General features: G+C 38.0%; 4 protein-coding genes across 6 annotated transcripts; 1 reads left to right on the forward strand and 3 right to left on the reverse strand.

The window, feature by feature from the left end:
• Positions 1-9191: 9191 nt before the first annotated feature.
• LOC102233680 (whirlin-like) lies at positions 9192-54842 on the reverse strand. 2 transcript variants are annotated; one of them, XM_023341731.1, is made up of 12 exons: positions 53315-54842; positions 36248-36424; positions 34140-34265; positions 25367-25641; positions 24004-24040; positions 22877-23062; positions 22589-22780; positions 20233-20307; positions 18136-18832; positions 14818-14990; positions 11738-11866; positions 9192-10684 (listed from the first exon to the last, which is right to left on the reverse strand). In XM_023341731.1, the coding sequence occupies exons 1-12, from the start codon at positions 54002-54004 to the stop codon at positions 10508-10510; spliced, it is 2934 nt and encodes a 977-aa protein (XP_023197499.1). In that variant the 5' UTR covers positions 54005-54842; the 3' UTR covers positions 9192-10507. The 2 variants fall into 2 exon arrangements, with proteins under 2 accessions (XP_023197499.1, XP_014327345.1); XM_014471859.2 differs by having other exon boundaries at positions 11738-11869.
• A 7059-nt stretch (positions 54843-61901) lies between these two features.
• On the reverse strand, positions 61902-77176 carry LOC102233425 (NADPH oxidase activator 1). 2 transcript variants are annotated; one of them, XM_005807402.2, is made up of 16 exons: positions 76910-77176; positions 75290-75478; positions 74432-74514; positions 73117-73225; positions 71774-71908; positions 70843-70950; positions 69908-69967; positions 69787-69824; positions 69550-69688; positions 68652-68714; positions 68404-68491; positions 66493-66599; positions 64922-65079; positions 64707-64815; positions 63353-63476; positions 61902-63243 (listed from the first exon to the last, which is right to left on the reverse strand). In XM_005807402.2, exons 2-16 carry the CDS (start codon positions 75461-75463, stop codon positions 63146-63148), a joined length of 1593 nt encoding a protein of 530 aa, XP_005807459.1. In that variant the 5' UTR covers positions 75464-75478; positions 76910-77176; the 3' UTR covers positions 61902-63145. The 2 variants fall into 2 exon arrangements, with proteins under 2 accessions (XP_005807459.1, XP_023197612.1); XM_023341844.1 differs by having other exon boundaries at positions 61903-63243; positions 64922-65082; positions 76910-77173.
• Positions 77177-83565: 6389 nt separating this feature from the next.
• On the forward strand, positions 83566-92683 carry dpp7 (dipeptidyl peptidase 7). Its single transcript, XM_005807401.3, has 13 exons — positions 83566-83743; positions 84067-84190; positions 84269-84408; positions 86379-86542; positions 86623-86758; positions 87658-87739; positions 87889-88055; positions 89230-89290; positions 89680-89798; positions 90604-90760; positions 91836-91900; positions 91972-92042; positions 92129-92683. The coding sequence occupies exons 1-13, from the start codon at positions 83660-83662 to the stop codon at positions 92247-92249; spliced, it is 1491 nt and encodes a 496-aa protein (XP_005807458.1). The 5' UTR covers positions 83566-83659; the 3' UTR covers positions 92250-92683.
• A 1200-nt stretch (positions 92684-93883) lies between these two features.
• Positions 93884-112143, reverse strand: man1b1 (mannosidase alpha class 1B member 1). The gene is made up of 14 exons (XM_005807400.3): positions 111889-112143; positions 111258-111364; positions 110277-110385; positions 110010-110128; positions 108497-108630; positions 107623-107732; positions 106811-106990; positions 106481-106629; positions 105114-105302; positions 103165-103355; positions 101520-101640; positions 99658-99852; positions 98550-98681; positions 93884-97872 (listed from the first exon to the last, which is right to left on the reverse strand). Exons 2-14 carry the CDS (start codon positions 111360-111362, stop codon positions 97654-97656), a joined length of 1953 nt encoding a protein of 650 aa, XP_005807457.1. The 5' UTR covers positions 111363-111364; positions 111889-112143; the 3' UTR covers positions 93884-97653.
• Positions 112144-116377: the final 4234 nt, after the last annotated feature.

The following is a 116377-nucleotide window of genomic DNA, read 5'->3' on the forward strand; positions in this document are numbered from 1 at the left end:
AGCCAAAGACTTATATTAATAATGTTTTACTTGTAAGAATGAACAACTGTAACTTTGGTTTCAAATAATTAGAATCGTGGATGATTCCTGTTTTCTTTTGAGAAGAACTCGCAATATGATTATAATAAGGGTAACTAATAAATTATGGTTATCATAATATTATAAATGAATGCTAAATCAGAAGCCAAAGTTGTTATAGATGTGATTTTGATAAGGAACTTGAAATGGTGTAAAACATGTAACTGCTATCAAAGATCACTGATGTTGTGCTGGAGGTAAATAGTAGGTAAAGTTTAGGGAAAAGAGGAACTAAAAGGAGAGCAGAAATGACCAACAACTCAGAGTTTGCTGATTTGGAAATAGATTGCTGAGCAACTCAAACTGCTGAAAGAAAAAGATTGTTCAGGTAGAGGGTGTAGGGTGACCTTGGAGCAACCCCAGGACATGAACACAGACATCATGTCATAATGTCTCTATGACAATGATGGATCTGAGACCATCCACTCAAGCAGACACTGTTGAGCCACTGTAATGTGACGCTGTTGTTTAAATGATAGGTTTTGTTGGATTTGCTGTGTTGAGTTTTACTGCAGTTTGTTTGTGACATATAGGGAATTTATGATGATTGAATAAACTTGTGATTTAGTTTAGAAAAGATGAATATATTTTATCTAATCTAAATATATATTGGAGAATAATATTTATTCAGAGATTCATTTGTAACAAAACAGTTGTGTGTTTCTTAGAAGCAGCCATGCTATTATGCAGAATCATGATATTTCACATGCGATGACATGTTTGACCACATGTGACAACAGAAAGCTAATCTAACAATGCTATGTATCACTTTTTCATGAGTTTTACCTGTAGTTAATTTCCTGTTTAAGTTGTGATGCTTTTGTTTCCAAAGGACAATTTCTTGTTTAACTGTTAGTGCAAGGGCAACTAACTTCAATCAAAAGACAGAAGATAAATTATAATGGAGCTTATAAATTTTATCTTATTAGCAGCTCCCTGAATAGAGACAAAAGGTTTAAGGTAAATAACTTGTTTTAAATGTTGTGTTTATAACAAATGACCATTTAAACTGAGCATTTGTTTAATTATATGCCAAAACTAAAGTTCATTTATGTTGTAAAGTTAGGTTAAAATTACTCAGTAAAGTAAGTTAACTAATATGACTTGAGATAATTACAATACATTTATCTTTATCAATCTAATCCAATCAACACTGTAATGGTCTATTAAAGGCCTTTCTGTCAAACTAGAACAGTGGACTTAAGAAATCAAACAGTAGAGTCTGTATGGGTCATTTAAAATGAATTTTAAATTACCCATTTAAATGAATGTATTTTCTAACATTATAATGTTAAAATAATAATAGTACTTGACTAAATACCAAAATGAAGTTGTTGTATTTTAATGCAGGGTGATAACACCAACCTGTGAGCTGTTGCACTCCTCTTATTCCTCTGGAAATTGAAAGTGGGTTAAAACAGTGGGATTAATAGTTATATACACTGCCTGGCCAAAATAAAAGTCGCCACCTGGATTTAACTAAGCAAATAGGTACAAGCCTCCTATTGGATAAGTACTGCATAGGCGATTATCTTTCAGCTGACAGCAAGTTATTTAACCCCAGCTGATGCAATGAGTAACTCCTCATTTCTTAAACAACCATGGCAAAAGACACATCCTGTGGTCGTGGAAAAGACGTTAGTCTGTTTAAGAAGGGTCAAATCATTGGCATGCATCAAGCAGAGAAAACATCTAAGGAGATTGCAGAAACTACTAGAATTGGGTTAAGAACTGTCCAACGCATCATTAAAAACTGGAAGGATGGTGGGGAACCATCGTCTTCCAGGAAGAAATGTGGTCGGAAAAAAATCCTGAATGATCGTGATCGGCGATTACTTAAACGTTTGGTCAAATCAAATCGAAGAAAAACAACAGCAGAACTCAGGAGTATGTTTAATTGTGAACGCAAAAGCATTTCCACACGCACAGTGCGAAGGGAACTCAAGGGGTTGGGATTGAACAGCTGTGTAGCCGTAAGAAAACCTCTAATCAGTAAGGCTAACCAGAAAAAAGGCTTCAGTTTGCTAGGGAACATAAAGATTGGACTCTGAAGGAATGGAAGAGGGTCATGTGGTCTGATGAGTCCAGATTTACCCTGTTCCAGAGTGATGGGCGCATCAGGGTAAGAAGAGAGGCAGGTGAAGTGATGCACCCATCATGCCTAGTGCCTACTGTACAAGCCTGTGGGGGCTGTGCTATGATCTGGGGTTGCTGCAGTTGGTCAGGTCTAGGTTCAGCAACATTGTGTGCCCAAAGAATGAGGTCAGCTGACTACCTGAATATACTGAATGACCAGGTTATTCCATCAATGGATTTTGTCTTCCCAAATGGAACGGGCATATTCCAAGATGACAATGCCAGGATTCATGGGGCTCACATTGTGAAAGAGTGGTTCAGGGAGCATGAGACATCTTTTTCACACATGGATTGGCCACCACAGAGTCCAGACCTTAACCCCACTGAGAATCTTTGGGATGTGCTGGAGAAGGCTTTGCGCAGTGGTCAGACTCTCCCATCATCAATACAAGATCTTGGTGAAAGATTAAGGCAACATTGGATGGAAATAAATCTTGTGACACTGCAGAAGCTTATTGAAACAATGCCACAGCGAATGTAATCAAAACTAAAGGCGGTCCAACAAAATATTAGAGAGTGTGACCATTTTTTGGTGGCGACTTTTTTTTTTAGCCAGGCAGTGTATATATACCTCTTTGTTCTGTACTTAGTTCAGTCCTTCATGGTTTGGGTCCCAACAGTTTAGTTTGATTAGTTTAACATCACCTCGCATAACATTTTGCATGTAGGTCATAAAGCTTTTATTCTTATCTGGACGGAGCATTTTTTGTTGCTGTCTCCTGCAAATAAAAAAAAAAAAAAACACCTTCTGATTTTCTTAACTATGTGATGTGTTTCTTTCATAAATATAATTTACTGTAATACATTAACATTCTGTTATTGAGATGCTTCTGTGGCTGTCACTACATTGTATTAGGATTTAAAAGTATTATCCTTAGAAATCTTTCTGGGTTCAGAAAGTTAACTTGATTTGGATCACTGCTGTACAAGCATGAAGGTGTAGTTGCCTATTAAACCAAAGGAGAGAGCCCTTGCCAAAGTGATGAGAGCCACTGAAACCATCTGACAAATGAGGCTCTTTCATCCCAAGAGCTTTGAGGCATGTGAACTATGGCTTAATAAAAGCACTATTTATAGACTTGTTTTCTTCTACAGTTGCATGGATGATTTAATCAGCATGATAAATATGTGAAGAAGGAGCTTTTGAATGTCCCAGTACTGAAGCCACAGGATAGAAGATGTCACTGATTATTCTACCTTTCTGTGTGATCTCAGATCAGAATGATGCTTAAATGACATCTTAAAAACTGAATCTCAACAGAGATCCTCTTTTGCAGTCTGTGTGGTGCAGCTGATTCATTACAAATGTGCTCAAGGCCAGAAGAAGAGAGGGAGTAGAAGATGTTATGAGTCATTTCAATGCTATGGAAACCAGTAGTTTCCAGCCTCATCCACCACTGCTGGGCAGCCCACTGCACAACTAAGTGCTGGCTTATATAAGCACACTATTGTGTCAAGTTTACACCAAAGGATTACTATAGTGCTTTTTTTTTTATTGGTACATTTTATTCCCATGTCTTTATCAGGGTCTTTAATTTGTCTCTACTAAATGAGCTGTGTTCAGAGAAAACAGTTTGAACACTGTTTAGTTTTTCCAGAGGGATGTTTCACAAAAGTAGGATTATAAAATCCGGGATAAGAGATAAAGTCAGGCTTGACTAACGCCATCAGTTTATCCCAGCTTTATCAGGAGGAGGCTTAATTAATTCAGGTGAATCAACGAATTTCTTCAGCAGACCATGAGATCGATCACAGATTCACTGATGCGAAACTAAATATGTTGAGTACGCCATATCTCACACCAAACAAACATCTTTTAATGGCGGATGATGAGGAATTGAAGCAGAAAATACTCAATAAAAAAAAACTGCTACAAGCAGCTAAATATAGCTGATCGATTGAACATTCTTAACTAAAAAAACATTTAGTTCCCCCTCCCATCTACTTTCTATAGAGAAATAATAGAGATCAAACTGACCAGCAGCATCTCTGTCTTGTTTGGAGCATGCAACACCTCAGACTGGCAGCGTGTAGAGAGAGTGGTGAGGACAACTGAGAGCGTCATCGAGACTGAGCTTCCTTCCATCCTTGACACCACTTCCTGCCTGTCCAGTTATCTGCTTGATTTAGAGTGGATAACTTGGATCCAGTGCTCGGCTAATCACAAAGACCCTTCTACCCTCAGCATGGCTTGTTCTCCCTATTGATACTTTTATTATTACTAATTTACATTAGGAGGACTTCCACAGTGACCGCTGTCTAAAAAAAGCACAACACATCACAAAGGACACTTCTCACCCCGGACATTCTCTGTTTACACTGCTGCCTTCAGGCAGAAGATACAGAGCAATCAGAACGAGAACCAACCGTCTCAGAGACAGTTTCTACCCGATAGCGATAACAAAACTAAATGCAATCAAAAACAACCATTAATCATCATAAAATGATGTATGTGAGAATGTGGCTATTCTTATTTATTAGTTTTTTATCAGTTATTTGTTATTTATTTCTTACATTGTGTGTAAATTGGGAGACAGTTATTTTTTATTTTTAAGCATATGCACTAGCTGATGGCACTTTTTAAATTTTGTTGTTCTTGTGACAATGACAATAAAAATCTATCTATCTATCTGTCTGTCCGTCCGTCCATCCATCCATCCATCCATCCATCCATCCATCCATCCATCCATCCATCCATCCATCCATCCATCCATCCATCCATCCATCCATCCATCCATCCATCCATCCATCCATCCATCCATCCATCCATCCATCCATCCATCTATCTATCTATCTATCTATCTATCTATCTATCTATCTATCTATCTATCTATCTATCTATCTATCTATCTATCTATCTATCTATCTATCTATCTATCTATCTATCTATCTATCTATCTATCTATCTATCTATCTATCTATCTATCTATCTATCTATCTATCTATTATGGGAGCCTTGCAACAAAATTTCTTTCAATGTATACATTTTTAAATGTACAATTGAATGACAGTAAATGTTTTATAGTCATTTCTCTAATCCAAACAACACTGTAATGGTCTATTTGTTGGCCTTTCTGTCAAACTAGAACAGTGGTCTTCAGAAACAAAATTGAACAGTAAATGATTAGTGATTAAAAAAGACCAGAACAGACAGACAAGAAAACGGAATGTCCATCCCACCTTGTGGGGAACATTGGATTCCTGAAGGTGACCCAATGTTTCCTTCAGAACTCCTGAAGTTTTCCACATCATGCAAAGGGTTAGAAACATTGCTAGAGATTTTAGTAGGATAGCATCATTCAGTCGCTGCAGAGATGTTTGGCTGTGCATCATGTCATAATTCTCCTGTTGGATTGGGATCTGGTGACTGTGGTGGCAGTTGCAGTCCAGTGAGCTCATCGTCATGGTTATTTTACCAGCTTCAAATGATCTGAGCTGTGGGACATGGTGCATTATCTTGCTGGAAGTAGCCATCATAAGATGGGTGCACAGGGTGATTTTGAATGAATGATGAATTATGTATTACTCTTCAAAAAGAGGAAATAATATAAAATATAGTATGCAGCTACAACACATAAAAAGCACGTGAAACAGATGAATAAGGTAGAAAGAGTGACAGAAAAAATCTGAGCAGCATGCAAATACCACTAAACAAACTAAAAACCACAAACAAAGTCTATAGTCAGCTAAAGCAACATCCCTCCTGTACTTCCTGATACATCCACAGTCAGAGAGTCATCTGATAATTTCTGCATGTAATACAGTTAAAGGCAGTGGTGAAGAGGATGAAGACGATGGACGACAGCTCTGTTTTAAGTTAAGTCCAGCTAACAACTGGTCACTAGGAGGATGCTGTCTGCATGAACGTCTGGGATCTTCAGTGCAACAGGCAGACTGTGTGGACCTCATAAATTGGCATACTGATACAAACACTGACATAACAAAATGCTGACTTATGTTGGCACTTTAGATATTTAATAACTTTATCAGCCTTTTCAGCTTTTCCTGAAACTGCAGTCATCCATGTTCCATGAGGACACGGACATAACACAATACTATTCTAACACAGTCCATCAACGGCCTGCATGACCAGCTTTCTTTGGTTGAACCCCTGTATACATGAAGGCATAATAAGTATAAGCAGGCCTTACATTGAATGGAAAAAGGAGGTTCTGTTAGAGTGAAATCCCTATTGAAAGCAAACTATTTCCTGGTGTATTTAGAGTGGATAACTTGAAGTGACAATCTTTGCTGTTAGCAATGAAGTACCACAATCTGGCTTGAATTTGTCAAAACGCTGTCAATTATGCAATATGGAACATATAAGATCTAATTAGAAACTTTATTGTGTACTTATATACTTAGTGCACCTTAACTGAAATGTTATGATGCAGTTAAAAGAAATATAAGAGGATTTTTAATTTTTCATTTGCATCAAATACCTCCAGTGGGATGTTGAAGAAACATGAAATAACTGGCACAGAAATGTTAAATAATAATCCAACAGTTTTATTATTTTTTGTAAATACACTTCTATAAATCTATGTGCAGTCTCTATATGTAGTATATATTACTGTGTAGTTTATATGTTTCATTGAAATGGCACATCATCAAACCAACACTTCAGATATGAATCAGAATCTTCCTTGACTCAAAAAAACATTTTAAAATATATGTTTTATAGTAATCATCTCAATGTGACTGTAGCTGGACTACATCACTGCATTTCAAGAAGATAATCACAAAAAAAAACAGATTTGTCCTAAAATATACTGTAGCAGTATATATTCTAATATCACGTATTCTGGCTGGGATGTCATTAGATTCTTGCCACAGGTGGCGAGCGACGTAAATAAGTCACCTGCATTAAAAAGTCTGAATCTTTTACTAGATTTAACTTTTAAAAAACATTTCTGTTGTGAATTGTTTTTAGTGTACTATTTTAAATTCAATATATTTTTGGCTTGTAGACCTGTACAACTTTACATACTTTTGTAATTTGAATCAGCAATATAGCTGCTAATTCAAAGAATGATTCTATTGCAAAAATATGGAATAGCTACAAATGACACACAAAACAGTTTTGTTTACCTGCAAGCACTTCTAGATTAGTAAAATGTATATTGTCATAATTAATGACTTTACATTTTTAAATCAGATCAAGCATTACAAAAGATAATAATAACAAATCTAAATTTAATATAAATTTTAGACACTCAAAACTCAAGTTACGTTCTTGGAGTTTTAGAATCCCTTCCACTCTTTCAGCTGACTTCTGTCTTATCAGTTTCCTGTCAATCAGCCGGTGCAGCAGCTCATTAAGGTCTGTAAGCTCTTGACTGCATCCCTGTTTTTGCATGATTGGGTTTATGTGGGCAAAAACGTAAATAAATACAGAGTGGCTTCATCGCTTTTCTGTAGAATTGAGTAATTTAGGGCTCCAAACCTGCAGAGTGTGCAGAACAAGCAATGCAAAGCATGGATGTTCACCCACTCCAACAGGGAACCCGACTGTAATTTTTGTTTGTGCAAATTTATATTCTTCTCTGCTAAACTTGCTTGGACATTTGGTTGCATGTATAGACATGACCGTTTTAAAATTGAGGTTAACATTTTCTATCATATCCATAGATTCAAGAGCATTGAATCTTGATATCTTGATATGATTGGGGGCCCCATGACAGAAAATTTAATTAGGCCCCTCCAGCGCAGCTGCTGTTACATTTTCTTGACTCCATCTGACCCATCAAAAGCGTCACAATTTTGAAGGCTCACAACTGCCTTGCTTTCTTTGGTCCAAAACTGATCCTACTTAAATATTTACTTCTAGTTAATTTTCACATGCAACAGTCTGCATACTGTGTGCAAATAGGTTGCTTAGTTTTTTTTACGGTAGTTTTAGCTTACTGAAAGGTCTCTACCCATCAGCAACAGGCAACATGTAAAATATACACAAAGCAATCCAGACTTCTCAAAAAATGCTATGTTGTTGCATTTTGTTCAAGCAGCACTATATAACTTTAATAAAAAATGTTTTTTCCAATTTTATTAAAGCTGTCACTATGTCGTGACAGTTTGCCAAGAGGCAGATAATATGTGAAAAGATCAATCTCTTCCACCTCCTCCCTGAATTACTATTGCTAGCTAAAGTAATGCAACGTTCCGAACAAAAGCAACCAATCAGAACCAGGAGGAGGGTCTTAGCGCTGTCAATCAACTCATTCATTCACTGCTAAGTGTGCTAATGGACAGGAGACTGCCTTATATTATCATTTTATAAAGATTGTTTGAATTTCTGCCAGTAATAAATATGTTGTTTTTGTTGTGTAACTGTAAAAACAGCAGAAAGACAAGAGAAATCCACATAGATTCCCTGGAATGATGCTAACTAGCTTGTCACTGAACCCAGTGTTGCTCACCTTTTTCACTGGGACAGAATAAAGGTTTTATCTTGGTGTCTCTAACAACACTAACAACACAACAAAAGATACAGGGGCAAGTTAAATATACTGCTCAAAAAAATAAAGGGAACACTTTAAGTGTTAAACACCTGTTTAAGTGTTCCCTTTATTTTTTTGAGCAGTGTATATGAATAGATTGGTAATTTTTTCCGTCCTTCATTAATGAATGTAATAAAAGTGAAATTGAGGGGAAAAGTGATGGTCTGTAGCTAAGCTAACTATGCTAAATGGTTGATAATGTCATAGTCTACCCACCTCAGTTGGAAAAAAACTGGGTTACAAATAGACACTCTTGACTTTTTTTTCTCTCTTTTTGAAAACCTGATTTTATTAATTTTCTTGGCAGCATAGTAACTGCCACAGTCGTTTTTCTTTTCTACTGATTGATGCTGAACACCTTCACCATCGAGTGTGCAAAGCAGGATCAAATCATTTCATACTGATCCGGGGGGGGTTAGTGCAAATATGAATGTGTGTTTTTTGGTCTGGGAATTAAAAAAAATATATAAATTTTGTTACTGACAAGGCCCCCAAATTGTTTTCTATTTCAATACCAAAATAAAAAAAATGTATAGAAAAAAAAATTATTTTGTGGCAGAGCTCTTTGTCAGTCAGGGGCCATCGGAATTGTCCTAACTTTTCCTCCCTAACATCCCCTGCTCTGTAGACCCCAGTTAGCATGCTAAATGTTACTGTTAACAGCAGCAATATAGGCAAGTGATGGACTGAATATGACTCGTTCAAAGGGTTTGCCAAAAGAAAACCTCCTGTCTAAAATGAATTTGGCAATTGGATTTAAGACTTTAATGATGAACCATAAGACTTGTGAATCTATGACAAGTCACTCCAAATGAGAGTGGAAAGTGGCCATAATGCTGATTCAAAGCTAAATTCAATGTATCATTCTAGCTTTCAAGGTTAGAGGTAGTTGATTAAGGCATGTTTTGCAGCCTTAGGATCTGCTCACCTTGATGTCACTGAGTTAACCAAATTAGATTAAGAAAAGATTCCAGATGTCGCCGTAGGCAGAAATTACCACCAGAAATGAATAACATCATGCACAAGATAATTATGAACAACTATTGCTGCTAATGGTGCTTCTACAAGCTGTAGAATAAAAGAAAACTCATGAAAACTTTCGTTTTTCTATAACTGGAAATGGAGGCCTAAAAAACAGTTTTTCAATAGTCTGAACTAATCAGTTGTCCAGTAACAGTGAGGAGCTGACTTTCCATTTCTATCCATAAGCTTTTTGAGTCAACATTTAAGTTTTCTTTTAGTTGGAGAATGCTGCATCTTCAAAATTCACATGTTCTCTACTGAATTTTGATTTGAAGTTAATTAAATGTTAGTGATAGTAATATTTTACAAATCACATTCTCTAAATGTATTGCCAAATTAAGAAGTAGCAACACTTCTGCCTATTTCTTTCTTCTCCATTATTGCATTCATTATTATTATTTCTTTTCCCTTGATTTTTAAAATGGTTTGTGATGAGATTTTTTTTCTGCCTTAATATTATTTTTCCCTCTCACTGACATAATAAACAGAACACATACACAGTTAGAATATTTTCTGTTATAAAACTAAACTAATAACATTTGACTAAGTTATTATTTATGAAATATTAAATATTAATCTAATATCCTTTTCTATAATTAGCTTGTACAAATTTCTATAGAGAGCTGTAAGCAGAAATCCAACACACCTTTGTGGTATCCATAACCCTGAAATGAATTGAGGATGTTTAATAGAGGGTGTTAATTGAGAGTTCTCAATGGTGCATAACAACATCTTTTCCAATTAAAGTGTACTGAGCGACTGTCTTTTTTCTAGAACCCTAGCTCAGCCACCAGGAAGTCGATGTGGTCCCTCTCTTTGGTCTTGAAAGCTTCAGCAATGATTCGGGCGATCTCTTCATGTTCCTGTCCTCTCAGGGAAATTCCGTTGACTTCTAGGATGACCTGGCCAACCTTCAGCTGGCCACAGTTATGAGCTGAGCCTCCTTTCTGTCAATGTGGAGGAAGAAAAGAAAGTACAAATTAGTAAGACACACTGACATGTGGATGACTGTTACGGTGCCAATATTTTCTTGAAATAGGCAACGTAGTCACAAAGTACTTAAAAAAGACAAAAGTGGGGTGTTGGGTGGTGGAGAGGTTAGAGCGGGCGCCCTGGATACAGAGGCTACAGACCTCGATGCGACCGGGTCTGACTCCTGTGACTTCACTTGCTGCATGTCTTTCCCCCCTTCTCTTCTCCTGTTGGACTACAATCAACCAGTGCCAAAAAAAATTCTTAAAATAAAAAAAAAATTGCCAAAAGTCCTGGAAATTGATTCAACCCATTTCCAGTGATTACTCAATGTCCATTTCAGTTGATTACATTTAAATTTTGCTCCATTTCTGAGTTAGTGTTTGTCTGTATTCTGAAGTCAATTCCATCATGTCCATGAGGCCATAGAAGACAGTGAAGTCAAGTATCATGTGTCAGAGCTTCATGGGCTTTTTGAAAATCACATTGAAAAGTGAAGCTTTTCCAGTGCATAGGTCACAGCATTTACATTTGCTGGAAGAAAATGTAAGTAATTTGAATCACTGTGTAAAGAATTATCTGCTATGTAGCTAGAAGCTTCTAATCAGCAAATATGATTCAGGCATCTGATTAGATTTCTTGGTCCTACTTGATAAAATACCTTAGTGACCTGACAATCAGAGAGACTGATAAAAAAAGTAGACAGGTTGTCCACACAGTCACAGAAAAAAAAGTCTAACTAGACTGAAGACGGGAGAGTATTGGAGGGCCAGGTGTTCGGACATAGGATGTTATCACACCTTTATCCTCCATCATACACCCGGTCCCAAATGGATTTGCATTAATAAACTGCACTGAATTGTGTAAATATCAGCTAATAATAGAAAAGCTTACTGAAGCAGAGAGATGTTGATTATTTTGTACTGTTAAATTGTCCCAACTTAGTTCATCTCTTATTAAACCAAAATATGCTAGACAAAATCATGGCTTAAACTCTTAATCAGTACCAATTACTTTTGCCGTCTTACCTGAATGGTCACAATGCGAGGCAAAGGTTGTCTTGTATTCGCTCCTCCCTCTATAGCAATGCCCAACGTGTTGGAATTTTTCACCACTCTGACTAAGGCAGTGTTGAGTGCTGAAATAGGTGAGCTTGTCTGCTGGGAAACAAGGTGAAGAAAAGGTAAGCAGGAGATGCTCTGTGGGACATCATCTGCCTACTGATGTTTATTGATGAAATTTAAAATCTGGAGCCAGTAGTGTGTTCAAATGAGTGGAGGCAGTTCATCCTACTTTGAATATTTCAGATTTGTATGAACTGTCCACAGGCAGAGATACGTGATCATTATGACATATACAGTAGATATTGTATAATTCAGCATAGCATTTTATCTTTGTGACTTTGTTTATGAAGGCTTAAACTGTATTAATGTGTTTGATGCTGAGTAAATAGAAAGAGTTTCACAAGAAAAATGAAGAAAAGCAAAATTGGATTTTAACCCTTTCATGCATAGTGGTCACTACAGTGGACAGCTATCTAAAAGCCATTTTCTTGTGCTTCCTGTGGATTTTTATGTTATAAATGCACACAGACCACTGAAGTGGACACTAATGCATCATAAAATATACCATCAACTACTGGCCATCAGCTGCAAATGCAAGAAATTATTTTTGTTAAATACAATATGGCCGACAGACAAAAAAGCATGAGAACCGACCCGGTCCCTCCTTCTACTGTAGACGACTCTTGCAAGTAAAAAAAATATTGTGACATCAGATAACCCCTAAGGAACAATACTACTGGTGTATTTTTCAAATAACAACTTTGTATTTGGACAAAATTACAATTGATCACATAAAAATATATATATATATTTTTACAAAAAAAAATTCCTACCTTTTTAATGCCTTAAGAAAAAATTTTTAAAAAATGGAAAAAAAATTCTGACACAAAGGATCATAATTTATGCATGAAAGGGTTAATGTTGAGCCTGGGTCCATGAAAACAGAAACACTTTGAGGATTAGGAACATCATCAAGGCCAGGATGGCTCCACACCCCCCAACAATCCTTCAGCGTCTACTGGGAACCAAGACTCTTTATCAAAGGCCTCATCTTATCAAGTCCAGGACAGCTCATCAGAAATTTTGTCACCTGAACAGATGATTCTCAACGTTAGTGAGAAATTGGCTCGTCACGTTTTGCGGGGACTTCTCTCCTGAGTTCCCAAAAAGCATGTTTCTCGGATAAAATCACTTCTCATTTTTGTGTTCCAAAAATAAGACCACCTGTCTCTGATTCCTCAGAGCACCGTCCAATCATTTCTGAGGTTTAGGATTGGGTGCCAGACATTGTCTTTGCACCTGCGTCTGCCCCCCCGGCAGTACGAAAGAGGACAGTATCTGTCCGGATCACTAAAAGAAAATTTACAATAAACAGAAATGCTGAAAGTAGCAGTCTAAAACCAAACCTCAGATTCATCACCTTCATGCAGAAGATAATTATTAACAACTACTGCTAGTATTGGTGCTTCTACAAGCTGTAGAATAAAGAGATGGACTTTCATAAAAACTTTCTTTTTTCCATAACTGTGAGCCACAGCCTAAAAAGACAGTTTTTCAATAGTCTGAACTAATCAGTTGTCCAGTGACAGTGAGGAGCTGACTTTCCATTTCTATCCATCAGCTTTTTGAGTAAACATTTAGGTTTTCTTTCAGTTGGAGAATGCTGCAAATTCACATGTTCTCTACTGAATTTTGATTTGAAGTTAGTTAAATGTTAGTGATAGTAAAATTTTACAAATCACATTCTCTAAATGTCTTCTTTTGCCAAAGTCTTCTGCCTTTTCCATTATTATTATTATTATTATTATTATTATTATTATTATTATTATTATTATTATTATTATTATTATTATTATTATTATTATTATTTCCTTTCCTTTGATTTCTAAAATGGTTTGTGTGATGAGATTTTTCTGCATTATTTTCCCCTCACACTTCCCTTATAATAAGCAGAATACACAGACAGTTAGATCATTTCCTGTAATAAAACTAAACTAATAGCATCTGACTGAAGTATGATTTAAGAAATATTGATCTAATATCCTTTTCTTTACTTGTGCAAATCTATTTGTTCCTGACAGTAACATGGTTGGATGACAATACTGAATCACCTGTATTAACTGAATCAGCGCCCCGTAATTACAAGTTTTTAAGTGAGAATAGAAAATGTAACAGAGGAGGAGGGGTTGCTACAACATATCAGGATTTGCTAAACTGTAAGAATGTCTTTTTAGGGCATTTTGACTCTTAAATATCAAGGAATTGAGGTAAAAGGTAATAAACGAACCCTGACACTAACTCTACACAAAACCCCAAAATATGTGGGAAATTTCTTTATTTACTTTAATGAACTTTTCTCTCTTATATGCACTGATTATGACTGTTTAATAATTGTGGGAGATTTCAACATTCATGTTGACAAACCCGAAGACAAAGAGGCATAAAAGCTGTGTGGTATACTCGATAATTTTGGTCTAGTTCAGCATGTTTAAACAAGCAACACACTCAAGGACACACACTGGACCTGGTTATCAGTAAGGGTCTGAATAATTCCAATGTCTCTGTAACTGATGTCACACTGTCTGATTATTTCGCTGTTATCTTTGAAAGTACTTTATCCATTGACTCACTTAGCCAAACAGCTACTATCCCAAAACATTATTTCACAGTTAACACAGCAGAAATATTTTATTAAATCTACTCTTCTACCTCGGTTCTGCTCTGCATCTCCACAACCAGAACCAAACATGAAGAAACAGCATTCAGCTTCTAAGCACCACAAATTGAGGACAAACTTTTGTAAAACAGCTGAAACACTGAGTTATTTTAAATCAAGGCTAAAAACTCCACCTGTTTAGAGTTGCTTTTCAAACATTATAAATGAAACATTAATCAACTTTTGATGTGTAACAAAGCAAAGCCACTTGACAATTGTTTGTGCTCTATAACTTTGTATTTTTTGTATTTTTATGATGTGAAGTATTTTTAACTGCCTACTTGCTGAAATATGCTATACAAATAAACTTGATTGATGACAGCCTTACTTGTCTTGTGGCCCCTGTAGGATGCGTGTGGGCCCCTTGGAGTTCCAGATGGCCCTGCTTATTCTTGGTTGGTCTTGGGCTGCCATCCTTAGTTAGACCGCCGGTCTCTCCTATATCTACACCGCTGTCTTCACTCAGAGTCTGACCACTGTCTGACAACTGAGACAGGGCACCTGGAGGAGGAAGGATCAGATAGTACACCTTTTATGAACTTGTATTATCAAAAAATGTCAATGTCTACAGATGTTCAAATAAGGTTTTTCTTTCTCGGTTCAGTGAGAATGTTCAAGCTGTAGCTTTTTCTCTCAACTCTGTCACATCAATAACAGAAAAAAAGCATGTCTAATTTAGAAATCAAATGAAACTGCAGTATTGAAACCTTGGCTCTCATGAAGATCAACACTGCATTTTAAGTATAATGGTCCTGTGGTTTTTCACTGTTTTACATAGAGTATGTCTGGACTGGATTGGTCTTTCATGTTATGCACCACAGTTTTTTTTCAGTCTCATTTCTATGATCTAAATCATAAACTTTAAACTAGCAAATAATTTCATGGTTTGACAATTTGGCAGTTTAATTTAGCCAATTTTTAAAGTCAATACCTTTCTAAATGCAACTGATTAAAGCAGCAGTTATTTAACTTTATCAGTTAATTAACAGTGTGGCCAAGTACTGATGATGTATATGTTAAAGCGGATCACACACAGTTAGTTATTGAGTACCAACACATTCTATGCTTGGACCACATGTTTAATTACACACTCAAAATACCAAAAATGTTGGCTCAGCCATGTAGATCAATAAGTTTTCCAAAGACTTCCATGGCAACAAATGAAGAAAATCCAGCATCAATACATGCAGATTGTTGTGTTGAACCTCTAGCCATGAATACAAGAGGCTTGAATAACATTGTTTAAAAAATAATCTTTATTAACCTACTCAACAAAAAGAAAAGAAGTTTCATCAAAGAAACTCTGCTCATGGGGGGATTAAAACACAGGAGTCGTTCTCTTTGCATCACTTTTGGTTTATGTAGAATTCTGCAGAAGAAACCTTGGAATTATAGGTTCCCCAGGATTGCCACCGGCAATCAACGCTGGCTGCCAGCCTCTTCATCTCTGCTGTAAGATGGACTTTCACTGAGTTTGGCCGCCTGCCAGTCATGTGCCACTGGTGCAAACCAGAGGTAAGACAATGTCCCATATTTCCAAGGTGGCTTATGCTAACCATGCGTAGCTATTGCTAAATATTCTGGTCTGCCTGCCCTCGTCGTTTGTGATCCTGGGCAAGACGCTTCACCCACCGACTGCTAGTGTTGGTCGTAAAGTAGTTTTTTCACTAAATACTTCTTCATCATCTACTTCACTTCTCCTTTGTTCTGCATTTGGGTCCTCCATTAATCAACCATCATCAATCATGACAATCCTAAGCTATTATTACTGCCTCGATACCACAGAGTGAACAGAATTCAGATGGCAAGAGGAACTTAAAATGAATCTCACCCTCAAATCAACTTGTTTTTGCTGTCTAAATATGTCAGTTGGAGTTCTGTCTTTATGTTTCTGTGCAGATTTCAACCGTTTTGTGAAATTCTTTCAGTTTGACATTATTTTGCCTACAGCTGTCTCACAGTCAAGAAGTCTATGGTCAAATGGTTCTTAATTTTCCCAATTTTCCCATTGGTTGCAACAGCACAGCTTGGTACGACTTCATCACTTTGGGCATAAAAGCACAGCACTCCCTCTCTTTCCATCTCACCTGCCTGGTGGTGAGTCAGGAGTTGGAGTAGCAAGTGTTGCCATGGTGACTGGCAAGCACTGATTGATAGCATTACTCAGCTTTACAAAGCAATGTCAACTCGGAGTGGAATTGGTGAAGGTATGGTGTTAAACAGATGACTCTGTGAGACTGGCTGGAAAGCTGAGGGAGCAGGACAAACCACTGGCAGCTAGTGGCTACTCTCACTGCTTGCTTAGGACAGACAGGCTACAGACTGCAAAGTGTTTTCTCCAACAACACAGAAAAAGCGTGACTAAATTTATCACTAGCTGTTTTGAAAAAATGTCACTAAAGGAGTCCGGAAAATCGCTATAAATAACCACAATGTGGATAAGTTGACAACAGTGCTTCTTTCGTCCTGATCACAGTCCCACTCACTTCCTCTGCTCATCACACAGTCGGCCATGTCTGTTGTCTCTGTCCACTTTTTCAAATCTGCTAGGGGCAGGGCTATGCTTTCAGAGGGTGGTTAGTTACACTTGAAAGATTAAACTGGTGATGTCTGTGTCAGGAGCAGCCAGGACATGTGAGAAGGTGGGTGGCTTAGTTCCACAGTAGAGCTGCAGCGCTGGTTGGGGAACTGTACAGGCGTATTCTTAGCTCTGATTTGTAACCAACTTACAGAGGGGTTGTGATCAGGCTAGCCTGGAGGTTTCAACAATGATAAATAGCATCAGAGAGCTGCAGCTTCACCTGCGGTACTAGAACAGCTGGAGCACTGGATCAGGGGCTTGTTTCCTGTTAGAGGCTGGCAGTGATCACAGCTGTGCCAAGAATCTCCTTCTCAGCTCAGGGCCTATGAACAAATGGAGCATTTGTTGAGCAGGAGCTGTGCATGGCTAACATAGCTCAACTGTGGAAAGTTGGGGAGTCTTCTGGTTTCAGCAGCTTTCAGCTGACATGACTCGGTGAAGCTGTGTCTCTCAGGTCTGGAATGAGCATCAGCTTTTATTCTGAAATCTTGGGGAATCTGCATAGTTTCAAGGTTTCTTCTGTAGAAACTGAACAAACCAGGATCAATTTTATTCATTTAGTATAGGTACTGAATCCGTGAAACAGCACATATATGTCTTTTTCATTCCAAACTGACTGCAGTTGCAGGCACTTCCAAGACATCACAGAGTTTCCTTCTTAAAACTCCTCCTGCTACTGGGACTAGAGTTAACCAACATTGTCAAATCCGTTTATCATACCAGCTTGTATTTAGTCCTTCAGTCCTTCATTGCTGGAAGCACAACAACATGCTTACTCTGTATGAGGGACTGCTGCAAAGTTAACCACTAAATACAATCATCTAAGATTCTCTAGATAGAAGACTATTTACCATTAAAAACTGACTGCTAAATAATGCAAAGTTTGACAGCATTATGTTATAACTATGATAGAACCAAGATATTTTTAATCAAATTTAAATCTATCTTTATGCATTTTGATTTGGTTATTTACTCGTTCAAAACAACATTTATTGTTACCTGCTATTATATAAATAGACTGAATTGAGTTGAGCAAATGCACTCATCCTAACACTGGTGACATACCTCTTTGCTGTTGTCTGGAGTCTGCAGACAGCCGGTTCATGTCTGTAACAATGATTTTGTGGGTGAGGGCAGGTGAGCATGGCCGGTCTGGACTACATGATAGAGAGGCAGGTATCATGTGAGAGGGACATGGGGAAGGACACGGCGAAGGACGCGGTGATGGATGAGGTGATGGCATTGGAGATGCTTCTTTAGAGGAGGAGGCAGACTTTGAAAAAACAGATGACTTTTCATATGAGCTTGACCGCGAAGAAAGTTTTACTGCTGCCTCTGGTTGAACAAATATGGAGCAGTCCCGATGGTGCAGGAAGCCCGGACATGTTTGGTGTCCTGAAGTGAGCCGGTTGAAGTGGCCAGTATGCTGAGTGAAGTGTGAATGGGTGTATTGTTCTGAGCCAGAGAGGTGAGGGGTGCTCTGGCAGGTATGTTGGAGTGTACTGAGAGATGTATGATGTTTTGTAGCAGCACATGTATGCTGGGCAGATGTTGAGAAGGGCTGCTGGGACGTAGGGAAGGACTTTAGTGACTTGTGGAAGCATTCTTGAAGCAGGCGAGTGGGACCAGGAAGGGGTACACTGGAACTGGGCTGCAGCAGCCGGGCTGCAGGCCGCTGACTGAGCTCTTTGTCTCTGGTTTGAATATTCTGGGCCTGGACAGGTGCAGCCCTGAAAGGTGGAGGAGAAGACCTCGCTTCATCCTGTCAGTGAAAATGAAGAGTGACATAAAGAGGGAAATTTGAAAATCCCCAAATCCCCTTAATGTGCTTTAATGATAGAAGTGCTTGTAAGTCCACAGGGAAGGCTCTCAGATGTTTCAGTTCAAATGACAAAATTAATGAAATCACTAAATACGTATATTTACACATGTCCTACAACAAGGAGATTACAGTCATTAACACGCCTCTCGTTGAGAGACACTGAGTGCTTTTCAAAACAGTAAAAGTCACTTAGTAAAACCAAACAAAATCCCCAAAAAGTGGATGACAAACTAAGAACTGAATTGGTCAGAGTGTCCACAAGCTCTAGCTTAACCAAATGGTGCACAAGGACATTAAGAGGAACTGAAGCTGAAGGCATGAGAGAAGAGGAAGGTGTGTGTATGTGCAAATTAAAAGGACAACTGAGAATAGGTGTGAAAAGCAAAACTTTGTAGCCAATATGAAATTCAATCACTAGCCTAGAGGTTGCTGAAGAACAACCTCTAGGCTTTGTCAATTGCTGCTGTTGTTAGTCTGAAGGAGCTGAAAGGGAAAGAAGTTTGGCTGAAGATTCCAGCTCCATAGCGAGACTTTGGGTAAATAAGCAGCGCATTATAAGAGTAGTTGAGTTTAGGCAAGCCGAACGGCTGCCATGGGAGATTCAAGGACTTCTCAAACATGTATGAGTCAAAGCAACACTTCAGGTATGTTTTATTTCTTGAGACAATGACGCAAAAAAGGATTATACATGAAGTCAAGAAAATTACAGACAACCCTGAAAACTAGACTCTCCAAGGTTCTAATAGATATCTGGGTGTTCACTCAGATGATCTGTTCAGATGTGAAATTTATGTTCATATGTTGTGCTCCCACCTACAGCATAAATTGTATTTTTAACCTATACTGAGGATTCAAAATACATTTCAAATTCAAAAATACTTTATCGATCACAAAGGGAAATTAGATCTTTGGGGTTGACCAGAAATGTATGTTTTTATTCTATTAGGCCATATTGGAAGAGAACAATCAGGTTTTGTATGTCAGTGTATGTGGTAATCTCTCTAGAACTGGAATATAAACTTAATCATCTGGTATAAATGTCAATGAAGGTTACAGGGAGGACTGATAATTCCTCCCTGCAGTTCATCTGGTCTGTCCTCACTGAGGGTACTGTTTGATCTCAGTTACATCCTCAACTCGCTCTACGAACGTACTGTCTAGCAGACTGCAGGCTTAATAGATTTAAATTAATCAGAATAATAAATATGTTAGGCACATAGTTTACTAGTATGTTGATGCTCTAGTCTGATGGTGTGTTTGGAATATGTTGGAAGGTGCTACATATGTTCACAATCAAAATTTGACTTTCCATTAAGTAAGTAAAGAAAAGAATCCCATACCAGTGAAATGTTTCGGAAGCCATTCCTGTTCTTTTCTTGTTCTTTTTCTATCCAGTTGCCAGTGGAAGCTTCAGCCTGAAAGAAAAAAAATCACAGTTTTAATGCAAGTGTAAATGTGAAAGGCATATGGTCTAGTTTAGATTGCAGCCAGATGGATGAGCCTTGGACAACAGGACGACAGAATGAGTCCTTGAACAAACTGTTGAATAATTTAAAGCTTTATGTCTTACTGATTCATTGCAGCAGTTTTCAAAATGGACCTCAGGCGCTGATCTTTTTTTTCATACAAGGGGTATTTATATGGTATTTTAGTAATAGAAGAATTCACTCATTTTCTTCAGTGAAAAAAAAAACAAAACAAAAAATCTGCTCACTCTACCTCTCTGGCAGACTGCATAGAGCCCCCACCTGTAGACCTAATAGATTAAAATTTTAATGTGTACCTTATGGTGTTATTTTCTGTGAATCAAGCTACAATTCTGAAATCCTCCAAAGGGTTTACTGTGAGAGAGTTCAACAGAACCTGGTGCTAAAGGAAATCCGTCATAACTATAATGTGACCAAGCAGAATGAGGTCTCTGTGGATTGATGTGGACTAAAAGTGATCATCAATACAATGTACTGTAGTCTCTGTTATGACCCAGAAAGCTGCACTTTGTCGAGGGAAACTGAGGGAACAACAGAAAGATTTGAAAGATTTCAATGTCACTTGTAGCCAAGTTATTTACCTGTTAAAGTTGACAATCATAGAATTTCTTTTTAATAACGTTGTAAGGTTAACACAATGGTAATTTTGAACTCTTAATCCTGTGATGTAACGTTACTTGAAAGGTTGAACTTGCTATGTTTTAACGGAGGTCAATTCAGCTCAGATCAACAAGTGACATAAAATAACAATCTTTTTAGTTATTCAACAAAAACTAAATCACAGCGCTGTGGGAATGTGTCAAAAACTGTTTAAACCAAACAGATTAGCAACATTAAGTCTCAGTCTCCTCTGTGTGACTTTATCAGATTTTCATTAATGTAGTGGTAGGGAGGAAGAAAAGGTCCTTCAAAAGGATGTTCTGGATACCTTTGGTAAGATGCAAAATATGTGAAAAAGGTCAGAGTAACACACAGGCAGTGTGTGTGACAGCATTTCTGACACTCAAGGTTATTTTCTGCAGCCCCAGTCTGGTGAGGAACAACTTCTGAGGCACACATCTCTGCCGCACGCACACGCCCACACACACGCACGCCCCCACACACCCACACACAGAGTATAAGGATTTTGTTCTCAGTGCATTTCTCAGAAAAGTGGACAAACTATCTTAAATGATAATACAAAAGCATCGATAACTGGACATGGGGGGACAGCGACAATTGTTTTCACTCCATTGTATGAAATAAAAGCAATTTTATTTCATTGCTCTTCTCTGCCTGGGATCTGTGTGTTGGGTCAAATAAAGCGAGAAATGTTGTGTAAACAAACCTAATAAATAGATAAAGAAGAATAGTTTGGTAACCTGACCTTTTCTTAAAGTTTTCTTAAAATTTAACAGGACTGACCTAAACCAGTCCTTTTAGAAAACACAACCAAAACACAACTAGAAAACCCAAGAATGCCTAAGAGAAAAACATTGGACTATTCTGAACAGGCCTGCTATCAGTCCTGATCTAAATCCTGTTGAACATCTGTGGAAGGAGCTGAAACATCTGGAGAAGGCTCCCTTCAACTGGAGTCACCTGGAGCAGTTTGTCCATGAGGAGTGGACCAGAACACCTGTGGACAGGTGAAGACGTCTCTCTGACAATTAGAATTTGTTTGGTTGTAGTGATTGCCCCAAAAGGTTGAGCCTGTAAATACCTGTAAATATTAAATTGCAGGTTGAACCACATTTTAAAATCAATGTCTAATTTTCACTGTTTGATTTTCAGTAATTGTTTTTTTTTTTTTTATATCATTTATTAGTATTGTTAGATTAAAGTTATTTTAGTGACCATTATGGACTTTTTGGTTAATAAAGGACAACAACAATGTTGTTAATATGTGTATATCATATTTGTTGTCAAAAATTGTTCTATGAATCAACTGAAGTGATTTGAATTGTTTTTGATCAGGTGACATCATATTCATTTCATTTTAAGATCTGAAAGGGACCATTTATTTAATATGTTTAACAAGGCAATGAAAACATTCTGTAAAAATGCTGAAAAATCTTGCTTTTAATTTCTATTTCAGAAACTTTCTTGCGTTATCAACTAACAGACTTCATCCTGACTACTAAGGTGAATGCAGTCAAAAACACAAGAATGGCATCAAAACACTAAAGGTGGATTTCACATCGTCAGGTATTACAGAGAGGGAGGTTACCACTGGATGGCTGATCTGTCCTGCATCATGTATCACCAGAGCTGCATGGCTGCAATGGCCTGATGGATGTAGCACTCTGAGACCTCCTTGCCAGGCCTGATGAGCCTCTCTTTGATGGTGCAACACCAGCCTGTCATACACCTCCAGATCCTGAGGAGCCACTAGACTCCTGACCTCAGACAACAAGGACAACTGTGGGTTGGATAAGAAATGAAAGCAGAAAATAAAATAAGAGCATATTGAAAGTGAGCATGGCTTGTGATTGAAATCAGGTCAGGTGTTCCTCACCTTTGCATGGGTGTTGAAAAGCTCAGAAAGAGCCATGGTCAATGGCTCCACATTGATGTGTCCTTGCTGATACTCCTGCAGATAGTAGGCCATGGTCTGCCTCTCCTGTTCTGTCAGCAGCATGTAGGCCTGTTGCTCCAGAGACACCTGAGCACCAGGTGGGCTAACCCCTCTGTACCCTGCCGACTGAGACAAAAGATTTCTTTTCAGTAAGAAAAGTCCAAAGCACCAAAGGAGCGAAAAATGCATGGTTACTTGACTGGTAAAAATGTATTACAGTAACCCTGCCTTGTGATTATAAATCAGTTAGATAGATTAATTAGAAATATAAAAACAACTCGTAGAAGTGCCAAAGATGTGTGAGAGTGGTGAAGTGGGAACCAATCTTTGAAGAAACTCTGTTTTTAATGAAATCAGATTTCACAAAGCCAGAACTCATGTGTGATTGGTTAATTGAAGGCTTTGTATAAAGCCTTTCTTTACACAAAGAAGGCTGTACCTTCTTTGTGTAAAGAAGAGAAAGCCCTGAGCCGCTACCGACGACATTGCTGCAAGACTCTCTACAATTATCAATTATAAATTATAAAATATAATTTTACAAGATATAAAATTATATTCGTATTTAAGTGTGCTGTACTGGTGCAGAGTTATCAAATCAATTTGCAATTCAGTCCATTTATGTCTGTGTTTAAAAAACAAATCAGCAAACAGGAAATGTTTTCAATCAACTCAGTAATGTTTTTTCTGTATTGGATCAGTGTCAGTATCGGCCAATACTAAACCTCAGATATCTGTATCGGCATCAGGAGTGAAAAAAGTGGATTGGTGCCTCCCTTATTAAAAGTCTGCAGCATTGTATACAACCTGCAGGTGCCTGGTGGATGCATCATTAACTACAAAATACAGGGAGTTACCCTAACCCAAACTATATGTAACAAGTACATGAATCACTCTTTCAAAAAGCTGCCTCGATATAATTTGCTGTATTTTGGGAAACTGCCACTAATTAAAAAAGATACATTTTACAACGGTCCTAATCTGGCTTAAATTTAAAATCTGCATCCATCTTCATTTAGTTTGAAATACATTTGTAGCATGAGGAATTAACAGCAATGTTGCTTTCTCACCTTTCCAAATACAGGTGTGGCTCTGGCAGATGACGGTCTGCAACAGGGACAAAATATCAAATACTATATATGTAATGCATGTAGAAAAACAGTGTCAACTTCACAGCACAAAAGAGCTGTGAAGTAGATGCCTCTATATAGTATATATAGCATCAATATAGTAGATGCCTCGACAGAAAGAGTAAGTGATACAGGAGAGTGAGGGTGAGACAGGAAATAATTCTAAGGCTAAAGAATAACTTGGACTAAAGAGACATGATAAACTAGAATAACAAAAAATAACAAGAAACAAGAAACATAACAAGAATCACTAAGGAAGAACAGGAGTGGAAAACAGGGCAAACTAAATAGAAAAACCTAAGGGACACTAAAAGTGACAAAAATGCAAAACCAAACTCAAACCACCCTAGATCCCAAAACAAATTCAGTAAAGAAATTAGTACTTAAGGTTTGTTGATATAACAACAGCATTCAAAGGACAATAAGGTACTGTAACTGCAACAAAGGGCCAGAACTGATTTTAATCAGCAAGGGCAAGGTCATAACTGTCAGGTGATGTTCTTATGGATGTTATGCTAAAATGGTAAATATGGTACTAGTGTAGCGTTTTATGAAGTCCAGAGGACCCCAAAGGTTTCATACTATATTCAGTCATTCATAGTCATAGCTGCCCTGAGACAGCCTGTCAGAGGCGAGGTTGCCATGCATCTGATCTGCACTACCTCCAGCAAGGAGCTTAGAATTATATTTTAATAATTATAATTTAATAAAACCAGAGAAATATTGATTCTCACCTTTTGAGTGCTCCTATGCCAATTTTTGTCACAAATAAAAAACACATTGTCCAGGGAATGCAGTTAAGGTCTTTAACAATATTTAGTTACACTAGTGAAACAAACAAACGAAGTCATTAGCATTTGGTCCTATTTTTAATGGTTCACATACAGAATTCAGTGAGCATATTTCAGGACTCACTAACAATTTTTAGACAATTGCTGGAAATTTGCTTTAAGCCACTTCTGGCCTTAATCCAGGATGCATATTCTGTAATCCTGTAATGCAGGATGATGCATATTCCACATGTTATAATCATTATCACATTGAAAGCACTATGTTGTCATCCAGTAATCGATCTATGTCAAAATATGCCTAATTTCACACATGAGCATACTAAATATCTACATTTATATGTATTGTATATACTATCTAAGTCAACAATCTCTACTTAAATTAGTATTTGATTGAAAACAAAAACACATATTACTATAAATAAATTCAGGCAGTAAATGGTTAAATGCCTTGATTATCTAATTCCACTTGTGGTTCCAATGTAAGATTCTTTAGCCTAGCTTAGCATACTTACCTTGTATTGTTGCCACTGGCACTGATGCTTGAATGACCAACAGCACCAACACTAGGATGTGAGACAGAATTTAGGCCAGATGTTGCATTGGTCTCAGCGATGACCTGACCACAGATCCATTTGGTCTCATCCACAATTGTACGTGCATGAGGCAGACGGCCCACATCCCTCAACCTCATTAGTAGGTGGTGCCCTGACTTGAGGATGTTAACTGCCTCATCATGGGAGATAGTGACAAAGCTCTGACCATTCACCTCCAGAATTTGGTCGCCCACCTGCAATAGACATAGTGCAACTTCTTATGTTAATTTTCATCATGGAATCACAAAACTTAGGATCACATACAGTCAAACATATCTTAACCCTCCTGTTATGTTGCAGGTCAAATTGACCCGTTTTAAAGTTTAAATTTTTTTTTAAATAGTTGGAAGTATTTTTTTGCATGAGACTTAATGGTGTGCATGTCTTAATAGGTGCACTCTACATATAAATTGAAAATGTATTCATTTTACACATTTACCCCCCTGCGTCTACATATTACATAGATACTGTTCTGGTCAATTTGACCCGGCAGTCAAGTTAAAGGGTGAAATTTTTTTTTAAAATGTCCAATTCTATATGTTTCCTTGCAGCTATGAACCATATTTCACCACACACACACACCCACATGCCACCACACACATACATGCACACGCCCACACACCCCAGCCCACTTTCTCACTATTCTCTTTACTTCACCAGGAAACTGTGAGAAAGCAGGTGCTCATACAACTTTTGACAGGAACCTTTTCAGTTCCCGTGGGCAAACTCCACCCACACTGAGTGACACTCAGCAGAAGAGGAGGAAAACATGAATACTCTCTGCATGACTCATTTATCTTGATTTTAATCAGCGGTCAATTTGACCCAGAACAGAATATGTGTCTCAAGTTTTTTTGTTTTTTTTTTGGTATATCCTAGTTATCCTAGGTGGCATTGCTCTAACGACAACAACTGACTTAGAGCTGTTTACTTAACTATAAGGATGGCATGACTCGGCCTTCACATAAGAACACCTACAGCAAGAAAACCTGTAAGTGAGAGGCTGCTGTGTCTTTGCTATCTGCTGGATCCACAGCAGGCTCCAGTACAACAATTGGTTACCATGACGACTTTGGATGCAGGCTAGTGGTAAGCTATTGCTGAACAAGGAGCTACACTGATTTAAGGTGACCCCCTCCTCCTTCAATTGTAGTTTGATCTTCTTCTTCTGAAAGAAATTATTTCAATGATTTCTTATTTAAGGAGAACTGCAGTTGTTTTTTATGTTTTATGGTATATGAAATGACACCCTGCTCTTAATCTGGACTTCATATTTCATAAATAACCACTGTTTGTAATCAGTTCTGTGTCCTTGGAAATTTTTAAGGATAGATTTGAATTTAAAACATTTTAGTGCATAAGAGCTTCTATTTAAAAAAAAGCACTTCGCCTGTTTACGATGACTTTAGGTCTATTAGTTTCCCCTACTTACAATTCAGTAACTATAGGAAAAATAAATAATAAAAAACAATGCAAAACAATCAGTGTATTTTCCCTGTTTCATGCTGCAGAAAAAAACTGTGTGACTCAATGTATCACAATGACCTTCAGTCGCAGTTTTAAAAACAATGAGCTTGGAATTTAAAGCTCTCTTAACTTTACAAATCCATTTATCATCTTGAGGGTGCCAAGTCTCCTTCCTTGTCTCTCTCTCCAACACATAAACATAGAGGCCAATGCTGGACTAAAGCTAATTATCATGCTGCAGAAGCTAGACAATCACCAGAAAGTGCGACAGAGGACAACATCACAGACACAAGGCAATGTGTTTACCATTCTTTATCATTCCTATCCAATCACTGAACAGTGGTATAAGCACTACTATATACTGACAATTTATTATAATCTTTCACTGACACAGTTGTGCATCAGTGATGAAATTGTGTCACAATTCCACTGCCACTGCAACAGGAAATTAAGTTCAAATATTATTGCTGGATTTGTTGTGGCTCTTTACAATCATTCTAACTGTAATGTTGGAACACAAATGCCAGTGATCCATACATATACATCATTTTAGTATTTTAACAGTGACAAATACTGTACCAAAGGCACAAGCAAATCTTTAAATGACAAATGCTACATATTTTTGGGGGGAGGGCCTCGGGGGGTGCATTCTGTGTATTACAATATCTAAAGTACAGTAAAGTTGCAAGGGTTTTGCAGGAGTAGGATTTAAGAAGTCACACTGACTCATAATGGTCATAAAACTATTAATAAACTCTGTAAAAAAAAAAGACCACAAATGTGATCTAGACCAGTGGCTCCCAACCTTGGTCCTCAAGTATTTCGACCCTGCATGTTTTAGATATGTCTCTGTTTCAGCACACCTTATTCAAATGATTGCATGACAGCTATGGGGTGCTGCTGAAAGCATGTTAATCACATATACATGTGTGTGATTAACTTATAGAATATGTGTTATTCTCTGCCCTGCTAAAACATGCAGGATAGTGGTACTTCAAGAGAAGGGATGGACACCACTAATCTAGGGGAAATGGCTTCATACATCTACAGTCAACATAAATAAAATTGTCACAGAAATTGTTACTGTGACAAAATCTGTTCAAAATAATGTTTATAGTTAAACTATTAAAACTGACTTCAAGTGTTTTAGTTTTAGTTTTTAGTTTAGTTTAGTTTATTTCAGACCAACCTTTCACCGACAGTGTAAACGACACAAAGTACATAATATATTTCTTTTGAAAAAGAAAAAAAGAAAAAAGAAAAAACAATAAAAAAACACATCACATCGGTGATTATGAGTCTGAAAAGGAGTATGCTGAAGTATAACTTATGTAGTCATACCCCTTTTCCAGCTGTAATTTATCACAATATTTTCAATGTCCGATATCCTTTCTGACAAAGGAAATAATAAGTCTAATAAGATTTCCTCAGCTAGATGAAAATAGTGCATACACACACATACACATCTGTACACATGCATATATATATATTTACATATACAAACATATATACGTGCATACACCCATATACACACCCATCTGCTTCTAGACAAAATACACTGTTATTTTCATACCTTTATATATTTACCCACACCTGCGCCGACATGCCACCTACTTGATGACATCCTACCTAAAGTTTTGGTTCCCAACCAGGATTATCCCCCTTGTTCTTCCTTATAACTTTGAATAATAGCTGCCTTGAGACCTTTCTTAAAATGTCTCATACTTGGACTTTGCTTCAGCTCTTTAGAGAGTTTATTCCAGATCCTCACACCAACCCCCGAAATGCACATTGTTTTCATTGTTGTACGAGCCTTCAAAGTTCTGAAGTTAAGGTTTTCTCTATAGTCATATCCCCCCACTCTATCGGAAAATAATTGTTGAATCTTTTCTGGCAATATTTTATTTCTGGCTTAAAACATAATCTGTGCAGTTTGAAACTCTACTAAATCAGTGAACTTCAATAAATAAGAATCTATAAATAGATTGTGGGTATGACAGTAAAAATCAACCTTATGAACTAAGCGAATGGCTCTTTTTTGTAATGTGCATAATGGTTGTAGTAACGTTCTGTAAGTGTTGCCCCAAATTTCCACACAGTAACTTAGGTAAGGTAAATTAAGTGAGCAGTACAGAATGTATAGGGCAGAGGAGTTTAAATATTTTCTAGCATTAGCAAGGACTGCAATACTTCTTACCAATTTAGATTGGACATATCTTATATGAGGTTTCCAACAGATCTTGTTTTGAATCAGTACTCCCAAAAACCTAATTTCAGTCACTCTCTCCACAATCATATTATCAATTTGTATTATTAAAGTATTAAAGTGTGTAGGATTAATTGTACTTTGATGATAATCAATAAAAGCAAACTAAACGACATTGAATGTGAAACATTACATTTTTAGCTTACTGCACAGAAAACAGGCTGTAAGATTAAACAAGTCTTGCAGTCAATCTGTGTAGAAACTCCCTGTGGTTATGTCACTGCTATTGAGAAACAACATTAAGGTTAGGTTAGAGTATGGCAGAAAATTTTTATCAAATGCTACATCAAAGTTTTGTAAAAAAAGCTCCAAAATGAAACAGGAGAGGACAAAATGAGACCAACCACGCAAAGACAGAAACAAACTACGGCGGGGAGGAGTGGATGATCCAGAGAATGTAACAGTGAGGGATACAAACCAAATACCCCAAATCAGTTTTGTGGAGAAACCACAAACTGTACTCAAATAAGAAAAAACTTACTTTGTTGTATGTATTTTTACTCAACCAGAAGCAATAAGTAGACATAAAAAATTAGACTAGTCAGAGTAAACAATTATTTGGTAAAAAGACTACTTGATTACTGAGTTTGATCTGCTTTAATTTGTAAAAATCATTTAATTAGATAGATATTTTTTTTTATTCACGTGTCATAAAAAACAAAATAAAAAGTTAATAAAGACAATAATTATATAACAAAACATAAAATTAAGGCAGAAGAGACATTTAGAATTACAAATAATTCAAAACATAAAACCTTTGTAACCAGTACTTACAACAGGCAATGTATATACAATACTTACAGCAGATAGTACACTGCCTGTCTGGTCAAAAGTCATCACCAAAAAACAGGTCAGACACTAATATTAGAGGATATTAAAGGCAGGCTTTTACTCACATTTTCTGTCATATGTAATAAGGTTAATTTCTTGATCGATCCATCCATCGATCCATCCATCCATCCATCCATCCATCCATCCATCCATCCATCCATCCATCCATCCATCCATCCATCCATCCAGAAATATCGTCCATCCGTCCTGGGTCTTCCTCTGGGTCTTCTCCCAGTGGGACGTGCCTGGAACATCTCATCAGGGAGGCATCCAGGAGACATCCAACATGATGCCAGAGCCATCTCGACTGACTTCCCTTGACGTGGAGAAGCAGCGGCTCAACTCTGACTGCCTCCCAGATGAACGACCTTGCCCTAAAGAAAGGGTGCTCAAGTCCAGTCCTCGAGAGCTACTATCCTGCAACTTTCAGATGCATCCCTGCTCCTGTCTGTTGGAGTAAGGATGCATCTAAAAGTTGCAGGACGGTAACTCTCCAGGACTGGACTCGAGCAACTCTCAAGCCCATACCTCCTACTGAGAAAACTAATTTTGGCCACTTGTATCTGTGATTTTGGCCACTTGTATCTGTGATCTTGTTCTTTCAGTCATGACCCAAAGCTTATGACCACAGATGAGGATAGGAACATAGATTGACTGGTAAAGCAAGACCTCCGCCTTTAGTCTCAGCTCTCAGACCTGTACAGCACCTGCTGCACTGCAGACGCTGTACCAATCTGCCTATCGACTCCATTTTTCCCTCTTCTCAAGATACTTAAACTCCTCCACTTGGGACAGAATCTGGAGAAGGTACTCTACCCTTTTCCAGCTCAAGACCATGGTCTCAGAGCTATGGAAATGATTATGAAAATGATTACATTTGCACCTGAGTCAGCTGTTTGTAAACCTGGGTATCAGAAGGTTTTGTGTTTCACATGATAGGCTACTCATTTTGTAATATATTGCTCCTATTTTATAACACCTGAGCACTGACAAATGTATGCTATATCTTCTATTGAATATAGTTAGCTGCAGATTAATTTTCGTGAGTAAATATTGAAAATGCAGTAGCAATATGTAGCCTCAGTAGCTGTGGTGACTTATGTAATGTGAAACAGCAAAACAATCTAGTGAAAATTGTTATAGTTTTCTGATACTATCCTAAGCAATGATTGCTTTTTGACATTCTGTCTGAATGTTCAACAATGCATTGGACATGTATTACAACTGTCAAATAATACATATGCCAACAGTGAAACTTTGTGGAAAAAAATGCATCCACTACAAAAATGTACATTTAACATTTTTAAAAGTAAGTTCAAACTGTTATGTTCATTTTCTAGTTTAGGACATGTTGATAGGTTTCTTCACTGTGTCATAGGAAAGAACGAACGGCCCTTGAATGTCTGTGAGCCTGGTTCCTGGAAGGAGCACAGTGATGAGGGGGAGATGGAGAAGTTCCAGTTGTCCCAATTAGTTTGAATTATCCCAGATTTTAACTAGAAAGCTGTTTATTTCTTTTTTCGATGTAGGACACAGTGTGTTATCATGATGAAAGAAATATTGTTTACAGGTAGGAAGGCTGGTTTCTGTTTTTCTTGCCTTAGGCAGGACAGAAAATAGCACAGAGTGAGAGTGGCCTGTTTTTTGAGGCAGATAGGCCTTAAAGGCCTTAAAGCACATAGAAAATATCTTAGCCTGGGTTAGCAAGGCTGTCATGGAGGTGAAGTCATCAGCCTCTCTGAGACTACGGCCCAAAGTTAGACCCTTGATTCAATCCTTGTGTCCTTCAAATGCGCGTTCATGTTGGAAGGTTTGAGTGTGCAGTTCGTCCCAATTCTCCGGCTTTGAAAAAAATTGGGTTATCTCAAAATCTCAGTAACAAGACGCACAGAAATTGATATTTATTATGAATTTCTTTTGAAAGTCATTCCAGGGAAAACCATATATAATTATGAAATTAATTTCATAAATTTTTGGAGGGAGTGGAAAAAGGTATTTAGTTCTTATTTTCTTTAGAGATATTATAATTTTTAAAGAAATGTTTTCTTCTCATGGTAGAGGGGAATAAAATGAATGCTCCTTGTAAATGTATTATTAAATTTTTTGTCTCTGTAGCCATTCCTAATCAGAGACAGTTCTTCTTGAGTAACAGCTGGGTATGTAATTCAGCTTTAATAGGCTGAATCAATGCAGGAGGAATTACCTTTAAAACTGTTAAATTTTAGTGTGTATTCTTTGGCAATCATCATATGATAAGAAGTTGCCATTGGAAATATGGCAGTGTTCACAATGTAAAGTATTGAAATAATTTTGTTTCCCTCTACTGAACATGTGTAAATCAATCAAGCTCTTTATTCAACAAATCATAACAAAACACATTTGGAGAGCCAAACATATCCAGCAGTGACTTTGGCAAAAATACCCGTACAGTACATTTCAAATCAATTTCTTTGTTGTAGTTAAACTTTTTAGCAGCACGAACACTTGATTAGCGACAGGTCCACCATTTTGGATGTCGAAGTTGACATGCAGAGGCGTACTGTCCCATTTCTCTAATTTTCACATGGTTGTAACCTGCACATTTGAACCCTTGTTCACTTTGAGTACACACTTCTTAGGGGGTGCGTAGAGTGCAGTGGCTGCGTAGGGTGCAGTGTGAGCATTGGGACCGGACCAAAATGTTGCAGCAGGTCTGGATTTGAAAACTTCTGCTTTAGCAGATTGAACACTTTAGACATCTGCATCAGACAGCATGGCTATTGAGTAGAAACAGGCATATATACTGTACATAATGTTCAAGCTGTGCCTGTAAAAAGTCTCACACTACTAAGGCAGCCGGCCGTACCAAGGTGGCCTTTTTTTTCCTGCCACCAAAATGTTTGTGCTGCTCCTGCTGCTGTGGGCTGCAGGCTTTCCACTGTTCTATTCACTTCAACAACTGTTCACCTCCACATGGCAAATTCATTCACATACACTAAGTCAATATCCAATCAACATAGACAGAATTATTTCTACACTTAAACTGACACAGCAACACATATACACATACATTGACATGTATTTAATTGAAAGTCACACAAACACAAATGATTATCACATCAATGTGGCCTGAGTTTTTTGATCCTGAATGCTGTCTGGATTTCTGACCAGACCAGCCCTGAAGGGTGCAGTGTGAGTATTGGGACCAGAAGCCAAGCTTCAGATGTTAAAAGCACCATCAGGTCAAATGTAAAAAATCTCTGCAGGTTTACTAGAATCAAGTACTCTTGCAGATATTATCAATGACAGCAGGTAGAGGTAGAAATCTTCTTTCATTAAATCTAGAACACCACAGCAAAAAGGTCGTGGTTCAAACCCATCTGAGTTGGACCCTTGGGATTTGTATTTATTCTATGTGCACGCATTCTCCAGTTTCTCCATACTGTCCACGACCCTTTGACATTAGATTATTCATCTGTCCTAGAGTGCAAGTGTGTAAATTAATTTTTGTTTGTTTGCCTTGTGGTGAATGCTACCCTGACCTTTCTCCACCTTTCACCCACTGACAGAAACAGACAACTGCCTCCTGCAACTCTGCGTAAATCGGGTAATCCATCTCACTGACTGTTTTGTTTGAAAGCACTGACATATAGCACTAATAAATCCGGCTTTAGCTCATCCCATTTTTGTTCCTGACTGGTACAAAATTATTAATAAGTGTGAAAATAAAGCCAGTTCAATAAAAGAAAAGTAAATGATATGTAAGTACAAGCCATTTACCATTACTTAGCCACTCATACAAATAATAACCTTTAAGTTATGCCTGTAAGGTAAATAGCTTGTGCTGGTATCTAGTTCATGAGATTTCCTACACTGCTCTACTTGTTGTCAAGAGAATAAAGTTAAATAAAAGAATGGATTTTTTTCAGATAAAATAATATCTGAAGAAAAACATATCCTAAATATCAAGTAAGATATTGATAGTGACGATGATATGATATCTTCATTGGAGACACAGACAAAGTAAGAGCTCCCACATTGCTTATATTTGCATTCCTTCTAAAGAGCGATTTCAAATTACTTTATTTTCTATAAATTCGATCTCTGAATGTTAAGCAAATATTGAGTTCTAAAATGAGTGAGGCGCACCTTGAGTTCACCAACATGAGCAGCAGATCCAGGGTCCACTCCTGTGATGTAGATCCCCAGTCCGTACTCAGCCCCACCCCTTATCATTAGACCCAGAGAGCGACCGTTGTCCATATTCAGGTTGACCTGTGGTGAAGACATCACATTCAGACTTCTCAGTATTGTCAATGGTTAACAATTTAACTAACAATAACTGTGTACGTCTGTTTTCAGGTTTTGTCCCATAAATGAACAGTGGTGGAGAAAGTACCCAAACAATGTACTTAAGTAAAAGTACAAATAAAAAGACAAAAACTTTTCTCTGGTAAAAGTACCACACACATTTTTGAGTAAAAGTACCTAAGTACTTGCGGAATGATTGTGCTATATAATGGAAAACACATAACAGGACTTTTCTATTTTAAAAGTCCTGGGAACCTTATTGTATTGAATTGCACCAGGAGTCCTTTACAAAATCTAGAGATTTAAAATGTATTTATTTTTAAAATATATATTCATTGCCACCTGCAAGTTAATTGATCAGTAAGATAATGATTCAAAACATTTGGTCAAATCAGCACATAAAAAATCAAGTTTCTTATATGCCCATCTCAATCCCCAGATCAAAGAAGAAAACATGTGGGGTGAAGACAAGATCTCAATCAGAAGAACCCATGGTCTAGACTCTAGAGGTGTCCAAAGTCAGGGCTCAAGGGCCAGTATCCCGCATGTTTTAGTTCTCTTTCCCTGGTTCAACACTCTGGTTGTCACTACCTCCTCAGCATGTCAGTGTTCTGCAGACGCCTCTAAAGAGTCATCATTATATTCAGGTGTGTTGAGGATTAACATTGGACATCCCTGATTTACAGAAACTAAGCAAACAAAAACAGTAAAAGATCCTTCACTTTGTGTAATCCCACCATGTGAATTGTTGTAGTAAAGACAACTGCAAAATGGTACAAAGTGTGCAAACAACTATGAAACCAGTGATTTTGAATAAAAAAATAAGCATTATTTATTCAAAGAGGCCCATGTGATCTTATTCTAGTTCAATAAAAGGTAATTTCTTTTAAAGCTTTTTTCCCGTTCCATTTTCCATTTACAGTTGCCTAGTACATGTGGGCAGCACTGTAGCTGAGTTCATCTCCTATGCAGATGCGGTAGTTGAAAGATTGTGCTTCTATATATATACAGTACATATATACACTTCTACATATATATTTTGCAAATATTGTCAAAATCTCCAGGGAGCAAAATCTTACATAATGCACACTGTTACTTTATCACCACTGTGTCAAAGAAAATGGTTTCACTTGTGACCTCTGCTTCAAATGACTCATCAAACAGATGAGTCTGTTTATGCCAGCCTCCCATGTTCTTTGGAGCCTGTTTTGTTTTTGTAATGTATCAGTCCACAGGTGATACAGTCACAGATAATTCATACATCTAATGCCACTAATAGAAAAAAAAAAATCCTAGTTCCCCTGTTGTGCACTCTCCGCTGCCCCCTCTGTCATTCTCTCTCTCACTCTCTCTCTCTCTCTCCTACTTTCGCTCTCTCCTCAGTTTGCCTTCTGGTCTCTCCCCTCACACCCGCAAACCATTAGCTCATCAGCCCAGGTCTTTTGGTCCAGCTTTCACCCTCTCAGCATATAAACCCTTCTCTTGCTCATAGTCCTTCCTGGTTCCTCTTTTTAATCCTGCCTTATCCCGTTACGTCCCTGTTGTTCCTGGTTCCTGTTATTTTTGTTCTGCTGTGGCTTCCTACATTCTTGATGGTGTTTTGGTGTAATTTTTTTGTTTTGTCATTCTTTATTAAATCTTGAAAATCTACTCAACGCTACATTTAGGTCCAACACCAACACACCATGACAAGAGTGGTCATTGGTATGTTTTTCAGATGAGTCACTGTGTAAATCTTCTCTCGAGGTTCAGATCACACTGTGACATTTTGAAGACAGACTCATTCTGCAACAAAGGTCATCCCAATTGTCCTTAGAGAGTAAATGTGTTTGGCTCACTGTTGTCACAGTGGAGGACAACCATTAGCATAATTCAACATAATAAATATTTTAAACTAGATTGTAATTTTTATTTACTAATGAGCAGCACACAATCATTGGTCTTACCGTCCTCTCCTCCATGCCGTGTCCTTGTCTCAGGTCGGCCTCCTGGCTATCAGGTGGTGGAGACACACTCCGGCCCTGAGGGTCCAGCCAGCTGTACACTCGGTTGGTCATGTAGCCTCCTGGGATGCGACCCATTGAGCACACTGACATGGTCAGCTTCTTACATCCCTTCAACACCTGCATCACAAGACATCACTGGGTTTTCAGATACTCCTACCAACACAGCAAGTGGCATTTATGCATTCAATATATTATTCAAATAAACAAACATCAAACACAAAGTGTTTGTTCATGGATGAAAACTCACACAACAAAATAATGAGTCAGGCTGCTTCTTAAATCCTGGATCACAGTGGTGCAAGGAGAAATCAGAAGTATCTAAATCATTCACTCACACAAGGTTAGTTTGGTTTGAATAGCTTTTTTCTCTTAAAGTGGACATATGCTTTAAAATCCTTCCTTTTAACATGTGAATCATTGACTTATGGCCTATATAAAGTATATATAGTATATAAAGTTGGTCTGAATTCCTTGTTATTGTAGCTCTACAGATCTGTCGTTTACTCTGTTCTAAGGTTCATTTCATTTTGCTGTATTTTTTAATGTGAGTGAGAGATGTCATGCCCCGCCCCACGTCCTGGTTGGGCCACTCCACTCCTATTGGCCAATTCTGTAGTTTGATAGGAGCGATATAATTATCTACAAATAATTATAGAGAAACGTTTTATTTCAAAGTTAATTAAAGATGTCAACGTTACATTACATGTTGGAGCCAGAGTCTGACCCAGAGCAGGAGAATGATGAACCTGCAGAACCACACATTCTAATGAATGCATCACAATGGTGTTATTACTGTATTTACACCCTTTCCATCTGTACCAACGATCTACAATATAGAGAGTAGTTTAACTGTAGTGCCCAAGCATGTCTTGTGTGTCAATATAACCTAGATTTGAACATTTTGATTTGTCTGCTCACAACTTCAGGATAGGTGAACTTGGACTTCAAGTTTGATGTATGGAAAAAAATGGTGAATTGACAAAATTGAATAGGCAGAAGGCATGACCTACTTTAGCAGTTACACAGATAATGTGGCAACATCTTATACAAGAAAATGTTAGGGAATAGATAAAAATGAACTGAATGAAAAATATAACCCAAACAAAATATAACAATATCTATGCAGCACTGAGAGAGAATACATTTACATTTGTTGACACTGAAAGTACACAAAAATATATTCAAGGGCTAAAAAAGAGGATTTTGCATATGTCCCCCTTAAGTAATAAAACTATCACTTAAAAAGTGCATTTTAGATTTACTCAGTTAATATTTATCCAGGATTAATACTTATTTGATGATCTAACATATTTACATGTGACACAAAAACAAAAACACAAGAACATTTTAGAAAGTAGTTTTTCTCAGCAGCGTTGCTACATATTGTTTTGAATAAATATGATAGTAATGTGTTCTATCAATTGAAGAGGACTTATAAGAAAGCTGCAAGCATACTGAAATCAGAAACTTTACCTATAAATAATGCAGAGCTCAGAATATGAACGCATTAGTGTCTTCAGTGTGACGGTGGAACAAATTTTATCAACAATCATCAAAGAAGAACGAGGGTTAATGCATCTAAAGCAGCGGTGTCCTTGACACCAGTCTGTGGTAGCTGTGGTTGGTATGTTTTCTGCTTCATTACATGAATAAGCAATCAGCTGTGCCATGGGCAGGGACAACTGCTAATTAGGGACAAAAATAAACAATCCCATTCAAACTTATTTTCTATTTATTATTTGGCTCACTTACTTAGTGAGTTCAAAAACAAATGCTATTTATTATACTGAAAGAAGAAAACAGGAAGATATTTGAAAAGCAGAATGTACCAAAATACTCAGATTCATATTGTTTTTTGTCACATCATAATTAATCATTTTTGATTCATTACACTATTTTTGTGATCATTTAGAGCTGAAATAGTAACTGAAAAAAGGCTGGTTGCTGTATTTTCAAAAGGTAAAGTCAACAACAAAATGCCCTCCTGCTGATTTATATTATTTCAGATAAGCAAGACGCATATTAAGTCTCAACATATTTTTCAAGGAGCTGCATTCATGTTTAACAATATCCAATTTAACTGTTTGTCTGCGGCTGTGATAAGTGTGTTTTCTCTTTGAAGTTCTAGTCATTTCAACCTATAATGTTTCAACCACTATGCAAATGTTTGTATTCCTACAGTATATGCGGTTTGAGTTGTCATTGAACTCAGCAACCTTCAAATCCCACTGGTTTTCTGACCTTCAGCTGGAACACAGTTACGTTGGGAGTGATGTCACCCTCAGGTCTGACTTCCTGTCTAAATGGAGCGCAGCAATAAACTGTGTTTAGATTATTGTCATGCTTACTATTGGTTAGCCTAGTAACACTAACCTATAGTAAGTTTTATTATGCTAACTGTAGGGGCAGCGGTTAGTGTGTTTTTCTCTTTGAAGCTCTGTTCAAAATTTCAACTTAGAATGTTTCAACCTCTGTAGAACAAACCAAATGCTTCCTCGAGTGGCACAAGAAAGAAGCATAGAAAAGCTTAGGCGTAATGCACTGCTGTTGGGGCTCATGGAGAGTAATAAATGTCCACAGTCATTTATTAGAATTTAGCACCAGAAGGGATATTTTCTTATGAAATGTCCTCAATAAAGAGCAACAAACATTTCCACATGCTCCAAAGTTTTTTGTGCATACAATGTTTTGCATATCTCGGTTGTAACGAGTGGCTATTTGAGTTACTGTTGCCGTTCTATCAGCTCAAACCAGCCTGGCCATTCTCCTCTGACCTCTGGGATCAACAAGGCATTTGTGCCCATAGAACTGCCGCTCACTGGATATTTAGAATTTAGAGAAACCAATTAACCTGACAGTCATGTTTTTGGACTGTGGGAGAAAGCCAGAGTAACCGGAGAGAACCCACTATGCACAGGGAGAAAATGTTAACTCCATGCAGAAAGACCCCGGTCTGGGAATCGAACCCAGGACCTTCTTGCTGCAAGGCAACATTGCTACCAACTGATTAGCTATTTAAATCAGCTAATCACACAAAATTGTGTTCAGGTGAAAATTTATCAATAATCATAATATAGACATTAAGCCTGACAACATAATGTAACGGACGGGATGTTCTGTTTTGGTGTTTTTGCATACTCTTTTGTGTGGGGAAAAAAAGCTCATTGAGCTGTTGGCTGTCGGTTGCCATGACAATCGGTCCACGTGTAGGGTAATGTTGACACACAGAGCGAGAAAAAGCAGAATAGAAGTTATTTTGTCTAGTTTTGTTCTCCACCTTTTTATCAGTTTTATTGCACCTTTATTGCGGCGCACTGCAGCTGCTGCAATTCCTAAAAGTCAAACAAGCGACAAAAACTGAACTAATCCCCTCTCTTCGTAAAACGTGATGATATTTATAACAGTTATCAAACTACGGCTCCGACAGCATTTTTAAAATAAAATGATTGACCAATTTAAGAGAAATTTGCCCTTTCTTGCATCTTGACAGAACTAACAGAAACCAAACTGTTTATAGATTTGTAACACGGAGAATTTATGTAGCAAACATCAGTTTTCTCAGCTTTATTTTAAGTGTATTTAATAGATATATCTGATAAAAATGATGGCTGCTAATATTTTTGTCATCACCGACCCGAGCTTATCACATTCACATGGTCAATTAGTGACATCACCTTAACCCCGCCCCCTTTCAACAGGAAGTCACATGTTTTCCTGCTCGCTTGGTGGAACTTTCTTCCTTTTACTATATGGTTCATGCAGATTTCAACCTGTGTTATTGAAATAGAACAACATGATGGTAAATCCTCTCAACACTGGCCTCTGGTGATAGCAGGGGCTGGCTGGTGATGTGATGCTGTTTGCATACGGTTGTCTCTAAATCAAACATGCATCATCCGACTTGAACCAAACTTGCTATGATTGACCTTTGTTAAATTCTAAAGAGGCCAATAGCAATAAATTGTAATTTAACTCCACTGTGCCCCCTAGGTTATTCCAAAACCTATATTTCCTTAATACATAAACCGTTCTGCACCAGATTTTTTTGTGCATCATCAGATGCTGTTCACGTCAATGTGTATTGCCTAGTGGATGGGTGTGGAAATTGCATCAGAGCGTCGATGGTGGTGAGCGGGTGGAGTGGGTGCTAGAGCTCCTGCAGTCGCCATGAGGCTGAGCTGCCTCTAATGCTGCTTTCAGCTTTAATTACATTATTATTATTAGTGTAAAATATACTACATTTTACACTAATAGTACAGTTTGCACTAGTTTTTTGTTAGGTTCTTTTATTAACTTGTAATACATGTGATTCATTAAATCTAAAAATTTACCACTTCATATATCTAAATCTGTAGTCTCTTTTTCAAACTTAACAGTGAAGACACCAGGGAAGCTGTTTGTAAGTGCAAAGGTGAAAATTGCAAAACCACTCAAGCAGAAGTTTGACATCATAAAGCAGAGAGAATGTGGGAAACCAGGACAAGTAGCATTTTGATATCTGCAGACTGCAGAATTGTAGTCTTATTTTTGTTAGATCTTACTACTGCCCGTGATACTGTTGATCACAGAAATTATCATCCCAAAGTGAGGAAAGTATCTGGTTGGCAAAGCATGAGATTTAGTAATGTTATTTCTGCATGTTTACTCTGCAAATTATAGGTTTAAGGTTTCAAAAAGTTTTAAAAAATCAGTAGCAACCTTGTGAATATTTGCTTAACAAACTGCTGCGGTGTTAAGGTTATTCTATTCCTAATACATCATTATAAAACCGCTTGTCTAACAAATTATGTGTTCTGAATCTTAAGAGCCTTAACTCAAATCTTAAACAGAAATTCTTACCATCTAACCAGAGAACATGAAGACCTCAATATTAATACTGCAGATGTAAGGCATTTCCATTTATGTTAAAGTCTGTTATCCCATTATTCTGCGACTGTTAGACTTCAACTGCGTCAAAGAGGATATACTTAAAGTGCATTAGTTTCCATGATCTGCACTCCGAGGCTTTTATCAGCTACAATGTCCCTTCAGTTCAAACAGAGATGGGCAGAAAGGTATTCTCATACTCAGCTCCATCCGCCTGAAACATTTTACCACAGCAGCTGAATTTATCCAGTAACAGAAACAGACAACATATGCATATCCTTTCAGGAATTTTACAAGAATGTCTCTGCTTTGGTTCTGTCTCTTTTCTGCCTCAGTTTCTTTATCTCTTTAAAATAAAATTTCTAGCTTAAGTCGGGTACCTGGTACATGGGGACCTTCGAACTGTAGCAGAGAAAGTTTTTTTTTGGATGAACTATCTTCACATATTAGTATAAACTTACTAAGATTATGAAAAATGGCGCCGGCTCAGCTGACTGCCTGCAGACGCAGCTCCTGTCTTGTGCTGTAACTGCGAAATAATTTCCCTGCTGGGATGAATAAAGTAAAAAAAAATATTATTGTTATTATTACCTTTAATTCATTTGAATAAATTAAATTATTTCATGTAAATTTGTGCTGGGTTTCTTTTTTTTATTCTTTCAAAGCAATATAGAGTAAATCTGATCATTTTCTGTGATGCAAAGCACAAAGGTCATCATTTCCATAACAGAAGACTAACCAGTAAGCTGATGAACAGGAAGGTATTCAGATCATCTATCTTCTACCAGGCAATAGAAAATAACCCAGATAAACTATAGGGAGCTTTGGTAGTCTGCAACTAGAGCTTGTCTAACAAATGACAGAGAGAAAGTGCTGTATGACAAAGGAAGCCTCCGCAGGCAAGTCCATTCACTTTGTTCAGCTCTGGATTCCAACAATAGATTCTAGGAGCTGCTTGTCTATTTTAGGCCTGGTGTTTTTGTGGACCCATCATCTGTAGCTTGAGACAGTCAAAGATCAGTGCTGGAATTGGCAGAGGGAAGGGACACTCTTGTGCGATTTAGGCTATATAAGCTTCCACGCAGTGCTTCAGCTGGGTTGGAGTGGGTGGAAGAAGAGCTCTCTGTGGGACTTGCGCAGCGCAGGATGGGTAGGTGAATAGAGAGTGGTAGGGAGAGAGTTATGTCTATGATAAAAGTGGATGGGTATATTTTTATTCTGGTGGTGAGCTAACATCCAGGACAAAAGGCCAGTGTCAACGTCAGTACTGGTCAGTCACGCTATGCGATAAGATAATAAGATTAGATAAGTTAATAATACTTTACTCACCTAAGGGGGGGAAATTTTGTTTGTGCCAGCATAGCACACAATAAAAATAAAAATAAATAAATAAAGTAATAAGAATAAACATACAACAATAACAAATAATGAGTAGGGATAGTCCTATGGACACACACATATTGCTCAGTATATGACGAAATATATATTTAACATTTAAAACGCCCAGCTCTAGAGACTATGTATGTATTATAAGTTTGATAGTCTCAGGCAGAAAAGACTTGCTGTAGCATTTTTTATCACATCGGCAGTAATTTTTGATTATGTCTGCTCCTCAGACTGTCCACCACACTGTAGAGGAGATGAAATGCATCATCCTTGATAGCTCTGATCTTCTCTTCCAGTGGAGCCAACTTGATGTCCACAACTGACTCAGCCTTTCTTATCCGTTTGTTAAGTCTGTATAAGTTTTTAACCTTCATTGCAGCACCCCAGCACACCACTGCATTGAAGATGGAACTAGCCACTGATGATTGGGAGAACATGAACAGCATCCTACTGCAGATGTTAAAAGACCGGAGACAATAAAAAAGTGAGATTGGAAAAAATTTCAGTTTTTCAATTTCTCTTTATTCCTGAAGAGACATCGGAATAAAGAGGAGCATGAAACCAATATTCACGAACACACAGACCATGCAGCAGCGTGACAGTTTTTATCCTCTGTTGTCCAGTTGCATAATAATTCTGCACACAAATAGTTGTCCAGTAATCATGCACACGGATATTGTCCTAAGAATGCCAAACTCTCACTTTTACTTTCTTAAATATTCAGGTTTGAGAGGTTATTAACATTTTGGAGAGCGTTGGAGTTGCTCAACAATAAAATGAATTCTCAAAACTACAACCTGCGTAATTGTGCACAGTGTACATTTTAATGTATACTTTTTGACAAAATCTAGATACGATAAAAAGTTGCAATCTTGAAAATACGACAATGTTCACAGAGCAAAAAAATAAATAAATATTTTCAAATGAAAAGTATTGAAATAATTTTTGTTTTACGCCATTGTACATTTGTGAAAACCAGGCCTAAATGATGCAGCACACCAACCTGGATCCAGGTCTGGATTTGAAGACTCCTGCTCTAGCGGATTGAACATTTTAGACATTTACTGTTGCACAGAAATTTCTCCACTGTGGAACAATGAAGGATATTTCTATTGTATTCTACTTGTAGTTGTTTTAGTTGCATAAAGAGATGGGAAGAGTGACCTGAGATTGATCAGTCCCTGCGATCAGTCCCTATTTCTGACCATCAATCCAAATTAAATATGTAACACCATCCCCTCTAATAAATGCAGAGTATATTAAAACTATTTTATAACACTGAATATCCCTCTTACAATTCAAAGCAAAATGCTGAAATATCTACATCAACCCTGTTTTCTGATAAAACCCTAAAAGTTCCATAGATCAGTATTACGGTACTCTGTGCTGATGGTGTGTCTGTTGTTTAAGGGTTCATTGAGTTAAATTGACTGTCAGCTCAAATGTCCACTGCCAGCTGCTTTCTTTTCCATGACCATTTTTCACACTTACTTTAGCAGGTCCTTTTTTTTTAACCATAATTTTCTGTTTTTATCTGTAGGAAATAAGCCAAACTGCATAATCAACATTTTCTCAATGAGTGTGCAAAAGTTCCAGTATTTGTATTAAAATTTCAATGGTAAAATAAACGTACAAAATCAAGAAATAAATTTGATGATTTTTGACTTTGCCTTCATTTCTTTTTTTAAAGAATTTTTTATGCTCTAGCAGCCTCCATTAAGCAGTAAAGAAGGAGGAGAGTGAAGGGAAAGATACACAGCCAACGGTCTGAGAAAGGAACTGAACTCTAAACATTGTTTTGAGAACAACTGCATCACGGACAACAGGCTCTGCCCACAGTGAGCCCCACAACTGACCCCCAGGACCTTTCTGCTTTATTCTACTTACTGCAGCAGTTCAGTGTAGAAGTCAGTTAGTGTTCATATGTTCAACTGATGCTTAGGAGGCATCTTTAAAAACAAGATGGAAAAATGTCATTGATATTAATGGAAATGATTACTGATTAATATTTAACAAGTGTTTTGGACAATTTTGCAGAGCTTAATGAAACGGAGTGTCATGAGTATTTTTAATACACATTGATGCTGTTTTTAAAAATCACCTTCACACTTAAACCATTCAAGTCAGAAGTGTCACCACCAGCACTCCCAGTATAAAGCTGCTGAGCAGACAGAATATAGATTTCCACCAGGTTAAACATAAATAGTTGTGAACAGTTTCCTGCTGAACATATCACAGTAATATGATTTCCAGCCTCAGGGACTTTCCAGACTGACAACTAGACTTTAACCTTTGTGCTCTAAACATGTAGTGAATCCCTGAAGAGACATCAGAATAAGGAGGAGCATGAAACCAAAATCCATGAACACACAGACCATGCAGCAGCAGGACAGCTTTTCTCCTCTGTGGTCCAGTGTGGCTACAGAACTCATCAGGGAGCAGATTCCCATTAGCCCCTCCCACATACTTATGCTTGTTATCTGAAATATGTGCTTTATAAAATGTTGGGCTATGTGCAAGGACATTTGACAACAACATCTTATAGCAGCGGAGTTTGATAGGGAACGCAGCCAAGGAAGCAGGCACTCAGCAAGGCTTGTTCATAATATTAAACAGATAAATCACAACTGATTTATCAAACTGACAGCAAAGGATAACTTCTCCCACTCAAATACTTAATGATATAATACCCTCCTATATCCGTTGTGGAATAATCTTCTGAAAAGTTTTTTGGTTTTTTCTTGGACTTGTTGAGAGCTTGAACAAGTGCCATTTGGCTTTTAATGTACAATCTTTTATTCTCTAAACAAATACACAGACACGCCGCCCCACACCCCACACACACTCACGTGCACACCCCTGCACACACGCACCGAAATGTAGATGTCATTCTTTATAAATAGTCATAGACTGGCTTCATTCTGCTCAGAAAAGTTCAAAATTAAGCATTTCTACTAATTAAAATCAAAATGCAAAATAAGACCAAAGAATTAATTAACTAAACACATCATGCCCTGGTTTAAAGAAGTTCAATAACAGATGAGAAACAGTCATAGATATTTATCAGCCTGAAAAGTGTTATAAAACCATTTCTAAGGCTTTGGGAACCGCAGTAAAAAGCCTTGCAGTTTTATTTTTTGTTGCCTAGGAAATTTTTTGACACTAGAAAATAGCCTTAATATTGTAAATAACAATGAAAGTCATTTCAAGCTAAAATCCCATTTCTCTTCCTGTCTTTAAATTTTATAAAACCTTTCCATGTTTCCAATCTGAAAGATAGCATCCTGCCTCTCATCAAACCTGCAATGATTAATTTAATGAGGACCAAATCCAAGAAACATCATCATAATTGCCTCTATGCAAGGCAATGTGATGACTAACTCAGGATTAGTGTGGTGTGACAACAATCATTAAGCATGGCTGTTAAATTGCTCATATCAGTGCTGGCTGACAAGCCTTCATTCATAACCTCAACAGCCGGAAAGAGTTTTTAAAGGGATCCCCGATTGGTTGAACATATTGGCCTAAAAATGTTGTAATTTTCCTATTGATTAAAAAATTGCTGTTTGTGATATGTCAAAACTAATAAATACTTTAAAAAAATTATATATTTTGTAACATTCCCACCGCCCCCGAAGATCATAATTTTTTCACCTGCGCAATGCATGTTGGGTTAATGACGTAGTGTAATTTACTGAGTAAACACAGGAAGGCTAACTTTACACGAGTTGTGTTGTTTATCATATTGGGCTTGACTAGTGTAATTTTAGACAATGCCACACTGAGTTGCTGTTGGCTGTAATTTAAGTATATATATAGACAGTGGGGTGAGTCTGCATCACTTTCTACATGAACAAAAAAAGAAGTTGCAGTGGAAAAGGGCCAAACACAACTTCCAAAGGACCTACATTTGTGCTCTCAACATTTCTCTCCAGAAGAGAGAAGCAAAACTATGAAGGCTCTAAAAGGTGGTCGTTCCCTTTGCAAGCTAAAAACAAATGCTGTGTCAGCAGTTTTTATCCACAAAGTGCCTACGCCCAGCCAGTGCCTACCCAGCAAAAGACACTGGAAGAAACATCATATATTATAGACGGTGCTGGAAGCTTTTTGGAATGACAATGGAGCTATTGCTACTGCCACCGGTACTGAAAGTGAAACCACAGACCCGACACCGGACCAAAGACCAGACCCAAAACAGCTGTTGCGAGAGCGGACACAGAGCTATTTACAGAATTACTTACCAGATCAATGTCGTTCAGGTAAATGTCATTCATTGTTTCACTATGTAGCTGAAAATGGCAGCAGCAGCCCAAACACCAGCTTCTTCAGCCAATTATTTCTTCTTGCTCTGTTTGGTTCTCCTTCATTACCTTCATTACCTCTTGTGATTTTTACCGTCAAGTTAAATAAGCAAATCCAACACTTCTGAAAGTATTAATCATCTTCACCCAACTGACACGCACCTTGCAGATTTATATGTAGATTTATTGTTTAATGCATGAACGCTTTTCATGTATTTGAAAACAGATTAGTTGCACTAGAACATAGTTTGTTTATTTATTCATTCATTGTTAATGTAAATTTTTTTTAAAATAAAATCATTACTTGAGAAACTAGTTAATTAAAGTTCAAATGAACTTATTGTTATATGTAATTGATATGTCTCCTATCTATTTGTTGTCAACCTACTCATGGACAATGCATGTTGCCTGTTCATATGCTGCTGATGAAATTCATGTAAAAAAAAAAAAGAAAAGAAAAAAAAATATGAGTTGTTCCTGCATCTCTTTGGAGGAAGAAAGACTTTTTCAAGTTTGGGCAAAACCTGAGGTGGCTTAAGAGAGCAAAAAACTTGACTTGTACAACAAGTAAAGTTGTACAAGTAAAGTATAACTTTACAAGTAAAAAAGTTAACTTTTTTACTTTATAAAAGTAAAGAAGTTTTAAAAAGTTATGCATTTCATTTCAGAGAAAAGCAGAGGAAAAAGAAGCCAAATGTAACTAAAAATCTTCTTATCTGACATTTTTCATCCACTTCTTCTTGACAGAAGATGAGTTTAAACTAAGAGATGTATCTGTTAAACAATAATAGAGCAGATTGTGCTCTGTGTAAAAAGAGTTTTTAACTCTACATTGCTACTTTTCTGTCTACTTCTAAATCGTTGTTTCCCCTTTCCTCAGTTTGCTTTACTAGGAGACACAACATTCACAAATCTTCTGCTCTCCTTACTCCAATTGTTCCCAGAAGTGAATATGTGCTGATCAATGTTCCCTCTGCAGAGCAAACATGGCTGAATATTCATTCCGTCTTGAACTCAATGTGACCAGATGGATTCTGTTCATACACATTCCTCTGTGGAAAGTCTCCGTGTTTAGTATTCTGTCCAAGTCTCTGAAAAGTGTACACACCACTGTCACCAGGGAAATATGGAAGACTGGAGACGAGAGGTGAAGAAGAGACAGCATGAGCATGAAGTAGAGAGGGTTGAGTCAGAGGAACGTTGCAGTGATGGCAAGTCAAGGTGACCGCTCTGACAAAAAAAACAAAAAAAACAGGGCATTTATGTAGTTTAGCTCACAAATGTGATCTGGAATAGCTTAGTATGCATTTAAAGATGTGCAATTTCTTCCTAAAACATATTTTTTAAAAGACGTCTAACAGCTTTTCCTTCTGTTGTCAATCTGTCTGAATCTTGTACCCCAAACACCAACCCTTTACTTCCATTACTCTTCTGTTTACTTTCTCTTTCACTTGCCCCTGCCAGCTCTGCCTTTAACATATTTTCTGAAACATGTCCACTATCTCTTCTCTGCACATGTCCATACCATCTCAGCCTCAAACATTTAACTTTGTCTTCAATCTGCTCAACCTGAGCTTCTGACTGGCTCATTTCCACCCTCGTCAGTTTTGGTCCCTTTCTATAACTGTAGTTTTAAGACTTTATGTTCTATATATTTTAACTTTGCAACAATTTTCTAAACCAGGGTGTTTTTAAATGGGTGACATTCCTGTTTTTAAGATTTTTTATTTTATAACTTTAAGAGATAGAAACTAGTTATTTCTTGACGCAAAATGACACAAAAACAATCAGAGTGAGAAAGCAACATTTAAATTATAAGAATAAGTGCAGTACCAAATGTATACAATATTTTGCAAAAGTTTCCAGAGTTAATTTTTGGACATGTTACTAGTAAGCAGAAATATGTTAGAACTCACCATTGGTCAGCAGTGTTTCAAGATTTTAATTTTATATTTAATTAGCTTCTGCAGCGTATGAACAATATCTAAAAACAATATCTAACAATATCTAACACAGGACATCAGAGGATATTGTATGCTTTGAGGGATACACCATTCTCTAATTGATCATTTTCTTCATGCTGTTTTTAGCAGATAGGTCAGTGTAGATACAATATTAAATTCTGTTTGTGAAATTGCTACTGTGCCCCTGGTATTTTTGAAGATGTTGTTTATTGATTATTACGAGTTGATAGTTTTAGTTTAGATTACTTTTTCTGCCCTTATGGTTCATATGTCAGAGTTCAGCTTCAGAAACAAAATGAAAAGAAAAGCAATTTCTCAAAAATGGCCAAACAATGAACTGAAGAAGAGTAGAAAGGTAGTCCATAAACAGACATAACCCTAAGGCCGGGACTTTAATTAAATAATGTTGATTAATTAATTACTTAGATTTTAATGCATTAAAGTTGTAAAACAATTAATTAATTTTTTTTTATTTTATGTACAAAGGTTCCAGATGGAACATGGTATTTGTGGAACACCAGTTCAATAGGTGACATTCTGACTCAGAAGCTACATCCGAAATCAACACCGAGGGTTAATTTCTACTTCAAAAAATGATCTAATAATAGATCTTTCTGAGCTGGAAAGGTCTATTATTAGAAATTGAAAATGCTGCTTATTTAGTCTATATAGTCTTCAATTAAAATGCAATTAATTAAATAAAATGCAATGAATAAATCTTAATTAATTGTGGAGTACCTGGCAGACTCCACAATTAACTTGATAATTTATTTATTTTTTGATAAGCCCCAAAAGTAATAAAAACGTCTCCTGAAACTTTCCATAGTATATGTAGAACTTGTACATTTCCCCCTGGATTCCTGTTTTTGTTTTGCTGTGATTTTTGTAAGTTTTCTTCTTTGTTTTCTATGAAACATTCTTCATCTACTTGCTGCATCTGCCCTTCTGCTTTTATGTCCAACTCAACCACTATATAACAAGATACTATCTTTTGTTTTCCACCTCATGATTATGTACTAAATTGTGTTGGTTCATCACATACATTGTTAATGAAATATGTTGGACTTTTAGGTTATAATCCAAAATACAATTACCGTACAAGCCAGTCTTAATGCCAGTATTTACGTATGTTAGGCTTGCTAGTTTTCTATATATGTTTGCAGATAGCAAACTGAGATCACTGCCTGCCTCCACTACTTGAAACAAACATAGAGAATGTCCTATTTGCCCAATGGGGTGTAGAAAATAAGCTGCAACACATCTTCTGTACTGTCAGATAAAAGAAGCCACTCAGGCTGTTCCCATCATGCTGGGTTGATTGCAGGTAAAAAAAAGAAGCTCTTATTTCCTCTTAAATAAGCTTTCGCCCGAGGCCTGAACTGTGCAGCCTGTAGAAAAAGTGTGTTTGTGCAGAGATCTCTACAAACTGATTGTGTTTAAGTGAGAAAAGCTTGCAAGGTCACAAAAATATTTCCACAGACAGGTGCTTCAAAGACACAGAAAAACACATTAATGTCTGGGACAACAGAGCTGGGATTCAACATGGCTATTTATAACCAACCAGACGACAGTTTAGAAACATATTTATTTTGCTTCTTGAGACCTTTGACTGAGCCTTTTGTGAAATCTCTTCCAACAAGCTTGGTCCTCCATCACCCTAAACCACACAGATGTGAATATTTATTAAGCTTTTTGAATCAGATGTTTTTTCCTTCATCTGTACTTTGTGGTTTTTGTGCAACAGACAGATCAAGACATTAAGCCGGGCATTTGTACCATTTAGTTTGCACAGTCACACAATTAGGAAAGCATATTTGTATTTTGTGACAACTTTCTTCATAAAATTTAGATTAAAAATTTACACAAGCAACATCACAGATGAGCTCTTTATTCCACTGTAAATATGAACATGTAGGGTCAGAGAAAGGGAGCCTAAGAACCTGTATGGCTGTGTAAGGAGTGAATGGCAGGAAAAGTAGGAGGCATTCCAACGTGTTGATTCTTGGACACTTCTGTTAAGGTCAAAGATGGGGGGTAACAAACTTCAAGTATTCCCTTACTGTATTTAATTACAATTAAATTGTTCTAACCTCGCATGAACTGACAAGTAACATTGATAACTGCGGTCGGGGGCACATGGAGCGCAGCGTCACCTGCCAATGTCCCAGGTAATGTTAAACTGAACTAATGATCTCTATCTCATATTAACATTTACAGTTATATTCAATAAATTAGTATATGGGTTCCGATGAGGCTCATTTGTCAGTTTTTGAAAACAACTTAATCAGGTATTAAATATATCTTTCATTGGACCCACATTTCTGCATTAAGGTTTTCTTTATTGGTCTGGAATATAATCAGAAATGTCATGTTTTTCATTAGCTGTAAGCAACAAATCATCCTCATTAACAAATAAAAGCTTGAAAACAGTTTGTGGGGAATTAATCTGTGTGATGTGTTTAACTTGTGAGCTGAGTTACTGAAATTCATGAACTTTTCATAAGTATTCTAAGTTATTGAAAATGAGTGTTAAGGACTGCGAGAGCGACGCAGGTCATCCCTGAAAATCTGATGCACAGAATCACAAATCTAAATCTAAACTGTCACAGAAAGTAAATGCAATAAAAACATGTTTTATCTGCAGCATTGTTCATTAACATGGCACATTGCTGATGTATTAAATTAAATATGATAGGTAGACATTTAATGATATTGTATTAGCCATTAGGTTATACATTCAGCAAGTGCATTTACTTTTAATACTTTAAGTATTTCTAAAAGCCAGTACTGTCTACTTTTACTTAAGTACATTGTTTGAGTACTTTCTCCACAACTGGCACAGGAAAACACAAACAAATTTGAACTGAGAATCCCCCGCCCACCCATTCTGTTACTGCATGAATAAAGTAGTGCATCTTGTTTAAATTAGTTGAACAAGTGATCCAGGAAATCTCTAATTAGATTTAGAATACAAGACTTTCCTTGCAATAACCAAGTACACTGTAAAACATTTGAAGGTGGCTTAACTTGAAAATGAAAGTCCACCTGCTGCAATTTAAGTCAATAAGAAGATTTTTTGGTTTAAACTCAGAAATTAAAGGTCATGAAGTTAATTTTACAAGAGACAAGCTATCTAAACATTGTTTTATTTTTTAAGTTTCTTAATCTTGAATGGTGAGTTTTAACTTAATGCTGCAATCTAAAGCAAATAATTATTTCACAATATGCAGGGGAAAAAAACTTCCCTAATCTAGTTAGAGAGCCACATTTCTCTGTTATTTTCACTCACAATATCAAGTTAAAATAACTACTTATTTTACTTTAGAATAATTTTAATACTTGTTTTAAATTGCATGAACAAAATTTCTGATCTGATATTGAATTGTATTAAATATCACAATGAATTCTGCTCAAAACATGTAGTGTGAACAGAACATCATCCTCAAGCTTTGCAACCTGTCAGTTGTATTTAAATAAGCATTTGCCTTAACACACTTCCATCTCATTCACGGTGCAACACGGGATATAAAAACATGCTGCTAAACACACTGGGAAATAGTTTCCTCTCCCGTTTTTTCTCTTCTTTCATTTTTTAAGTGCTAATCTAAAAACTCTAGTTTATGCAACTCTTGGAGGTTTGACAAAATACATAAAAAGTAAGTTAATCTTTCACAAACGCACACATTTATGTTCAAAATTTAAAGCTCTCTAAATTTATTAAATTTATTTGACTTTAAGAGTAGAAGATAGAGTGACGCAACTAAATACAGCTCAAATGTTTTACAGTGAATATTTAATATCAGCCAGATGCTTTTTAACACAGGAAGCAGCAACTGAAAATAAAGACTGATTCTCCTGATATTCAAAACCAATTTGTAGTGAATAGTTTGAAACTTTGGAGCTTATCACCTTTTCCACCAAACCTCTTAGACTCTCAAAGGATTAGGGTTACCATAATTATTAGCATACAAAGAAAGACAGAGGTGTTGTCAGATTTTGCATTAAAATAAATCAAAAATTAATATATTAAAGCATGACTACCTTGTATGCCATAAAACATTGTCCCAGGCAGTTTTGAAATTGGTTTAGACATTTTTTGATAGTTATTTAAGTGGATAAAATATTTTTCATGACTCATCAAGAAAGAGTTTACAGAATCTAACCCCATGTATTAAAATAATCAGCAGCATTACTGCAAAGTTAGTTGTTGTTTTCTGTTTTTAAAACGGAAGCAGAAGGAGCCTTTACTGTAGTGGCAGAGCAGGAAGACAGAGTGAAGCTCAACGGTGCTGAAGAACTTAGAAAAAGGGATGAGGCAGCTTCCTTCTGGCTCCCTGGCTACAGAGAGACTGTCCCACACTGCTGCTGTTTTAGGTCAGGACAGCATGGTTCACTGCTTCCGCCTCATCCAGCAGTCTACAAAAACAGCCATCTACTCAAACCGTGCTGCACAAATCAACATATTCCCACATGTGTGAACCCCTACTTACCTTCACCGCCTCTGTGTGAGAGACAGAGTCAAACACCGAGTCGTTCGCTGCTACTATCTGGTCCCCGATCCTCAGTCCTTCCCTCTCGGCCGATGAGCCCGGCTCCACCAGCGACACGTAGATCCCCACGCCGTGCTCTGACCCCCCGCGGATGCTAAAACCTAGACCTTCTTGGCTCCTGGAGCGCGTCAGGGTAACTTGACGCACTTCTCCGAAGAGGCCCTCGCTGAAGAGCGGGGCCGTGGAAACAGTCGGTTCCGGACAAGTCGTCGTGGGAGGCTGCTCGCAGACTGAGCTGATATACGACTGCAGAGTGGAATCGCCCTCATCTCCGAAGCTTTCCGCGCTGCCGTTGCTGGGCAGCAGGTCTGTTTTCAGGTAGAGCCCCTCGGAGGTGTACTGGTCAAAGAGGAGCTGGTCGGACCTGGGGATGACGAGACGCAGCATGGGCAACAGCTGTCGCTTCGCGGGCGTGTTGAGAATCACTTTGAGAGTCTGGACCAGGTCGTAAACGTTGCGTTTGGCGTGGTAAACATTTAGACAGTGGATAAATTGCTCTCTCTCCAGGTCACTTAGCAGCACATTGAGTGTGTTATGGAGCCTTCGGACATTTGTCGAGAGCGCACGGCTCCCTACGCCGGCCGAGTTCACCGATGTGTTGGGCGAAGCGCGCTCCAGATCAGCGCTCATCCTACCGCATAACGGAGAAACAGCGTGCCATGCAGACCTGTGGACGGATCGGGCATTTGGTCCAGCGCCGGTCACTTCACATCGCCCACCAACAAATTTAAACAGCTCCCCGAGCTTCAGGCATCAACAGGTGACCGGTAATATAAGTGCGTAATGGCGTTGGAGTGCGCCCAGATTGTCACGGAAAGAAACACATTTTCCCATCTGAGGTCTACGTTTCTCCTGCTCCGAAATCAGAGGGCAACGTGCTGCTCCGTCCTCTCTTTATTGCAGGCTCAACACGAGCTGCACCGGGGTTCTGAACGGGACGCACCGCTGCGACTCTGATTGTCCGGTGAGATGGAATATATCAAACGCAACAAAAACTGTTTTCATTCATGTGAATCTTCAATAAGCCTATTTGAAAAACAGCATAACCATATTCTAACTATGAATATCTCTACGAAAAGAGAATCTGCTCCTTTCTGCGACGAAGCTCCCTGTGAGCGCAGCTGGAAGAGAGCGCGGAACGGGTCGCGCTCTGGAGTCTTTGTAGGAAATGACGCAAGTTTGTATGACCATGGCAGTGCGTGTTGCTTGGAAACTACCATACGCCACTCACCACTCTTTAAATGAAGACTGAAGCTAATGTGACACAGCTGATTGAATGTACAGCAACAATATGAGCGTTAAAAACAGACCAGAATAACCAGGATAAGTGATGATGATGATGATGATGATGATGATGATGATGATGATGATGATGATGATGATATTGTTATACTATTATATAATACAATTTTATCATGGCATTCATGTCATTCATTTTACATATCTCCCCAAATATAATAAAGTCCAATCAGAGTCACTTGATCATACTGCATGATGCTTATTGAGTAAATGCAACACATCCATGAGGAAGTGAGAGTGGAAAAAAACGATTCCCTTACAGCAGAACCTGGCTCAGTGGAAGTTGTCAAGGTTCAGATCTGGACACAGTGCAGAGTCAGCTCTATTAAAATTTCACTATGAAATCAGCCGGGCACCTGATGCTACATGTCCATGTACTGGTATTGCTGGATCCCACAGAGAGACCACAGAAAATTGGATCCTTGGAAAATTCAGTCAGCATGTCACAGAATTTTCCATTCTTTTGATTTGTCCTGTTTTATATCTACATTCTGGCTTCAGGATCTATCAAAGTGAAACACAATCTGTTTTTTCACTGCTATGCTGATAATGTACAAATCTTTTCTACCATTTTAACCCAGTGAAATCGCTAACTCTCTGTTAAGCTAATGAGATGAGATGACTGTTATAGCTTCATCTTACAGATCAAATGTAACGTGTAGACTAAAAAAAGTCTGTGAAAAACAGTAAAAAAAAGGTAAAACATCCAATTCAAGGGAATACTTTTTATGAGCACCTGTAAAGCAGCAGATTCCACAGTCACTTAACTGGCCACTGTAATATGATTTATGAGTGCTACTAAAAACAAGTTTATGTCATGGACCTTTTACTGGATCATAGTCTGCTCATTCTCCTGCAACTCTATGTCCAACTGACCATGTAAAAAACGCTGAGCAACTGTGGATAACGCGACTGTCTCACTAGAGTAGTGTTTCTGACTCCTGGTCCCCAGGATCCATTGCCCAGCATGTTCTAGGTGTTTCCCTTCTTCCAGACACCTGACTTGAATAAGTGGGTGATTAACAGACTTCAGGTGTGCGGAGGAGGTCATGCAGTCATTTGAATCAGGTGTTCTGGAACAGAGACACATCTAAGACATGCAGAACTGATGTGGAGGTTCATTAGTTGAATTCAGGTAAAAGTGTAAACCTCTTCATCTTTCAGCTTCCCTCCCTGCCTCATTTGCACACATGTTGTCTTCTTCTGACTTTCAGTTCAGTTCACATCATCCTCACCAGGCTGCTCCCCACAGATACATAAGGATGCCATCACAATGCCATATGAAAACAAGATAGTCAATGGAGACTCCTTCCTGACTTCTTATCAGCCTGTCATGATTCTAACCAGAGACTGAGAGCTGATGCCAGACACATTCCCCATCACCTCCCTGAAGACATCTGTCACTCTGATCACACACTTCACACACCTCACCACTATGTATTTCCCTGGTTGTACATGTCCTGCCCGCCCTCACATATTTCTTTCCCACACATAACTTCCTCACACTTCAACATTCATCTCTTTTCATCCGATCATCTGCTGCCTCTAGAGTCATACAGACACAAAGCAGCTTCTTCTAACCTTTTCCATCAACATTGTCAAGGCAACCACCACTTCAGCAGAAAGCCATGCTGCTGCTCATTATCTAGTAAGTGTTTACCCTCTAAAATCTCATATGGTTTTTAGCAAACTGGCCATCACTCTCCACTCTTTCCAACCTCTTCATGGTATGTCTTATCAATGTCACTCCTCTGTATTTATTCTTAACTCTTCACATCACCCTGTGAAATAAATGTGAACTACTCAACAACATCTGAGTGGGATGGGACTATGGCTGCTCCATCTGGATTCAGGTGACAGTGGGTGTCTGTCTGTCATCTTTTAGCTGATCAAGCTGCATTATAGCAGTTATCATCTCCCTGTCAAACCCAACCCTGAGGCTATTTTTAAGCATCTATTATTAGAATACCAGAGTTTGTCTTCCTCCTCTCAACAGTTAAGAGCCTCCTCTGTCTGTCCCATTCACAGAAGGAGACTGCGAGGAGAGATACTTGTCACTTGCCAGGAATCTGACTCCTCACGATGGCAGCACAGCTGGGCCTTTTAGGAGCTTTTTAAGTCAGGACTTTTGAAAACAAAAATTACCATAAATTACAGCATTTCAAATCATCATGCAGTTTTCTTATTGCTTCAACAGATTTAGTTTACTAAATGTTTCTATTGCATTTTGCTTATTTCATTATGTGCTCATTCCTAAACCTTTGTAATGTGATTAGCCATTTTCTCACTATTTGTTATGTTTTTGCATGTCATTGGCAGAGGATTTGATGCTGACGTTGACTGGCCCTCTAATTTTTCTAAGTTATCTCTAAAGAAGTTGGCAAACTCTTTGCAAGCCCTGGTAGAGTGGAGTTCAGATGCTATAGTCATAGAAGCGTTAAGGCATTGCAGCAGTTGCAGCTATCCAGTCTGTGTCTGCCTCCTTAATGGGGACATGGTACTCCATGCTGCATACAGATGGATATGGCACAGGTTTGGCTCATTATTTTTGCAACTCAGTCTTGACAGGGCTTCCTTCCTCTCTACACCAAATAATTAATCTTAGTCTGGTTTAGTGTAGTCTGGTTTGTCTGTTTTCTCACTGTCCTCTTGTCAAATCTTCTATCATCACATTTTACTGTGGCTCTGGCATTTTCTTGTACCAAATACACTGTTTGGTATTGTGGCACAAAATATTCAGTTTGATATCAGATCATAACATATGTTTGCAGACCTGGATGCTTTCTTTGGAAGAAGAGACTTAAATTTTGGAAAAAATCTTATTCCATCTTATGGAATAAGATGTATTGTTACAGGGGATTGTTATTGCATGTAGAACAGAATCAGTATCTACAGTTTTAGTGGTGCTTTCCTTTGTTTTAGTGGAAAAGTACAGTTTTTTATATCAATGATGCTATAAAGTAAATTTTTACTGATGACTGTTTCTTAACAGTGCCATAATATGATTCTCTGAAGTATCCTATCTCCTTAATGTTGTGTTTGTGCAATTAGATTCTCTTCATTCTTCATAACCTCTGTGGAATCTATGACTTTAGCCAAAGGGTACAAAAGAGCTATTGCTAAGAAAAAAAGTGGGAATCATACTAGTCATACTGGTCAGAACTGATTTGCTTGAGGAGTCCTCAAGAAAATTTAAAACTTGTCACAACATTCAAAAGATACGCCTTGAAGTTCTCAGCAGACTGGCTCAGGTAACTTGCTGATGGTGATTGCGACTGCTATGCTGGAGGAGATACTCGCCTCTATTCTAAACTCATTTAGTTTTCTTTTTCTGTACTGTGGAGAAACAAAGCCTCTTATGGAGCACAGTATGAGAGGTTGTACATATACAGTTTGTACTAGGCACTACATGTATGATGTATGTGATGTCATTTGCACTGGAAACTCTGAATAAAAAGTAAAAAAACAAAAAGATACAGAAAACCAGGAACAGAACAGAATTAGCTGTAGTTGGAGACAAAGCTGAGCTCTAAATGCTGTAATAATGAGAGAACAGATGTAGAGTTAGTGGGGAGTCATGGCCTGAATCCAACATATTTATTTATAGTTAAGAATCATGATTCATACTGAACAGCTGGTTTTAGTGAGTCAGATTTTGAGCATGCTGGTTGAGAGCATAAAACAACCTGTGCTGAACTGGTACATGACTAGAGAAACAAAGTCCTGTTTCCCAACTTCAGTAATCAAGTTAACCTAATGATCAGTGGTAAATTGTCAGCTTATTTAAGCCTTACTTGACTGAAGAATCAAATATTGCAAACAAAGATGGTGATGTTTGGAACATCAATTACAAGAATCTGGGATTGTTTGAGTTTGGTTTTGGGTTTTGTCATTTTTTGTGTTCCTTAGTTTTTTATTTGTTTTTTTCTTTTAGTAGATCTGCCTCATTCCATTTCCAGATTAGTTCTTTCTTCGTAAGTCTAGTTTATTTCTTGCTTCTAGTTATTCTTTGCCTCTATAGTTTATTTATATTTCTTTAGTTTAGTTCTTCTTTATATTAGATTAATTTTCTAGTACCCTGTGTATTCTCCCTCTCCTCAGTCTACCTCCTGCTCCCTTCATCCACACCTGCAACCCGTTAGCTCATCAGACCAGGTCTTTTGTTCTACATTCTACCTCCCAGTATTTAAGCCTGTCTTTTTCACTCACTACTCTCCAAATCCTCATGTCTACTCTTGTCACTTCTCTGTTGCAACCCTGGTTTCCCTGTGCTCTCCTCTTGTCTACTTCTGGATTTCTTTGGATTTAATATTTTGTCTTTTGCCCAGAATACTATGGTTTTTTGTATTTCATTTTCATTAAATATTTTTTATCATTACTCTTCGCCAGTGATGGCAAGATGAAGCTTCATGAAGCATTGAAGCATTCCATCCAACTGTTCGACTCATGAGCCGACGTACCGAGGAGATTCATTTGCTGCACTGCGACATCAAGTGAACAATAAATGTAAAATAGGCAACGTGAAAACAACATGATATGTGAAACCTTAAACTGAATAAACAAGTAAATGATGTTTGTGATACTAATACATAAATTCTTAATATAGTCTTAATTTGTTTATATAAAACAATGCAGGAGAGGATTGTAACGTGAGTGGGCTTGTTGATGCCAAGTTTGTCACAAACCTTGTGAGCGTATTTATTTATGTATACCTTAAAAATAAAAACCTTTACTGTGCTCGAGCTCACAGGGCACAGAGGCTCTTCATATGCGCTTCACATTTGAAAACATCAGAAATAAGAAGAAATTAGAACACAGGATCCTGAATGGTTTTTTATTATTATTACTGTGTGTGAACTATGTGAGGACAGGGTTTGCTCAAATTACTTGCAAATGCACATGCAATGAAGTCCTAACATAAGAAAATGTGATGGTGAAACAATAGCGTTTTGCCATTTATTTTGATTCACAAGAAAACTGATGAACCTGTTCTTGAACCAGTCACATGGTACAGTCAGAATACGAGGTTTCAAACTTCACCGCCTGTTCCATCAACACAAGTGTCGATACGCACTTCATAAAAATCCTCCTGGATCACTTGACACGCTCTGAAGCACAGAGAACATGTCACTACTTTACTCCTCCAGTCCTCTGCATTTGGGTCCATCACCAACCACCAACCATGACATAAATAGTTTCATCATACTACACTAACCAAAACACCAACAATGACAGACTGAGGTAGAAAGATAAATAGTAAAGACAAGTCAAAAGGTCTTTTAGGACTTTGCTTAGGACATAGTAAAAATCATCTGTCCTAAGAAAAAATAGTGAGACCTTTGAGGTTCCTTCTCAATTAAGTGGGCCTGCTCACAGTTCAGGCCTACAACACTGTCATGAATAAAGACAGTGTTGAAAGACACTTTGTGCTCTTGGAGAACAAAGTGTTCTCCAAGAGCAACTTCCTAAAATTATCCCAAACTATTGGATGAACTATTTGGATCTGCTGGCTGAAATCTTCCCCAGCCTTATAAAGATACAGGTTAAACCCTGTAGATCACCCAAAATTCAGAAAATCTCATATTTGCAAATCCATTGTTTAGAGTGTAAGATCCACATGTCAAATTCAGCAGTAGAGTTTCCCCAGGATAAAGTTATGTGTTTCCTTCTTGAATGGATTTTGAGTAAAAACCATACCATAAATGCCCACCTCTGATAAATCCTTTCCCCTGACAGTGAAACATAATGCTTTTAAAGAGATAACTGGATAAAATGGGGTCATGCACAGGTTACGTTACATCCTAAATAAAGTGAAGTGGATGACTCATTTTATCCGGAGTCATTAATCCTCTCCCCCTCAGACTTAAAACTTCTTCTTTATGCAACTGTTTACGTAAGCTTATATAGAAAAAATGCAATTACTGAGGAAAAATCTCCCCTCGCAAAGAGAGCAGTGAAGGTACTGAATAATAATGAAATGTTTGCAGACACGATATGTAGCTTTCCTGACAAAGAGCTTCATGACAAATTAGTCTTAATGAAACATTGGCAGCATCTAACAATGGGCATGAAAACTGTGAACTTAAAGAAACTTCATTATTCCCTTTACATTACAGAGTTTCATACAACACTCTGATGAAAATGATAAACACACTGGATGTACAGTATTATTATTTGTTTCATATAACATGCGAGTTGAATTTCAGTCTCAGGTCTTTAACCAGAGGCCTGGTAGTTTGAGGGTTCTGTGCAGCAGCACAAACCTCATTTATTTCAAACCAAGTTCAGCCCAAATCATGTCAAATCAAATCATTTCAATCCCAACAGTACATGGCTGCACTGTACTGTACAGTACTGTACTGTTTTTACTAAAACTATTAGTAAAAAAATATATATAATTGTATATACATATCCTACTATACTACTGATTCATGTAATGATTCATGCCTTTAATCAAAATGTTTTCTTTTATTGATGAAAAAGAGCAAAGCAGTGTTGTTAGAATTTCAATTACTTTCCATGCCTAAAACATGCAATGTGTGATTTTACAGCCTTTCAGCAATATATTTCGTTTAAGGAGCTCTAAACCTATTTGTCTCTTTGTGAACAGAATTTTCTTCTAACAGGGTGCTTTAACTCTCCATGAGGTAATGTGACTCCCACTGAAATGTGCCCCTCTACCTGCAGCTGCAGGAGAACGTGGGCGCTGATTCTGTTGCCTCAGATTCAGCGCCCAGGAGAGAAGTGCAGTAATTAGAGGCCTTTGTTTCATAAGCCTTTTCAGTGGAGCGCTCAGCAGCTCTGACCAGCACATTTTTGTATCCATTTATGATGACAGCTAAAAGCTCCTGACATTTTCTTTGCAGACCGTTAATGACATAACCAGGAAACTTCTCACTGCATGAGGCATATCCATACAGTGAATATACTGACATGTAGAGACTTTGACTATGTATAGCCCACCATTCAAATAAGCACAAGAAAGTGATGGAATATATACTCACTGCCAAATGTACAGTGGTGTGAAAAGTGTTTGCCCCCTTTCTGACTTTCTATTGTTTTGCAATTTTGCAAATGCTTGTCACTTCAGTGTTGCAAACCAGGATCAAACCAGTTTAAATATTAGTCAAAGTCACGCAAGTAAACAAAAAAGCAGTTTTTAAAGGAAGGTGTTTATTATTAATAGGGAAAAACATCCAACCTTCATATGTAAAAAAATATGGAGCCACTTAGGGGGTTGGGGGGATTTTTTATTTTGTGTTCCCTTGCAATAAGTTTTGTTTGCTTAGTGAAATAATTGATGGTATATTTTGTATGCAGCCACAAATGTCAGTTTAAACTTTCAGATATATACACATTTAAATAGCCTCAGTGAAAATGTGTTTATATATTTTTAACTCTTTGGTGCAAAAAACTGATTGAAAATCAATTTATTCACTGCATGTTTATGTCTGTTTGTGTAAGGAAGAGAAGGAACTACACATGGAAACCACCCTTTAAACCATTCAGATTACCAACAACTAATATAAAATATGTAATGCTTGTATACTTAAAATACACGCTAAATATATTTTTAAAATAATTCGATCACAAAAATAGTACACTTAAGATATACCAGTCAAGCACATTTATGTTACATAAAAAGCTGTATTCTTAAAGTATACGAAGTATAACTCTAGTTGTTTGAAAAAAAGCACATTATAGTTCACTTAGTACACTTTAAATTGTGATTTTCTGCAATTTAATTCCTATTAAAATACACTAAGTACAAATTTGTTGTTTCAAAATAACACACATCAAGTATACTGATGATTAGTCTGGCTTCAAATATGATAAAATGTAACCTGCTTAGTATATTTATTTTTCATCTGGGCCCTTGGGGCCTCCGTAAGTAAAAAAGTGATTTACTTACATCTTCAGTGAGAGAAAAAAAACACAAAATAAATGTTCAGTAAGAGCAGCAAATTAGACTGGAGAATCTGAAAGTTCAGCAACCTGTTTTAAATACATACATGTTTCTGAAGAAACAGAAGATAGTGAAGTTTCTCAAACAAGTTTAATATTTTTCTGAAAAAAACATCCAAACACATTGACTCACATGGCTTAAAACTGAGAAAATACCTTAGAATTTGAATTTTCAGTAGCATAATTTCAATGAAGGAAAACTGTACAATAGGTTTAATATAAATATACCAGTCATAGATAACAGGGATGGACCTGTGGGGTCAATTGTCTGTTTTCCAGAGTATCAACTATGTGACACTTTTGTTTCAGACAAACTATGAAAAGATATATTGATCACGTTGAGATTAAAGATGTAGAGATTCACAGTGAGCCTCAGAGGCCACCACAGTTAGAAAGTTGAACAATATTAGACATAAATAATTGAACTGAACATGAAGTTAACACGGGGCCTGCTTTTTACAGGTTTATGAGTTTATTAGAGACTACTGCGTTGATAAACATCTACTTTCAGTCTTGAATGATGCTCTTGTTCTCCTTGTAGGCGAAGGAGCCCGGGAAGATGCCGATGTTCCCTGCACAGTGTCCCTCCAACCATTCCTGATTTACTGCAAGGGAGTAAAGACAAGAAACACAGATTGTTGAATAGTGAGGAGGAAAAGACCTAAAAACAGGATTCAACTTTACTCCACAGGGTTGTCTTAGTGTGTATCTCACCTTCAGACAGGATATCAATGGTGTCTCCTTCACTGAATTCTAAGTCCTCAGGGCCCTCAGCAGCATAGTCATATAGCGCCACCATCTGGTAGAGGATAGTACGGTTTGCCAGGGGGTCTTCCCTCTAAGAGCAAAGATGTCAAATTTACAAAGTATTACATGAAAGATTTAGTTAAATTGACAACATACAAGTCTAGAAAACATTTGAGAATTCATGGAGGAAAACAATAACAAATCAGATTTTTCATTTAAATAAAATCAAGCACATGTTTTCGGCTAATTGGAGGGCTAACGATACCCATCTACAGCCCTTCACTTTTTCAACAGTTTGTTGAAAAAGTGTGATATATGCAAAAAAAAAAAAATTAAATAATGAATATTAATAATATTCCATCCATCCATGCATTCATCCATCCATCCATTTTCTAACACCTTGTCCCTAGTGGGGTCAGGAGGTGCTGGTGTCTGTCTCCAGCTAATGTTTGGCGAGAGGCGGGGTCACCCTGGACAGGCCGCCAGTCTGTTGCAGTATTAATAATATTAATAACTTTAATAGTAATTATTGTCATAATAAATAATTAATAGTAATATTAAACAATAAAATAATTAGAATATAATTCCTGCTGCAGATAAGCATCACCACAGCATGATGCTGACACTGCCATGATAGCTTTGACCAAATAGTTCTAGTTTTGAATAATCTGACTGGAGAATATTGTAACTCCTGGTCTGACAATCGAGGTTGAATTGAAGCAGGTTTAATGAGCTGCTAGTGAGGAGTGGGTTCAATCCAATTACTCTAAAAACTGGACAGTTGGAAAAGGTCAGCAACAGTTGACCTTCTGAATGATTCTTCTATTTGGAAACACTGGAACTTTGCCTAGATGACCGCTGACTCCAAGTCTCTGGTCAAGGCCTGATTTGCCTGATTTTGGTCTGTCGAGCAGATCTAGTGAGGATCTTTTCAACACAAATAATGAAGATCCCAGTGCTTTTTAGGACATACAGTGCTGCCAAAAATGTTTTAATTGTTTATAGCAGGCTTCAGAAGCTGAAAGATAATTTCTTTCACATGATTACTTGGTTTCTGGTCTGATTAATCTGTTCAGGGAGAGAACTTATTTATCACCAGTGGACTCAAATCAAGTAGTAAAAACCATCTGAAGGACGATCAGTGGGAATCAGATGAACTTTAGCTTGAGAATGACTCACACCACAGGAAATACTTATAAACTTATTTTTAAATATTAATATTTTTTAGAAATTGACCAAAAGGTCAGATAACATTTTGACATAACACCAGCACTTCCACCATGACAAAGTGATAAAGTTTACGATTCTCTGCATGTCTTACTCGGCACCAGAGGGTGACTCTGCCAGCCTCGGCCACTTCCTGCACTGTGCGCCCCGACTCCTCCGCTCCAGGCAGAGGCAAGAGAACTCGGGACCCAGACTGTTTATGTCTGATGAAGAAAAAGAGAGAAAAACATGGAAGCTATAAATGGAAGCGAAAACGTAGGAAAACAACACAATAAATAATGAAAAAACACCTTTGTTGAATGTTTGTACCTGAGCCGCAGCTGAGATGCTGATTGGCCCACTTTCTCTGCGATTCGCTCCTTCAGCACATGGTAAGGTGTGTCCAGAGGGATGGACAGAGCCAGGTTGTAGGTGTAGTGAACCTTCACTACCACAGATCCCTCCTCTGCTGGCTGAGGGGAGCCAGCCTGCTAAGAGGAACAGATGGAAAGCAGAGTACTTGAATATTCTGCCACAATCTAGTTTTATTCTGATAGTTTTGTGATACTTTCTTACTGAGGATCTCCAAACCACTTCATCTGCTAAAATTTTTACTGGCGACATTGAAACAATTAAGTTCAATGCTGCATTCGTAGCCTACGTCTGACATCATGGCGTAAGCTTCACCAGGGACAGATCCTGTATCAACCAGGGCGTTGTGGCGGTGCAGTTGTAGAACACGACAAACATGAGTTGTTTTTTGCCGCCAACCCATCCTCAGATAAATTGGACTTCTCAGTCTGATCCATGTTGCCAAAAAACTAAACCTCGTGCATTTATGAACGTTTTTTTTTATCACTATCATAGTCACAGAGGGTTACACAGGATTAAATTATATGCTTAAAGGCACAGCATTAGGTATTTTCCAGGCACATAGTGCCGATTTATGGCACAATCAAGTTAATATGTTACCTTCAGTTGCTATAAGATGATCTATATATTAAACATAACTTAAAAGAAATCTGACTTCTCAATTTGACTGCGTGAAATTGGTCTCTTTCCCTTTAAGATACTTCTGCTCTTTCTGACATTTTCCTTCCCCATGCCATCACAGCAACACTTCTCAATAATGTTGTTTACAACCATTAGGAGCATTGGACTGAGAAGTAGATTTTATGATGACCTCAGCAGTCTCACAGTTCCACCAGGTGTTTGCTAATTGCTGCCACTAGTCTGAAGTAGCTGAGTGTGGGAGACAGAGGGACAGATGTCCTGTGAAACTGCAGCAATGAGGAATCTTTCAATCCCTTAAATCTTAAGGGACGTCATGAAAGAATCAAAGCAGCACTCCAGGTATGTTTTTGATGATGGAATAACATACCATGATATGAAGCTCAAAAAATTTGACTGATCACATTTGCATCATACTGACTAGTTTACCCCATGACTCTAGAATGAATAGTAGCCTTCTTATATATTCAGTTATACTGTAATACAATCTCTACAGCAAGAAGGACAACAAAGAGTCTCCTCGGCTTCCTCCTCTGACCTTAATCACCTCTGATCGCCTCACATACTGATTCAGTTGTGATGGTTACGCAGCAACCTGTGTTCAGGTTCAAGTTTTTGTTTTTTCAATTAAACAATCAGGATCCCCCTAAAAGTGAGTCTATTCATGTCACATAAAAGAGGGAATTGATCTGTAGTATCTCTGGCTTTACTAAACATTTCTTTGACATAATTGGGACATATCAGTATTTCTCAACCTGAGATTCTCTCTGAAAAAACAAGTTCTTCTCAAGTCAGCAAAAATCCATCTTTTTGTTATCAGACAAAAAGTAAAGGAGAGCTCAGTCATTAGTACATTTGTGTTGGTGTGCACGTGTGTGTGTGTGTGCTACCTTGTTGCTTGCTGCGTTGGCCGTGTACCTGGGGGGCCCTGAGGCTGGTGGCTGTGTGTGGGTGGCATTGTTGTAGGATGGAGGTGGAGTTTCTGTGGATGGACTCTCTGCGGAGAAAACAAGGTAAAATCAGTCTGATAGCAGGTCTGTTCATGGCCATGGATGTCAAAATAAACTAAATGCAAAGCATTGTTGTTGTAGGGTCCGCCCCCAGGAAGCAGCTCCAATACAAGTATCAGAAACATGGAGCTTTTTTTAACCGTTCTATGTTTTGGTTACAGTCATTACTCTTACACAACCAAAACACAGTTCAGTCCTGAGGCTCTGCACTGCCGCTTTATAATACAATTTATTATTTTTAACACTCAAGGTCACCTTGCATCATCAAACTTAAAAATAGACACAATATTAAAAGACCCAATAAACATAAACATAATATAAAACTATACATAAGACAGTAGCGAACAATCAGGACAGATAAGTTTTGAAGTTAGATCTAAATAAAGCTATGATCTGCGGGTGCAGACGGGTGGAGCAACATGAGGGATGTGGTGGAGGTATGAGGTTGTGGACAACTTTGAAGGTAAGGAGGAGTATTTTGAAGTTGATGTGATGTGTGATGGGAAGCCAGTTGAGCTTTTGTCAGGGCAAAGTGTGATGTAATAAATTAAAGGTTCCTGTGAGATGATATGGTCAGTTTTAAGGGAACTTTTTAACCATTTTCATGGTCAAGTCAAACCGCAAAAATCGGTTCTCATTCTAACAGCTGTGTGACAAAAATTGCATCATATTGTTCTCAGCCTCATGCTGTGCGTCACTTCTTGTCACAACCCTTTGGTGAATATTTTGCCCCACTCTCCATGCAACACTATTGTATGATTGGTCTGAATTTCCTGACTATGTTTATTTAAGTGGAATACAATCCCAAATACTCAACCAAAGAGTGATTACACTTTAAAGAACGGTTGCTGCAACAAGAGAAGAGTTGCAATAACTTCACTATTACCAAATGAGTGGATGAGCTAAGGAAAGATCTGCATGAAGTAAAGACAAACTTCACTTTATTCAGAAGGAAGTTGATGAACTGAAAGATAAACAAAGCAAGATAAATAATGGATTCAACTAAATGATATGTTTGAATGATATTCAGACATTAACCAAATCCATGTTGGTCTTGGATTCAAAAGCAGACAGTGTGGAAAACAATATTCTAATGAGTGGCATCCCAGAGGAGAAAATAAAACAGATTTTTGCAAACAACTTAAAGTTGAATTAGAGCAGGATGACGGTGGATAAAGAGCACAGAATTGGAAAACTCAGGAGTTAAAACTCCACTGGGCAAAGGCAGCACTGGCCTGTTTGGCGCCATGTGCAAACAGTGTTTTATAACAGGTACTGTTGATATTCAGATCCTCTGGTTGACAGTGTGGGGATGGGGAAGCTGGGAGTTAGTTGGTGGATCAACAATTGGTGTTGAATAATCTGCCCTGGTGTTTCTGTTTCACTGTGTCATCTCCCTGTAGTTGGCCATCAGGTGAGTTATAGCTCTCTATGCAGATAATTCTCCATTGATGCTCCCTCCTGTTGTTTAATTAACTTTGTCTTTGAAACCATGAAAGGAGCTACTGCTGCTACTAACTTGGTTCACTTTACCTTAATATAGACAGAGCAACAGTGTTTTTGTGTGTCTGCTCTGTCATCTCAAATTCCCAGTCTTTCTTAGAAGATGGTCACTCATATGGGAGGCTTTTTTTTTTTTGCTATGAAAGAACATGCATATATCACAAGTGCAGTCACTGTGCAGACACTGACTTAATGCAATCAGGTGAGTTTCCTCAGATAGAAAACACCTGACTGGGACAAAAAAGTAGAGCAGCTACAAACTAAGACTAGCAGGAGTGTGAGTTTTACCACGAGGAGGAACCAGAGATCTCGGCAGAGACTCTGGGCGACTCGGTGGCTTGTGTTCTGGAGGGAGGGGGATCCCAGTGGGGACGCGCTGTTGGAGAAATTAAGTTAAGTAAAACAGGAAATCTTGATATGTTTAACTATTTTGTGTGACAGACATTCTTGGAAGGTTTACAATAAATACTGGTTAGTGAGAAGGAAATAGGATAGTTGGAGTATTAATGGACATTTATAGGACGGAAAAACTTTACATTCTCCTTCTTAGATTTCTTGACATTTGCAGGTTCAAGGAGCGACACTGGCAGCAGTCCTCTCTGAAAGCAAAAGAACAAAGTTCTGAACTGCCCAGAATAATCAAGGAATTCAGTTAAGCTCAGAATTAGTGACACCCCTGGCAGATTAAGGTTTAAGTAGTTTATTTATTTATTAATTTTTTAATTCAGGAAAAAAAACTTGTTTCTAAAGACACTAAAACAATGTTAAAAAAAAAAACATTAAAATAGAAAAATTACTGACTATTTAGCTACATTTTATTAAAAAGGGCATTTCCAGCATTATTTTTACCACATTCAATAAGTACTAGCAGAATCTTTATTAACTTTAAAGGGCTTTAACCTTTTTCTGAGAAGCTTTTTGCATGTTTCATCTGGGACTTTTAACTTTGTTGCAGTCTGAAATGATCTGACTGTGTTTTGGAGTTTAACAGTAACTTTAGTCAGCTGAAGGGGATTGACTGCATGTTAATTCATTGCATGCTGTTTGATTTGATCTAGCTCTAATCATTGATGTCTGTTTGAAGAAAAGGTTCAAGTTAAACCAGTAGATAAAATAAGTTGAACATGCACCTGTTTCCATTGTTCTGTGCTTTTCCCTATCAATATCTGTGTTGCTATTTTATTAATTATAAGTTATGCCCTTTAATCTGACCAATATAAAAATCAGCTTTAACTTTGAATTCTAAATGTTTAATAAAATGTGATGATCTTTAGCTTCAATATGCAGTAACAATGCTGTGAGATTATATATGTTATGAAATAGTGCAATATCAATGCAATGTATTTAATGGAATTGCCTAAAAGAACAGGGATTTATTTTTGAGTAGGCATAAACTCCCAATATCCCTACAGACTATAAAAGACTTGTCCACACCTGTCCATCCTGGATGACATTGATCATTCCATCTCTGTCCTCCTCTCCAAATAAAAACACCATGGAGCCTCCGGGGACAGTCAGCTGTCCTGGGCCCCGAGCCATGTAAGGAGCCCGCACACGCATGTATCGGGACTCCCTAACACACAACACAAATTCACACACACAAGGATTGATTTCTGAAATTATTTTGATCAGTTATGTTCAGTATTTCCTGCAGGATAATGGAAAACTCACTGGACACCGTCTGTCTTAGGCTCATAGAAACCAGGCTTCTGCACAGAAAGCAGAGTTAGAACATGGGTTCAGTGACCGACTGAAGTCTCATCAGATATAAAGATGTTCTGATCACACTCACCTGCTGCCTCAGAGGTTCAAAGCCTCCAAAATCATCATTAGGAATCATAGAAGAAATCACCTGTAGATTACAGCATAAAAGTTAAAAATCCAGAAGGAGACTCTGGATATCCAAACTTCCACAAAATTTTATTTCTACCTATGAATATCAATAGCTGATATTTTCATCAACATGAAATAATTTCATTATTGCATAGTTATTAAATGGTTTTCTATAGAGAATGTGCTGTAAACCCTTCTGCCACTGAAAAAGTCTAACTAGTTAGTAGGAACTGTCTACTGAACTTGCTGTTGCTGAGATATGCTTTACAGATACACCGTTAATACTGTAAGTGTGGAGTCATCTATTGATATTTGCCTTCCAAGCTGTCAGATTTCAATGATCTCTTGATTAACAGTTTTCCAGACTTACTGAAGGCTTGGAGTTTTTGTTGGGACTCTGATAGTTTTCACTCACATTTAGTCCAGCCTCATATTTTATGTTTACTTAATCTTCTTCACTTTATACACAGTAGCACTAGCTAGTAGCACTAGCTAGTAGCACTAGCCTCTCTGTTCTGCTGTGTCTCCTGACAGACCAGCTGCTGTCATTGACTCTGTGAACTCAGTTTTTCTTTAGCAGAGAAACTATTCCAGTTTATTCAGTTTTCTGATAAAAAAGGGAGTGGTTGGATTGCTAATCAGTCAGTGACTTGATGCTTTGATTGATAACTTTGTACCACCTGCCATTCTAAACTGAATTTGACTCAAAGTTAAATGTGTCTATTTGATTGAATTGTAATGAATTGATCCAAATAAATTCGGACCCAGCTACTCTTTTCCAGTCCAGATTACTATTGGGCTATTTATTCTCTCTGAAAACTCCAAATGGAGCTAATGTAATCTGTATTGATGACAGATTGTGAATATCTAGCAAGTCCCTGAAGGACACATCACCTTTGCCTTCCCCAGGAAGTCTCTTTGGTGCAGTTGCTCAATTTCCTGTTTTCTGGGACGAAACACCGACCCCACTGGTACCAGCAGAGGGTCCAGGACCTCCCTCCTCTAGAAAGCACAAATAAGTGACAGTTCAGTGCTAATATTCTAATGTTAATATGTAATGTCATAACATACAAAGCACAGTTATTTAAGCCTGCAGTTAAGAACAAAATTGCTTAGACCCCTTTCATACTTAGGCCTATTCTTCCCATTACACCAAGAAGTTTGTTCTGACTGGAAAGTAGACATTTCAAAAACAACATGTAAAACACACATTTAGTATATATATATATATATATATATATATATACATTTTCTAACACCCTTGTCCCTAGTGGGGTTGGGAGGGCTGCTTGGTGCCTATTTCCAGCTAACATTCTGGGTGAGAGGCGGAGTCACCCTGGACAGGACCAGTCTGTCGCAGGGCGAGACAGACACAGGACAAACAACCATGCACACACACACACACACACGCACGCACACACACACCCACCCACACCCACACACACACACACACACACACACACACACACACACACACACACACCTAGGGAGGATTTGGAGAGACCAATTAACCTAACAGTCATGTTTTTGGACTGTGGGAGGAAGCCAGAGTACCCGGAGAGAACCCACACATACATGGGGAGAACATGCACACTCTGTGCAGAAAGACCCCTGCCTATTACCAAGGCAAGCTACCAACTGCGCCACTGTGCAGCCCTTATATCCCACATTTGTGTGCGAATGGGTGGGCACATGTTCATTCTAAATCTGAATTTTATTAGTCAGTTTTCATTTGTGTATTTGGCAACTAAATGTGACTATGCAGCTAAAAATAAATAGTAAACTGTTTCATGCCCAGGTCTGAAGTAAAGACTGCAGCACTCACTTCAACGCTCTTCAAAGCCACCTCAATATTTCCCCCTCGTCCTTGTCCTCTGTCCTGAGTGGCTGGCAGCAGCTTGTCCATGGCTGACTCCCATTGGCCCATCCGACAATATGCAGCTGCTGTATTATATAATATCTAGAGAACAAATTACAACAAGAAATTTCAGTTCCATCACTTAAATATTGATTTTATTTTCCAGGTGTGTAAATCTCTCCGAGAGGATATTCGGCTTAAGTTACAGCATCAAATATCATTGATGTGATTACTCTAATATTTCTTTCCTGGTAAATTCACTTTGTGGTTTTGGAACAAAAACAGCTTTGCACAGCAGTTCCTACTCCACAGAGAAATCTGTTCTGCAAACAGTGATAGAAAAACACATTACTTTTCCAGCAGCCATTAAGATTACTGGAATAATGATTATGCCTAAAAAGGACTTGCATATATACTGTATGATAATATTGCACTAGTGTACACTTGAATATCATTGTACTGAGGACTTTGCTCTTAGATAGACCTCAGTATTAATCTGGAGAGTTTTCTATGGACGCATGAGGCAGCCTCTGCTTTTTCATCCAAAACAATAGTCCCCCTATAGGAGCACCAGGCTGATCTCTGGAATGATGAGCTCAACCTCCCAGCATTCTGTCATAAAATCATGAAAAGATTTCTCTTACTGTTTACCATAATAGACAAAGCAACACAGAAAAAAAAGAAAAGGGTGAAAATAGTAATTGACTTTTTTTTTTTTTGCAAAATAACTGCACTAAAAATTAAGCATGTCTTGGTTTTTATTTATATAATTATTTTACTGGCAATTTTATTAATGTTTTATTATTATTATACCATCATTGTTAATTTTGTGTCTTGTTTTATCTTTTATCTACCTGTGATATTGATTGCTGTCGAGCAGTTCGGTCAGCTGGGGTTCTTGTAAATGTGCTATATCAATAAACTTCGAGAAAATAGAAAACAAACTTGTAGCACAGACTGTTTCACGACTGAGGAGCAATACGGGGGTCATTTCTCCTCACTGCAGTAACCTGCCACTAGCACCCTCTAGGAGAGGGACATCTGATGAAGAAATGCACATCCTGTCTTCTTATTTCAATAATTCTATTACAAAAACTAAAACGTGAACACAGGCGCACACATGTTGTGGGGACTCCCTGCTGCTGGTGGGGACCATAGCCTGGTCCTCACAAGAGGAAATGTTGTTTTTGGGTTTAGGACTAAGGTGTGAATTGAGTTTTGGTTAAGGTTAGACTATAGAAATGAATGGAAGTCAATGGATGGTGAGACAAACGTGTGTTTTTGCGTATGCACGAGTCTGAATTTCAGACCTGCCAGTAGTAGAGTTTGTATCTCAGTCCCAGCTGTCTGTAGTCAATGACGGCGTTCCCTCTCATGTGCTCCTGTGCCCAGATACAGTCTGACAAAGCCTCCTCTGACCTGGACAGTGCAGCATGCACAGAGCAATGGATGAATGGTTGTCATCTGATACATGGGTCAAACTAGGCTTTAAAGAAGCCCACACAAGCACAAAGACTTGATCGTTTCTATCAATAAGTTTTATAGTTTTTTAGTTTTAAAAATTAGGCCACTGGTCCCCAGCCCTAGGCCTTGGGGCCCACTGTCCTGCCTGTTGTAGATGTTTCCCCACTCCTGCACAGCTGATTCAAATGATTACGTTACCTCCTTAGAATGCCTCCGAATGCTGTTGAAGTCTGTTAATCACTCATTCATTTAAGCCAGGTGTGCAACAATAAGGTAGCACCTAAAACATAGAAGACAGTGGTCCCTGAGAACCAGGACTGGGGACCTCTGCTGTAGGGAACACAGGAACTATGTAAAACAACCTGACAAGGGCCAGCAACACACCAATCATACAGCCAGAACTACAATGGAAACATTTAGATCACAGTATATTTATGTCTTAGAATGGCCCAGTCAAAGTCCAGACCTATGTTCTATGGAAAATAAATGGTAAGATTTGAAATCTGATCGTCACCCATGCTCTCCATCCAGGTTGACTGAGCATGGATCATTTTACAAAGATTACTGAACCATAAAATATTCCCTTAGGGAAGCTGAATACATAAACACTCCACACTTTTCTGATTTTACTAGTAACAAAAAAAGAAGAAAAAAAACATGCATCATTTGTTCATAAACTTGTTTGCTTTGTTACTCTGGAAACATAAAATCAAAGTAAAATTCACTGAAATTTGTAATTGTAACGTAGTAAAATGGAAAAATATTCAGTTGAATAAATACTATTTCAAAACACAAATAACCAGCCAGGTTTTTCTGAGCCAGATGTTCACATTCATGTAAAATGAGTGGAGCAGGGATCAAAGGATCAGTAAAAATCATCAGTATCACTGCAGAGTCATCAAAGCAGAAGCAGATGCTAATCTGCTGCCTGTCTCCTGTTATTGAGTACGAGTCCATATTTTAATATTATTCTTTCAGACTAAATATTCTTAATAGGGGACTAAGTCATTTGTTTCAGTGAGTGGAGTTACTGTAAATGCCTTGGTTTATTTTCTCTCATTCTACCTCTAAGGTATTACATCATTTAGTGAAGTTTCATTCCTTCTCACTCATCAAGCTTTATAGTAGCTGCAGGTGTTTCTGAAGCCTAAGGAGACTGACCTGTTCATCTGCAGCATCACGGCTGCTCTCTGGAAGAAGGCAACAGCAAGCCGCTCATCCTTGGCAATGGTGAGGTCTAAACACTGAACATGACAGTTGGAATAGAACAAGTTAGATGTTTTTAATCAGGGTCCAGGGCACAACCCACCAGATGCCTCTTTAGGTTTCAGGAGGATTTTGCATTCCTTAGAACCTTTGCTAGCCTCTTTGCTTTCAAATTTTCATTTACCTTTGACATTTGATTAATAAAATGTTTTTTTCAGACACTGTTTTTATATGTGTTCAGCAAATTATCTTTGCCTTTATAGAAACAATTTTAAGGGAATCATAAATCATCATGGTCATCTATTTATCTATATACTGCTTTAAAACCAAAGGGCAGCCAAAGTGCTGCACAAGAAATAAAAAACAAAAAGAGTAGAAAATTAGTTAAAGTGTCAAAAATGGTATAAATAAAACAACAATTAGTGATAAAAGGAAAAAACCAGGTCTGGTTTTTAACCATGGTGCTGCAGAGAGGTGCTGCTCTCTGGAATTAAAAGCGAGTTTAAAAAGATGAGATTTAAATCTAGAACATGAAAAACATCTTGCATGAAGATTCAGTAAATCTAGTTTTTCTTGACAAATTTTGTATTCCCTATTAGTCCTGTTGCTTATGTTTCCAGTTTTTTAACGTTGCGATGCCAAAAGTCACATATTGTTTTTTTGCTGCCTGCACAGCGTTGGCTGCTGATCAGCTGCTCTCATCTGATGCTCCTCACTGTTGCTTTGAAATGTATAGTCTATTGTTCACATTCTGACCAAATATGTAATGTTGTGACAATTAAGGTAATATTTGTGAATGCTGTTGACACAAACCCTGAGAGCCATGTCCAGCTGTCCCAGAGCCAGGTGGGCTGATGCGGCATTGAAGTGTGTGCGAGAAGTCTGCTCCGGGATCTGCTGGAGCTTTGCCAGAGCTCCTTCCCAGTCGTTGGCATCCACTGCCTGCACAGATTCATTCCAGAGCCGCAGTAGCTCGGTGTAAGGCATTCTGAGCAGCAGAGACTGGACCAAGGAAACACACACATTAATACACGTCTTTGTGTTTCTTTGGTTTAAAATGATTGTCACATTCTGGCCTCCAGTCTAAAAAGTAGGTTTCATTTAACTTTCATGTGCAATTTTAAGAGTTGAATTAATAACCACTTTTCTTTTCTGTATATGTTGTCCTAAACTTTGAATAGTTAAAAAATTCTCCAGTGTAGTTAAAGAGCCACATCGTCCACCTCAAAACCTTCCCGTGTTATTTGCAACCCCAACGCCAAAAATAGAACCACCATAGAAACAGGATGTTTCTGTGTAATTACAATGAGAATTCATAAGTGTGTTTGTCTACAGCACATGTGTCAAACTCCAGTCCTCAAGGGTCGGTGTCCTGCAACTTTTAGATGTGCCTCTGCTGCACCACACCTGAATAGAATAATTAGGTCATTAGCAAGGCTGTGGAGAACTGATCTACACAAGGAGGAGGTGATTAAGACATTTCCTTCCAGCATTTCGTACATGTGGCACATCCAAAAACTGCAGGACAGTGGCCCTCGAGGACTGGAGTTTGACACCCCTGGTCTACAGGGTCAATAAGCGCCTAATAAAGTATTTAGTCAGCACTTAGTTAAGGCATATTTAATAAGTTGGAAAATGCTGTAAGTTTGAGACAGTTACACCGACTGGGAACGGCTAAAGGATTAAAACTGCCCAGGTTGTGGCAGCCAGATTCCATTTGATATTAAGCACTTGAAAGTTAACCAAGCTGGTTTTTCCTGTCTCATTCACTATTAAACACTAAAAAGATGTTTCACCTGTCAAACAGAAAACTGAGTCAGGAGTTTCAGGTTTCTAAGTTGATATAAAAAAAATTAATTCCAAAGAAAATTTCTGTGAAACCAACACAACCCGCTCTCCCCCTGGGCCATTTGTAAAAAAAAAAAAAAAACATGTCTCCCATTCTAAGCAAAATGTGAAGAAATTCAGTTCCATGTTTCAACAAGACAGTAGTTGAGAACATATTTCTATTTTCTTGAGATGTTAAGATGTGTGGATTGGTCCAAGTCCCACCACAGTATCAGAACTAATAAGTGAGACATTGTCAGAACAAAAACAAGTCCAACTGTTCAAAGCTCAGGGATCCCATCCTGAGAATCTACACTAAGCATGGCTAAACTTCTGAGTAGTTCACTAACAGAGCTTATCATCAGCGTGGGATAAAAAGGAGAAAAGCAAAAACCAACCATTCAAAAAAACTTCAAGTTTAGGAAATTTAAATTAGAAATGAAATCAGTCTGTTGGTGTTCTTTTAAGCTAATAAATTCTTGATAGTTTTCCTGAAGTACCTCATATTCCAGGAATATGAGGCATTCAAGGAATATTTCCTAATAACCCATTCATTGTCTGCAAAACTCCCTTTCAACTCAGTTAACACAAGAATAAAAATCTCACCTTTCACTTCAGAATGAGAGGTTGAAATGGTCCTGGCAGTCCTGCTGTCTGTTCCCTGTGTGCCTGCTGTGCACAAAACTGTGCTCACATGGAAGTGTGAGGAAAAGAAACTGGCCTCATCATTAGTCTCCACCCAGCTCCTATAAGGAAATCTTCCATCCACATTCCCCAGGGAGACACACCAGTTGTGGAATTCACCTGCTTTATGTCGCACGTACACACAGAAGTGAGCACATTGATGAGCAGCATTATCAACTAACTGTAACAATAAGCTTCACCTCAAACTCAAACTGCTGGTAGACCTGAGCAGCCATGATCCATATGAACATCTTTCTTAATGTCTGGGGTTAATAGAGGTTTTTGTTTCCATTCTAATTATGGAGAGTCACTACATTATTGTTCATTACAGTAGAGACTGTAATTACTGTGTGAGTTGACATCATAGCTCTGCTGGGAAATCTCAGAGGACAAAGACAAACCTTTGAGCTCACAATGAAGGGCTTGTCTCTGAGGAGGAAGTCAGGAGCGAAAATGAGTCTACATTCCAGAAGTGAGCCATAAACTGAATCAAGACAAACACTTCACCAGACACAAGGAAAAAAAATAGTCTTTTCCCAGATCAGGGCTTTGTCTGCTTGGCCAACCTGTTCCACTGGTAGAGCGGTTTCCAACAGGCTCCGCCCACCACAGGGAGATCAAAAGAAAATGCCAAGCAAGCATCACAGCCAGGTGTTCACATTCTTCTGTTGTACAGACCTGGCAGTGCAGACGTGCCAAATGTAATTTTCAAAGAATACAGAAACACAATGAACAAGCAATATTTTATTTACACTCAACAATATTAACTTTTTGATTTAACCCATTTAAACTCACCGGTCACAATAGTGACCAAGAAATTTCTTTCACTTTCAAGGACACCAAAAAAGCTTGCTGATAAAATTTTCAGTTAATGTTCAGCAAATATTGAATGTTTAGAGTGTTTGGATAATATTTAAGCAGTATCACATGTTCGGAGTAAATTATCACATGAACAGAGCTGTTTATATCTTGGCTGCACCTTGGCGAGAAGAAGACAGCCACAAACCTCCCAAAGAAGAGGTTAGCAATGTAGGTTTAAATAAACATTTGACAAAGGTTTTTGGTGCACATCATCTTTGAAGTGTCTACTTATGATATACACCTTTGCATTTACAAAAATTGTTTCGGTGTATGAGCAGGATGTGTAAACATGTTGACGGTCACAATAGTGATCGGTGGGACAATACATTTTATCTAGGTGCGCTTATTTAAATGCATACCATATTCTTCCAATTCCAAATGTCTTTGTTTTTAATATTAATTTTGAGTGTGGTTCTAGATCTGTTAGACTTAGTGATGGTCAGACAAAGCATGCAACAATGTAGTTATGAGGAAGATGGAATCCTTACTGATTTTGGTAGTGGTGGCTTAGACATGGACTATAAGGGAAAGATAGGCCTTTTTCAATGCCTGATTTTGAATGCATATGATCAGTTAATGGGAAAAGAGGATGATCTCCCCTTTCACCAGTCATATGGCACTCTTTAACCACCTGCAAAAGTTTATGATGAAGGGACAATTGTCTCTTTGATGTACACTTTAAAACTAAAGAGGATCCAAATGAGGGTCTGACACAAGATGAGAAACTGCTGGTCCACTAAAATGACAACAATATTTTCACAGTAGAAACAAAGATGAGAAAGAACTACACAGAGAATGATGTCAAATAGATCAATGAGCACATGAGAGGTGTAGACCTTCATGACCAGAACCCCTCAAGGCACAGAGTCATGATCAGGTGCAAGAAGTCTTGGTGGCCCATTTCAAAAGCACACTTGAAAATAGGATGACTGCAGCTTAGGATGTTGGAGTTTATCTTGTAACTGATGGGTTTCCTGCTGGAAGACCCACTTTGTCTGTGTCAGTCGTTGTGGCCTGACACAAGAGGACAATTCACCCGCCATGCCTGCTAGTGGTAGTCAGAAGACCTGGTGATGCCAGGGTATGACTGCCTCACTTCTGTCAAACTGTACCAGTGAAGCTGTAGCTACAATATAGTAGCTTACTGCTATCAGTGTGTTAATGTGTGTGTGAATGGGTGAATGACTAAATGTGGTGAAAAGCATTTTCAGGTCATTTGGACTTGATAAAGAACTATATAAGTACAGGCCATTTACCTTTTAGATATTATTTTAAAAATGTGTCGTAGGAGGGACGGCCGTTTTACTCATCTTCTCATGGGTTGTGGCTTATTATCTTATGCAAAGGTTTGGCACAAAGTCAGTAGGTCATGGAAATAAATTTCAAATGGACACTTCTCTTCAAGATGTGACCAACACACTTACTGGTCAGTCAATGCAAGAGTCGTTTCCAGAGATGTTGCTTTTGCACCGCTCATGCCTGGGAGAAATTCAAGGCTTTATTGCACATTGAGTGCTTCAAGAAAGATCATGGAAAATAAGGAGGGGATGAAATAACCCAAAATTGAAGAATACCAAAGTCACCAAATGGTGAGAAGGAGCCAAACAACTGGCCTTTGATTCCAGGCCTTGGGGTTCGGTATCCTGCAACTTTCAGGTGGATGACCTCCTCAGTATGCAGTCCAGTTATCCAGAGTTCTGCTAATCACCTGATTCAGGTGAATTGAAGCAGAGACGGATGGAAAAGATGCCTGACACCGGCCCTCAATCCCTGGAGTTGAAAACCCCTGGACTAAGTTTATTACTGCATGAAAGTTGTCAAGAAAATCCGAGTTCATCCCACTTCCCCATGCTGGAGATTTTAGTTTAACAGTAATAATAAATAAAGTTATCTTTAAAATGAATCACTCAAGTGACATCTAGGCCCAACAGTAGACTTAGGTGTCAATAAAATAAATCTGGTTGTGTGTGTTGTTTTTGTCTAAAGCAAACTTTGCTTTAATTCTACTTTTTTCTATCTAATCATAAGAAATCATAGTCAGTCAGAGAGAGTCATTAAACAGGAAAAGCAGGTTTCCTGGAAAAAGAGGAAGTAAGTTCCAGCCTGCAGATTTATAAAAAATAGCTGAGACTATTTCTTATTTTAAATCATGAAAGTTTAAAGAATGAAATCTAAACATTTTGGTAATTTGATAAGATTCAAAGTAAAATACTTATATTAATATTGGTTTACTTGTAATAATATTTACACGAACATTTGTGGGAACACTTACAAGAAAAACAAGTAACTGTAACTTTGGCATCAAATAATTAGAATCATGTATTATTCTTGGTTTCTTTTCAGAAAAACATCTGTAATAACTCACATTAGGATTATAATAAGTATAATTAATAAGTTATGGTTATAAAATCATAAATGAATGATAAATCAGAGAAGCTGAAGAAAATAAATGTGATATAAGTTATGGTTATAAAATTATAAATGAATGCTAAATCAGAGAAGCTAAAGAAAATAAATGTGATATAAATGTGATTTTGACATTGAACTTGAAATGGTGTAAAAGGTGTAACTGCAATTAAACATCACTGATATGTTGGAGGTAGAGAGTAGGTGAAAGGTGAAAGGCAAGGAACTAACAGGAGAGCAGAGATGATCAACGCCTTATTTAGAGAGTAGGTGAAAGGTTGTGCAGGCAAGGGACATAGGAGGTTGAGCAACCCTGAGACATTAGCACAGACATCAGGACATAATGTCTGTAAGACAGTGATGGATATGAGATCATCTGTCTAAGCAGACAGCCAATGAAAACGCACCAAAAGGTGGATAAACCCTATAAAAGGTGGGTGCAAAAGAGGAACCGTTCGTTGGATCCTCCGGGCAGCTTCGAGCCAAGATCGAGATGGACAAAGAACTCTGCAGCTGAAGAAGAGCCGGGGCCACAGGGCCGAAGACTGTCCTGCTCATGGAGACCAACCGGTCAGGCCCACAACCTGTGGCTTCAAATCGCACTTCTCTCATCGGCTGGGTTCAGACCCCAAAGACAAAGATGAAGACAAAGACAAAGGCAAAGACAAAGAAGAAGAACTGGTGCCTTTTTTCCTGCCAGCACCAAGTCCTGTGTGACCTCACCATCCATGCGGAGAAGAAGCTCATCAGACCTACAGAGATTCCTGCCTTCGCCGATCAACATCTTCCTCCTGCTGCAACACCTTCTTCATCATCAGACCTGCGGAGATCCTGGCCTTCATCGATCGGCGTCTTCCTCCTGCTGCAGCACCTTCTTCGTCGTCGTGCCAGGTCTGGGGTTCGAGGCGCCAGGCTCCGTCCGTCTCTCTCAAAGGTTCCCTTTTTTAGTTCTCAGTATCAGCAGTAGGGAAAGATAGACTAGATGATTGATTTTACTTATTTGATTATTTCTGCTACTGAATTAAGCTGTACTGACCCTTGCAAAACTGCCTTACTAATAAAATATTTAGCATAAAGAAAGTCTAAAAGATGTTGTGGACATTCAGTTAATGAGTCACCTTAAAGTTCTTTGATGGTTGTAAAATAGCTGTGATGTTTGATTCTGGAGAGGAAAAAGTTTAAAATGTTTTATAGGTTGCTGGTAGCCCATATTTAAAACGTCATCCTTGGGACTCGCCCGAGTCACTAAAACCTACCTGGTTCAATAACAAATGCAAGTTGTAAAATAGAGAACGAGCGACCGTTAACAGGTGTGCTCTGTGAAACTAGTTGGCTGTAGGCTGCTCAGTCTGGCTAATTCACAGGGGGAAGAAGGGTGGGACACCTGGATGTAGGCCGTCAGAAAACCAGGCGAATCGTTTCTCGAAACCAGCTTAAACAGAGTTTACTTCAGTTCTGGACAGGGTAAATCCCGGCAGATTTAGGAAACTCAATTAACCCGTTAGATGGAGAGCTGGTAGCACATCTCCCCTCTCAGAAGAGGAAGCAGAGAGTGAGAGAGTAGAGACAGAAAGGAGGGGGGGGGGTGTTGCGCAACAACAAAGTGTAACTGACAAATGTTCATGATTTTCAATAACATAAATGAAGGCCTCTACTATGGATGTTATCTTTATGATCTATGTTAATGGGATAACATAACACTACAACTGACTGGAGTTCAATATAATTATGCATAAACACTCAAACACTCAAATTTAGCTTGGTTTAGAATATACAGATAGTCAAATTTATACTTTACAGAGCAAATGTTGCACTAACATAATGCAGTGGCAAGGTATGTTCAAATAAACCTTTAATTAATCTTGTCTATTTGGAAAAAGCACTTTTAGCTCATCATAATAAGACACCATATTATCCCACCGGTCACAATTGTGACTGATCATAAAACACACTTTTTCTTATATTTTTCCACATTTTTTTTATTATTTCCCCTTGATTAGTTCAAAGGGCTATAAATGACATCTGATTTTAATATTTTCATGTCTGGGAAAAATTGGGGATTCAATGGGTTAAATGTGATTTTTGTCAATGTTTCTTTGTGATTTGAAGCAGAAAAGTGGACTCTGGATTAATGGTAAAAGGTTACTTGGTCTGATTAGTCCATGTTTTGTTTAGGAAGATATCATAGACATATTCAACAAATTAGAACATTAAAGTACGGTAATATAGAAAAAATATATATTTATAAAAAGAAAATGTGGGCTAAATTGAGAAGTTTGTTATTTTCAAACATTACAAAACAGACTTATCGTGACAATCTAATTTCTTGAATATGATGGTATTATCATGTTGATGTAGAACATGAACTGATGCGTTCAACTTTGGTGATCTTAGAACAAATCTAGGACTCTTTCACTCTGTGGCTCAGTTTCATTGTTCAGCAAGAGCCCAGATGAGGTGGAAACATTAGTAGGCTAATTCTAGCAGAGTCCAGAGATCCACAGTCATTTGAACAGAGCACCTTTTCCCAGAGAAATGCAGATTTGTGAAGTGCATTACTAGCTAATAATTTAGTTATTAGACTGTTGTATCTTCAGAGCTATAACAGGCGGTGTGAATGCTTTTCTGATTATTGCTCTACTTTTCATCCTATTTTCTGATGTTGATGGCTGTTTAACACTTCCCTGGTCTGTGTGTGTTTGGTCTTTCTGATGCTGTTTATTCGCTATTGTGCTGAACTATTTATACCCAGAGCAGCAGGGTTTATACTGAAAACTGACTGAGGGTGGATTTACTAAATATGAGACTTCTGAAGGAAATAATTTGCGCACATTTTATTTAAGGGTATCTTATTAAACGGTGTTGTAGTGCACCCTTTCTCAATCTATGCAACAACCAGGTTCGTTTTGCCAGCTTTGGGACCCCGACTATTACATTCCTGAGAGTTTTACATTGAGAAATAACGTGTTAAGTATAAAACAAGGCTTTAATGCCAAAAACGATCAAATGTTATGTGATGATACAAACGGAACAGATACAGATAATTCACCGTCCAGCGCTGGGTCACTAGTATGGAAGTAAACTCAGGGATGCAACCAAGTGAGGCAGAGATTGTGACGCCAGGTCTGAATTGATCTTCTCCTCATTCTGCAGACTCTCTAAGAAGCGTTGACCTGCTTAATTAGTTGTTTGTTTGTTTTGTTGTTGTTTTTTGTCGTGTGACTGGCTACAGGAGCTCCATCAACTAGTGTGTAGCAGATCTACCGAGCTGCACCTGAATGCACCGGAGAATTTCACACAAGTCACGTGACAGAAGTCATGTGACTGGAGTGTTTGGTGCAGCTTGTGTCACGTTAAAAGTCAAAGTGAGCGCGGTGTGAGTTTTGGTAATTGTATCGCTGAAACATGACAGCTGGATTCATCTTTTTCACGGTGACAGTAGCTGTGTTTTCCGACCCTCTTCATGGCCTCTCACACACCCACTTCCAGGTAATGTTTCATTTTATTCTGTGTGACGTTTAGTAACTGTTTTGAAATCCCAGCTTCCCCTCATCTCAGTCCGCCTGCTCTGTCTTCTTCAGAAGATTTTTTTTAATTTTTTTTATCAGTAATTTACTAGAGCGCTGTTAACCTTGTAGCTGTAAAACGACCTGTTGTTGGGTATCCTTCAACTGAGACGTTCTTGATGATAGTTTTGATTTGATCCTAATATTTAAAACAGAGTTAATTAAAGTCATTTATGGGCCAAACATTCATTGCTCTGCGGGTTATTTAATCTGTATCATGTTGTGCTGCTCATTTCACTGCTCCAGGCCACAAAGCCTGCAGGTTCATCAGATCCCCAGTTCACTGAGAAGTTCTTCACCCAGACTTTGGATCATTTCAACTTCAACAGCATGGGCAACGGAACGTTCAGCCAGCGATACCTGATCACAGGTACAGGCAGTTTCCTGTAATACATGTTATAAACTGAACAGCAAATTATTAACATGAATCTGTTGTTCCCTGCTGCAGACCAATACTGGAAGAAAGGCTATGGTCCCATCTTCTTCTACACCGGAAATGAAGGCGACATCTGGGAGTTTGCTCTGAACTCTGGGTTCATCACAGAGTTGGCAGCTCAGCAGCAGGCACTGGTCATATTTGCTGAACATGTAAGAAAAAACTGTCAAAAAGAGCCACCAATGTGTTGGAGGCAGCCAGGTTGAGGAGATTTTGGTGGATCATGTGAGGAGGAAAAAGGGGAAGTAAATGTTTAAAGTTTGACTCGGTTTGTCAGCTGATCTTCATTTGCCACGAGTCAAACAGTTTGGTTCACACACCTCAGCTGCAGCCAGAACAGTAAATTGTAAAAACACCTCATCCGTTTTCTTGCTTTTTAACATTTTAGTCACATTGATTGTGGTTAATAAAGTCCATTATGTAATATTGTTTGTTCATTTAGCAGTGTGGTTTAGAAGGTTATTAGTTTAAATTAACTATTAATTAGAGTACATGTATTCAGTGTGAACAAAGCCCCTTTTATCAGAAATATGAACACAAGTCCTGGTGAAACAATTAGAATTATTTTTGTCATCATTTACAGTACATAGGATGGTAAGAAGATATGAGGTCAGCAACTCTTCATAATAATCAGTTGTTTATCTTTTTTTGTCCTACCATCACAAATGTAAACACAGATTCTGGATGCTGGCAGGCCGTGTGAGCAGTGTGCTGCTGATAGAGGCTGGAACACTTCAGCTGTCAGATGTTTCTTTTTCTTCTTTTTTCCTGAAAACTTTAGTTTATTTAACTGCATCATAAATATTAAACAGTGAGCATAAACCAGCTATCAAAATAAAATCATGCAGTCATAATAACAATAAGAGAGGCATTCAGATATTAAAGACTAAAAACCAGCAAATAATGAAGAGCCTCAACAAAATAAATGAAATGATCCATGTTCTGAACAAAAATGTGAAAATGTTCTTAAACCAAGAAGTTTTCTTTTACGTATTTTTTACGTAAAGGGGTTAAGTTTGTATTTATTTATAATCAACATTAAGAATCAAATATTTTCAAATAAGGATCAAGTTTATAATCATAATTGTTAAATTCTTTTCTGTACAACTCGGTCCATACGTTATAATGTTTGTTTACGATGGCAATAACAAACCCCACATTAAAACTAATTGCAAAACCCATTAACAACCTTAAAGCAAACAAATCAGTTTTCCCAACTCTCAACTTAAAACAAACAAAAAAAAAGCAGTCAGCACTGTTCAAATCGTATTCACTTCTGGTATCGATCTAAATCATTTTAAATATTTACTCCTGCCATATTCTGAGAATATCGTCTGTTTGAATGCGGTTTGGGTTGTAGCGCTGAGTTTGATGCATGCAGCGGCTCTGATAGAGGCTGCAGTCTGTGCTCCATCAGCAGGCCCAGCAGTTTGCTGTTTGGTTCTCAGTCTGACAGTGTGAACAGGTCTTCTCACAATCTGTGCTGATGACTGACAGTGGTGCGGTGTCTCCCCGGATTCATTTAGAGCTTTTCAGCTACCCTTGGTGTATAAAAAAAAGAATGAATATGTTGAAACTTATGTCATGAGCACTGATGAGGACGGTAGAGGATCTGTTGGAACATTGTTGTAGTGAATGGCATCATGGACTCTTTTTAAGTAGCAGAACTTTTAAGCAAAAACTAGGGATTCTACCAGTAAATGGGTCATTGTTTCTCTTAACTGGACAATGTTCCAAAACATTTGGCCAGATCAAAAAAGTCAGCCTTCTTCCATGGACAAAACCGGTACTGGATCTAAATCCTGTAAGACAGTAGATAATTAGAGAGGACTCTGGAATAGTGAAACTGCCTCTCTGCTGCTCCGACCATGTGAAATTATGACTGCTGTGCTGCCTGGCCTTTTGTTTCTGTCTGCTCTTTGTGAACTTGACCTTCCACACCTCAAACTAAACATCGGATGAAAAATGTTTTATTTAAGGCTTTTTCCATGTCTTCAGTAAATGTGATCAAAGCGGTACATTTTTCCTTCAATCTCTGTTGCTGACGTAAGATTTTTTTTTTTTAACTAATGTGTATGTTTTAATAATATTTCTCTCATGCTCATATTGTTGTCTTTTTCAGAGATATTACGGCAAATCTCTGCCGTTTGGGAAAGAGTCCTTCAACATCCCTCAGGTGGGTCTGCTGACGGTGGAGCAGGCCCTCGCTGACTACGCCTTCATGATCAGGGAGCTGAAGGAGCAGCTGGCAGCCTCACACTGTCCTGTTATTGTGTTTGGTGGCAGGTGAGACCTACAGCAGTAGGTGTTCACCAGGTACTGTAGTTTATCAGATAACATCTTCCCCTCTCACCCTGTTGCTGCAGCTACGGCGGAATGTTGTCCGTCTACATGAGACTCAAGTATCCCAACATGGTGGCCGGCGCCCTGGCGGCCAGCGCCCCCATCCTGTCCACTGCTGGTCTCGGAGACGCCGCACAGTTTTTCAGAGACGTCACAGCTGTGAGTCACCAGCATGAGCTCTCTGTCAGAGACAGCCGACTTTATACGGAGAGTCTTTGCTCTGAACTATTGAGCAGCTTTGCTTGTGTGTAGCTGCAGTTCACTGTTAATGCTACTAAGTCAGAAGGTTAAGGTTTAATTCAGTTTAGTTATAAAACACCAGAGATAATAATCAAACCAGTAACAAATGCATGATCTGTTTTTCAGTGTAACATCTGGACCTCTGGACATTTCTGATTAACTTACTTCTGCTTGTGGAGGTGAAAGAATGAAATCATAGAAACCTGTTTAATTTAAATGACAAACCTGTCAAAAACAACTCAGAGGTTCTTTACTTTATTACTGGAGGCCAATTTAATACTAACAAGATTAAATTATTTCCTAAGCAGGTTCTGTTTTAGAGGTTCTGATCCAAAAACAATAACTTATTGTTTTGACTGAATTCAAAAGCAGAAAATTTCAGATCATCCAAGAATTAGTTTCTTCAAGACATGCTTGTTGTCTTCCTAACTGATTGGGTTACTAAAGATTTTAGGATGACTGTAGCAGAGTATCTTTGCTATTGCCATGGAAACCTTTCTGATGGCAAGACTTCTCTGTTATGTATTCTGTCTGAACAAAAATGTCTCAGGATTAGATTAGACTGAATGACACCAGCACTTTGAACTGCCTTGTTGCTGCGGATGTTCTAGATAAATAAAATTACCTTGCGTAACTGCAGGTAGTTGTATAAAGAAAACCTTTTATTTTTCAACCTGATGTAATTTTTTTTTTTTTTCTTTAAAAGTTTTTATTTTAACAAAGATTTTTCTCTACGAACTGAAAATTAGGATGTCAACCTGTGAGATGCTGAATGTGATTTTTATTTATTTATTTTTTAAAAATATTTTTCTTTACAGGATTTTGAGAACATCAGCCCTGAATGCAGAGATGCTGTGAGAGGAGCTTTCCATCTGTTAAAACAATTAGCTGATCGCCAAGGTGAGGAGCTCTGCCATGAACAACTTTCTGAAAATCACAGAAAAATGTACAAAGCGAATTCTTCCCAACTACCCACACAATGAACAGCTTTATTTGTTACAAAACATGCCATTATTTGGAATAAAGGCGTGTTGTTCTGCTGGTGCCAGATTACAGTAGCATCCAGTCAGAATTTGCTCTCTGCAAGCCGCCGGCGTCTCCTCAGGACATCCAGCAGCTCTACGGCCTGCTGAGGAACGCCTTCACCATGATGGCCATGCTGGACTATCCCTACAGCACCAGCTTCATGGGCAACATGCCCGCCAACCCTGTCAAGGTCAGCTTCACAGGCACGACACGCTGCTTTTAGGAGGTACAAATGTTTAATATTTATTATTGTGATGACTGAAGAAGCCACTCTGGTGTCTTTAGCTGCAGACATGGAATGACTGGAAGGCTTTCGTTTACAAAATGGATCTGGTTGGCAAAATTCAACCAAACATTTTTTTTCTAGAATCCTAAAATAATTACATGTTCATAGTGTTCATTTCATGTTCATTTGTTAAACTTAATATGTTCAGAAACAAATGGCAACTAAGGATTTTTAGCTTCATTGTCATCTGAAAATGTTTCTGAAACACATTATTCCACTACAACATGTCTTAGAAACTCCAGTCTGGTTTTAAATGTGATCACAGTACAGAAACACTTAGAGTATTTAATCATCTCCTTGGATGGAGGGACATTGTTATTAGATTTAAGTGCAGCGTTCAATACTATTGACTGTGACATCCCTTTATTTTGATTGCAGCACTGTTTTGGTGTTAAGGGTACAGTGTTAGATTTGTTCTCATCACAAATCTAACATTTTGTAAAACAGAAGTTTTTCTGTTCATCCCCAGCAGTGTTCTGTTCAGCAGATCTAAATTATGGGGTCCCTTAAGGTTCAACCTTAGGCTGTATTTTGTGTTCATATTATTCTTGCTGCCTTTTGGACTCACTTCCAGTGTCTTCTTTCACTGATTTGCAGACGACGTACAAATATACCTGCTCCTAATGAAATGGCATGATAAAGATGATTCCCTACAGTCTTTGACAGATTGCTTAAAAGAAGTTACATTATGGATGAACCAATTTTTTTTTCACTTGAATCAAAATAAAACTCAAGTTATATTGTTTGGACAAAAAAACCTTATTAACCTTATGTGTTTTTATCTGTGGTTTTATGAATACTGTACAGCACTTTGGTTCAGTTAATAGTTGTTTTTAAAGTGCCTTGTAAATAAATTAACATTGGTTTCAGTTTTGATGTGTTTTATGGACGCTGAAAGCTTTTGTGAAGACAATCTGAGTCTCAGATTTGCTGCAAACCTATCTATGCAATTTGTGTCTTTTATTTCTAAAATAGTCAGTGAGTTGGAATATCTGATGTTGGCATCATGTTTAGTTTATGTGAAGCTGCTGAACTGGTGTGAAACTGATTTTAAAAAAAAGTTTCTATTTTCCTTCAGGTGGCCTGTGGAACCATGCTGAGAGGATTGGATCTGCTGGCTAACCTCCGAGACGCCGCAGGTTAGTCAGAAAATCTGCTTCTGTGACACTTTTTGATAAATCTCACTGCTTGATCGTCCTGCTTGTGTTCAGCATCGTCCAATCAGCTGCTGATTGAACAATTATTTGAGCAAAGATTTCCCCTGAAACCAGTGCTGATGGGTGAAAGGATGCATCACTCTGTCCAAGGCACCTGAGATGTAGTTACTGGGTGCAGACACTAGAGGGTAGTGGTTTGCTTCATGGTCAGTACAATGCACCTTGTGGAAAAAGGCAGCAGACAGTGACAGTGCCTCTCATTGTAAACATTCTTGTAACGGTTCAGAAAAAATTTGTAGCAAAATGAAAACAAGTGAACACGAGGTGAGGAAGCCATGTCTGTTCAGTAACTGATGCCTTCCAACCTGCAGGGATCGTGTACAACTCGACCGGGTTGCTGACCTGTTTTGACCTCTACAGTCTCTATGTGCAGTGTGCTGACCCGACTGGATGTGGACTGGGATTCAACAGCCTGGCATGGGACTACCAGGTACACCAGAACCCCAGGGCTGATGGGAAATATTAGGAGATGTGGTACCAACTGCTTTACTTCCATGTTGGCTAGATGTGTCAGTGGTGTGAATGGAGTTTATTTAAATAACCACAACAAATCTCATCTCAGGGCATTTTAAAAAGATAGGAATAAAGTTTATCTACAGATATATTGACAATATTGTCAGGATTGTAGCTTTAGATCTTTTCTCTGCACTTTGGTCTCCAAGAGCATCAATAAATATTATTAATCAGCCACTGTAGTTGCTGTGTGCAGTTTCTTAAAAAAATAAACTGAAGCAGGTTACAAAATTTTTTTTGTAATCTTCGTCCTGAAGAAGATACAGGTTACATAAAAGTGACAGTGACAAATTTGACACAATTTCTCTGTGGCAAATTGACTACAGTGACATGCAGTTACAGCCGTATAGTTTGTCTAAACCGTACTGCAGAGAAGTTGTAAATACTGTTTTTGTCACGTTTGTCATTATCTCAATAAATACTACACGTTTAAATCCATATCACTTATCTTTAACAGACAGGACTCGGAGCTCTGGAAGTCTAAAGTAGGAACCTTGTTTTTAAAACTGCTGAAAACATGAAGTTTAAAATCTTTACTGACAAAAACAAAATGTACAGGATCCAGACAACTGGGTGCTTATTTAGGTGTAAATTGCAGATTCCAGTGTGTTTAGAACGACCCACTGATCCCACACACACCACCAGCTCACAGTCTGCTCCAACTTTGAGAATCAGACACTTTTTGATAAATCTCACCGCTTGATTGTCCTGCTTGTGTTCAGGCCTGCACAGAGGTGGAGCTGTGCTTTGAGAGTAACAACGTGACAGACATGTTTCCTCCGATGGCCTTCACTGAGAAGGACCGAGAGGCCTACTGCTCCAAGCGCTGGGCTGTGGTTCCTCGGCCAGGCTGGCTCCAAATCCAGTTCTGGGGGGATGGTAAGTCTCAAATACCCTTGGTCCCCCCAGATCCCAGCCAATTCTATTCTGGTCTCAGAGGAGCATGTATTCTTCACTACATGGTAATGTGCATGTGTTCTCCACTGACTGGAGAATACATGCACATTACCATTTGGTTTATGCAGCTCTGTCAGAGACTAAAAGCTCTAATCTTTTGACTTTCAAAATCAATAGAAAGTCAAAATTTATTTAAAATACCTGTTAATTATTTTTTAACCAAAATGTGGTTTTAAAAGCTTTTGGGTGCAGTTCTGCATCTTCTAATGCTACTAATGTCCAAACCCAAATTATGGAAAGAAACGATGAATTTTACATTTATTTTCTTGCCTTTATTTACTAAGTTAATGCTTAATTAATTTATGCTAAATTAATTCAATGGTTTCTTATGCTAAATTAGATTAATTTTGCATAAATGCTACTGTGTACCTTCTGATTTTAGTTTTCAATGAGTTCTTAGGTGGAAAATTTTGTCAAGTAATATATTATGACTTCATTAATTTGATGTTGAATACATTGCCTGATAAAATTTTCCACCACAATCCCATCTTTTGATTAGAAAATATGTAACATTTTTATCCTAATCCCCATCAAATTTTATTTAATCTTGACAGTTTAGGTTTTTCTGCAGCAGGACTGCTGGACGTTTTCTTTTGTCTTTCTCTTGTCAGAAACTTTTCCAATTCCAGCTTGAGGAACAACTTGATAAATTTGACTGGCAGCCAATCAGAAAGATGAGCATGGCAAATAACGTTTTCCTGAATTTCTCCTCTGTGGGACAGTAAAGGCTATTTCTATTTTCTATCTCCATATTCAATAGCTTATATTTTATACTAAAAACATATTACATTTATAAAAAAAAGTAAGAATTTATTTCATTTTTTTTAACCCTCCTGCGGTCTGACCCATGTGCACTTTTCCAAGGTTTTGTTTTGTGTTTTGGAAACTGACGGTCTGACGGAACAGCCCCCCTGCCTCCCCAGTGAGCTTCATGCTAAGACTGCAGGAAGGTTTATTTTATTAACAATGTCCTTTTTTTCTAATTTTTTGTGTTCAGCCCTCTCCACCGCAAACAACATCATTTTCTCCAACGGGGATCTGGACCCATGGGCCAACGGAGGGGTAAGTGTGACTCAGGCAGGAAACCTTTAGTGAAATCTCACGTCAAAGTTAATCAGCTCTCCGATGTTCAGGTGCGCAAGTCGCTGAGTTCATCGCTGGTAGCGCTAAACATTTCTGGAGGGGCTCATCACCTGGACCTGAGGTACCACAAGCTGCTGGCTCCTCAGTTTGTTCTGCTTTGTTGTTGAAATGTTCAACATGAAAACAAATGTTTTTGTTCTCTTGCAGAGGATCTAATGATTCTGATCCAGCCTCAGTCGTCAGAGTCAGAAAGGCTGAAGCAGAGCTCATTGCACAGTGGGTGAAGATGGAAAGGTTTAGACTAACAGCAGCATACACACAGCTGTAGGGTTCATCTGATCTATTGTTTTAAAAGAATCCAACAGAATACAAAAGAGCACATTTAAAGCATCCCGTCTTGTATTTTTCCCTCAATATTTGAATCAAATAAGTGGAAAATTGAAGTTAACTTCTTGTCTGATTCTATAGATTTTCAGCTGCTTCCATCCACTGATTCTTAAACATAGTACAGATTTATTGTACCGAGAAGGTACAGTAAAGAACAGTGAGAACAGTCATGGCATTATAGTAGCTGTAACCAAACAGGTTTTTATCATACATACAGATGGAAGTTATCTGATTTCTACTTGTCGTTTGCTGTTTTATTAAAATGCTTCCCTCCAGCCAAAACCTTGTAGTAAAGTCTTGCTAATAAAGATGAGGCTGAGAAAGAAACTAGAGATTGTCCATAAAGCTTTGTTGAATAAATCACTTTTTTCCCCATCTACTACTGTTTTTATTCAACTATAACACACACGGCATGTTGATAGGAAATGTGGTGATATGACCTCAAGTCTTTTTACTGGGGATGTGAACAATGAATCCACTTGCAATTAATTGTTAATGGTTTATTAGATTAAAATTAGTTCCAATTGATCCACTTAGATCTTCCTTTAGTGTTTGGCCACCATCCAGAAGAGGGCGCTGCTAGTCATCCTGAAACAGCCAATTGATATAGGAATAAAGCTGGAGGGGTAATTCCAGGATGGTAAAGGCATGGAAAATGCACTTGTCTTTCAAAATATAATCACTCAACAAGCTGCTTTAGTTTGACCTTAATAGCGCTGAGTCAGCTGAGCTGCATGGGAGATGCTACGAAGGCCAGGATATGACAGAAAACCAGAGGGGATAATGCAGAAAAATTGTAACATGACAAGGTGGAAAAAAACATTGTGCCAATAAGAATGTAGATTATGAGAGCAGTTGTGACTTAAAGCTACAGTATGCAACTTCCATCCATCCATCCATTTTCTGTATACCCTTGTCCCTAGTGGGGTCAGGAGTGGTGCTGGTGCCTGTCCAACGAACGTTTCAGGCAAGAGGCGGGGTACACCCTGGACAGGTCGTCAGTTCACCGCAGGGCAACACAGAAACAAGACAACCACACACACACACACACACACACCTAAGGAGAATTTAGAGAGACCAATTAACCTAACAGTCATTTTTTGGACTGTGGGAGGAAGCCAGAGAACCCATGCATGCACAGGGAGAACATGCAAACTCCATGCAGACCGAAAAAGAAAATTTTGGGCGATGAGTGATCGGCCAATACATGTGAAGTCAATCTTATCCACCGATCTTATTTACCTCGGCAAAGCTCTAAAACTGAACCTCTCTCTAAATTCTCCTTAGCTGTGAATAAGTGAGTGTGCATGGTTGTCCTGAAGGCATTAGGGATGCAATCACTTGCTTCCCTGAGTCGTTAGCAGGACTCTGGAGAAACTGACTACACTGAGGGGAGCAGCTATTTGGTTCCAGGGACACATCTGAATGTTGCAGGCCACCGGCCCTTGAGTTCTGGAGTTGTTGTCTCCTGCTCTAAAGCTTTGCTATGGATTTTATTTTGGGGTATCAGTGTAAAAGGTTGAACACAAATGAATACAAACCAGATTAATAAGTCAGTGATTGGGATGCAATAACTTTCTCAAAACTCAATATTTTATTCAAGAATAAAGAAGAAAATCCAGCATGTATGACAATACAAAAACAGCTTATGCTTGGAAATATTGAAAGGAAAGAAAATTTAAACAGTGAGCTTTCAAAAATAGTTATTTTTTTCCATGAACCTCCAAAACAAACAAGTAAAGAATCCAGACATTTATGAACTGTGCACAGGGGAAAGAAATTCATAGGACTAAGCGAACAGTCTCAGTAGTTTAACCACTTTAACGTCCTCATACCCAACTACATTTAGATGCTGCATTAAATTAAGTTTCTTACCAGAAATGTTCAACATCCTGAACATTTCTGCTTCTGTTCCATTTGAAACTCCTTAATTTCAGTTCCTGTTTTCAACCAACATTAAACAGCTGCGTTAACAGTCAAATCTATAGCCACTTCTCATTTTCTTCAAGTGCCTTGCCCAAGGGCACATCGACATTTGGTAGAGAAGAAACTGGAATTGAGCAAACAACAAAACCACAACCACCCCAGAGCCATTTGCTGGACCACACACTGGTCTCCACTGGTCAACTGGGGGCAGAAGGAAGTCTTGTCAAGAACTGGATCCAAAGTCAGCATGTACACAAAGTTTTTCCATCAGGAAGTTTGTCTGGGAAAGGTCAGACAGGATTCAGGAAGAAACATATATTTATTTCTCAGGAAACATGGAGATAATTTCCAGCTTTTTGTATTCCTCTACCAGCATAAGGTAGAAGGCAAATTAGGAAAAGTCCTGCTAATATTCTTCACTCCTACCAGACGTCACTGTGCTGCAGTGTCGGGGCTGTAAAAACTGACAACCATCCCTGCTTTATTGTGCTCTACTTATTAAGATTTCACATTTGCAAACATTTTTAATTTCTGATTTTCCTTCTAAATATGGAAAAAGTTCAAGACATTGGCACAGTGTGGCTGCTGGCATTTGTATTGTGAGATGACTGCCTCAGACCTGCCCAGACAGAAACCCAGGCGAAATATTTCCACAGCAGAGCCATCTCTGTGTGGATAGAGTGACTATATACTGTTTCATGCATTGAGATTCAGCTAGAATACAAAACCTTTATTTGATGAAATCTTCATCAAAAATGCTAAAAATAGACTTTTCTCAAATGGCACCTTTTTGAAGAATGGCTTTTCATAATTTAACTCTCAAACAATTGAAGAAAAAATTTAAAAGATTTCAGAACATTTTCAGCATATCTTTGGCTCAAGAGTTCTGCTGAAACACGACTGAGGGAAAGATCTGAGTTCTTGTAGGCAGGATTAACATCATGTAAACCTTAGAACTGATTGGAGGAAAATTGTCACTACTCTGATGGAAAAATAATCTAGATTTATGACGCATGGAAAAACAGATAAATGGACTGAAGGTTGTCTGAGGCAAGATTAAAGGCACATGTGAGAAGGACGAAGATATGGAGTCCAGAAGAGTTTGGTCTCAGTCACAACCAGGAGCATGTCAACTAGTGCTCTTCACTACACATGGTTATCTATCCCCAAACTAAAGGAACTCCACTTAGCTCGCTAAGAAAACTCAGTTATCAGAAGAAATTCAGGTTTTAAATATTCACAAGAAATCAATATATTATTTGAACTTCATAGATCACATTTTCTCTCATATTAAAAATGACATGTACTTTTACCCTGCAACATATACACAAAACCCCCAAATCCCAGTAACCATCTCCATGTTGGCCTTAGGCTTGTTGTTACCCACATTGGCTTCAATTCAAAAACACAAAATATTAACAGGTATTTTATTTAGTTTCTAGTGAAGTAAAATAAAACTAACTAAGACATAAATTTTCTGCAAGAAATAGGAGTTTGGAATCAATAATTCTTCAATATTGATTAAAACATGCTGGTATCACTGGCAGAGTTTTTCACTTCTAACTAGACATTTTCAAATGTTGTAAAGAAAAAATTTAAAAAAAATCTGCCAGCAAAGTTAGTACTTTTTATAAATATTCAAAAATTATGGACTTCAAACAAGCTCCTGAAAAGTTACTTTTAAGTTTTATCTTATTTCACTAGAAACCACATGACATATGTTGAAGATTTAATGTTCTTGCAGTTTTGTTACTCCAAGCATCAACCACAGATGCTGCATTCATGTCAGGAGGAGTGAAACCGAAAAAGTCAGTAGGTAAACCGTGTTTGTTGTGTCCACAGCGGGAAACTGGAGCCAGAACCACTTACTCTGGGTCCTGCAAAGAGTGCATCTTCACTTTTATTATCTCGGCCACTTCATGCTGTTTAAATGCATCTTAAAGGCGGTATCAGAGCAACCCATCCAAAGATAGGCAAGAAGTGCCAGGAGGAGCTGGCTACTCAGAACTGCAACACTCTATCCTTCTGATGCAGTACAGCTTTTTAAAACAGTTTATGAACAAAATCGGGCTTATTGTTTGCCACACCCACTAACCACTGAAGCCAACTGGTGGTGTTGATCTGAAGTAGTAAACTTGGCAAAAGCTTATGGAAGAGGTCAAACATTCCCCTGGAAGTTAAGACTGTCTAATCTAGCTGTTTAACAGAAGTAAAGATGTGATAAAAAAAAAACCCTGTAGGTAATCAACACATTTCTTAAGTGTTGGTCATTTTGCACATTTGTAGCTAAACTTTTCTGCACGACTTTCAAATCAAAGAAGCAGTGCTGCAGGACGCTCTGCTCTGGCCTCTCCAGAGTCACCATATATGGTCAGTTTCTCCACCTGTCCTGTGTAGGTGTGTTGTGAGGTCATGTGGTTCTGGGACCATAAGCAGGGTGGATCTCATAGCTAAAGTGGTTGATCAAGAGGTCGTAACCTCTGACATTTTAAGTCAATTGGAGTGTACAAGGGTCAGAACCATAATCAGTGGAAAGACTGAACTATAAAGATTACCATGATAACTACACTACATGGATGTGAAACAGTAGTGCGTGATGAAATGGTACACTGTGGGGAGAAAATGGAGGAACAAACTAGCGTAAGGTGACTGGACCCAAACTAACCGCCTTAATAAACACTAATTTGTTGCTTTGTAAAGGAGCATTTGATTTCTCATTTATGAGGCATTTGGACCTTCCTGTAATAATAGATGTCCTCAGTATTAATGTTGCATAATTTGCATTGATTTTCAGTCAAATAAAAGGTGGCAGCTCAAATACAGAGAGAAATTCTATATTTTCTATTAGATCTTCAACAATCAGGACACGTGTTAAAGAAGCTGCAGCTGAATGACATGAATGCAGCACAGCTGTGCGCCTGTCAGGAAGCTCTAGGGACGGCTAAAAACAGCTTCAGTCTCACCAAATGGCTCATGATGAGAACTGCTTCCTGTTCCTGGGAGAGAAACGGTTCAGCTTGCTTGGAATGTGGAGACGACGAGCCTGCAGTCGCTCACAGCTGCAAGGTAGATACTTTGTTTTTAATAACAGTAGAAAAAAAGTCTAGAAACCATTTCTGAAAATAAAAAAAATGTCAGGTAGTTCCAAAGTGGATGTTGTAGAACTTGGCCCAGCAGCTCCAGCTGTGATCAACCCACCCTCCACAGTTCCTCCTGATCAAGGTCAGGATCTGATCATCACCAGCACAAAACCAACCAGTCCAACAAATAAACAAAGGCTTAGCCATGAATGTGACTTAACTTTTCAATAGTAGCAAAGTCTGGATAGCTATAAAGGAGCCAGTTTTCTGATGTCATTCTGCTACTTACACAGACAGAGGTGGTTCTGGTGTCATACCAACCCTGAGAAGTGTTCTGGTTCACAGTGGCTGTGGCTCAGCCGGAGGCCATATGGGCAGTGGATGAGCCTCGGTGTTGAAGACGTACTTGTCAAGACTGATGAGGTCAGCGTCCTCGGAGAAGAGCAGGTAGAAATATTTCAGGGTCTCTCCCAGGAAGAAGCTCTCCATCTTGTCTCTGGGACTGGGATAATCTGGATCACACACGTTGTTGATGGATGTGTAGCCACCAGAGGAAACCTGAGGACCCACAGACAGACTTACAACGCTGCAGACCGAAGCTTTCAGCTACCGGATGGAAAGCTTCCGAGAAGATAATATGTGTAATGAGCACTGGTATGACTGCAATTAATAAATTGAAGCATATCATATTTTAATTAAAAATTATGCATCGACAAAAATATTTTCAATTTAAAAGCAATTTTTGCTGCTAAATCATTCAATAAATAGATATAAAATATTCAATGTTTTCAATCTGTTCTATATGTTCATCAACCATCAGACTGGTGCTAGTGTAGTAATCCAGCTTTCCAAAGTTTCAGGAACTTCTTTAGAAATGTGGACGTTGATGTCTGTGCTGCTGCTACATGTTCAGCATTGAGATGCTGTTTTAACGAGTTAAAGTCCCAGCTCTAATATGAAATTGTTGGACTGGAACAATAAAAATTATAGCAATCAGAAAGCAGAAACATGAAAGAATTTGCTAATATTCTACCAGCACTCCAGTCATCATTCTAACTAGACAATCAAGTCTTGCATTTTTCCTGATTTGTTTTGTCATTGAATGCATCAGCTGTTTTAAAAAGTTATTCCTTTGTTGCAGTGAGTGTGAACGTCTAACAGCACACAGTCAGATCTGACTTTAAGCCACCTGGATGATCACGATTCATGTTTGATGTTTATTTCTTCAGACTAACCTTGGTGTATTTGTTAAAGTTTTGTAGAATCTTCCAGCCCCAGTCCTGGTATTTGCGATCTTTAGTGAACCTGTACAAATAGAAGAGACTCTCCACAGTCTCTGGTCGAAGAAGATTGTGTCTGTCTGCAGGCTGTCAGACAGAAAGAAAGACAGGAAGAAAAAAAAAAAAGAAAACAGATGACTTGAGACAAATCTTGTATTTTTCTCACCTGAAACTTATGCGGAATTATTTGATTAGTATCCTGGTTTAATGACATTTACTCCTTACTTTTCCAAATGTCTCTCAGGTTTACTCACCGTTTGCCGTCAGATTGACAAAAAATATGATGAAATTTGAGCTCAGCTGAAATGGCTGATATAAAAATGTAATACTGTGTGTAGACATTGTAAGAAGAATCACTCAAACACTATTTTATTTCAGTAATTCATTGTATGAATTAAGTTCATAACTTAGATCATTATGTGATTAATAGTACACAATAAAGTCAAATGTTACCAAAATCCTCTGACCTGACATGTTTCATTCACTTTTCCTTTTTCTCAGGTATGAACTGGGAGCAGCTCTTAAATATTCACATTTTAAAACATTTCTAAAATTGTTAACCTAAAAACAATCTCACAAAATCTGTTCATATTTGTGTCATTTAATTTGAAATTTTTCCCCTTGTTTTGTAATAACTAAATAAATAAAATAAAATAAGTAAATTTAAAAAAACCTAAAATGTTACTCCATTATGAATGCTAAAATCGTTCAGAATTGTGATGGTTATGGCCTGAACAACCATAGTGAAGAGTCCTGGTACAACAGTAGACAGTCAATAAACTCTCTCCGAGGAAAACACAAAAGGCCTTTGCTAATGAATCTAGCTGTTGACAGTGGAAAGTTGAAAAGACAGAAGTATGTTCGAAAAAGCAGCAGAGATACTGTAACTGTTTTTGGGAGGTTTAAAGGTGTAGACTGAAGTCGGATCTTCCAGAGCCACCACACACATGTAGCTGATATACTTATTTCAGGACATATTTTGTCCTGAAATAAGTACATCAGCTCCTGTCCTGTTACTCAGTATATGAGAAGAGGAGGTGGAGTGTACTGATACACCACTGACCTTCACATCAATGTCTCTGATACTGCCCTGGTGCATGTTGAAGTGAACAATCTCAGGACTGAGGCCAGTCTCCATCTGGACGTACATCTGATAGCAGGTGTGCATCAGCTCCTTGGCCAGGTCCATGTGATCAGCAGGGAGGCCATTATGAGCACCGAGGGCCAAAGTGCCGGGGAGGAAACATACCAGATGATCCTACAACAGCAAATCACACACAGGGCCAGTCAGTGAGCAGTGCACAGCTAAAATGCAGCAAGAAACCTTCATGGTATTTTGACTTTAAAGGTATAAAAAAATAAAAATAAAAACCATGTGTAATAACTGACTGAAGAGACTGGTGCCTGGTCCTTTCAAACATTAGAAGATCTTTGAAGTCATTAAAATTAAACTAAGGCCACAGATGAACAGTATCTCCCACCTGAGGAAGTAGTCATTGAAACTTGAATCTGTTCACTGATCTAACATCTTCCCCTTGTGGATAGGTCAAGATTAATAAACCTTTACATTTATAACTCTATAACCCTTAAATCCTTTTGCAATCCGACTTCTATTAAATGGACACCAAAAAAGGAACTTAAAGGACCAGTATTATCTAAAAATTAATGTTTCTGAGCTTTACATAATAATATGTTTACATCATAATGTTATTCTCTCATCAAAAACATAGCTGGAGTGTTGCTTTGATTCTTTCATGCAAGGTTAAGAAATCCTTTAATCTCCCATGGCAACCATTCAGCTGTGCAAAATGCCTAGTTTTACCTAGCACCACCTCAGAGCTTCCACCCACAGAACAGCCTTCCCCCACCGCTGCCCCACTCAGCACTCCAGCAGCAATTAGCAAACACCTGGTAAGCTCATCCTACGAGCCACTTCTCAGTGTAAAAACGTTGTTAAAGGGTTAATTGAGGAAAGTTGTGAAAACTTCCTGAAGGCAGAGTTTCAGAAAGACCAGGAGTTTTAAAAAGACAAAAGCCCAATTTCAAGGCGTTAAATTACAAAGTAACATTTCTTTCAAGTCATATTTGAAATATGTAGCAATTTTATAACAACTGAGTGCAACACAGTTACTTCATAATGCTATAAAATGTCGATATTGTGTACATGAAAAATATTTAATACTGCCATTTAAAAAAAAAAAAAAATCTGCCCATTTTATTTAGCATGCAGTGGGTGTGTTGCTTCCTTCCCATGCTGAATCTAAATCCTGAAATGTGCCAGAGGGTCTCCAAATATGAAAGTTCCTCCAGAAGCGTTCTCCTTTTCCTCAGATATGAAGGATGTGTCTGATGTATTCTTTGGCAGCCTACGCTATCCCAAGATTCATTGCAGGCCGAATGGGAGATTATTGTTTTACAACAGAGGACGAAGTGAGAGACGGAGGACTACACCTTTACATAAAAGTACATTAAGTTCTGTCTGTACAAAACATAAAAGCCTGTAGAGGTTGTTTTGTTAGGCTTTTGTTATTTGTATGTTTTTATATAATTTTGTAAAAAAAAAAAAGAAAATCGATTTAATCATTCAATTCATTTAACATAAATGATCAAATAAGTAATTTAAAAAAACTCAGCAAGATTACAAGGTCCATTTTTACCAGCTCGTGTTTAGCACTGTCAATGTTGCTAGGCAACAGGACATACAGCGAAGTAAAGGCGGTAATTAATCTAATTCAATTCAATTCAGTTCAAAAATACTTTATTAATCCCAAAGGGATGCTCACTTCTGGTGTTCACAGTACATGAAGGACCTGGCCTGCATCAACCAGGCAGGATGTAGCCAAACCCAGTATGTTGTCCTCAACAGCAGCATACTGCAGTGCCAGATTCTCCTTAATAATGAAAGCAACTTTATTTGTTACTAACCATTTTAGGACTGAACTGTCCATGGGAGAGTTCTCCAACAAAAACAAGACCGTTTGGTGAAGATTTCTGCAGCAAGTTCTTCTTTACACCCTCAATGGCCTGCAGATAGTCTTCCAAAAACCTAAACATCAAAAGGATCAAACAAGTATTCAGAAACAGCAGTGTTCTGTATAATTAGCGTGGCATTGTGTGCATGAAGTTAATAGTAGGTGTGCACCAATTACAGGCTGATCGGTGATCTTTAAAGAATCTGACCAGCCAATTCTGATTTTTTTGTGTGAAATGTTGCTAAATATAGCAAGAAAGTCACTGTGTTGGCAACAGTGGGGTGACTTTTGTTAACTGCAACATGCAGACATGACCTGGTGGGCCTCTCTATGAGTCATATTTTTCTCACTGGAGAGATGAATTGTAGACCGTTGCTGAGGTAGATAAGATCGAGGGATAAGATCGGCATTCACATGTAAGCATTGGCCAATCAGAGGCCTCCAAAAATTAAGAGAATCAGCGCTGATAAATCAGCTAGCCTGTAAATCGGTGCATCCCTAGTTTCTAGGTCAGATTTTAACAGTTAGCCAAACGAAATCCAGCTTAGTTAAAAATGTGACGCACAGACAAGCAACCTCATAACAAATAAGCACATACAGTCATGTTCAATACATAAGGTTATTCATGACAAGTTAATGTATTTCAGTAACTCAATTCACCAAGAATTTTTTCAAACCTTTTCTTCTGTTGATTTTCTCCTTAAGATAACATTTAAGTTTCAGATATTACACCACTCACTGTTTTTTGCAATTCCTTTATCATGCAAATTTATGCAAAACCAACAGATCAACGCATTTTTAAGTGCTAATGCATAATAGTGAGTTTATTGCCAAGTTCCTGCAAAATAGGTCAAAAAGATTGGGTTCAAGTGACTGCCAATTTAGGAGCTTTAAGAGGCAGTATTTCTTACTTCTACTACACTGCTGCTTCAGCCTTAGTTCATGTCACAGTCTGATCAATGTGGCAAGTAACAAAATTGAGGTATTTAAGTTGTTTAAAAATTAAAAATGTTTGTGTTGGCCGTGGCGTAGGGGATAGCGCGACCCATGTTTGGAGGCCTTGAGTTCTCGACGTGGCTGTCGCGGGTTCGACTCCCGGACCTGACGATATTTGCCGCATGTCTTCCCCCCTCTCCTGTCAGCCTACTGTCATATAAGGGACACTAGAGCCCACAAAAGACCCCCTGGAGGGGTTTAAAAAAAATAAATACAAATGTTTGTGTTCAATCCAACTGATTTTTTCTTGTCTTTATTCTTCTACATGAAAAAAAGACAACCCCGTCTATGAGGACTTTTTCCTCATAGACGGGATTCAATGAAGAAAAAGTATTGTAAAATTCCTTGAAAATATTTCTAAAGTAACACCACAAAACCAGTGATTTTCATTGCAAATCATTAAATTTGGAATCAAAATAAATTGTATTGGTTTGATTAAATCAGGCCAATAAAAAACATTCTTAGTAGAAATGTAGTCTTCACAAAAAGTATGTTTGGTACTTTTCATGTTCAATTTTTATCTGACAAATGAGCCTCATTAGAACACATTTATTGAATATTACTGTATATAAATGCATGTGTTGATGTTAAAATGAACTCACTGGTTCTCCTTCTTGCCACCTTGGATCCACTGCTTCAGCAGGTATTCATAGTAGCTGTCTGCTCTGGCTCCCAGTGTGTAGATGCCTTGATGGGTGAACTGCCCACTGTTAGTGTTGATGAACATGGGAACAAGACCGTCCAGCTTGCCTTCTAGCTTGTGGACCTGATTCATGACTTCAGCTACTGCAGCCTGTACAGACATCAAGAGAGTTCAACTGATGACACTGCTGTGATAGTCACTGAGGTAAAGAGAGAAATGCTGGTATAATGGCCCAGAAAATCCCCCGGTTTGATTCCAACTGAAAACCTCTGGAGAAAATTGGAGATCAGAGCAGGCAGAAGAATCTCCCAGAACATTAAGGCTCTGAATACTAATTTCAGTTTTTTTTTAACCAACATCTCATAACTCATGGCACATTTATTGTGTTCTGATTTGATATATTCCCATCTGTGGATGATCTGGGTATCATCTGGTGTTAGTTTCATGTCATTAGCTTTGTTATAACTATACCTACTGAAAAAAGTTCAGACATTTCGTACATGTTCCCTGCTAGCCACAACAACATCTATTAAAGCTGCAGCATGGAACTTTTGCAAAAAAATGTTTTGTCCATATCTGTTAAAACTATCACCAAGCTGTGACAGTATTACTGGATTTTTTCCCACAGATTATCTGTCTTGTGTTATGCTGTCACAACATAGTGACAGTTTTCACAAAGGTGTAAAGCAATATTATTCATAAAAAATACATAAAGTAGCTTTATGGCTAAAATTCTGTGCCACATTATATCACAATTATTTATGCAACTAGAGTAACAACAAACCTTAAACATAGTTTGTGTAAGTAAATGTAAAGACCTTTAATAGTTTGATTTAAAGTGCTGTTTGAGTGCTGCTGCTTAACAATAAATATCTGAACACCATAATGATGTTTTAGAGTTTCTCATCTTGTAAGGTCAGCTTTTCAAACAAATATTACATTGGGAGGACCCACTGTTCCTTGTGAGTTATGCTGCTAACACTTATCTATCGTCAACAACTCAGGCAGAAGTGAGAGCTCCGTGCAACACAAGTAATAACCCGGCCGGAACACGGTGCGCTAAATAATAAAATATAATTTAACGAAGCTTCGAGGCAGATACATTTTCCTCAAAGAATTTTAATAATTGAGGTACTCGAATCACTCGGTTAATCGTTTCCGCCCTAGCTACATGCACATCATAACCGCATCACAAATAACAGGAAGAAGCTTCAGCGTCGTTAAATAGACGTGCTTTATCCATTTAACTTCCAAAGACTTGTTCATTGTGTTTTTCTTTTTACATACTGCTTCAGTGTCAATTTAGAAGAAACACTATTTGTCTTTTCATTGTTTTAAATGTTTATTTGAAAAACTTGAAGTGCAGGTTCATCTCTAACGCCTTTAAGATAAGGTTGTTTCTTTTTTTCTTTTACAGCCACTGGGCATCTTTGTGCCTGTAGTTAAATAAAAAGGTGTTCTGCAAAGATTTGTTTTTATGTAATCATTTTCTAATGTTAGTGATACATTATTGATCATTCTGTTTAAATCTAATAAGCTGATGGTATATTTCAGGAAATGGAACAAAGGTCCCCACTAGGTAAGTTTGTATGTGTAATTTATGCAAATAATATGTAAATCTGATCCCCCTGTGACATGTTTTTTAGAACTTTAATGAGTCCCCATGAAGCAATTTCTAGACAGGTTGATGACCCTACTTTAGAAATTTAGTTATTTGAAGTTGTGTATAGGATAATACAACTATAAATATTGTACAATATTTTATATGAGTTTATAGAACCACTAGAAAGTGTGGTCCCCACAAATGATGATTAAAAAGTTAGTTCCCACTCCCCATGGAAACCAGCGTGTGTGGGTGTGTGCGTGTGTGTGTGGGTTGAAAGTAGGCAGATCAGCGTGATGGGCTACCTGGTACTGAGGTTCCTGGGTAAGCTGGCTGAGCTCCCTGAACTCCAGCTGAATGCTTGTAACTTCAGCCACAGTGCTGTCAGAGGTCCAGCGAGGTGGGTGGGCGGTGCCTTTCCCAATGTTTACATCAGAGTAGGGAATCTTAGACTGTGTGTTGAAGGCTGGCATCAGCCTGGAGCCAATGTCTTTCTGTGGAAGTACAGTGGCTTTTATATGCAGCCACTGTATATAGAAGTGGCTGTATATAAGCCACTTTTATATACAGCCACTGTATATAAACAGCTAACATCACACCAAGCCAACATTACTGATGACTGGTAAAATTTTGTTCTTTGTTATTCTGCATTAACTGTGGCAGAAAAGATCAATGTGATGTAACTAGTGCAAAGTTAATAGGCACATTATGCTTGAGGATCATTATGACTGCTTTTCACAGTGAAGTAGGTGATGCCACCCTACATGCCAAGTACATTTGATTTTCTACAGGACTTTCAGGTGTTAATTTTGATTAATTGGACACATACAGTTTAACATGTTAATTGCATTTTTTTTAAATATACCAAAAATATTAAGTGAATGCATGTGTCAGCACTTTATGCCCACAGCTTACGAACTAATATTTCAGTTGTTGAGCTGAGATATCTATTTATTCAATAAATAAATAGATATTTATTTAGCAGAATAAAGGGTTTTTGAATTCCAAAATTTTAATCTACAGTTAGATAAAAATGCAATTTATTTTGATTAATTAATTACAGACATTGCGATTAACTTCATAAAGCAATTTTAAATTGAGTCCCACCGCTACTTTAATAATGATTCTGAATTTTTTTTTCCGAAAAGGAATTCACTAAAATGTTCTCTAAATTATTGTGGCAGAATGCATAAGTTAGCAGGTACTGTTTGATAGGACCAGATGGACAATTTAATGGAACCAGTGAATAAAGCAGCTCGTCTGATAAAGAGTAAGCATTTTTTAAGAGCCGTTTGTGCAGTAGCAACTTTAGACTCAATATAATGACAGATTAATAACCATAAAGACTGTTACATACTTTTCAATGCAAGTTTTTAACATTGCAATACATACCACAAAATATTGTGATAAAGTTTCCAAAAAGCCTATCCAGAGTATTGGTAAATTTATTGTGGATAAATGTATTTTGCAATCAAGAAGTGTTTCCACTCTTTTGGCTATGTAGGCATCAACCAGCTTTATTTTGAAAAACAGTCAGATAATCCACTAATTTCAGGTAGATGACATGCTCAGTGAGTAAAAAACATGTGTAAATTTTGATCTAAAAGTGAAAGTGAAAAATGGACAGATTACTGCATCTGCATCAGTGCGGATTCCAGATCCGGGGACTCACAGCTTTATCCAGGAAGAGGCTGTCTCCGGTCAGGTGGTAGGTGCTCAGCAGGCCTCCCAGGATGCGGATGGTAGTTTCAAACAGATTAACATCAACATTTTTGTTGAAGGTGAGCTCTGAGGCAACCCATTCCCTGGCTTCTTCAAACTCTGAAAGTTTATGAAAGTAGTTTGAAAGGTTTCCATGGAAAACATTCCTCCTTACATGTAACTACAAAGTTTCTGATCTGCAGTTTCTTACGGTTTAAAAAGCAGTTTTCAAAGACCAGAAGCTAAAAACCAATAGAGTGATTTCTGGTGCAGAGCAAAGGTGATCTAGATGTCAGTATACCCTGCTTGAGCTCCAGGATCCACATGGTGTCCAGGGCATCGATCAGCGTGAGGCCGAGCCCGAACCACTCGCTGTAGGACCTGGAGACGGGCCGAAGCTCGTCGTGGCCCCAGGCATATTCTTTGTAACCCTTCCAGGCATGTCTGAAAGCTTCCCGCACTGCCTCCATCCGCTCTGTCTCTGAAACACACAACCCACAGCTCACTGGTGCATAAATATCACAAAGCAGAAACATGCTTTCATTACTTTGCAAGGTATTTTTTTTTAAATGTCTAGGAAAAGGCATAAATAGAAAAAAAAATAAAATATGCATGTATATTAGGGCAGCACGATATTAGAAAATCTTGCACTGGTGATAACATTGGTACATATTGTAAAGATGATGTCAGGTGCGATATATGCCTGTTTTCTTCTTCCTTCCTTCTCGTCTGTGCTTCCATCCCTCTGTAATGTGGTGGAATGTTTTATTATGTGGTAATATATTACTTACACTTCATTGATCTGATGGTCATGTTATGTCTGTATTCTAAATGTTTATGAACCAAATGAACCACTGGTTGAACAACCAAGCTTAGATGTTGTTTTCTGCAACTGCATGGCAGTCAGACTGTCTCTCCTGTGTTTTGGATTCTTATTCTTGGTATAATGGGATCATTTTCTTGGAATTTTTCACCAAACAATTATTGATATTATTAAAATATCAATATTGTGCTCACTAATATTGAGGACATTACATTTGCATTAAGATCTATCTTGTTAAAAATGCTTAATAACTTATATTCTACATTTCAGGGGATAAAACCAAAAACTACCTAAAACTTTTGACTGGTTGACATTCCGGTTGCCAGGAGAGTCCTCCTTGTTTTCTCCATATTTGGCACCTTCTGTGACCTGGACAGTGTCGATCACCGCCCCACGCCAGCTAAAGGTACCAGAAATTTTGAAAAAACAAAATATGCATTTCTACTTCCAAATTAACAGACAATGTCAGTTGTATTTCAACATGGTAAACACAATATAATGTTGTCTGAATGACATCAAAGGACAATGCAGTTTAGGGTTGCCACCTGTCAGAAATAAAAAAAAGGGATGCCCACCATGGTGAGGTCAACATGGTGAGGTCAACACGGTGGGGTGCCCGCAGAAGTGGTACATTTTATTTGTAAAAACATAAACAAACAATAGTGCAATCATTACAGAGGTGCGTTAAAGTAAAAATTGTACTCCAATCAGAGTACGGTAGTATAATTTCAACATGTTGAGTAGATGTAGATTAAGCTTTAAATAATGTGTAAAACAAATTGTAAAAAGTATTTGCTAAAAAGTCTACTCAAGTACTGAGTAACTGATTGTAACACATGATTTAATGTTTTAAATTCATGTCAAACAGCCAATAGTAAGCAACATTTTTTCTACCTATTTAGGTCCTGCCGTGACAATTTAGCTGACCTTAATATTTCCTGTGTTTTATTTTGGTCATTGTATGATAGGTGTGTCAATCAGACATTTATAGAAATATGCAACAAATTGCATTCCATAACGGTTCAATACGGGACGCAACATTTAACAGCAAATAATATGGGACGATTAAGTATCAAACGGGACAGGTGGCAACCCTAACGCGCTACGAACCTGAAACCTGTGGAATGACAGAGCAGCTGTTGTAACCACACTGGTAACTCTTACCTGATGACTCTCTCCTCGTCTCCCTCCTTCTTGATGTCAGCTGCCTTGACTTCAGACAGGATATTAGATGTGTTTCCTTTCTTCTGAAGACGGTTCGGAAGGACAGGAGGTCCTCTCTTATTGGATAATTTCCTCTGCCAAATGACAGCACAAGCAACAACAATCAGCAAATTATATCTAAACCTAGTTATCGCTTACAGAAATGCATGCTCATGAAACCTAAACTTTAAATATGTGCTGTTATAGACCACAACTTTGACAAACACATTAGTCTGTAACTATGCTTTGCCATTTACATTTATTTCTTAACACTTGTAGGGTATTAAGTGTATTTTTCAATACATCGAGTTCCAGACCTGGACATCAAAACATAACCAGTAATCCAACTGTGGTTGCCATGATCAACCAAATGACCCCTGAACACATGATGTCAAATATTATTCATTTATGTACAGGCATTTTTGGGCATTCTTTAAATTATTTACAAAACATGGAATCTCACAAAATTCCCCGATATCATCGAGTAGGAAAAGACATGGAGCGGTTTGTGAAGAACTTTGGCTGTTGCTTCCTGGTACCTGACCAGGTGGGGTCAGCTCAGCTTTCATCGATACACAGACAGAAAACAAGGTCAGCAGTGGCAAAAACGCTCACTGAACCACTGAAGTTATCCATGAAAGTAAAAAACAAAAAACAAAGCTAATAGAAAAGTTTAAGACAGAAAAACACCTCAGCAGTTTCAACCATTTCTGGTAAAGCTGGGGAATCATTGACTGGGGGGCTAAAAAGACTAGTTGCCATGTATTGAAGATGCCTGTCAAAGATTAAGGAAATAAAAATGAAGATGGTTCCTATTTATTATGCACAAGGTTTAATCGTTTACAGATGTACTTTTTCAGACATATTTTGATGCCAAGTTAAACTCTGAAAGTCTTTATTTTGCTCCCAATTGTTTTTTTCATTCTATGAAAACATGACAAGAATATACTTTTAAAAGCCCTCAGTGATCTGCTGAACTCTCAGCACCTTCTTATATTTAGTGAAAGTTGAACAACAGTATTGCTGAATTAGTTTTTCCAAACTTCAAAATTCCACATGTTTTGGATTAATAAATATGGTTAGACTGGAAAAAGCAGAATTTGGGAAAAAATAAAACGGAATTCAGAAAATAATGAGACAGATTTTATAGGGCTGTAGAATCATATTCAAATCAAGTATGAACATTCCTCAATGTTTCCGCTGATGATTTTGTAAAAAAAAACAAACAAAACAAAAAACAACAAAAAAAGTGACCTTACTAATGAATCAATATTTTCTGAAATATTTTCACAAAGGGTGCTAAAAGATTTTGGAGTTTAGAAATATCATGGTCTCATTGGTTTTCTTTTAACTATTTAAAGGATGTTTTTATTTTGCTTAAGTGCTCTAATGAAATTCGGCTATTCTCTTTGGAGTCAAGTCTTTAGGTATGCTGTGATAGATGCCAGTGGTGATTCTAAGCCAGATCTGTAACCTGAGAGGGCTGTTCAGGCAGCAGGTCTTGGCCCTGTCTGACAGGCTCCGGCAGCACATGAGGTTTGAAGGGTTTCAGAAGGATGTTGCTCTCCGTCTCCTGCTCTCTCACTGTAAAACCTTGAAACAAGCAAAATAACAATCAGTATTTACTATACAGATTACAAAAAAAGACCAATTTATTGTCCAGTAAACATTCAACAATGACAGCTCATCAACAGCACCAACAACGGGCTCAAAAGCAAAGGGTTATCCTGCAAAAGCTTACCTCGGAGCTGCTTCGTAACAGAAGAATAGGAAGCCAGGCCACAGATGAAAAGCAGTACAAGCATGAAGAGGAAAAGACTCCGCTGTAGCCTGGACAGCTGCTTCCATTTCTGAAGACACACAGAAAGGGAATCTCACTGAGACTGAGGATGGTTAGTGACTCAACATGTGCTGTCTCCTAATAGAATCTGGAATGATGAACAGTTTCACACTGTGAAAATAACCAAATATTTCCATCTACTACTTTACAATGACTAAAGTGTCACTATTATGACAATAAAGATTTGATCTCTTATGATAAAACCACTCAAGATTTAAAAAGATGAACTGTGCTTTCATTCTGTGGACACAAAAGTTTTTAATAATAAATATTCTCTCAGGTAGCTATAAAACCCAAAGCATTTCAGAGTGTCGCTGTTTTCGTCTGTAGAAAATGAAACACCGGTGTAAACTTGCGACGTAATCAGAGTAAGTCAAACTGTAAACAACTAAGTATGAGAAACAGAGGAAGTTGTGAGCAACTTCAGCGAAGACTTGTGCAATTTATCGTGCAACAACTAGTACTACTGAAGAACTGCAACTCCACTTTTTCAGGTGATGATGATGATGATGATGATGACTAATGTTTCTGGGGAGGAAAGATCCTAGGGTGAAGGGCTGCAGCTGGGAATCTGAACCAAATCACTGATTGGCAATAAGCAGATTTTTGCATATAATAATTATTCAGCTTTAATTCAAAAGTAGTTCTGCATGCGTTCCAACATATTAATGTTCAGTGGCCGGCTTCCCTTTGCGTCCTATTTCCAAGTCTAGAGTCTGAGGCCTCTTTAGACCTATGGTAAGTTAAAGAAGATCCTTCCTGGCCACAGCATCACCATCCAAGACTCTGAAGATACTTGGATCATATGAGTTAGAACAATATTTGATTTGACCGGACACAGAACAGAACGGATGGCTTTCCCATCAGAAGGAAGCGACCGACCCTCCAGTACGACTGTCTCCTCCACTGCTTGCCATTATTGTAGCTCCCCGTCTGTTGCCCAGTGAAGTGGATAGACACGTAGTCCGGCCGGCTGGGCGCGTGCATATCTGGAAGCAAGCATTGACACAAGAGGCGTGGCGGTAATATTCATCCAGACTGGGAAACAAAATTCATATCATGAATCAGGCATGGGACGCATGAGCGACAACGTCAAATGTCATTAACAAAAAACACAAATATTTGAGTCTAGTAGTTTTCATGACTCTAATATATGACGCTTCGTACTCTTAGCTTAAATGTATAGGTAGTTAGCATAGCACAGCTAGCTCAGCATAACAGCTATGCATCAGCAGTCTAGTTTGTCGGGGATAACTGTGTGAAAGGAACACTGTTAGACACTGGGTGGCCACTAGACACTGGACAGGGCCACCCCTTCAAGTTTCTCAATTAAAGCTTTTTCGACTTTACTTGTCAACTGTGGACTGAGCATAACCCGAGGCCTACACACACCAAAGGTAAACAAAGGAGCTCTTTGTAAGTACAGCACAGTCACCATTCCTACACCATTACTCCGTTTAAGAGTTTAGAGGTTAACAACACAGAAACGGGTGTAAAACTATTGTTCACTTACTTTTTAAACCGTACAGCCCTCACAAATCCACCACAGAGTCACATCAGTCGGTGTTTCAGTGGCAAACAGCCCGTTGTTGACAAAGTAAGTTAGGAGGTCTTTTCATATCCAACGCTGTTTAGAAAATACACAAGCTAAACAGCTGTGCAAAAACAAGTCTCATTTCATGCAACAGGAAATTCAGATGCTGACTGCATGCCACCCACTGCCAGCTGTAAATGAGATGCAGCTCACGTAGACTGTTACCATGCTGCGTTCAAAGACCCGTCAGTAAAACGGAACATACAATGACTATGACAAGTTGCTTACCTTACTGAACTGAAATAATGTGACACATTCCCTTAAGCAGGGGTGCCCAAAGTTGGTCCTCGAGGGCCGGCATCCTGTATGTTTTAGTTCTCTTCCTGGTTTAACGCACCTGGATCAAATGATGGCTCATTAGAAGACCTAAGAAGAACATTGACTTGCTGAAAAGGTTGCTGGTACTTTAGGGAGAGAACTAAAAAGTGCAGGATGCGGCCCTTGAGGACCGACTTTGGGCACCCCTGCCTTAAAGTTAGCATCGCAGTGTTAATAACAGCATAAAAAAACTGTTCTTTTTGCAGGCTGTATGGCAAATCCGGTGTATTAAAGTATTTACCCCTCCTCCCCCTGAGTCAATACGTTGTGGAACTATTTTTCGCTGCAATTCCAGCAGATAGTCTTTAGGGTTTGTCTCTACCAGCTTTGCACATCTAGTGACTGAAATGTTTGTCCATTCTTCTTTGTAAAGCAGTTCAAGCTCAGTCAGATTAGATGCAGAGTGTTTGTGAACAGCAGTTTTCAAATGTTGCCACAGATTCTCGATTGGGTTTTGGTTTGGATTTTGACTGGGCCATTATATCGTTTTTATTAAACCATTCTGTTGTAGCCTTGGCTTTATGTTTAGGGTTGCTGTCCTGCTGGAACCTCTGCCCCAGTCTCAAGTCTTTTGCAGGTTTTCTCCAACTTTGCCCTTTATTCCACCCATCTTCCCATGACTTCTGTCAAACTGCAAACTGGACTTCATATGATTTTCTTTTGACAATGGCTTTCTTCTTGCCACTCTTCCATAAAGACCACATTTGTGCCATGCATGACTAATAGTTGTCCTGTGGACAAACTCCCCCTCCTGACATTACATTACACACTGCTGGACTCTACTTAGTCATTAGCAGACACCAAGTAACTTCTGAAGGCAATTGGTTGCACTCAGAGAAAAGAGGGCTGAATACTTTAGCACATTACACTTTTCAGATTTTTATTTGTAAACATTGTTTTGAATCATACTTCACAATTGTATACCACTTTCACATTAAATTCCAATGAAATATATTTATGTTTGTGCTTGTAATGTGACAAACCATGGAAAAGTTCAACGGCTATAAATACTTTTATCTCCCAACTCTGCTTGTGAAGATGTGTCCAACAGAAAACTCAGTGCAGCTACAACTGGAAAAAATGGCTAAAAGGTATCAAATTGGGACCAAGTGTATTTTGTATATGCCTGTATTTGCTTGTGTGAACATTTATCACTTCAACGTGACTGACACTTCATATAGGTATCCAGTGGTTTAAATGTAATTGAAAGTTTATTTCAAGAAGATTTGCCTTAATACAAATTGTAGAAACAACTTAAGAATTTAAGTTTAGTCAGTAGACATGAAATTTGGAAAAACAAATTTTACACTAAATTCCCACACCCAACAGGAGGTTTGCAGTAAAGGGATGAAGTGCCAAAAATGTTAAAAAGGGGGTAATTTATTGTTATCACTCAGTTAATTGTTTTTTCAGTGTGAGAGCAGGATTTTGTGTTTTCGCACTCAATAGATGTTTAAGTGCCAGAAGGATAATAGCAGGACTTTAATAACATTGGGAAAAGCAGCATTCAATTATAACATCAGGTATTATTTTGATGCAGCTACAAAGCAAAGTTTGACGCCACAAAGGTTTTGAAATGTGACAGCAAAGGTTTAAAGGCACAAAATCAGAGCATGAAAACAATGAATTCTGCTCCGTAACTGAAAATGTCTGTTTAAATAGACATTAGATTACACCCAAATAATTAGTGACTAAAGTATTAATAAGCATTGTTAAACCCCATCATACAAAATCTAAAAATGATAGAAACAAGCACAGTGTTTCTAAAAACACCAGATTTCCTCCATGCACATACAGTACACTGTTAGAACATGCAAACATTTGGTGTTTTTTTATTTTATTTATTTTTGTAAAAACCAAATGAACACCCCAAAGATATGCACAACCCAGAAGTTTGTATCTAATGGGTATAAGCCAGGTGATCATCTTAGACAGAGGTACATATCCTTTGATGCAATACAGACCTCAGAAAGTTCAGCAAATAACTGTTTCAGCAGAACAATATGAAAATAGCTGAGACATAAAACATGTTGGTTTTAAAAAACATTGTTATATTTTCCAAAGAGAATAACACATCTCCTCCCATAAGGGATTTTCATTTGACATTAACGTGGGTAAATATTGTGCATGCAAATACATGTATAAAGTTGCTATAGTCCCAAATAATTGGTTTCTTGTTTACACTTTGTTCCTCAATACGTTTCAAGTCTTCTTGTTTGCATGTTTTTTGTTTTTTAAATCATTTGGTCACAATCATGCTGAAGCCTGAATCAGTAGCTACAGAATGGACTGGGTGGAGAACTGGGGAGGTTTTGTTGCATAGCCCTACTTTTCTTGGCCTTTTTCCTCCCTTCTTTTCCTTGTAGACCACCAAAGACACAGGCTTTCAGAGAACCCACAATCCATTCAGTCTGTTGTTGCAGATTCCTTCCATCTTGCACAGCCATAATGGGAAGCAAATAAACCTGCCAATAATTTGCAAGATCCTTTGTCAGTCGAGATGCACAAAACAATTATTCTTTGAGTGCAGAGCAGCCTTCATATGATGTCCTGGTCAGTGCAAAGTACAGCTCTTAGCTTCAGTTCACAGGCCTCACATGAACACTTGAAGACAACACTTGAAACACGGATCCACCAGTGGGCTCTCTGTGACATCATCGGTGGCGTTCTACATGTCCTTTCACATTTATTATGACCCTTCATGGATCACAACTTATCTGCTACTTCTACAGTGGGTTGCATCATTTCACAATGGATTTTCCACATTAGCACAGCATATCTTTCTGACAAGTTCCATCAAAGCTGTTGCTGCTTTAATTTTGTTCACATATTAGCTGTGTCCAAATTCTATAATCCATATTGATAAGTTGGAGCAGCTTTGCTAAAAAGGAAAGGTAGCTAAGCAGCCTGGTCCACATTTAAAGAAAATATATTATATGGACTTAAATAACTTCTATTCGTTATTTGATCTTTGAAGTTGGTAAAAGTGATGAAATGTTTTACTTAGTTCTTCTTTTGTGGGCCACTTTTATACAATCCAACATGAAAATAACATGCTGATAGTATAGGCAATAAACTTGTTTTACTAGTTATAATGGTGAAAGTCAAACTCAAATAAAAGCTCAATTATATTCATTTTAATCTAAATTATTCAGAAAAAGGCAAGTGATTCCATTGCATTCATCCTCTTCATCTTTATTATTTTTTTTCTTTTTTTCTTTCTCTGTAGCTAAATTATTCAACTATTAAGACTCAACTGTAACTGGCATCACACATAAGCATGCATCATATTGAGTGGTAATTTGAACACAGCTAATAGTGCCATTGTATTCTACTGTAATAAATCGGCAATGAAAGCAGTGGCTGCAAGTGTCTTGGCATGATATTATCACATTCATTGTTTTTTTGCTAGTTGCCTCCAAAGGCAACAGAGTAAATGAGTGAAGTTCCACATACAAAAAAGATATGCAAGAATCTGTGCTTAGCAGTTTACACACTTCACACACACTAACAGAGCAAGCCACGTTCATTCTTTATGCTCGGAGCCCTCGCTCAGACATGCTTTCTGCTGTCCAGTCAGACATCAGCTGACCCCCACATGGGTTTATATTGTGAACAAGACAGGAGCTTCCTGGGGGCATACTCTGACATCTTTATCAAAAATACAGGTGTTTGACCAGAGCTACACTCTAAACATGCACACTATTTTACTCACATCAGAGTCCATGGTTTTATGAGGAATTAAATGCTCACAATATTGTTAATGTAAATTTAAAAAAAAGAGGAAAACACATTTTTAAGGTCATTTGTCAATTCATGATTTTCAAGCTTACTGTAGGTATAAATGTTGCTTGCAGATAAGGCTTTCTGTGCAACATGTTTTCCTGCAGAGCTCCATACAAAATAAATCAACTGTCTATTCTGGTGTGGATGCATTACAAAAAAGTTGATGTTGCATTATTTTCTACGTTATATAAATCTAAAAGGATAGGCACTTTGTCTTAAAACATTCCAAACGAAAGAAAATCTGTAAGAAATAGACCTGAAACAATGGCAAACTGTAAACAGTTCACTTAAAACACACCAGTGT

The sequence above is a fragment of the Xiphophorus maculatus genome, chromosome 11 (genome assembly GCF_002775205.1).
Source record: "Xiphophorus maculatus strain JP 163 A chromosome 11, X_maculatus-5.0-male, whole genome shotgun sequence".
NCBI lineage: Eukaryota > Metazoa > Chordata > Actinopteri > Cyprinodontiformes > Poeciliidae > Xiphophorus > Xiphophorus maculatus.

What these genes read in the sequence shown, in the direction of transcription:
- dpp7 (XM_005807401.3), top strand. Translation starts at nt 83,660, where the DNA reads ATGACAGCTGGATTCATCTTTTTCACGGTGACAGTAGCTGTGTTTTCC. An exon ending in CCAGCGATACCTGATCACAG is followed by an intron (nt 84,191 to 84,268) that starts GTACAGGCAGTT and finishes TCCCTGCTGCAG; the next exon opens with ACCAATACTGGAAGAAAGGC. An exon ending in TAACCTCCGAGACGCCGCAG is followed by an intron (nt 89,291 to 89,679) that starts GTTAGTCAGAAA and finishes TCCAACCTGCAG; the next exon opens with GGATCGTGTACAACTCGACC.
- LOC102233425 (XM_023341844.1), bottom strand. Translation starts at nt 75,463, where the DNA reads ATGCCTTACACCGAGCTACTGCGGCTCTGGAATGAATCTGTGCAGGCA. An exon ending in CCTAAGACAGACGGTGTCCA is followed by an intron (nt 69,689 to 69,786) that starts GTGAGTTTTCCA and finishes GTTGTGTGTTAG; the next exon opens with GGAGTCCCGATACATGCGTG. An exon ending in CATTGATATCCTGTCTGAAG is followed by an intron (nt 63,244 to 63,352) that starts GTGAGATACACA and finishes ACTCCCTTGCAG; the next exon opens with TAAATCAGGAATGGTTGGAG.
- man1b1 (XM_005807400.3), bottom strand. Translation starts at nt 111,362, where the DNA reads ATGCACGCGCCCAGCCGGCCGGACTACGTGTCTATCCACTTCACTGGG. An exon ending in CAACCAGTCAAAAGTTTTAG is followed by an intron (nt 106,991 to 107,622) that starts GTAGTTTTTGGT and finishes TGTGTGTTTCAG; the next exon opens with AGACAGAGCGGATGGAGGCA. An exon ending in TCAGAGACATTGATGTGAAG is followed by an intron (nt 98,682 to 99,657) that starts GTCAGTGGTGTA and finishes TCTGTCTGACAG; the next exon opens with CCTGCAGACAGACACAATCT.
- LOC102233680 (XM_014471859.2), bottom strand. Translation starts at nt 54,004, where the DNA reads ATGAGCGCTGATCTGGAGCGCGCTTCGCCCAACACATCGGTGAACTCG. An exon ending in CCACACCTGTATTTGGAAAG is followed by an intron (nt 23,063 to 24,003) that starts GTGAGAAAGCAA and finishes CTTTTGTCTCAG; the next exon opens with TCGGCAGGGTACAGAGGGGT. An exon ending in CTCGCATTGTGACCATTCAG is followed by an intron (nt 10,685 to 11,737) that starts GTAAGACGGCAA and finishes CCACATTGACAG; the next exon opens with AAAGGAGGCTCAGCTCATAA.